General features: G+C 52.6%; 8 protein-coding genes across 8 annotated transcripts; 3 read left to right on the top strand and 5 right to left on the bottom strand.

The window, feature by feature from the left end:
- Window positions 1-2351: 2351 nt before the first annotated feature.
- On the top strand, window positions 2352-12764 carry CCDC97 (coiled-coil domain containing 97). Its single transcript, XM_052655884.1, has 5 exons — window positions 2352-2482; window positions 5700-6155; window positions 7942-8220; window positions 8654-8783; window positions 10569-12764. Exons 1-5 carry the CDS (start codon window positions 2443-2445, stop codon window positions 10687-10689), a joined length of 1026 nt encoding a protein of 341 aa, XP_052511844.1. The 5' UTR covers window positions 2352-2442; the 3' UTR covers window positions 10690-12764.
- A 3984-nt stretch (window positions 12765-16748) lies between these two features.
- TGFB1 (transforming growth factor beta 1) lies at window positions 16749-32399 on the bottom strand. The gene is made up of 7 exons (XM_052656026.1): window positions 31410-32399; window positions 28012-28172; window positions 26694-26811; window positions 24548-24625; window positions 24249-24396; window positions 18416-18569; window positions 16749-17705 (listed from the first exon to the last, which is right to left on the bottom strand). The coding sequence occupies exons 1-7, from the start codon at window positions 31762-31764 to the stop codon at window positions 17547-17549; spliced, it is 1173 nt and encodes a 390-aa protein (XP_052511986.1). The 5' UTR covers window positions 31765-32399; the 3' UTR covers window positions 16749-17546.
- Window positions 32400-33280: 881 nt separating this feature from the next.
- B9D2 (B9 domain containing 2) lies at window positions 33281-42153 on the bottom strand. The gene is made up of 4 exons (XM_052656424.1): window positions 41947-42153; window positions 41432-41523; window positions 37587-37712; window positions 33281-33863 (listed from the first exon to the last, which is right to left on the bottom strand). Exons 2-4 carry the CDS (start codon window positions 41517-41519, stop codon window positions 33550-33552), a joined length of 528 nt encoding a protein of 175 aa, XP_052512384.1. The 5' UTR covers window positions 41520-41523; window positions 41947-42153; the 3' UTR covers window positions 33281-33549.
- Window positions 42154-50762: 8609 nt separating this feature from the next.
- On the top strand, window positions 50763-55077 carry TMEM91 (transmembrane protein 91). Its single transcript, XM_052656592.1, has 4 exons — window positions 50763-50775; window positions 51977-52200; window positions 54236-54385; window positions 54919-55077. The coding sequence occupies exons 1-4, from the start codon at window positions 50763-50765 to the stop codon at window positions 55075-55077; spliced, it is 546 nt and encodes a 181-aa protein (XP_052512552.1).
- Window positions 55078-57484: 2407 nt separating this feature from the next.
- Window positions 57485-66524, bottom strand: EXOSC5 (exosome component 5). Its single transcript, XM_052656292.1, has 6 exons — window positions 66313-66524; window positions 61791-61904; window positions 61178-61299; window positions 59728-59868; window positions 58617-58706; window positions 57485-57913 (listed from the first exon to the last, which is right to left on the bottom strand). Exons 1-6 carry the CDS (start codon window positions 66458-66460, stop codon window positions 57821-57823), a joined length of 708 nt encoding a protein of 235 aa, XP_052512252.1. The 5' UTR covers window positions 66461-66524; the 3' UTR covers window positions 57485-57820.
- Window positions 66525-66911: 387 nt separating this feature from the next.
- Window positions 66912-85611, top strand: BCKDHA (branched chain keto acid dehydrogenase E1 subunit alpha). Its single transcript, XM_052655900.1, has 9 exons — window positions 66912-67066; window positions 75944-76129; window positions 76235-76321; window positions 79742-79850; window positions 81784-81945; window positions 83339-83545; window positions 83646-83787; window positions 84000-84171; window positions 85078-85611. The coding sequence occupies exons 1-9, from the start codon at window positions 66959-66961 to the stop codon at window positions 85246-85248; spliced, it is 1344 nt and encodes a 447-aa protein (XP_052511860.1). The 5' UTR covers window positions 66912-66958; the 3' UTR covers window positions 85249-85611.
- A 497-nt stretch (window positions 85612-86108) lies between these two features.
- B3GNT8 (UDP-GlcNAc:betaGal beta-1,3-N-acetylglucosaminyltransferase 8) lies at window positions 86109-87539 on the bottom strand. The gene has a single exon (XM_052656565.1). It carries the CDS (start codon window positions 87537-87539, stop codon window positions 86109-86111), a length of 1431 nt encoding a protein of 476 aa, XP_052512525.1.
- Window positions 87540-91918: 4379 nt separating this feature from the next.
- On the bottom strand, window positions 91919-97678 carry DMAC2 (distal membrane arm assembly component 2). Its single transcript, XM_052655659.1, has 6 exons — window positions 97649-97678; window positions 95896-96092; window positions 94627-94707; window positions 93719-93855; window positions 93452-93614; window positions 91919-93084 (listed from the first exon to the last, which is right to left on the bottom strand). The coding sequence occupies exons 1-6, from the start codon at window positions 97664-97666 to the stop codon at window positions 92904-92906; spliced, it is 777 nt and encodes a 258-aa protein (XP_052511619.1). The 5' UTR covers window positions 97667-97678; the 3' UTR covers window positions 91919-92903.
- Between the last annotated feature and the right edge of the window lie 19990 nt (window positions 97679-117668).

A 117668-nucleotide genomic window follows, 5' to 3' on the forward strand; every position in this document is an offset into this window, starting at 1 on the left:
TGTGCCCCCTTAAACCTGGGGCCCTCAGTTTAAAATCCACTAGTTCACTTTTAACGTGGTTCTCTGGTTTCTGCCCTTTTCAGTCCACCCAAGCCCCTCCCAGAATTTGCGAATGGGAAGGATGTAACAGGTCCCTCAGCAGAGAGCAAGGTAGGGCCAGTGTTTGGAAACTAGGGCTGGACTGTTGGGGTCACCCCTGGGTGTGACTGCCCATCTACATTAGGTCTGGCCTGGGTGCTAGACTTAAGATGGTTCCTGACTGCTCCTGGATCCAGGCTAGTGGGGTTCCAGGAACTAATGTATCCAGCTAGTAAGTGTCAGTTTTTGCTCTGTTCTTATCCACCCACTCTGGACAGTGTTAAGACCACAGCATGAGCAAAGGTGGTCTTGGACCCTGCTCTCAAGGGGCTCCCAGTCCACAAGTGTCACAGACCTCTCATGGAATGGTGACAGCGTCAAGATGAGCTGTGAGTGCGTGGGTTGGGTGCGGGGTGTGGTGAGGGCTTCCTGAAGAAGGGGAAAATTTTTTTCAAGTGGGAATGATCTGGGGTAAAGGATTGCATCCCCACAGCCTGTCCTCCTTCCCTGGCAACTTTAGTCATTTCTTTTGGGCATGCTGTGCTCCTGGCGCCTTGTGAGGGACAGGGCTGGAACGCAGGAGGAGCCAGTTCAGCCCTACCTCTTCCCTCACAGAACTATCTCAGAGCCTTCTGAAGGGGACATGGGCTACAAAAAAAGGGAGGAGGAAGGCTGACTACCTTTGAGGTCAAATGTGAGGTATCTGACATGAGACGGAGCCAAGGTTGATGCCTAACAGCTACAAGTGATCCTAGAGCGGCCTCCCTGCTGAGGGCCTCAGGGCCTCAGGCCCTCTAGCCTGGGAAGTCCCCCTGCTGCAGGTCCATGTGTTGGGCAAGAGTGCCCTCTGCTGGCCTCTCGGCAACATCTAAGTGTGATCAGTCCCCACCTATTCCAAGCAGCAACTGAGCCTCTTTGCTCCAGATCCCTTATCATGGGAGGGCAAATAGGAAGTTACGCCTCTGCTTTCAGCCATAATATCAGGGTTACTGCATCAGCCTCCTCACAGATCTCGCTGTCCTCCAGTCCACTACCCTGATGCCCTCACCCTCTTCTAGCTCTCCGCAGGATCAAGGAGCTCAAGCTACTTAATTCGGCTTATGTGGCCCACATACTTGGGCCTGGTGACCTCACTGGCTTTATCTTTTGCCACTCTTTCAAACTTAAGATCACTAAGCTGTTCAGGGAGAGCCACAGATCCCTTTTAGGCTCTAAATGCCATGAACTTCTGCCTTGGAAACACATGTGTATTTGGAACTTTGCATAGATCCATGAGAGTCTCCGATCCTTGCAGTCTGGTCAGGGCCAACTTTGAACTTTCCTACTCCTGGTGGCTCAGATGGAAGCGTCTGCCTGCAATGAGGGAGACCCAGGTTCAGTCTCTGGGCTGGGAAGATCCCCTGGAGAAGGAAATAGCAACTCACTCCAGCACTCTTGCCTACCAGGCTCCTCAGTCCATGGGGTCGCAAAAAGTCAGACGTGACTGAGCGACTTTACTTTTCACTTCACTCCTTGACCATACTGAAGTCCTTGCAGCAAACAGAACTATGTTCTGTCCGCCTTCCCTTCTAGGGCTTTGCCTTGCCCACTTCCTACATGAGACCCTTCTCTACCTCCCTCTTACCCTAATTCCTGCTCATCTTTCAGGTCTCAGGGTATCCTTTACTCCCAGAAAGAAACCTTCCTTGGGCCCTCCAGGCTGGGACGGACAGCTCCCTTAGCTGAACCTGTGGGTCCATCAGCCCTGCCCATTTGGTCAGTGGTTTGAATGCCAGTCCTTACCTACCACCTAGGGCAAATCAAGACCAAGGTCTTCTTTCCACACCTGCAGATTCTTCAGGTCCTGGAAACAAAGTGGGACGTTCAGTCTCTGATCTCACCACAATCGTGCTAACCAGGGATTGGGTGTGATGACAGGCATGCTACAAGACTTAGCAAATATTCTTTGAGGTGGTGAAGATAGACAGGTCTAAACCAGAGCCCAAGCACTCAGAGGTCATGAAGGGTGGTGATTCATCCATTCCCAAACGAAGCATGCTGGGCTCTGGGGTCAGTAGTGCACGGGTTGAACACTGCTTCCCTCCTGAAACCCCACAATTTCGTAGCGGTTCAGGTTGGCGGGGGTGTCCCGGAACAGCCTATCTGGCCCTGGCGCCCTTTTCCTGCCCGGCTGGAGTGGGCGGGGTCGGGCAGCAGCACGCGTGCGCAGAGGAAGGGCCGCCTTCGTCCCGGAACCTTGGTTCTTGATGCCGTGGAGCACCCGGTCCCAGGAATGTACTCAGCCGGAAGTGGCCTCTAAGGACCTGCGTCAGGAATTGGTGTTAGGAGCTCGCCACGGCGGGTAACAAGTCGTAGACAATCGGGATGGAGGCCGTAGTGACCGCGGCGAGGGAACCTGGTGAAGGTGAGGTCCTGGCCGCGCGGAGGCGGCAGGAGGGTGGGGCTGCAGTGTCACTGTGAAATGTTTCCCCTTGAAGGTGAAGGAGGACTGTATAAAAGAGGGCACCTGTCCTCGGCCTTACCTGTCCGCTTCACCGCTTTGTCCAGATTAACCCGTCTTGGCAGGCTGACCTCTTTTATCCCATCGCCTCCCCCGAAATTAACCTCTTCCAGTTCTTTCGGTGTCCCGGGCTAACCCGTTTCCTTACGAGGCTAACTCAGGCTAGCAAACCTGTCGCTGTCCTGGGCTAACTCTCGCATTATCTCAGCCAACCTTGCTTTCTCATGTTACCTCCTTCCCTTGACTCCTCCCCTCCCACGCAAACTCTTCTTTGCTAACGCCTCCCCACATTTCACTCTAATTTCCTTTCTCCGAAAGTCCACAGTCCCATCTGCTTACTCAGGGTCGTTAATCCATTTCTGTGCTCTCTTTTGCGTTTTCAATCTCTTTATTTCTCCTGATGCCTCTCCCATCAGTACCTAAAATGCTTTTGTTTTGCAAGTTTTAACCTAAAAAGCTATCCCTTGATTCCATGCCGCCTTCCAGATACCATTTAATCTTCTCCAAAGAGTCATTTACACTTGCCTCCTCTTCCCACCCACTGCTGTCTGGGTTTTACCTTCAGAAACTGCACTGATTAGGATCCCCAGTGACCTCCCTGTGTAGTTTTGTTTTTTTGGGTTTTTTTTGTCTTAAGAAAGATTTATGTATTTATTTATTTATTTATGGCTGGGGTGGCTCTTTGTTGCTGCATGCAGGCTTTCTCTAGTTGTGGAGAGCCAGGGGCTACTCTTTGTTGCGATGCACAGGCTTCTCACTATGGTGGCTTCTCTTGTTGCAGAGCACAGGCTCAGTAGTCGTGACCTACGGGTTTATTTGCTCCAAGGCATGTGGGATCTTCCCGGACCAGGGATCGAACCGGTGTCCCTTGCATTGCGAGGTGGATTCTTAACCATTGTACCACCAAGGAAGCCCCACTCTGTAGTTAAACCACATGGCCCGGTTCAGGTTTTTTTTTGTTATTAAACTACTTGCAGAATTTGATGCCATTGACCCCTCTGTCTTTACTGAATGTTTTTCTTTGGTTTCTGTGACACCATTCTTTCTGATTTCCTTCCTATCTCTCAGGCTCCTCCTGCTCAGCCAGCATTAGTTTCCCATGGCTGCTGTAGCAAATGACCACAAATTGAGTGGCTTAAAACAACAGAAATTTCTTCTCTCACAGTTCTGGAGGCCAGGAGTCTGAAATCAGTATCACTGAGTTGACATCAAGGTGTCAGCAGGGCTGAGGAGGCCCTAAGGAGAACCCATTCCTCAGCTCTCCTAGATTCTGGTGGCTCCTGGCATTCCGTGGTTTGATCCCACATCACTCCAATCTCTGCTCTGTCTTCACCTTGCCTTCTCCTCTGGGTGCATCAGATCTCGCTTTGACAGGACACTTGTAATGGCATTTAGGGCCCACCAGGATAATCCAAAAGAACCCCCCTATTTCAAGGTCCATACCTTAATCACATCTGCAAAGACCTTCTGAGTTTTGTGGGGGGGGTTTTGGCCGTGTAAGGTTAACATTCACCGGGTCCAGGAATTAAGATGTGGCTATACTGGGGGGCCATTTTTAGCCTCTCACAGCCTCCTTCCCATCCAGTCATGGCTCTTTCTTAGTCCCTCCTCTCCTTTCATCCCTCACACACTCTCCTGTACCCTCCCTGTGATTTCCTTCAGCTCCACCGCTTTCCTTGTCTCTGATGACTTCTGTAACTGTCCCCAGAGCAGCACTTCTCTCCTGAGAAGTCTCCAGCCCCAGTTACCAGCAGTCTCATAAATGCCTTCCCTTGGGTGTCTCCTGGGCCTGTCATACCATCCATGTCCCAAATTGGTCTCAACATCTTCCCCCAAATGTGCTCCTCATCCATGCCTGTGTGTCAGGGACAGTTTGACCAGTTTACTGGCCAGAGGCCTGGACCCTAACTGAATGCCTTCCTCACCTTCCAGCCCTTCAATCCCATGACTTGCCCTAGTCAGCCTCTCAAGTGTCTTTTTAATCTATCCTCTCTTCCACAGCCCCTTACATGGTCCAGCCCAGTCTTCTCTTGCCTCAGTGATTAAAACGCTCCCTGAAGCCCATTGCACCATAATCACCACCCTCTTTCTCTTCCCCATCCCAGTCAAGCTACCTAAAGGAGTTGTCTATACTTCCCCTCTTCACTTATTTCCTGCTTGCAGTAGCCTTGCTCCAGTTCCCGCCACTTTTGAGAAAACAGCTCTCACCAAGGCTTGCCCAGCCCTCAGCTTTTCTGTTTCCAGTGCCTGTACTGGCTTTGACCTTGTCTGTCTTCTCCCATCAGACCAGGTGCTCCCTGGGAGCTGATTTGGATCCCTCAGTGGGTCTTCAGCGTTGCCCAGCTCAGGGCCCAGCACAGATTTAGAGTTGCTGAAGAGTGGTTAGATGGATGTGTGTGAGTAGGAGAGAAGGATGGATGAATGAGTGGAGTTAGTGAACGTATGGAAGATTTCATGAACAAGGGAAAAGGCAAAATAGAGTGAATCAGTGACTGAAGTGGTCAAGGACTAAGGAAACACACCAAGCACACTTCTCTCTCGGGGCCTTTGCACTGGCTCTTTCCTCTGCCACTTCCCACAGAAATCTCATGGCTCAGTCCCTGACGGCCTCAGGTCTCTAACTGAAATGTCACTTTTTTGGCAAGACCTTCACTGACTGTCCACTTAAAACTGCAGCCTGACCCCCATACCCTCCTCCTTCTCTCTTTTTTAATTTTACTTTACAATACTGTATTGGTTTTGCCATACATCAACATGAATCTGCCACGGGTGTACACGTGTTCCCAATCCTGAACCCCCCTCCCGCCTCCCTCCCGATACCATCTCTCTGGGTCATCCCAGTGCACCAGGGCCTCCTCCTTCCCTCTTAATTTTCCTGCACGGCTCTTGGAACCACCTAACACACTATTGTTTCCACTAATCATGTTTCTATTTGCCTGCCTTCCCCACTGAACTGTCAATCTCTTGCTTAGGTTGGCCTCTCTAGGGCCTAGAACAGTGCCCAGAATATAGCAGGTGCTCACTAAATGTGAAACGAGTGAGTGAGCCCTCAGTCCCTGGCGCCCACTCCCCTTCTCCCCTCTCCCATCCCTGGAGTGACTGATCTCCCCCCTCCCCACAGGCCACACAGAGCCCAGTCCTGGGCACTGGGGGGAGCTGAGCTGGACGCCGGTCCTGCCCAGACCCCAGGACAAGGCGGAAGCAGCAGAGGGAACGCCAAGGGCCCTAGATGCCGACCCCCCCGAAGTGGAGGATGCGGCGGTGAGTGCCATGCTGCGCGCTGTGGCTGCCAGCCGCCTGCCCGTGTGCAGCCAGCAGCAGGGCGAGCCCGACCTGACGGAGCGGGAGAAGGTGGCCATCCTGGGCCAGCTGTACCACGAGAAGCCGCTAGTGTTCCTGGAGCGCTTCCGCACAGGCCTCCGGGAGGAGCACCTGGCCTGCTTTGGACACTTGCGCGGTGACCACCGCGCAGACTTCTACTGCGCGGAGGTGGCCCGGCAAGGCACCACCCGCCCCCGCACGCTGCGCACCCGCCTGCGTAACCGCCGCTACGCTGCCCTGCGTGAGCTCATCCAAGGTGTGGGGGCACACGGGCTGAGCGGGAGGGGAGGCTGCGGCAGAGGAGGTAGAAACAAGGGTGCGAGAGCAGAAGCAGACGGAGATCCCGGAAAGACGGAGACAGAAATGTGGGCTGACAGGGCGCGATAGGGAGAGACAAGCAGGGACTCACGGGTAGAGAAGGGCACAGGCAGTGAGAAGGGCTGGAATTTTGCAGATGACAGAAGTGCCATTTCAGGCCAGCGGGTCAAGGACACAGTGCCCAGCACGGTGATAACTGGTCATCCCTCAGGAAAACTAGGTCCCTACCTCATACTGTACAAAGAGGCATTGCCAGAAACCCAGGGGAGTATGTTCAGGAAAGGCCTCTTGAAACACACACACGTGTGAAATGCAGGGAGAAAAACATCAGTGGGACTTCCCTGGTGTTCAGTGGCTCAGACTCCGCCTTCCAGTCCAGGGGTCCAGGTTCATCCCCAGTCAGGCAGCTAAGATCCCTCCGACCGATAACCCAAAATACAAAACAGAAGCGGTGTTGTAACAAGATTCAGTTAAGACTTTAAAAATGGTCCACCTCAAAAAATCTTGGAAAAAAACAAAACAGGAAAGAAAATATCAGTACCTTTTTCTCTTTTCTTTAATTTTTAAATTTTTTGAAATTTTTGTGTAACGTTGTTACCCTTTTGCCCATGATGTAATTACAAGCAGCTTTGTGACCGAAGACACCAGAACTAAAAGATGCTAAAAGATGAGAGCAAATGAAGGAGAGGGTGAGTTAAGCTTCTAGTCAGAGAGAAGGCACAGGCTATAGAGAAGGGGGACTGGAGAGGGACACAGTGACAGATGAGGAGCAGGGGTGAAGAGCTGAGGGAGGGTGAGTGAGTGAAGGGGCTGGGGTGAGACAGTAGAAACTGAGGATAAGGAGAGAGAGAGACTGACTGGTGGGGAACACCAGAAACAGCTATGGAGGCAAGAGGGGGGACAAGACGGAGCCCAGCATAGGGCTCTCGAGGGCGGGGCTGGGCAGGCTGAACTGTTATCTAAGGGACAGAGCTGCCTCTGCAGGGGCAGACAGCTAGGGGAGGTGGGAAGGCCCTGAGACTGAGGGGCAGGGAAGCCCGGCCCACCTGAGGGGTGAGGTGTGGGGTTTGGAAGACCAACAGGGACGCCCACACCTGGCCAGGCGCCCTGCGAGGCCTGATCTGGTGCACACGCACACCTGCTCCATGCAGATGTATTCTTACGTGCCCAGCAGTGCAGGCGTGTCCAGGCAACAACCAGAAGGAGGCTCAGCAGACAGGCATGCACGGTCTACACACCAGCTCCCCTCTGCAGTGTACTTGCCCACAGTGCCCTGCTCACCAGCTCCGAGACACGGGCCCAAGCAGTGTGCTGATGTGTGCACGCATACATGCACGCATGTGCACGCACACATAGGGTGCAAATCCTTGCCAGCACAGCTGCACATGGGCCCTAGGCCACCAGGGCCTCAGGGGCCAGAATGTCCAACAACATGACTGGACCCGACAAACTTGGGACACGTGAGTCCACATGTAGATACAGGCCTGGTCATGTTCACGTGCTCACGCATGTTCGTGAGTCCTCGTGGTCATGACCTCAGACATCTGTGCATGTTTCACTGCATTCCTGAATTTGGACAGTCACACACTTGTGTGTCTACAGCTTCCAGTCAGCATGGTTCCACGGCTGGGTGGACACAGGTCTGCCCAGATGCTCACCCCCACCCAGCCCCTCGCCTCACCCGCCGACCCAGACCCTGCGCCCACCCTCTCTCCTCCATGCAGGGGGCGAGTACTTCAGCGACGAGCAGATGCGCTTCCGGGCCCCACTGCTGTACGAGCAGTACATTGGGCAGTACCTGACCCAGGAGGAGCTCAGCGCCCGCACCCCAGCTCACCGGCCGCCCAAGCCCGGCCCCCCCGGCACGCCCACCTGCCCACTCTCCGACCTGCTGCTCCAGTCCTACCAGGAGCGGGAGCTGCAGCAGCGGCTGCTCCAGCAGCAGGAGGAGGAGGAGGCCTGCCTAGAGGAGGAGGACGATGAGGAGGACGAAGATGAGGAAGGTGAGGGCCGGTGGCCAGGGGGCCCCAGCATCGGCACACCCAGCCCCAGCCTGTGTGCCTTAGCTCCTTGGCGGCACCACCTGCAGGAACAGATGGCACATCCTCCCCTGCCTGCCCTGAGCACCCCGGCCCTTCCATCCTCTCCAACATCCCTGTCTCCCTCCTCGAAGGACATCCCTCACCTCCAGGCCTTCGCTCATGCTGTTCCCTCCGCCTGGAGGGCCCTTCCTTGACCGCCCTCCTTCAGGTGTCAGGTCTCCACCCTGTTCTGTGGCCTCTAAAACACTGCGTTGTCACGGGTTTGATGTATGCCCTGGGAAGGTAGGGACAGGGCCATCGCGGTCACTGTCCTGTTCCCAGGGCCGCCCAGCATGAGGGATGCAGCTCTCTATGCACCTCTCACACCCCCCCACCCTGGGCATCTCCCCTACAGACCATAGACCTGGCAACGACTCGGAGGCCTGGGTCCCCGACTCGGAGGAGCGGCTGATCCTGCGGGAGGAGTTCACCAGCCGCATGCACCAGCGCTTCCTGGATGGCAAGGATGGGGACTTTGACTACAGGTGCTCCCCTGCCCTCGCCCCTGGTCCCCCAGCCCGGCACCCCACAGGGCAGGGGCTCTGGGTTCACCCAGCTTAGGGGTGATCAGAGGTCAGTGGGTGACCCTGGAGCAGCTTTGTCCATTTCTGAGCCTCTGTCCCCTCCCCCGAAAGAGGGATTTGAGCGGGGCTGACGTTCAGCTCCACGTTGATAGACCACCAAAACATTCCTGTCCAGGTAGATGATATGGCAGCCTGATAGGACGTGTCCCCAGGACCGCAGACCTCCTCTTGCTGCAGTAATCACTGGCAGGGTGACGCCTGGTGTGGAGGGGCCTGTGCCGGGCGCCCTTGCTGTGCTCGTTGTTCATTTCTCCAGTACAACCCTAGGGAAAAGATTCCCAGGCCACCTGGGAGAAAAGAGATTTTGCATCAAGGAAAAGGACACAGGCGAGTGAAGTATCAGAGTGAAAAGATAGATGCTTTTTGTTAACTGTGGCAGCCTCGCCTTGTGGTCTGAAACATCAGGTGTGGCAGCAGAGGCCCCACCCCCCACAACACGTGAACAAGCAGCCCCTCGGGTCTCATCAGTAGAATGGGGGTCCTCATTGCCTCGGCCACACCAGCCCCTGGTACCAGAGCATCTCTGGTCCAGTCTGGGATCCCCAGCTCTAGAGGCAATTCTGGCTGATCCACTTCGACATTTATCACTCTCAGGGCTCCACACAAAGCAGTGAGTAGAGTGCGTGGGCCCTGGGCACTCAGTAAGGACACCACTGCCACCATAAAGCCAGGTGCCCATGAGAAAGTCAGACCCAGCATGGGGTGTGGTGTGGGCCAAAGCCTGTGCCATCTGTGGGGGTCAGGGGGGAGCTGCTGGCCTGCATTCACCACTAGGTTCTCAGCGCTGCCGTGTCCAGACTCTGGGGATCAAGCAGGGAACAAAACCAGTGGAAGGATTCTCTGTCCAAGGGCGTCCCACTCCAGTGAGGAAGGCAAAAAAGGATCTAGTGAGGGAGCCAGAAAGAAAAAGCAGGGGGGTGGGTGATGAGGTAGCCAGGAGAGGCTCTCTGAGCAGGTGACATTGGAGCAGAGACCTGCAGCAGGGGAAGGGTAGGCGAGGGAAGAGCATTCCCTGCAGGAACAGGAGTCTTGGGGGCACAGAGAGCCGCAGGGCGGGTGAGGAGGGAGCCAGGTGGTCTCATCAGAGGCGAGGGGGTTGAACTGGACAAGGCTTCGTGCACCGGAGAGTGTGAGCAGGCCTGGGAGGGTCCTCACAACAGGACCCCTGGCTGCCTGAGGACAAGGTTTCTCCCTGTTGGCACTGTGGACCTTTTGGTCCAGATAATCCTTTGTGCGGACTGTCCTGCGTGCGGCGGGCGTTGACCAGCCTGCCTGGCCTGTACCTCCTGAACACCAGCAGGAGCCCCCGCCTCCAAGTGGTAACAACCAAAATGTCCCCAGTTACCACGAATGTTCCCTGGGGTGGGGGTGGGGGTGGGGGGGCAGGATCTTCCTGGTTGGGAAGAACTGCCTCTGGGGAATGTGGGCCCAGGTGTCACCGCATCTTCCAGCTTTTTAAGAGAAACCAGAAGTTGTCTTATAAGATCTTTCTTTGGCAAGTGTTACTTTTTGTGTGAAGCCCTCAGAGACCCAGCCTAACCCAACTGTAAGTTAGCTCCGACTTATAGCTGCCAGCAAACGGCCTTTGATTTCGGGGGCACCCCGGGCCCCAGCTCTTCCACCGGGTGAGAAGTGGGGAGGCCGGTGGCAGGCAGAGCCCATCCCTGACAGCCCCTCCCCCTGCAGCACCGTGGATGACAACCCCGACTTCGACAACCTGGACATCGTGGCCCGGGACGAGGAGGAGAGGTACTTCGACGAGGAGGAGCCCGAGGACGCGCCCAGCCCGGAGCTGGACGGGGACTGATGGCTGTGGCCGCCCACCGCCTCCCGCCCACACGAGGCCAGCTCAGGGACTTTCTCTAAGCAGAAGCAGGCGGTTGCCCGGTACCACCAAGCCTGGTGGTGGTCTCCACACCCTCTCCCCAGCTGTGCCTGGGCATCCCCCTACCCCTCATCACCCACCTCAACCTCTTTCTCTCTGCCTTTCTAGCTCCTGCTATCTCTGTCTCTCTCTCCCTACCTCCCTGTTTCTCCTTTCTGCCTTTCTCTTTCTTCCCCTCCCTCTGTGCCTTGGCCCCTGTCCCCACCACAGGGCCCGGGATGAACATCCTCCCCTGGACCTAGGCCAGGGGCCCTCTGGCTGGAGCTGGCCAGGCTGACCTCAGAGCAGCGCTTCCCACTCTGCCCCGCCGCCAGCCCTGCCCTGACTCTCCTGCACTCTGCACTGGCGTCTCAGGCTCGCAGGTGCACCTCCGTGCCTGGTACCTTGTTTCCTGTGGATTCAGCTCTCGGGACCCATGGCCACACATTCCCATCTCTCTCAGCCTCTGTGCTGGTTCTGTCCCTCTCACACATTCCCATCTCTCTAAGCCTCTGCTGGTTCTGTCCCTCTCTGCCTTTATCTCTGGGTTTCAGGATCCCCGCCTCCTCCCCAGGCTGTGAGCATCCCCCATCCTGGCTGCTGTGGGCAACAGAGCCTGGCTGCTGAGTAACCCAGCCTCGCTGTGGACAGCGGGGAGACCCTGGAAGTGGCCACCTGCTCTCACCTCTCCCTCAGGGCTTAGGTTTGGGAAAGGTGGGCAGGAGCAACGTGGGACCACGGGCCTGCTAGGTTGGGTAGGGGGGACTGTCCCCTCCCAGCATCCCTCTCCCAGCCACAATTTTCCCTCCCTTCCTCCCTTCACTTCCTCCACCTCCCTCTCCCTCTCCTGTTTACACTCCCCGAATACGCACAGGCTGTTATCATGGGTCCTGAGTCATCCCACATATACACACAGTCGGCCCCAGCCTCCCTGCCCCCAGGCAGCCACAGAGCCGGCCCTGCGGAGCCCCCTGCCGCCCTGGGCTAATGGGAGCCAGATGGCCGCCTGGTGACTCAGCAGCCGGCCTGTGGGAACCCAGGCGTCCCGCCTTCCCATGGCCCCGCACTCAGCTCATGCTCCCCCAGCAGACATACACAGAAGGGGCTGGCTGCTAGCAGGGGGAGGACACAGGCCATACGCTGGAGAAGAGGGGTGTGGGGACCCCTCACTCCCATGAGCCAGGCCATGGCCTGGCCTGAAAGCCCTCTCCAAACTGCCTCCAGCATGCAGCCCAGGGTGAAGGGAGACTCCAAGGACTCCTGGGGCTACAGCACTTGACCCCCAGGGCTCGGCTCTGCCCTCTGGGTCAACTGGGATTAGAGCCAGACACAGAAAGTGAAAGCTGGATGGAGGCTGGAGTTGGAGGGGTGGTCAGTATAGTTCAGATTATTGAATAAGGAAGCTTCCAGTTCCTGAGCAGTTCGGTCCTGTGCCAGGCCCTGGCCAGGTGCCTGATGCTGGACTGAACCTCCAGACAGCCCCAGGAAGCAGGGGCTCCGTCCCATTCCACGTGTGGGCCATGGGCAGCCCAGAAAGGAGATGTCACATGCTCAAGGCCAAGTCTTCGAGACCACCTCCTGGCCTGCCTGTCCACTCTCAGGGCCACGCAGCGTGGACGGGCACACCCATTTCTCGGGGGTACCGACTGAAGGAGGGTCAGCTGCTGAGGCCGCCAACAGTGGATAACGCCTTTGGGGCCCTCCTGGTATGCTAGGCACTGCCGTTCCTCTCCACAGACGCATGGAATCTTCTAGTGTTTAGTCAGTACCTGGGTCACTGGGCCATCACAGATATCCCGTGCAGTGCATGCTCTCAGCACCGACGGTGCATCTCAGAGGAGGCGCAAGGCTATCCCGTCAGCCAGACCCCCAGCTTGGAAAGATGAAGAGGGTGGGATGTTTGTCTCAGGTGCTCGTGTTCATGCCCTCAAGTTGTGAGGGGTCTTTCATACCACAAGTATCAGCCCCGGATGACCTGTACATTTTCCTTTTGATCATTAAATTTGTGATATACTGTGCCATACATAAATTTGTTACATAATTTTTTAAGTGACGAGAGACAGCATTTTGAGTCAGAATTAGGGTTAGTCAGATGGTGGAGCAGGAGCGTCTGTGCCTGAGAGACAGAGGTGGAGCCCGGAGACACACCCCCGTCAGAGCCGGTGAGACACCGAGGTGCCCAGAGAGGCGCCTGCCCCTCCGCTCCCGCTCCTTGGGGTTGGGGTGGGCGGAGAGGCTGAGTCAGGGAGGGGAGAGCCCCTCTGGGGGCATCCGGCCCCCACCCCCGTGTCTCCGGTCTGTCCTCCTGGTCAGGCTCTGCTGGCAGCGGGCTCCCCTCACACACACACACACACACACATCTGACACCTCTGTGCCTCCCGCCAGGGCTAAGCCTGTCCCAGCCCCTCTCCTCACTGTCCCCTCCTTCCTCTGCTCCTCCCCTTGCTCCGTCTTCTCTCTGGGGGAGCTGTCTCTGCAGCTCTGTCAGTATCTCCCCTCTCAACCCCTTCTCTTCCCACTGCTTTGCCCCCTACCTTTCTCTCTCCTTGTCTTTCCCTCCCTCTCAGTCTCTGCTTCCCCATACCTTTCTGTCGCAGCTCCCCGCCCCAGCTGTTCCTCTTGGCTTCACCCTCATTTTTTCCTACCCCTCTCTCTGCTGTCTCCTGGCCCACCCTCCTCGTCCCCACTCTGTTGGTCTCTCTCCCAGATCCTGGGAAGCCCAACGGGAATGTGCGGGTCAGGGCTTCACTGATGGCCCCTGGGAGCCCAGGATGAGGGGTCACCACCTCGCCCCCACCCAGAAAGGGGGTGGGAAGGGGCAGCGAGGCTGTGGCCTGTCTGGCCAGAAGGAAGTGACTCTGCTGTGGCCTGGTCACCCCCGCCCCCAAGGACCTGCCGGGCTGCTACCACCCCCGGACTGGGGCCGAGTAAACACAGCCGCCAGCAGCTCAAGATATTTATACCGAGGTCCGGGCGTGGGTCCAGTGCCCACCACAGCCCCTGCCCTGCCCTGCCTGCCACAGCCAGCCCCAAGCCAACGTGGCACCAGCCAGCAAGGGGACGCGGCCGCAGACACAGCCAGCCTCCAGTCGGCACGGAGGCCGCCAGGCATGTTGCTTGGGACGCCAGCGGCTTCACTGGGGACACAGGATGCCCCCCTGCCCTGGAGACACCAGAGCACAAATGCAGCCCTGCACATGCAGCTGCCCATGAACGTGAACACACACTCCACCGAAAACTCCAAAGCGACAGTGCAAAATAGAGACCCATGCAGCTGCTCACACACTGAAGTCATCAGCCCACATGTGGGGACAGAATGCAGACCCACCTGCTCACAGACCCCACAGAGGCTGAGAACACCAGTCCCGGAGATGGACATGCACACACACCGCGAGGACAGCAAGCATGTGGCAGACACACCCCACAGATACAAACATGCTCAGAATACCAGCCACACACACTGATCACGAAACAATGTAACCCAGAGGCCACTTGCCCACAGACACACTGGGAACTGTTACACACACATACTGAAAACAGCCTGAGCAGGAAACACAACACACACACACTGTACCTCCTGGAAACACACTTCTCACAGACCCATAAACACACTTCTACTCAAACTTAAGCTAAGAATATACAAATTTACCCCCCGAGAAGAGCACAGAATTGAGGAAAAAATCCAGAGAAATAACACACCCTAGGGACACAACAAACTTACACACACAGGCTAACCGAGTCACATGGTGTCAGGACACAGAAACCAGAGTGCACACCAGCTTGTACAGCAGAAACACAAAGCAGGTGCAAGCGCCACGAATGCAGCACAGTCACACACACACACATTCACAGTAGAAACGAAAGACACCGCACACTGATGTCCAGAGATCGAGGCAGAAGGGGATTTTCTGTCCTCCCTCTCACCGCGCCCCTCCCTTTCTCCCTCTCTCGCTGACCCCGTCCCAGGTCCCAGGCACGTCTGGGGGAGGGGGCAGGAAGGCCTGGGCTGGCCTCCCTCGGCCCTGCTTCCTGCCCCGTGGGGGCTGGACGGGAAGCTGGGGCTCCAGCCGGAACCCAGGCTCCCCCCACGACTTCCCTCCCCGCCCGGGCTGCCCGCGGAGGCGGGGGAGGGGAGCGGGGGGGCCCCCCCGAACCCCCGGGTTCGCCCCTGCGGCTGGCTGGGGGCCGGTCCTGCGAGGTCCGGCCTTCCCGCGGGGGCCCGGTGCGGGAGCGGCCCGGAAGGTGCTGAGCCCGCGGCTTTCCCTGCCCCCGGCGCCCGGGCAGGTGGGCGGGGTGTGGCCCGAGGGCGGGGCCGGGGCTCGGCGGCCGCGGGAGCGCGCGGCCCGGTGCGCGGCCGGGACTTGTCCCGGGCCCGGGCGCGAGCTGGGCGTGTGAGGGCCGCGGCCCCGGGGGTGTGCCCGGGTGTGGGGGACTCTCCGTCTGGGCCCCGGGGTGTGACAGTGCGTCTGGGTATGACGGGGCGGCCGCCGTCCGGAGGGCCGCGGGGGGACTCCCCGGGCTGAGCGTGTGGAGCGGCAGCTGTCAGGCCGAGTGGGCACGACCGCGCGGCCCTGACGTGTCAGGCCTCCGTGTGTGGGACGCGCCTGGGTGGGGCCGTGACGTGTCAGGCCGTGTGCCTGCACACTGTGCCTGTGGGTGACGGTGACCCCTTGGAGGATGTTTGTGTAACTGCTGGTGGGTCGCAACCGGAGTCTCTGCTTCATTTCCTGAGCGGCTCGGATGCTGCGAGGAGTGTGTGCGTGACACTGCTCTTCCTCTGTCTGCTGTGCGCTGGTTGTGACCAGGACCCCACAGGAAAGACTTGTGTCGCTGCGTCTTGCTGTGTCCCCGTTGCAGTCTCTGCTTATGGTGTGTCCCAGCGGAACTCCAAGGCTGGGCTGTGTGCATGGAATGGGGCAGTGTGTCACACTGGCACCAGGTCTCCCAGCCAGTGACTCGGGTCCCGCAGGTGTCTGTGTGTCCACTGTGGCACTCAGGCGATGCTGTGGGACCTTTACCCATATCTGAACCTCTGTGTGAATGTGTGCATACGTATGCCACATCCTCGTGGGGCTGCAGTGACTACTATTCATATCCTCGTGTCCTTGCCGGCATCTTCACACCAGAGGCTGCTAACAATGGCGACACTTCCTTGAATAGAGACCTCCTCTGGTCCCCCATCTCATGCCTGGCCCTTTACGGCTCCCAGACCTGGGGCAGCAGGAGTGACCACACGTCTACCGCTGGTCTGGGCTGGAAGGGGGCAGATGCTGGGACTCATACATCCAGACCTAGAGCTGCTGTCCCCCTGCCCCCAACAAAGGAAGCTCAGCACTCACACCATCCTCCCCCACGGGGGTCACTGGGCAAAACAGGTTAAGGAGAGGGCCAGGGAGAGATAGGAACTGAAACCAGGGAGGAAGAGGGGAAACTGAGAGGCCAGAGAAAGAGGAAGCAGGAGAGTTCACCAGCAAGACCCCAGCAGATGGGAACAAACAGAGCTCAGAGAACAGGTTCTCACAGGTTCCTTGATGGGGCTCTGGAAGGTGGGATCAGTGCAGAAGTCGTGTGCATAAACCCTCAACTCCAGCTGCCTGGATTCAAATCCCAGCTTTGCCATTTGCTAGCTGTGTGACCTTAACAAGTCACTTAACCTCTCTGTGCCTCAGTATTCCCATCTGTGGAGTGGGGAGCAAATGGTCCCTGTAGCAGGAATTGTCAGGCTTTTCCTATCAAGGGTCAGATAATAAAGGTTTTTGACTTTGCACACTTTCTACTCAACTCTGCCCTTGCAGCACTAAAACAGCCAGACAGTACAGTAGGGAACGACCGTGGCTTTGGTCCAGTAAAACTTTATTTACAGAAACAGGCAGCCCGTCAGAATTTGCCTCGGGAGATAGTTTGCCAACCCCTGCTTTCTTGAGCTGTGGGGAGAATGCCGTGAGCTAGAAGCTCCATACCTGGCGTGGAGAATTGTTGTTATTACTCTCTGGCCTGTGAGTGTTACTTTCTGACTCAGATCTTAACACCCTTCCCTATGCCCCTCCCTTCTAACCGCACTGGCCTCTTTCCTGTGTAGCTTACCCCAAGTTCATCTTCACTTCCAGGCCTTTGCTTTTGTTCTCCTACCAAGAACACCCTCCCCCATCCTCCTCCAAGCTGCCACTTTGGCTTCCTTCAAGTCCCAAATGCCACCTCCTCCAAGAAGCCTTCCCTCCTCCCCAAAGCCATCTCTAGCCCATCCTGCTTTCCTATTTTTGCACAATGCTACTATGTCTGTCTCCTCCCCAGAAAGTAGGTTCTTAGTGGGCAGGAACAATTCCTTAACCTCTCTCGGCTTCGGTTTTCTTAAAGTGGGTATTATCAATCTCTTTATCTCAGAGCTTTGTTATGGTGGTTTCAAAAGTTAATTAATGTAAAACACTTAAAATAGGGTCCAAGGTGCTCAGTCAAGAAACCTAACAATAAATAAATCTAAATGTTCAGTAGTAGTGAGGAACATAACAAGCGCAAAGGAAGTTTTTGTGTGAAGAGGGGCAAATGAATGGTGGACGAAGACAGGAGGAGGCAGATGGAGGTGGGGGGGTGAGAGAACGTCGGAAGGGAGAACGCCGTCTGGCGCCCAACGACACAGAGACCCAATCCTCTCGCCACCTTTAATGGACCCCAGGTGGGCTTGATGGGGGGGGCCGGGGTGCTGTGTCCTTAAATACAGTCCTGGTGAGGCGGGCGGGGGCGGGGCCGGGCCTGCCGGGTGGGCGGGGCCTATGGGGCGGGGGCTGTTGGGGTGGGGCGGGGCCTCAGCTGCACTTGCAGGAGCGCACGATCATGTTGGACAACTGCTCCACCTTGGGCTTGCGGCCCACGTAGTACACGATGGGCAGGGGCTCCAGCGCCTGAGGCACGCAGCACGGCGCCGCCGACGCGCCCGGGTTGTGCTGGTTGTACAGGGCCAGGACCTGCGGGGCGGGTGCGCGGGGTCAGGGTCGGGGGTCGTGGGGAGGATGCCGCCACCCTGCCAGCCTCTCCCCATCTCCCCCTGTCTTATCTCATTCCGTGTCTTTCTGATTCTCTGCCTCTCCCCATGTTCCACTCTTGGCTTGTATCTCACTATCTTTCTCCTTCCACTTTCCGAATTCTCTACCCTCCTGCCTTTTGCTCTCTCATCTGTCTCCTTTTCTTTCTCCTTCCATCTCCCCACCTCCTCCCTTGCCCAAGTTACCGGTCTCCACGGGCTAAGTCACATTAGTCATGTACGACTCTGTGACCCCATGGACTGTAGCCTGCCAGGCTCCTCTGTCCATGGGGTTTCCCAGGCAAGAATACTGGGATGGGCCGCCATTTCCTTCTCCAGGGGATCTTCCTGACCCAGGGATTGAACCCACGTCTGTCTCGTGTCTCCTGCACTGGCAGGTGGGTTCTTTACCACTAGGTCTCCCCGTATCTCTGTCTCCCACTGCCTTGAGTCTCTAACTTTGCAGACCCTGCCTCGAGCTTTTCTCCCATCCCATTATCACCTCCCCTCCAACCCTCCCCTCGCCTGTATTTCTGACTACCATCTCGCCAATTCATCTGATTTGACCTCTCTTTCTCCCTCTCCTCCCTGGGTTTCTGCTACCCCCATCCCACCCCCAGCTGGGGTGCAGGGGGTGTCAGGCTCCGGACACACCTTGCTGTACTGCGTGTCCAGGCTCCAGATGTAAGGGCAGGGCCCCAGGCAGAAATTGGCATGGTACCCCTTGGGTTCGTGAATCCACTTCCAGCCGAGGTCCTTCCGGAAGTCAATGTAGAGCTGACGAACACAGCAGTTCTTTTCTGTGGAGCTGCAGGCGAGAGGGAAAAACACCGTCAGGAGAGCAGAAGGCTGCCCCTCCTCCCCTGCAGTGTGTGTGTTTCACCCGGGTTGCCCTCCAGCACGGTATCCAACTTGGTCTCCCTTGCACTCTCTGTGGTAATAACAGCAATAACTGTAATAGTAGTGATCATCGCTAACACTGATAAAGCACTTCCTCTAGTCCAGCACTGCACTAAGGGCATCCTCATAAGCATTATCTCAGGCAGCGCTCAAAACACACCTGTAGGGCGCCGAATGAGGAGTTCCCAGGGAGACATCCAGTAGTTAAGACTCCAAGCTTCAATACAACCAAAAAAAGAAACAAAAAACAAACAAGCAAAGACTCCAAGCTTCCACTGTAGGGCACATGGATTCGATCCCTGGTCAAGGAAGTTCCACGTTGCATGCTGCACAGTGCAGCCAAAAAAAAAAAACCAAGCCAAATGACTGTCCACAGGGGACAGCTAGACAGATCACACTGCATCTACATGCTACAACATAAACAACACAGTGCAGGTCCATGTGTACTGACATCTAAGTGTGCAACGAATGTTTACTGAACTACTGCGTGTTGGGCTGGGGTCTACTGCGGACTCAGTACAAACGAGACAGACAAAGCCCTGCCTGCTGGGGCCACATACTAGAGACTACCATGTTGCCCCTCTGCTCTGAACAAGCACAATGCCCAAGTCCTCGCCGCAGGCTCGAGGAGCTACCAGATCTAGCTGATCTCCACCCCTCCCCACTCCCCCTCTCACTGTCCTCCGGCCCCTTTAGCATCCCTGCTGTTCCTGAGTCCCAGTCCAGGGCCTTTGCACGTGCTGTTCCTTCTGCCTGGCTTGCTCTTCCCACAGATACCCTCTCTGGCTCTGTTTCTTCACTCCATTTATACATGTGCTCAAACATACTCCACATGTCTTCCCTCCTACAACACTGCGCGGCATGCAGTAGGTGCTCAATAAGTATCAGTTAAACAAATGATGTCATTGCCTCAGAGACCTTCCTGGATGATCCTTCCCCAAATACCAATCTAAATAATTGTTAATTGCTAGGGACTTTCTGGGCAGTCCATTGGTAAAGACCCTGTGCTTCCAATGTAGGGGGCATGGGTTCGGTCCCTAGTCAGGAAAGATCTCACATGCCATGAGGCACAGCCAAAAAAAAAAAAAAAAAAGATAATTCCATTTAGCGTAATAACGACATTTCAGTTCGGCAAGGAAATATACCAATGTCTGCAACTGAAAGGGGGCAAATCTTAACGCCTGTTGATCTAGATGAGAGTGTATGGGGGTTCATTTTACCATCCTGGTTGCTTATACATTTAAATCTTTCCATAATAAAAAGTTTAAATCAGAATAGGAAAAACAAATCACCACAATGATTTCTTTCTTTCCTCTTCCTTGGATTTATATTCCTTCTTAGAACTTACTGCCACCTGCTCTTTTATTAGAGATTGATCTCTTCCTTTCCTGTCTTCCTCTGAGGACAGGACTTTTTGTCTATTTTGTCCCTAAAGGTGTCCCCACTGCCTACAATAGTCACCAGCACACGGCAGGTGCTTAGCAAGTGTTGGCTGTATAAATTAATTGATCAATATGTTAGACTTTTCAGAAGCACATCAGAGAATGGTGGTGGGTAAGACGACTGCCATGTACTCATGATCTCTGTCCCGGGCTCAGATGCAAAAGTCAGTCCTCGGGCTTCCCTGGTGGCTCAGTGGTGAAGAATCTGCCTTGCAATGAAGGAGACAGGGGTTTCATCCTTGTCTGGGAAGACCCCATATGCTGTGGTGTGACGAAACCCTTGTTGCACAGCTATTCCTACTGAGCCCATGTGTGCAACTGCCGGAGTCCGTGCACTCGAGAGCCCGTGCTCTGCAACAAGAGAAGCCACTGCAGTGAGAAACCCACACACTGCAACCAGAGAAAAGCCCACACGAATATAATAAAAGTCTGTTTGGAGGGGGACTGAGGGGTCAGAACTGGAGAGTCTTTGAATATCCTTTCTAGGTTTGGTCCATGTGCATGTATTTTCCTATTTAAAAATCGATACAGAATTTCCTACAAGGCAAGTCTTCTTCTTTTTTTTTTAATATGTATTTGGCAGGTCTTCCCAGCAACAGGTGAATTCTTTGGTTGCTATATGAGGATCTTAGTTCCCTGACCAGAGATCAAACCCTGGCCCCCTGCATTGGGTGTGTGGAGTCTTAGCCATTGGACCACCAGGGAAGTTCCAAGGCAGGTCTTATATTATTATTCCCATTTGAAGGAGGAATAAACTGAGCCTTAGAGAAAGGGGGATGTTGTCTGTTCAAATGTAGGCTGTAGGTGGTAGAGCTCAGGGCCAGAGGTCTCTGACTTCATTTGCCCAGCACAACCAAGTCAGCTCAAGCAGAGCAGGAGAAGGCGATGCCACAGGCTCTCCCAGGGCAAGACAGGGCCTTTTCAAGAGCCACAGGACCTCTAGAAGGAAGTCAGGAAACTAAGATTCCTGTGAGCTCAGCCTGGTCCCTCCTCAGTCTGGTTAGGCCTCAGTTCCTTCATCTATACAAAGATGCAGAGGACGTTAGATCAAATAAGATATTGTTAAGGGCCGAGGAGACATCAGGAAGTCCATGGATAGGCTCAGGGAGGGGTCTGAGCTCTCTAAACCATGCACACAGATGTGTGTTGTTGTTGTTTAGTTGCTAAGTCATGTCTGACTCTTCTGTGACCCCCTGGACTGTAGTCTGCCAGGCTCCTCTGTCTATGGGATTCTCCAGGGAAGAATACTGGAATGGGTTGCCATTTCCCCCTCTGAAGGATCTTCCCGACTCAAAGATCAAACCTTCGTTTCCTGTAGCTCCTGCATTGCAGGCGGATTCTTTATTGATGAGCTACCAGGGAAGCCCACATTGTGTATGTATAGGCATATTCTTGGGGGAAAGGTTCCTGGCTTTCAGCTTCTCAAAAAGGTCTTAGATTCACAGAAGGGGAAGAACCACTGTCCAGAAAAATCTATCATTTCTGGTCCAGCTCTGCTGGGGTGCTGAGATCCTCTGATTTGAAGTGTGCGATTCCAATACCCAACTCAACTGCTCTCCATGTGGGGTTCCTGGGGCAGCAGCAGCAGCATCGCCTGGGAACTTGTGGGAGATGCAAGTTCTCAGGCCCCACCCCAGATGCACTGAATCAGAAACTGGGGGGTGGGGATGGCTGGGAGACAGCAGGCCACATTTAACAAGCCCTCCAGGTGACCCTGAGCTACTCTCTAACCCTGGATGTTGGGGAAAGGGTCACGGAGGCTTCCCAGTGGAGATAGTGGTTAAGCTAAGAATAACTTTTTATTGTGGAAAGTCTCGGACATACACCAACCCACTCCAGTAGTCTTGCCTGGAAAATTCCATGGACAGAAGAGTCTGGCGGGCTATAGTCCATGGGGTCGCAAAGAGTCAGACATGACTGAGCACAGCACAGACATGGGACATACACAAAAGCAGAGAATCTTATATTTAACTGCTGTGTCTCTACCATCCAGCTCCAGCAAACATGAAGTCATGGTCAGTTTCACTGTATTTCTCCCCGCATCCCCTTTCTCTCCTTTGACGAATGATTTTGAAACTCACGTCATCCACCGTATTATTTCATCCATAAATATTTCTATCTCCAGGGAAATCTAAACTACTTTACAGCATCACACAAAAAAATTAATGGTAATTCCTTGATATCATCAAATATCTAGTCAGAGTCCATACTTTCCAAACTATCTCATAACTATCTTTTAAATTATTTATCTGTTTTTTAGCCAGGCCATGTAGCATGTGGGATCTTAGTTCCCTGACAAAGGATCAAACCCACATCCCCTGCAATGGAAGCACAGAGTCTTAAACACTGGACTACCAGAGAAGTCCCAATATCTTTAACAAAAAAAAAAAAAAGAAGTTTGAGGCATTCCCTGGTGGCCCAGTGGTTAGGACTATGCTTCCAAGACAGGAGACATGGGTTTGATCCCTGGTCAGGTTAAGATCCTGGAAACCGTGAAGCGAGGCCAAAAAGCAAATAAATAAATAAAAATATAAAAACAGTCTGCATACATAAAGACTCAAGTCTATACATGGCTATTGGTTGACACATCTTTTAAGATTCTTTTAAAAATCTAATAAACTCATCTCTCTATTTCATCCCTTTGTATCGTATTTGTTGAAGAAACTGGGTCAGGTTTCCCGAAATCTAGATGTTGCAGGCTGCATGCCCATGGTGGCTGTTTAACCTGTTTCTCTGTCCTTATATTTCTGGAAAATTGGGAGTCGGACCTACCATTATTGATGGGCTTCAGGTTTGATTTTTTTGGCAAGATTTCCTAAGTGACACCGTGTCACTCACGTGGCTGGCTGCCTCTCTCTTAATGTTACAGCGGGCTGGCACTCAAGACTTCAGTCCATCCATTCATTCATAAGGTTGCTGGGCAGAGGGTAGGATCTAGTGATGAAGGGCCTTGGAAACAGAGCTGACCTTCCAACAGGAGACGTGCATGCAACAAAGGCCAAAGGCACCATCAAAGTACTTAGCAGAGGCGGGCCAAGGTCAGATTATCATTCTAAATTTGCCATATTCTAACTCTGAATTTCAAAATTGCAAGACTACAACTTCACAGTTTTTTTAGACTGCAATACACTGGCATCTCAAGATTCTAACACAGCAACAGCTTTCCAACTTTCTAGAATTCCCACATCCCCACTCTCGAGGATCTTGGCATTCTGGTTTTGTTTTTTTTTTTTCTTGATCTTGGTATTCTTGAATTCCAATATTTCAAAACTGCATTCCAGCATTCCACAGTTCTGAGCCCATCTCCCCAGAGGTTCAAGCTGTCACTTTCTAAGATCACAGGCTTCCAAGATTCTAACAAGACTCTAGCACTGGGACTTCCCTGGTGGTCCAGTGGTTAAGAATCCACCTGCCAATGCAGGGGACATGGGTTTGATCCCAGGTCAGGGAAGATCCCATGTGTGCAAGCCGCAACTACTGGAGACAGAGCACCTAGAGCCCGTGCTCCTCAGCAAGAGACACCTCCTCAACTAAAGAAAGCCCGAGCAGCAGTGAAGATTCAGTGCAATCAAGAATAAATAAGTAAGACTGAGTCCCAGCGTTCCAAGGTGCCAGTATTCTGGCTTTCACCAACTCCAACATTTATGGATGCTAAAAGTTCAACACAGGATTCCACCATTCTGGACCTAATATTCAAGGACTCCAACCTGCCAAAATGGGAGATTCCAGTCGGTCAATGGTACCCACCACAGGCAATCTTTCAGTTCTGAATTCCCAGCTTCTAAGAACCCAACAGTTCTTGAATCCAACATTCTCAGATTTCAATAATTAATACCGAATTCTAACATCCTAGAATCCCAACGTTTTCAAACCCCAACCTACCCACAGCACAGAAATCTAACACGGCGACTTTCCAATACTGAAGTCCCACATGTTCGGCGTTCCACATTCTAATAAATCTCCGATACATCCGAGGACTCCCAGTTCGTACACACTCCAGCATCCGAGGCTCGGACCTCATGCCCTGAGCCCTCCAGGCTGAAGGAGACGCTAGCCCAAGCAGAGCACCAGCCAGGTGCCCAACCTGCGGTGGCCGCTGAGAGGATGGTGAGGACGCCCCCAGCCCAGGAGCCTGCAAGGTTCACCTGAAGCAGTAGTTGGTGTCCAGGGCTCGGCGGTGGCGGGAGCTGTGCAGGTGCTGGGCCCTCTCCAGAGGGGTGGCCATGAGGAGCAGGAAGGGCCGGTTCATGCCGTGAATGGTGGCGAGGTCACCCCGGCGGCCGGAACTGAACCCTGCTTTGGTTTTGGGAGTCAGGGGGGTGGGGAGGATTGGGGACGCACACACACTCAGATGGATGGATGACAGGGATAGGCAGGGGAGGACACACACAGACAGACACACATCACTGCTGGGCGTCGGTGGGGGGCAGGGAGGGGGCCTCACCGTTAATGTCCACTTGAAGCGTGTTATCCTTACTGTCACAGGAACAGTGGGCACTGAGGCGAAAGCCCTCTATTTCCTCTGTGGGAGTGGGGAGAGGGAAGCCAGCATGAGGGGGGCAGCTCACCCATCCCTGCGGGTGGGCAGGAGAGGAAGGAAGTCGCAAACCCCTGGGGTGTGAGGGGAATCTCTTTCCTGCCCCTTCCCCTGCCTGCCCCCTCACTGCACCCTCTTGCTCCAGTTCTTGGCCTTGCAGCCTCCTTCTCCTCCTCCAGGTCTCAGCTCTGAGGTCACCTCCTCCAGGAAGCCCTCCTGGACACAGCCCCTCCCCACACTGTGACAGCACGTTTTTTTTTTTCTCCAAAGCACTGACCTCTGTAGCTCTGACATTTGTCTTTGGCTATTTATTCCCCTCATTGTTTTCAGTGGAGAGCAGGATACAACGGGGGCAGGGAACCTTGTTTTCTTGTTCCCTGCTGGGCCTGGCCCTCCGTCTTAAAAACAAACATCTCCTGAGTGCGCTGGGCGCCAGACCCTGTTCTAAACACTCTTTGTGCGTTATTTCCTTTAATCCTCACCAAAGTTCCCCATTTTACAGATGAGGAAGCCAAGGCCCACAGGCAGGACTGGGATGGGATGCAAGGACCTAGGCTCCTGTCCCAAGGCAAGTGCAGAAGAAAGGTTTTCCTTCCTTTTTTTTAACATACAAAACAAAAAGTAACGGGTTTTATTAACATTTTTTGAAAGAACAGTGTGTTAGCCACTCAGTTGTGTCCAACTCTGCGACCCTATGGACTGTAGCCCACCAGGCTGCTCTGTCCATGGGATTCTCCAGGCAAGAATACTGGAGTAGGTAGCCATTCTCTTTTCCAGGGCATCTTCCCAACCCAGGGATTGAACCTAGTCTCCTGCATTGCAGGCGTATTCTTTACCATCTGAGTCACCAGGGAAGCCCTTTTGAAAGAATATGTCTATCTAATAATCATAGCAGTATTTATCAGTTCTTATTTTTTAGATTAACCTTTATTGGAGTGTAGTTGCTGTACAATGCTGTTTAGTTTCTACTGTACAGCAAAGTGAATTAGCTGAATGTATACATACATCCCAGAAGAAAGGTTTCTTGAATGAATGGCTGAATGAACGCTTTCCTAAGCACCCACTATTGTGTGGGACCCTGTATCGGGTGCTCTGGACTCAACAGTCAACTCAGGACGCTCATCCCAGTATGCACCTGCTCCCTAACCCCCATCCTTTCCTCTGGCCAAACCATCACCTCTTCCATGAGTCTCAACACAATCATTCTCACCCAGAAAGCTCTCTTGAACCCCCTCAGAGGAGTAAGGGTGCCCACTCTGGGCTCCTATAGCACTTATGGCCTCCCCTGGCCATCATGGCCTGCTAGGGCTTTGGGCAAGATTTCCTGGGTATCTGGAAGTGAGTGTGGGTCCCATCAGGGCAGGCCTAGAGGTTGTCATGGTTACCTCTGATTCCCCCACCCCACCAGCATAGGGCCAGCCAGAGAGCAGGAACCTACTAGCATTTACCCCAGTGAAGGAATGAATGAGAGGGAGACTAGGACGGGAGATGTGAGCACTGGGGCCTTCAACATGACAGGACAGATAGTCCTCTTCCAGACAGAACAGGTGTGTCAGGCTTTCCCTGGACTCGAGGCCTCTGCACAGCCTATCCCCCTGCCTTGAACACTTTTGCCCCTCCCTCCTATCCCAGGCTGGCCCCAGGCATCCCTTCGATACCTGCTCCAATATCCCCTCCTCCAGGAAGCCCTCCCTGACCTCCCAGGCTGCATCAGGCACTTCCTCTGGGCTCCCCATCCCAACCCTGCCCACGCTGGGACATTACTACCTGGTTTTCAGGTCTTTTCCCCAAGTCCCCCAACCCAAGCAATGAAGCACAAGCTTCCTGAAGGTCAGGATAAAGCTGTTTCCGTCACTTCTGTGTCTCCAGCATCACCCAGCACAATGCAGGTGCTCAAGAAATAGATTAACCATTAATCACTCAGGTGTGAGTGTCTGGGAGGAGGGCCAGGTCTGGGCTCTTCAGCACCAACACAAGGCAGGGGGTGCTAGGCAGGGTGGTCCCAGGACAAATGGGTTACAAAACAGAGGTGGGGCAGACAAGTGGTCCTCACCTCTGTGGGTCAGCCACTGCCGCACAACTCCAGTGACGTCAAAGGACAGCCACTCCGGTGAGTCGCTGGGGGCGAGCAGCCGGTTGCTGAGGTAGCGCCAGGAATTGTTGCTATATTTCTGAGGGATGAAGAATTGGGTGAGATAGTGGGTAGAGGCTGCCACACACACCCATGTATCCTGCACCCCTCACTCCATCTGCTCCCCAAAACGGGTCTCCACACAGTCCATCAGACAGTCCACCTCCCAGACATCCACACTGAGGGACTTCGTAGAAACCACCCAACCCCACGACAGGGGACCAAGAACTCCAGGCTGGGGCTCAAGGCACCTAGGCATTTCAGCCTCCACCCTTGATCCCGGGATGGCTGTGGAAAATTCCTTTCTCTTTTTTGGCCTCAGTTTCCTCACTGATGAAATGCCCAGTTCCTTTCAGCTTGGACAGCTCATGAGGCTAAAATTCCCCTACTGACATCATAGAGGTCATTGATGATACAGCTCTGAATTCTGAGAGTCTATCGCTTTCTAGAAGTTATGTTCGAAGTCATTCCATAACTCCAGCACTTGGTGGCACCCCAAGAATTACACATTCTATGAACCCGAGAAGTTTTATGAGAGTCAAGTTCAACAAACCCAGGAGTCCGATGAGCCAGAAACCTAGACGTTGCAAACGCCTGACATCCACGAGGAATGATGACGCCCTGGGAACTGGCAGCATAAAGCCGAGTTCTCTAGATTCCGAGCAGTTGATATCAAAGCTTCCTCATCGTAAGAATCTAACATTGACCACTGAATCTAACATTCCATCTGACAGGGCGTCTAGGTCACATAACCTTCAAGAACATCCAGATTTTCTGGACTCTTCCTGGAGACCCTTCTAGAACAGAGCTATCCAAGAGAACTTTCTGTGACGATGCAAATGGGCTTTATCGGTGGTGTCCAAAATAGCAGCCACTCACCCCATGTGACTACGTGCCACTTGAACTATGGCCAGTGAGACTGAGAAACTGAATTCTTTCTTCTATTTAATTTTAATCCACTTAAATGGCCATATGTGGCTAGTGGCTACTGGGTGGGCACAGGGCGTTTTGAAAGTCTCCAACTTTTCAAAGATTCCAACTTTCCTTGTCCTGAGTTTTCAGAGTCCAGCTCCGAAAATTCCAGCTGCTAAGCATTTAACATTCTAAAGCTCTAGGAGACTCCACACTCTGTGCTCCCTCATCCTTCAGGGTTGGTCCGCGAGGACCCTGCAGCCACCAGCCTTGCAGCCGTCCTGGGACCCCCCCAGCCCAGGCCACCTTCCAGGACCCTTGCCCCCACCTGGTACAGCTCCACGTGCTGCTCCACTTTTAACTTGAGCCTCAGCAGGCGCAGCTCTGCCCGAGAGAGCAACACAGGTTCAGGCACCGCTTCCCGGAGCTCAGACGTGTTGAAGAACATATATATGCTGTGCGAGCTAGACTTCATTTTGTCATAGATTTCTAGGCAGAAAGAGTCGGGGTGGGGGGCTGTCAGTGTTTGGCAAGGGGCAGGGGAGCTAGTGTACCCCAAATCAAAGAGCTCTGAGTTGGACTCCGACCCTGACACTTTTTAGCTGTGTGACCTTAGGTGACTAGCTTCTCCTCTCTGAGTTTGTTTCCACCTCTTTATTATTATTATTTTAAATATTTATTTATTTGCCTGTGCAGGGTCTTAGTTGTGGTGTGGGATCTTCGGGCTTCGTGCAATGTGAGGTCTTTAGTTGCAGCATGCAAACACTTTGTTGCAGCATGTGAGATCTAGTTCCCTGACCAGGGATCGAACCTGGGTCCCCTGCATTGGGAACTTGGAGTCTTAGCCACTGGACCACCAGGGAAATTCCTCTAGCTCTTTAAACAGGGTCCTATCCATTCTTCCCTCTCATCAGGTAGGAAGTGGCCCCTCAGTACAAAGCCGGCTTGAGGGTGGGGCTGCTCTGCTTGCTCAGGCCTCCCCAGCTCCTGGAGCCTCAAATGCAAGTTATGTTGAAGCAGAGAAATAAAGGGCGCTTGGATGAGACTATGGCTTTGCTGCCTTCTGTGACCCTGGGCAAGTCACATTCCCTCTTGGAGTTGTTAAATCTACTTGACATCAAGCTCTCTGCCTCCCAACCCAGGCTCTCCTAACTGAAGCACAGTGGAACTTTGGGCAAATGAATTCCTCTCTCTGTGCCGGATTCTCACCTATAAGCCAAGGACTGATGTCAGGATGCCAGTGTGAAATAGATGAGATGATGCAGATAAAGTATGTGGCACAGAGTCTGCATACAGTAGTTACTCTAATGTGTATTCAACAACCCCATGAGAACGATTCTATTAGTATACCCATTTTATAGATGGGCAAACTGAGGCAAAGAGATGAAACAATTTGTCCCTAAGCCACACAGCCAGGAAACTACAGTGTGGGGTGGGGATTCAAACTCGGCCAGTCTGATCAGAGGCTATGCTCTTAATCCCTAGGCTATGCTCCCTCCCTGCTAATGTGACATTATTTTTGTTATTATTAGTAGTATTTCCTCCCTTAACTGGTTATAGAAAGCCAAGTTCATTCTAGATAAGGATGGCTTCAGGGGTGGGGGAAGGGAAACAAAATTAAGAAGACTCCCAGTTCAGGAAAAATTGGGGACTGGGACTGAAGGGGGCAGGCCATGATCAACTGGAGCAGTTTCTTTAGGCCTCTGCCATGGGGGCATGGAAATGGTGGAGACATGTTGAGAAAAGACAGAGGAAGACCCTCTTGAGCGCCTCCTTCCCCCTGCTCCTCCCTCTCTTGGGGGCTGGCCCCTCTCCCTCACAAATAAGCCCTATCTTGGCCCAAGAGTTACTCAGCCGACCCAAACGGAAGGGTAGAGCCCAGGCCCAGGAGACAGATAGGGAGGAAGAGCGATACAGGGAGCAGGAAGGGTCAGAGGGAGAGATGGAGAGTAGGATATGGAGGAGAAAAAGAGAGAAAAAGGGAAGAGATGGAGAGAGAAACTAGGAGACCCAGAGAGGGACAGAGTAACACGGATGAGGGAGAGACGGAAAGGCAGAAGACAAATGCGAAAACAGACGGAGGGTTTGGGAGCGAGATGGAGGCAGAAGAGGGCTGAAGAACAACTGAAGGTGTCAGCGTTGGAAAAACCTCTCCAACGAAGGTGAAGCGTCGACGGAAAAGGTGAGACGGAGATGTGGGTGGGTAGGCTGTAGGGATGTCATTTGACTGAAGCCGCAACTGGGCGCCCAAATGGGTCTGAGACCCACACGTCTACTGCCCACGAGGGAAACTAACAGCGGGGGGCGGGGTTCGCCCCCGAGCCTCGGGGCCCAGCGGGACGCCTGGGTACCCGCGCGGGCGCCGACAGGGCGGGCCCAGGGTAGCCCCGCCCTGAGCTGGGGGTGAAGAGGGCGGGAGTCGCCGCCGTCGCGAGGGCGGGGACCGGACCTGCCTCGTCTCGCCCCAGGCTCCGCGCGCGATCCCCGCCCCGTTACCCCCCACCCCCAACCCCGAGGCACAAGAAGGAAAGGGAAGGGAGGGCTAGGCAGCCGGACGCTGGGGTTTCCCCAGCCTCGCAGAGAGGAACTAGGAGCTTGGGGTCTAGGCTCTCCGCAGAGCTCTGCGGGGTCCTCCTGCTCCTTCCGGAAGCGCAGGCTCCTCCCCCACGCCCGCGCGTGGCACCCACGTGGGGCTTCTCCAACCCCTACGAGCTCGGTCCTTTCCCCGGGTCTCGCAGAGTCGCATCCACCCACCTATCTCTCCCTACTAAGACTCCTCACTCAGCCCTCTCCCTTCCAGCCAGCGGCGGGAGGGTGGCGGGCCCTGCTGCTCCCAGCATGACACCATCCGTCGCTCCTCTACCCCATTCCAGGTCTACCTTTCCCACGCTTATCCTCCCGTTCTGTAAACCCCTTCCCACGACCCAGTACTGTAGGTTTCCTGGGGGCGCGCGCTTCCTCTCTGGGTTTCCTCCTCTTACAGTCCGTCTGGGAAATATTCAGAGCACCTCCTGGCACATCCTGGGCAACCCCCGCCCCCACCTCCTGGGCACATCCTAGGGTCTCCGCTTCTCTCCCGCTAGTTTCCCGCACCCTACAACCTCGCGTCCCCTTCCGACTTCACATTTATCACCCCCTCCCCGCCTCTCTTTCTAAGCCCTCCCCCAATCTCGCGTGTTCTTCGCGTCCTGTGCATGCGGGTCCACTCTCTCTACTTTCCTGGCACCCCTCTGGGGTTCGCTTCTGTTTTTCTGTCCTTGAATCTTCCTGCCTCACGGCCCCTGAACTCTGAGTCAGCTTTCCCCACTACCTCTCCTTTTCCAAATGCCGGGGTGCTAGTTTCTCCCAAAGCGAGCTCCCTCTCTGCAGCCCCGCTCCCACGACCCCTGCATTCTCGAGCACCCTGCAAGGGGAAGTCTTTTTCGAATGGCTTCGCTTCTCTCACTCTAAGGGACTCCCCGCACGATCTCGCATGATCCCGTCGCCCTTTAAAAGCGGTCCACTTCACTCACTATCTCTTATTCAAGACCAGATAGATACCTTGGGGGGTTAGGGAGCTCAGCTCTATCCTCTTTGGGACTCCTCCCCCCACACACGTTCCCGGCGCCCCCGGGGGTTCTCTTCCTCCAGCCAGTTTCCTCTACCAGCAGTTTCCTCCCCGTGACCCCTGCACTCCGGCGCCCCCTGGGGGCTCCCCTCCAGGGTCCCCTGCCCCTGCGAGCTCACTGTTGCCGTATTCCACCATTAGCACGCGGGTGACCTCCTTGGCGTAGTAGTCCGCCTCTGGCTCAGGCTCCGTTTCGGCACTTTCCCCGGCCACCCGGTCGCGGGTACTGTTGTAAAGGGCCAGTATGGCCTCGGGCAGCGGGCCGGGTGGCACGTCCCCCTGGCTCGGGGGACTGGCGAGCCGAAGCTTGGACAGAATCTGGCCGCGGATGGCCTCGATGCGCTTCCGCTTCACCAGCTCCATGTCGATGGTCTTGCAGGTGGACAGTCCGGCGACCGGCCGGCCAGGCGTCAGCATTAGTAGCCACAGGAGCGGCAGCAGCAGCGGCAGCAGCCGCAGCCCCGAGGGCGGCATGGGGGAGGCGGCGCCCCCCGGCACAGCCGAGAGCGCGAGCTGGACTGGGGTGGGAAGAGGGAGGCCCCGCCCCTACAGGGGCTGGGGTGGGCGGGGGTCTCCCGAGGAAAAGGTAGGAGGGTCTGTTTGCGGGGAGAGTTGAGGCCTTCAGGGAGAACGGAGCAGAGCTGGAGGGGAGGCTCTGATGGGTGGGTTCTCGGTATCCCACGGAAAAAAACCGAGATGGGTGAGCTCTGGTACTAGAGATGGGTGATCTTGAAGAGGAAAGCTGAGGCAAGTCTGAGAGAGATCCCGGATACCGGAGAAGGGTCCTCGGATGCGCGGGGGCTCAGGAGAGAGGCTGGGGAGTTGGGGGGCCGTGCAGGGGGTGCGCCCGAAGTCTGGGGTCAAGTCTTCGCGGGAATCGGGTTTGCGGTTCCTGATGGCTGGTCCGGAATGGGGGCGCCTGGGGAATGCCGTGTAGGCGGCAGGGAGGGAGCAAGCGTCCGAGGTGGTGGCGGGGGCTGCTGCTGTCTGGGGTCCTCAAGTCCTGCCTCGCGGAGCAGCGCTGCGCGTTGCGGTCCCCGCGCCTTCGGCTCCCAGAGGCAGCGGAAAAGTCTCAAAACTTTTTTTCCTCTTCTCCCAACCAGCTCGTCCCTCCTCCCGCTCCTCCTCCCCCTCCTCCCCGCAGTGGCGGCGGCGGCGGCGGCGGCGGGGGCGGCGGCGGCGGCGGCTCGTCTGACTCTGGGGCCTCGGGCTGCTCCTCGGCCCCGCGGGCGGCTCCGAGCCCGGGGGGTGCCCCGGAGGGGGCGTCCCCCCTGCCCCCGGCCGGGGGCCTCGCTGTCTGGCGGATCCGCGGCGGGAGGAGGGAGGTGGGACGGCCTGGGGCGCGAAGGGCGGCGGCAGCTGGGACCGGCAGGGGCGGCGGGGGTTTTTGAAGCCGCCCCGGCCCCACCCAGGAAGCGCGCGGGGCGGGGGCGGCCCTCAGGGGGAGGGCACGGGGGGGCCGGGCCACGGTCCGCATCTTGCGTGGGCGGGCTCCAAGGGGGGTCCCTTAAGCCCGGGGAGAGGGGGCGGACACCCGGCTCCGCCCCACCAACAGGGTGCTGCCTCCTGGCGGTCGAGCGCCACCGAAGCGGGCGGCAGTGATGCGTGTGGGTTTGAGGACTGGGCCGGGGGTCAGCGAGAGCATAAAGACCTACGTAGTGCGGAAGGCTCAGAGAATGGGGACGCAGGATACAGGGACTCCGAGGTGGACTGCCCCGAGTGGAGAGTGGGGAACCGGGGCAGAGGGGAAGCGGGTCAGCCAGAAACTAAGGAGCCACTGGGGAAAGGGGCACGGGATGGGGGGAACCTCCAAGGAGTGGGGGCCCTTAAGAGCATCACCCAGAGTGGAGAAGGGGGTCAGACGCTGAGGCAGAGGGCAAGGGAAGGGGGCTTGAGGAGGAGGGTAACAGTAGGAGGAATCCCCCCACCCCCGGCCCACGTCTGACAGATGAAGGTCAAAAAAGCACCCACACTTGAAAAGCACCACATCTTTATTGAGCCCTTCCACGTGCCAGCAGCTTCTCTGCACCCAACCCCTGTGAGCCCACACACCTACTGGCCCATTTTACAGATGGGAAAACTGGACCTGGGAGGGGTAGCCACTGGGCTTGAGGTGCTAGTCAGGTTAGAAGCTGCACCAGCCTTGGCTGGGTCAGGCCTCACAGTCTCCAAAGCCCATGCTTCTGACCACTGCACCATCCTGCCCCTTATGGGGTGTCCCAAGACATGGCTGGGGGCCAGCCATTCTTATAGGCTCCTTTAGCATTCAACCCCATACCGATCAAAGTGGCGCAGCAGCAGGCTCAGCTCAAGGTGCACGGTGCCCCCGGAGGTGGTGTGCAGGCGATAGCGGTCAGCCCCACTGTAGATGGCATCTCCATGCAGCAGCTGAGGCCCGCCGCCCACGAAGGCCCTCGCCAGCTGCTCTCGCCAGCTGCCCAGGGGCCGCCACGTGGGGCAGTCCAGCTGGTGGGTGCCTGGACTGCTGGGCACATGGCAAAAGCCATAGCCTGCAAGCTGGCAGCGGCCGAAGCTGTCCTGGGACCACACCTGGAGATGGAGCCGGGGCCAGCCTGCAGGATAGGAGGGAGGGTGGAAAGGTGAAGGGGTACAGTCCAGCCTCTTACTCCTGAAGACCCCCTGCCAGGTTTCTGCCCCACCCTCCTCCTCTGGACCACCACAGAGCAGCCAAAGGGATCTTTCTGAATCCAGGTTCTTCCTCGGCTCAAAACCCTTCCATGATTCCCTAATGCTCTCAGTATAAAGTCCAACCTCAACATTCTAGACCCTTGAGGTCTGGCCTCTGTTGAATTCTCTGTTGGCCTTCTCCTCTGTGTCCGCATATCTGGGGAGCCCAGTCCCCAGGTGAGGGTGGTGGGCCTTGTCCTGGATGCCTCCTTCCTTCCCTCCCCATGGCCACACCCTGTCCTCTTTCCTGGCCTCGGGGCCTTCTTTCTTGCCTTCATCATCTTTCACCTGGCAGCTGGAAGCATCTTTCTCCCCTTTCCATAGATTTCTCAGTTCCTCACTCAAGATACAGTTCAGCTCCTCACCCGATAAGCAAAGTGCTTGGGAGATCCAGCCCCATTTCACCCTCCTTTCTGAGTCTCTCTGAGCTTGGCCCTGTTCTAGAAGCTGGGGATACAGCAGTGAACAGGGCAGACAAAAATTTTTGCCCTTGTGCAGCTGACATCTTAGACAACCAACACAGTAAATACGCAAATTATAGGGTATGTCAGATGGTGATAACTGCTCTGGAGAAAAATAAGCTGGGTAGGGTGGGAGTAGGTAGGCATGCAGTTTTAGAAGGCGGTGATCAAGAAAAAATTTACTGAGGTGACATCAGAGGCAGTGCTTAAAGGAGGGAAGAGACTGGGGGCTATATGGCTATCTAGGAAAGAATGCTCCCAGCAGAGGGGACAGCTAGTGCAAAGGCCCTGAGGTGGGAGCTGCCTGGTGGGACTGATGTGGCTGGAGCAGATGGGGAAGGGGAGACAGAACCAGATCAAGCAGGGCCCTGTCCTTCCATGGTAAGGCTTTGCCTTTTACCTTGAGTGATGTGGGGACCACAGAGGGTCCTAAGCAGAGGAGGAATGTGGCCTGACTTAGGTGTTCACAGGAGGGACACCTCAGTAAAGACTCTATGGTATGGAGAAGGAAATGGCAACCCACTCCAGTCTTCTTGCCTGGAGAATCCCAGGGATGGGGGAGCCTGATGGGCTGACGTCTATGGGGTCACACAAAGTCAGACACGACTTAGCAGCAGTGAAGTGACTTAGCAGCAGCAGCAGCAACCTGTAAGAAGCCTCAAGAAGTCAGCCTACACAGCTGCCTGTGCTCAGCTATCACTTCTAGCTGACAGACATATGATGCTGGGGTGGAGCCCCAGTAGCATATTTTAAATTAAACCTCCTGAATAATGGAGATATGTGGAGATATAGACAGAAATAGCTGCCACAACACAGACTGTCTACACTGCCCCACTTGAGGCAACTACTATTTTGCTTCTTTGATGCTTTTTAAGTCTTGCATAGTATCCTGGAGTTTTCCCAACCAGGTTACTTCCAAGGAAACATAACCAGTCTGCAAAAAAAAAAATCTTTCTTTCACATCTTTCCATCTCCTCACCCTTCTGCTCTCTCAGCTCAGCCTGAACAGTTTATTTATTTTTTATCATTCATGTAAAATCTCAATCAAATTATGAAGCATGTGAATCAGGAAAACAGACTTATCACCAAATCTCAGGTTATTACAAACTAGACATCAGGGTTTATCAGGGAAGCGAGGAGGTCCTTCTGGCTTGAGCCTCACGTTCATGAAGAAACTCGAAAACAGACTTCTGAGGTCATCTCTAAATGAAGTTAAATCTGAAGTCACAGTGGTACAGGAGAGAAAGATGGTATCACCCCACTTTAACTCATGCCCTATTGCATTTGTAATAAATCTTTTGAAAATTGCTGAGTCAGATCATACTATTGGATCTATTTTGGCTTAAATATATTTTGTATACATTTTGGCTTAGTTTGATGTAAATATTTAAATGTATCACTATATTTTGTAAACCAGTTTTGGCGTTTCTTCATATTTTAAGGGAATCTCCATCTTTGAAATTGTTTGACTTAACTGTTTGACTAAGGTAGTAGGAAATAAAACGTCACTCTAAAAAAAAAAAAAAAAAAAAAAAAAAAAAAAAAAAGACTCTATGGTAACAGCCTAGTGAGAGGTGATGGGGGTCGGGGGAGTGATGACATTCAGGATGCATTCCAAAGGTGGAGCTAATGGGATTTCCTAATAGAATGAGAAAAGAAACAGCAAGGATATTTGGGATCCTTAAGAGCTGAAAGGACTGTGGCCTGCCTCACCTTCCAATCTGTCACCTGTGGGGCAGCCAGAGGGATCTTTTTTTTAACTGCAATCTTTTTTTTTTTCAAGTTTATTTGTTTGGCTGAGTCAGGTCTCAGTTGTGGCACATGGGATTTCTGTTGCGGCACTAGGGCTCCAGAGCCCACAGGCTCAGTAGTCACGTGGACCCAGCTGCCCCACAGCATGTGAGATCTTAGTTCCCTGACCAGGGATTGAACCTATCTCCCCTGCATTGGAAGATGGATCCTCAACCCCTGGACCACCAGGGAAGTCCCCAGAGAGATCTTTTAAAAGCAAAATCTGACTTGTCAATCACCTGCTCTGGCTCCCCAGATATGGCCTCCACTCTGCGGCCTGGCATTGAAGATCCTGCAGGGCCTGTTCCCTGTCCCCTGCCACATCACCCCTTGTAGTACCCCTGCTCACCCTCCATCCTCCAAATACCCCTGACTCACCTCTCCCCTTGAGCCTTCCACACATGGCTTTCTGCCTAGAACCCTCTTCCATCTTTCCATTTTAATAGCTCCTACTGACTCTTCCCAGCAAAACCAAACATTCCCCCTCCTCCAGGAACCCCTCCCTGAACTCCCCAGCAGAGTAAGGCACCTCCTCTGGGCTCCCAGAGTCCTTCAGGATCCCTCACCCAGGCCTGCCCACTCTGGGCTGCCACTCAGGGTAGCTCTTTCTCTCCCCAGAGATGATCTGTGTGGGAACAGAGCTGGGCTAGCAGGGGCTGTCTCATCACTGACATCTCCTTGGCAACCCCTGACACAGGGTAGGCACTCAGTAACTATTATTTATATGATAGAAATATATGGCATATTTATCTAGACTATTTCCTGGAATCTACTCCTTTCTAATGACACAAATATTCCTCCAGAAAAGGTTTTCTGATACCCCTCCTCTCTCACATATTCATTTACCCTCCGAGCAGCAGAAAAGCCCTGCTTGCAGAACAGCCACTAGCCTTCACCTCTCTCTCTCTTAACCCTCTCCCAGCTTCCTCCTTTTTTTTTTTTTTTTTGACTGAGCCAAGTATTGTGTGGGATCTTAGTTCCCCTACCAGGGATCAAACCCAGGCCCCCTGCATTGGAAGCGCAGCATCTTAACCCCTGGACCTCCAGGAAGTGCCTCCCAGCATCCTTCTGATTGAAGACTCTCTTGCTTTGTCTCTGTGAAAGCCATGTCCCTCTCCCCCGGCCCGCCCCTTGACCTTGCCCCCTTCACCTTGGCCTCTGCCCTGGTTCTAATGAACTCTAGAGCTGGCCTGGGGAGGTTTCAGCTCAGCCTCTCCAGGGCCAAGTCTGGTCAGGAAAGGGACCCAAAGGCACAGGAAGCAGGGCCAGCACTTGGTGGTTCCGGTTCTGGTAGCATGTGGGTGCCACTAACTCACCTCTTGTTAGTCTAGCCTGAGGTCCAGGCTGGGAACCCACCTTGAAGGCCTTTGGTGGCGAAGTGCAGGTCGATGGGGTGGGACCAGTAGGCCATGTCCCCTATCTGGGGAGTGTCCACCTGTGTTTGGCCCTCCCGCACGCCTGACAGGAGCTTCCATGCTGCCCCTGCAAGTGAGAGCCAGGACATGGATGAGGTCAGGAGGAGGGGCAGGGGACAGTCCTCAGGAAGGGGATCCCACTGTGGTTGCAGGACCCCCTTTCTCCCTGGAACCGGGGGTGGGTGGTGGTCAAGGATTGCAAAGTGTAGATTCTGGAGCCAAATGTCTAGATTTAAATCCTGGCACTATTTCCTCCTGCCTATGCAACTGCAGATGGTGACTGCAGCCATGAAATTAAAAGACGCTTACTCCTTGGAAGGAAAGTTATGACCAACCTAGATAGTATATTCAAAAGCAGAGACATTACTTTGCCAACTAAGATCCGTCTAGTCAAGGCTATGGTTTTTCCAGTAGTCATGTATGGATGTGAGAGTTGGACTGTGAAGAAGGCTGAGCGCCGAAGAATTGATGCGTTTGAACTGTGGTGTTGGAGAAGACTCTTGAGAGTCCCTTGGACTGCAAGGAGATCCAACCAGTCCATTCTGAAGGAGATCAGCCCTGGGATTTCTTTGGAAGGAATGATGCTAAAGCTGAAGCTCCAGTACTTTGGCCACCTCACGTGAAGAGTTGACTCATTGGAAAAGACTCTGATGCTGGGAGGGATTGGGGGCAGGAGGAGAAGGGGACAACCCAGGATAAGATGGCTGGATGGCATCACGGACTCGATGGAGTTAGTGATGGACAGGGAGGCCTGGTGTGCTGCGATTCATGGGGTCGCAGAGTCGGACACAACTGAGTGACTGAACTGAACTGAACTGATGCAACCTTGGGCTTGTTACCTTTCTCTGCCTCAGTCTTCCCATCTGTAAGGTGGGTATAATAATAATGCATCCCTCACAGGTTTGTGAGATGATTAAATGAATTAATATACACGAAGCACTAAGAATATTGTCCATGGCTTAGTGCCTGCTGAAAAAGTGTTGGGTATCACTTTATTATATTACTATTCTCATTCCACATTTAGAGGCCCTAGTCTGAGGATTAAGATGGGGCCAAGGGTGTCCTTCATGAACAAAAGCACAGAGCATATCGTGAAAGGTGCATCGTAATAGCAGTCCTACCGAGGGTGACAGTCATAGTGAAAATGCACTGAGTGCTTAGCAAATGCCAGACGCTGTGCTAAGCGCTTTAGTAATGAATTCATTTAATCCGCCTTCTGGGACTCTTAATCCCCACCCCACCCCCTGCTTACAGATTCTCCTCCATAGCCCACAGGCCCTGCAAGGCCTCGCCTGTGCCCACTCCCCGCCCCCACCCACCACCTTCCTGAGCTCATCTTTCATCACTTTCCTCATTCCTCACCACTCTCTGGCCTCACTGGTTCTATTTTTGTTCCACTCTTCAGGGCCTTTGCACTGGCTGTTCCCTTTGCCTAGAAAACCCTGCTCCTGGATGTCCCCAGACTTGTTTTCCCCATACTTCAGGGATCAGCTCAAGCGCTACTTTCACAGAGGTATTCTCCCTCACTCTTCTATCCCCAAACTAACCAGTCCCTCTCACATCATCTCTCAGCTCATCTCTTCCTAGGGCCTAGTACACGATCTGTAATCATTAGACTCATGTCTTTATCTGTTTATTTATTCTCTGTCTCCCCTACTGTGAGCCCCCAGAGAGCAGGGATCTTATAAAGTACTGGATCCCTAGGATCGCAAACTCAGATCTTGGTACACAGAAGGTGCTCGATACGTGTTTGCTGGACAAAGAAATGATCCTAGGAGGTGGGGGCTAATACAATCCTCATCTTACAGGTAAAGAAACAGACTCTGAGAAGGAATGGCACTTGGTCATTCATTCCACAAACCTTTACCGAATACCTTCTCTGTGCCAAGCACTGTTCTCCATGCTGAGGCTACAGCAGGACCGCAGCAGACCAAGTCCCACAGTGGAGCTAATTCAAATGGAGCTCTGGTTTGTTTCTGGTTTGTTTGTTATTTGTTTTTGACCGTGCCTCGAAGCATGCAGGGATCTTAGTTTCTCGGCCAGGGATCGAACCTGCATCCCCTGCAGTGGAAGTGTGGAGTCTTAACCACCAGCGAAGTTCCTCAAAGAGAGTTCTGACTGATAGCAGAGACCAAGCCCCTTATCTGACTGCCTCTCGGCTCCCTCTTGCATAACTAACCTCCTCTCCCTGGCGAAGAGCCCCCTGAAATAATAAAAATCATGTTGGTTACTGCTCCCTTCTGGGCCAAGTGAGGAAAGCAACAGGCCCTGAGTCAGGATTCTCACATACAAGACTTCCTGACACTGCTATGAAGGACAAATAGTCCCATTTTACGGACCAGGAAACTGAGGCAGGGTCACAGAACAGATGAGTGGTAGGGCGCTGGAAACCGAGTTGATTCCAGGCTTGTCTTATTCACTCAACTGCAGGATCCCAGTTTCCCAGGGAATCTCAGCCACTAGTCTATCCACCAGCGAAATCACAGAGGACTCTGGACCTAAAAAGATGATGATGACAATGGGCACACTCATTTCATGGACATGTATCTCTGCTAGACAACATATCCCAGGCTTAGAAACAAGAGCCCATCCAGCTGTTACACAAGCCAGGCAACACTTACGAGGACTTACAAATCCAGGTTCTCTTCTAAGGGCTGTTGATATTCATGTAGTCCTCACAACAACCCCATGAGGTATACAGTGTTATTATTCCCATTGTACTGACAGGGAAATCAAGGCAAAGACAAGTGCCCAAGGTCACATAATTAATAAACAGGAGCTGGTTTTGAATCCAGGTAGTCTCTGCTCTTAACCTCTTAGTACTCTGCTGCCTCTTAGGTGCTATTAGCTTCATTTTCAGACAAGGAAACAGGCTCAAAAAGGTCAAGTCCAAAGGCTCCCAATTAATAGGTAAGGGAGTTTGTATCTGAGCCCAGACTTGGTGACCTGTGGCCGTATCACACTAACCACCAACCCTCTACTGCCTCTGATGGAAAGGCATGAAAACTGGGACCTCCACGGTCCCTCTTGGGCTTATGTGGATGGACTTGGATGACGATCAGAACCAGGTTCCTTTGTTTTCACAGAGAAATATGAATACAGGAGGGTGGTCTCTCCTCTTAGTTGCAAGATGGAAACTTCCATTTCACCTTAAGAGTTCAATAAATGGAGATGGTAAAGCAAAGAATTAAGATGGGGGAGTCACCCAAGGCCAAAGCACCTCTAAGACAGTGAATGGAAGCCAAATAGTGTTGTTGGGGTTTTAAGTGTTTTGAGGATTGGGAGTGTGTGCTGGGGGTAGGCGGGTGTGTCAAGCCTATAGTCCCCTATCCTTGCTGTGTGTGCTGAATCACTTCAGTCATGTCCGACTCTTTGTGACCCTATAGACTGTAGGCTACCAGGCTCCTCTGTCCATGGGATTCTCCAGGCAAGAATACTGGAGTGGGTTGCCATGCCCTCCTTCACGGGATCTTCCAGACCCAGGGATCAAACCCATGTCTCTTATGTCTCTTGCATTGACAGGCAGGTTCTTTACCACTAGCACCACGATAGGAAGCCCTCAGGGAATGTGTATTGAGAGACTAGAACTCAAGAGTTTCCAGAGGTGGGATGGGAAGGGATAAGAAGGGAGCCTGAGACTTGCATGAACAGAATGTGGTCAGGGATAGGAGTCCTGAGAACTGACGGAAGCTAAGGACCAGGGATTGAGCCAAGGGATCAAGGAAAGAAGGTGGAGCAGCTAGACTGAGAGGTTTCGGTGGGGAAATGAACCATGTCGGGGAATACCTGTGTGGACGCCCCACTTGCAGAACAGGCTACTTTCCGAGAAACCGGTGGCCCCCATGATCTGTCCGATCACGTGCACCTCAGCCATTGCCCTGAAAGGGGAAAATATAATCACAGCCTTATGAGAAAAGTGTACAATTATCTCCACCTAATAGAAGGGAAGACTGAGGCCCACCAAGTAAGGAGCAATACGTGGGATTCCAAGCTAGTTTCGTCAAACCACTGAGGTTGCGGTTTCAACCATGATACTAACTGCCTCTCCAGGAGAGTCTCAGAAAAATGAGGGGCGAGAAATGGACGCTCCAAGGAGCTGGCGCGTAACTCTGCCTGCGTCTAAAATAACTTCCTAGGCTCAACGCCGCGGAAAGTCCCGCCCCAGAGGCCCAAATGACTCCGCCCACAACACAAAAGCTCCGCCTCCCACGTCAGATTTCCGCCCCCCCCAAGTCCATGAGGCGCATGCGTCGCTGGGCGCCTTAGCTCCGCCTGTGAGTTCGCGCATGCCTTATTCCTACCTCAGAGTCCCTAACGGTTAGGAGAGGCGAGAGCGCTGGCGGAGATTGGAGTTCATGGGCCTGACCTGTCCCTCTCTCCGCAGGCGCTGACTTCCCAGGTCTGGCTCACGCCTTTCCTAGGACATTCCTGGCAGCGAGAGAGCTGAGGCGCAGATCTCTCCGAGACCGCGCCCGCCTCCTGCCTCCCAGGTTGTTGCTGGGGCAACGGCAGCCTCCTCCCCTGGCCTTGCACCCGCCCTGCGGGTTGCTAATTGGCCCTAGCGGCACTTGGTGGGGCGGGACTATGCTGTGATTGACATTGTTTCTTCCCCACCCGTTTCCATTTTTGGGTAAGAAGTCTCTCCAGCCACGACCCAAGGTTCAGCCATTTGCGGCGTGGCCCGGTTGTGGCCATGTTGAGCGCGGCGAAGAAGTTTGAACACTGTCTGTCTCAGATATTCTTATAACAGAATAAGCAAATCCATCCATGCCCCATTACCCCTCAAACTGTCTCTCAACAGGGACCGCAAGATAGACTTGAGCCAGAGCTACGGGGGAATCTCACAAGTTTGGATGCATCCCTTTGCCTCCTAACTGGAAATAAACTTCATCTGGTTGGCGGGGTTCCTTTTTAGAGTTCCCCCAAGCTCCTCAAAGACTGATAAATCCAACTTCCTTCTCAGAAATACCGCCCATTTCTTCATTGTTAGTGCTGATTCTGAGCAATGAGTGGGTGGGGTGGGGGAAGGGGTAAGAGAAATGAGGAACTGAGGCCACTTTATCTGCAGAAAATCCTGTTTTTGAAGGCTGGACTCTCAGTAACAGGACCCTGCACAGCTCTAAGTCTCAGTTATCTCATCCATGTCATGACCCCAAGGGGAGTGACTGAGTCAGGCACTCACACGTTCTGATTTCCTGAGCAGTACCTTCTCCACCCTCCAAGGTCAGTTGAACCTTAGTTCCTGCCTTATTCCTCCAGCCCAGACCAGGAGTCCAAAGGGAACTTATTCCCCTACTTATTGTAAAACGGGGACAGCAAAAGTTAAGAGTCACCAGCTCAAAGTGATAGGGAGGGGGGCAACATTTCAATAGGATAGTGTCGTGGATTGTGTGCAGGTTAGAAAGGAATTTCCAGACATGAGGCAGAATGAGAGGAGAATAGAGTTTATTTGGGAGGGAGATGCCCTTAGAACGGCAGGCCTACCTCCTGACAGAGCAGGGAGAGCTGACTGTTAGAACAGCAGGCTGGCTCAAGAGAGAGCCAACGCCTTTCATCGGCTAGTAGCCAATTTTTATAGCCTCAAGACAAAACTCCTGCTGGAAGGGTGGCATTCGGTGATTAGTTAGGATGCTATAGGGTGAATAATGGAGTGGGTGTTTTTACCTAATATGGGATCAAGGAATTGAGTGGTTTAGATCTGGAGGACGCTTATGGCAATGGTTGATATGGGGGCTCTGGTCAGTTCCTGAGATGACCTTAGTATGGGCCTTCACATTTGTGAACTTGGTACAAGGCTGTACACCTGTGACCTTGGTGTAGGGCTCCACAGATAGTATTTATATAGAAAAAAAAAATAGGTATATAATTCGATAATATTCCACTAATAGATATATTTGAAAGCTACCATTTATCAAGTGATTTCTCTGTGCCAGCCACTGTAAACTGATTGTTTTGCAAGCATGATCTCCTTTAATCCTTAGATATCCCACATGTGTGCTCAGTCGTGTCTGACTCTTTGCAACCCTTTGGACTGTAGCCCGCCAGGCTCCTCTGTCCATAGGGATTTTTCAGGCAAGAACACTGGAGTGGGTTGCCATTTCCTTCTCCAGGGGATCTTCCTGACCCAGGGATCAAATCCATATCTCTTACATTGGCAAGTGGATTCTTTACCACTGCACCATCAGGGAAGCCCATAGATATCCCACAGGGTGGGTAATTATCAGATTTATTTAAGATGAAGAAATTAGGGCAAAATGATTTATCCTTAAACCAAACAGACTATAGTTCTGTCTTGTGCTACGTGCTCAGTTGCGTCCGACTCTTTTGTGACTGCATGGACTGTAGGCTGCCAGGCTCCTCTGTCCATGGAATTTTCCAGGCAAGAATACTGGAGTGGGTTGCCAGTTCCTACTCCAGGGGATCTTCTCAACCCAGGGATGGAACCCACGTCTCCTGCATTGGTAGGTAGATTCTTTACCACTGTGCCACCTGGGAAGCCCATAGTTCTCTCTCACTCTGTCCCAAAACTTTATGTTCTTCACCTCCTGCTGTCTCACTTCTCTTGGATACACATCTCATCTCCCAGTATCAAAGGAATATGGAGGTCATGGGTGTCATCCTCAACTCCATCACGTCCCATGTCCAGCCAGTCATCAAAGTCCTATACATGGGACTCACCTGGTGGTCCAGTGGTTAAGACTCTCTGATTCCACTTCACTGGGCACAGGGTTCGTTCTCTGGTCTCAGAACTAAGATCCCACATACCACACAGCATGGCCCAAAAACAAACAAACAAAAGTCTCATAAAAAGCTCCTTCTTAAATATTTTTTCTTCAGTTGGTTTCTTTCCCACTGATAATATTAGTGATTAAGAAAATGCTTCCCAGTTCACCTACCTGGATTTAAGTCTTAGTTCTGGCCCTTCCATTTGACCTTTAGCCTCTCAGTTCCCTCGTCTGTAACAGGAGCATGAGTAATGGTACCCACCCTGTTAGATTATGAATTTAATGAACATATGAAGCTGGACATTTAAAACATGTCCACAGATTCCTGACACTCCTTTCACTAGGTGGTGGAGCCTGCCGCTCTTGAGTATAGGCTGCACTTTGTCACTTGCTCCAGTAGCTCCTGGTACAGTTGTTACTGTGTGACTTCTGAGACTAAGCCGTCAAAGGCATGGGGATTCCACCTCCATTTCTCTCTTGCATGGCTCACCTGAGAGAGCCCAGCCACCATGATGCGACAGCAGAGAGACCCAAATGAGGAAGAACCAAAGCTAAACAAACCAGCGCCATGTGAGAGACCCATCTTGGAAGGAGATGGTTCAGCTGCAGCAAACCTTCAGTGACTATTGCAGCTGGCCACCATGCCAGCTGTAACTTCATGACACCCTGACCCAGAGTCAGCCAACAAAGCATGACCAACAGAAACTGTGTCTGATGGTAGTATTTATTGTTTTAAGCCACTAAAGTTTTGGAGGATTTTGTTATGCAGCAATAATAAAAATGTCAATGCCTAATAATAATAATACAAATGCCTAATGAATTTAGGGTAGTGCCTGACACATAAGAAGCACTGTAAATGTTTGTTATTATTGATGGTTTTTATTGTTCATGTTGTTGTTACTGAGATGGCACATTTTACATACTTTTTACAAGAAGCACACTGAATATCTCTTTATGTAGTTTTTATTCTTAAAGTCTTTTAAATTGTGAGAACATACTCATAAAATTTACCATTTTAACCATCTTTACGTGAACAGTTCAGTGGCCTTAAGTACATTCACATAATTCTGCAATGTCTCTAGAACTCTTTTCATTTTACAAAACTGAAACTGTACCAATAAAACAAAAACTCCCATCCCTGCCTCCCTTCCTCTAGCCCCTGGAAACCCCCTATTTACTTTCTACTTCTGTGAATTTGACTACTGTAGGTACCCCATATGAGTGGAATCAATATTTGTCCTTTTATGACTGGGTTTTTTCATTTAGCATAATTTAGCATAATGTCCTCAAGGATCAGCCATGCTGTAGTGCATGTCAGAATTTCCTTGTGTTTCAAAATTATATGGCAATTATTTATTTATTTTGAAGCATAGTTGACCTCCAACACCATGTTAGTTCCAGGTACACAACATAATGGTTTAGTATTTCTATACGTTACAAAGTGGACATCACAGAATTTCCTTCCTTTCTGAAGTTGAATAATATTCCATTTTAGATATACATTCTGTTTTCTTTATCCATTCATCTAGTTGGGTTGCTTCCACCTTTGGGCTATTGTGAATACAGCTACTATGAACATGGGTGTATACACACATCTCTTTAATACCTTGCTTTCAGTTCTTTTGGGTATACACCCAAAGAAGTGGAATTGCTGGGTCATATGGTAATTCTATTTTTAATTTTTGGAGGAAATGCTGTACTCATTATTAGAGTGACTGTTCATCCTCTTTTATATCTTGGCTTTCTTTTTTTTTTTTTTTGGCCAAGCAGAGTGGCTTATGGGATCTTAGTTCCCTGACCAGGGATTGAACCCAAGTCCTTGGCAGTGAAAGAGCCTAGTCCTAACCACTGAACCACAGGAAATTCCCACATCTTGCATTTTTCACTCAGTGATACATCTTGGAAGGTTATCCATAACTTTAGATCAAACTCACATTTTCAAAAATAAATGTTTGGCAGTATATGTACAGAAAAGTGCACAAATCATAAGTGAACAGCTGAATTAAATTTCATTAACTGAACACACTTGGTAACCAGAAATCAACTCATGAAAAGAACATGACTAACCTCCAAGGATGCCCTTCATGCCTCATCCAGGATGCCCCCAAGGGAAACCACTAACTGGACTCCTAACAATATGCACTAATTTTGCCTGGTTTTGTACTTTATATAAATGAAATCTCACAGTATGTCTTACTTTGTGTCTGCTGTCTCTTGCTCAGTGCTTTGTGAAATTTATCGCATGCCATTGCACGTGGCTGTAGTTCTTTCATTCTCATTGCTATATAGTTTCCTCTGTGTGAAGATGCTGTACTTTATCCATCTGTTGATGGGAACCTGTTTTCCGGTGGACATATGTTCATATCTTATTGGACTGGAATTGCTGGGTCATTAGTAAAGAATCCACCTGCCAGTTCAGGAGACCCAAGAGACATGAGTTTGATCCCTGGGTTGGGAAGATCCCCTGGAGAAGGAAATGGCAATCCACTCCAGTATTCCTGTCTGGAAAATACCATGGACAGGGGAGCTCGGCAGGCTACAGTCCATGGGGTCACAAAGAGTCAGACATGACTAAGTATGCACACGCACACACCAGATATGTTCAGCTATAGTAGAAACTGCCCAGGAGTTTTCCTAGTGGTTGAACCAATTTGGATGCTCATTCAACCTAGTGGTTGAACCAATTTTAGATGTATGAGAGTTCCCCTGCTCCACATCCTTACCAGTACTTCCTGGTGGCTTCTTCTATCATTTAGCCATTCTGCTGGGGGTGTATTAGTATCACACTGTGATTTTAATTTGCATTTGCCTGATGATTAGTTGGGTAATTTTTTAAATGTTCATTGCTACCTTGGATTTCCTCTTTTTGTGAAGTTTTGTTCAATTTTTTCACTTGATTTTCTTTTCATATATATATGTATGTATATACACACATATATACACATATGCGTACTACATATATTCATAATATTATGTTAACAGTAAAATTCTCCAAGAATTAGAGGATTCTCCTATATAACCATAATACCAGTTTAACATTTCCCCAAGTATCAATTTAATATTGACAGAAAACTATCATCTAATTCATAGTTTATATTCAAATTTCTCCCATTGTCCCAATAAAACACCTTGTCACCATCTGCTCTCCATCTGGGATCACACTTTGTGTTTATTTGTCATGTTTCTTTAAGTAAGTAAGTATTAGTTGCTCAGTCGTGTCCGACTCTGCAACCCCATGGACTGCAGCCCACCAGGCTCCTCTGTCATGAGATTTTCCAGGCAAGGATACTGGCATAGGTTGCCATTTCCTTCTCCAGGGGATCTTCCCAACCCAGGGATCGAACCCAGGCCTCCTACATTGCAGGCAGATTCATGTTTCTTTGCATGCAGGCTAAGTCGCTTCAGTCATGTCCACCTCTTCGCAACCCCATGGACTGTAGCCCATCAGGCTCCTGTCTATGGAATTTTCCAGGCAAGAATACCAGAGTGGGTTGCCATGCCTTCCTCCAAGGGACGTTCCCGACTCAGGGATTGAACCCGAGCCTCTTATGTCTCCTGCATTGGTAAGTGGGCTCTTTACCACTAGTGCCACCTAGGGAGCCCGTCATGTTTCTTTGGTCACATTTAACCTAGAACAGGCTGCCAACTTTTAGATTTTTATGTTTTTGTTTTCATGACACTGACATTTAAAAAATATATATTTAATTTGGCTGCATTAGGTCTTAGTTGTGGCACGCAGGCTCTCTAGTTGTGGCACATGGGCTCCAGAGCGTGCAGGCTTCATAGTTGCAACTCACGAACTTAGTTATCCCTTGGCATCATCCCCTGCATTGCAAGGTGGATTCTTAACCACTGGACCACCAAGGAAGTCCCAATACTGACATTTTTGAAGAGTTCAGATCAGCCACTTTATAAAGTGTCCCTCGATTTGGCTCTGTCCCATATGTTCTCGTGATTAGATTCAGATGATGCATTTTTGGCAGAAGCATCATAGAAATGATGTCATGTCCTTCCTTTTCAAGTGCACATCAGTAGGCACACGATGTTGATCTGTTCCGTACTGGTGATGTTCACTTCCACCACCTGATTTAAGTGGTGTCTGCTGACTTGTCCATTAATACTGTTTTTTCCCCTTTGTAATAAGTTATCTGTGGGGGGATCCTTTGAGACTAAATACATGTCCTGTTCCTCATCAAACTTTCACTCAGTGGCTTAGGCTTCTGTTCATAATCCTGGCTGGGATTTCATGTTCAGTATTTCTGGACCACCACAAAGCCCAAGAACCCTGGAATGGGCAGGGAAACTGTACAAGGCTGATGGTGGCCAGAGAATGTAGTGAAGTTAATAAATCTCTAGGGTGCGGGACTTTCCTGGTGGTCCAGTGGTCAGGACTTTGCACTTCCACTGCAAGGGGTGCAGATTCCATCCATGGAATAAAATCCTGCATGCAGAGTGACCAAAAAAAAAAAATCTCTAGGGTGGCCTAGGGGGTCAGGAGGCCCTATGTTGCTCAGGGATTCAGTAAAAATCAGTAAATTCAGCCTCAGTAAAATGTACTGATTCAGCCTCAGTAAAAAAGGGAAGCTGGTAACAATTCATGTGCCCATGCCACAAATAGGTATTGAAGGCCTGCTTTGCACCCAGGCACTGTTCTAGGCCCCGAGGCACAGCAGTGAACAAAAGAGAGCAAATCCCAGCTCAGCTGCAGCTGGCATTGAAGTGGGGGAATTCAAACTACAAACAGCCAAAGTATGTAGTATGTTTCACAGTGATAAGAGCAAGGTTAAGGAGATAATAAAGAGTAACAGGTTATCTCTCCTGATAGAACAGTTCTGCTCCCTCTCCTCCTCTATCCTCCCGCGGGTCTCCCCGCCTGTTGTCAGCCAGAATATCTGGCTGAGCCAAGTGCACTTCCAGACACCATCTGCTCTCCCTGGGAGTGGGGCCCGTGCCAACTCCAGCGTCTGGACTCTTGGCACAGAGCCCCAGAGCCCTGGAGCGAGAGAACTCTGGCCGGCCCCACATCAGGAAGGGAATCCTCCAGTTTGGCTGTCTGGGACTGGTGAGACGGAAGGCTTCCGAGAGACAGGGAAGCCAGTGCAAGCTGGTGGCCTCCTTAAAGGAGGTCGAGGCCTGTAGGGCGAGAAGAGTCCCTTCATCAGACTGAAGATGATGGCTATATTAATAAATAATTCTATTCCTAAGCACTATTAAACACGTTCAGAGTGCCTAGTTTGGGGCAAATGCTGGACGTGTGTTAATTTCACCTAATCTAAGTGCTTTATATATGCGATCACAATCCAAGAGACAGGGAGTACTTACCCTATTTTACAAATGGAGAAACTGCAGTTCAAAAAGGTGATGCTATTATCCAGAGGTCACATAGTGAGTGCTTTGAAGAGCCTGGAAAGGAACTCAGGTCTGCGTGGGTCCAAAAGGTAACTCATAATTACCACCTACCACCTGATAACCAGCACACCATCCCTGGCCCACTCCCACCGCCGGCCCTCTCCCTGGAAGCCCCCACCTCGTCTTCTGCCTCTGTTTTCATCCCTCTACGTGGGCCAGCAAGAAATACAGCCTTGGGTTAGAATCTGCCTGTGGGTCCTGGTACTAGTTGTTTACCTCGGATCAGTGAACTCACGCACATCCCTCAGCCTCAGTTGCTTGATGTGCAGAATAGGGAGAGAGATCGAGAGGAATCCGTGAGATGATGAACGCAGGGCATCTAACGCAGGGGCAGCGCGTGGGTCACTGCACTCACTGACCCTGCCGCGCGCTCTTAGGCAAGCTCTATCTCTCGGCGCCTGTTTCCTCCTGGGCACGACAGGACCACCAGTGATAGTGCTTCTCAGGTCGTTCTCAGGAATAAACGTGTCCGTGTATATACATAACGTGTGTATGTAAAGCACTAAGAACCGTGCCCACAGTTAGCTGGGGTTGCTGCTTTGACTGTTGGGCAGCGGGGAGGGCGGTGGGCTGGAGGCGGGGCCAAGCCGGGAAGGCCCTGGAGAATCGGGGTGCTCCCTCCTCCGCCCTGCAGCTTTAGGGTCTGGGTTCACGGAGTCAGGGCCCGCTGTTCTCAGAGACTCCCGCCCGCTCCTCCATACCGGGGGTGGTAGGGGTCCGCGCCCGGCGCTGACGTCGGCCTTCAAGGCCCCATCCCCGGGCCTCCGCGGAGGGCGGAGCCCGGGCGCCGTCGCTCCGCCCCCATCCCCGCCCCCGCGCGCTGCGGGCCCGGGGCGCTGAGAGGGGTACTGGGCTGAGCGCGGAAACCCCGAGCCCGCAGGCAGGCCTGGACCCCGGGGAGGGCGGGGCTCACTGAGTGCCCCTACCCTGGGCGGCAGGGTCGGGTCGGGTGTCTGTGCAGGGAACTCAGGAGGTCCTGGCCTATGGCTGTGGGCGGTGAGTGAGGGGCGCAGCTGCGGGCCGGGGGCACCGCTTTTACCCCAGGTCTTGGGTTTAGGGACAGGGAGGCAAAACCTTGGCGAGGAAATCGGCTCAAGCCAGGTTTGGACTGAGGGTGGGAGACTTGGGGACCCCCCCTCTCCCCCCGGGCGATCGTGAGGGCCAGAAGAATATTCTCTATGGTTGAGTGGAGTGTGTGGTGGGTTGGTGGTGTTCTGGGGAGGGGTGCAGCGGTGGATTCTTGTCAAACAGGAGGTGTCTGGGGAGCAGGTGGGTGTGGGTCATGAATGTGGGTGGAGTAAGAGGTGTGTGTGGACCCTGGTGTTTGGGGCAGGTGTGCAGGGGAAGTGATGGAAACGGGAGTGTGTTCCACCTGCATGTGTGGGAAGCCTGTGCATACACGTACATCTGGGGAAATTCTGATGTTGAGGGGATTAGGATGAATGTACAAGGAGTTATTTGGGGTGAGTGTGTAAGAAGGTTGCAGGCCTCAGAGGGGTGTTTCCTGGGAGCTCATGTTGTTTGGGGCAAACTGTCCCTTGGGACATGAGTGTGCGCAGGTGGGGGTTGGGCTTGCCTGGTTGGGCATGTGTGGCAGGGGACTTGGGTATTGAGTATGCAGGCTTGGGGGGCTCAGGGGGTGTGTGGACTAAGCATCACTGGGGATGGCTGTGAGCGAGAGGGATGGGAGTGTGAACTCAGGATGGGTGTGTAGTTCATGGGCCAAGTAAGTGTGTAAAGCATGGTTTGGAATAACTGTGGAACAGGTATGTGGTTTTGCCCTGAGGAGAGAGAAGCCTAGAACTGAATGTCCAGATTCCTGAGGTCCCCCCCCCCCCCCCACACACAACTTGGACCATCCTCTTTAACTCTTTTTTAAATTATTTATTTATTTGACCATGCTGGGTCTTAGTTGCAGCACGTGAGATCTTCAGTCTTCACTGAGGCATGTGGGATCTAGTTCCCTGATCAGGGACTGAACCTGGGCCCCCTACATTGGGAGTGCAGAGTCTTAGCCACTGGACCCCCCAGGGAAGTCCCTTTTAACTCTTTAGACCTCAGTTTTGCTATCTCTAAATGGGTCTTAGGATGGTTCAGCTACCTAGTCTCTGCCTGGAGTCTCTCCAAAGCCAGGAGTCAGGGGAGAGATGAAGATGAGACTATTAACAGCTTATCTTGTTCTTTCCCCTTCCCCTAGGAAGGACCCTCTCCCCAGCCATGGACAGCCCCAGTCTTCGAGAACTCCAACAGCCCCTGCTGGTGGGTGGTGAGCTTCCCATCCAGAAGTCCGATGAGCCTGAGCTGGGGCCTCCCTTTCGAGAGACAGCCTTTGCGGAGTCGCTGAAGGGTTGGCAGTTCCTGCCACCATCTCTTCCTTCTGTGAGTGCAGGACTAGGGGAGCCAGGGACCCCCGACTTTGAGGTAGGAGCAGCAGCACTAAGGAAGGCTCCCTAGTGGGAACTGGGGGAGGGGACTGGAGGGAAACCCAGCTGTGGGCAACATCCAGCAGGCTGGCAGGTGGAGTGCCCATCTTTGGCCTGGAGTCTCACTTCCCAACTGCATGCATGTTCCTGGGTTTCCAGTTGTGGTTTTTCCTGTTCTTCCTCTCCCCCGGTTTCTTTACCTTTTTCTCTCCAGATTCGTCTCTCATCTTTGTTTCTTTTGACTCTTTCTTCCCAATCATTTCTAACCCCCTTGTTTTCTCTCTGTCCATCTCTCTAAAGCTGGTGCGTCTCTGCACCTCTTTCTTTTTTCCTCTCCCCCTCCCTAGTTAATGTCATTTTTTAATCATTTCTTATTCTGTGTCCATATTCTCAAGCTTGTCTTTTATTTGCAAAGCATGGTTTTCCTGTTGCTACTGCTGTTTAGGAAATCACCCAGAACTTGGTAGCTTAAAACAACAATCACTATCATGGCTCATGGTTTCCATGGGTTGGGAATTTGGGAAGGACTTGGGTGATTCTGCCTCAGGGTCTTTCATGAGGACAAGGCCAGCCAGTAGCTAGAACTGGAACAGTCAGAGCCTGAAGCAGCAGGGGGGTCTGGTTGGGTATCTCTCTCTTAATGTGGTCTCAGGGCTTCCGCAGGAGTCACCCCATGTGGGCTGGTTTGGGCTCATAGCACGTAAGCTTCAGGGCAGCACTCTGAATGTGCCTCCAGCCCTCTGGCAGGAGTGTTTCAACAAAGCTGAACCTGCCTCACCTTTTCTGACTTAGGCTTGTGAGTCGTGTGGTATTATTTCCACCACATTCTATCAATTACAGATGAATCATAGCCTGCCCAGACTCAAGGAAAGTGGACACAGACCTCACCCCTTGATGGGAAGATTATCAGTCACACTGTAAGAAGAGCCTGTGGGAGGGGAGAGGTGGTTATGGCCATTTTTAGAAACAGTCTGCCACACCGTGGCAGTAAGCTTCACTTGGACATGGTTATGTGTCTGATAATTCCAGTATTTGAAGACTTTCAGGGCCTTATTATTTTGCTAGTTCTCCTCCATGGTTCCTGTGTACCTGGTTATCTTTGATGGCTTGTTGGTTATTGTATTTGAAAAATGGTTTTGAGGGTTAGAATGAAAGTACCTTGTCCAAAAAGGATTTGGTCTGCTTCTGTCAACTGCCTAGGGGCACTGCCATTCGGAGATCATTTTTAATCTAGTTCAGGGTCTGAATGAAAGATTAATTTTTCTGGGATCAGGAAATGCCTGCTGGGCAGAAGGGACCTTCTCTGTTAAATTAATTTTGATTTTCACTTCAGTTTTGGCCTTACAGTAACTCCTTAAAATCTTGTGAGCTATTTGATGCAAGATTAAATATACATATACATTCCAACTGACTCATTGGGAAAGACCCAGATGCTGGGTAAGATTGAAGGCAGGAGAAGGGGACGACAGAGGATGAGATGGAGGGCATCACTGACTTGACGGACATGAGTTTGAGCAAGCTCAAGGAGTTGGTGATGGACAGGGAAGCCTGGCATGCTGCAGTCCATGGGGTCACAAAGAGACAGACACGACTGAGTGACTGAACTGAACTGAACTGATACATATATATGTAAACCTAGAACCTGTGGTTTCAGCAGGCAGGTTTGTCCTAGTAATTCAGGCCACCAGAGCTCTCTCCTCTAATCTCCATCTTTTTTGCAGGTTCTGATCCCCATTGGTTTGTGTGTCTACTTCAGGGGTTTATAACTCAGGGCTTATGAGCAGCTGTAATACCCACCCATGGCTGCACCTGTGAACTTCTTGAAATTGAACTCAAAGCTTTTGAGCGTGGGTGAGGTTTTTCTCAGGAGGCAGGGTCCAAAGCTTCCCCTCGGAGGCATCCAGGATATAGTGGGGTCAAGAGTCTATCTCTGGGAACATTTTTCTCTTGGTATCTTTGGGGGCATGGGGAGCAGAACAGTGGAGCAAGGATGGGGGATGGAGATGCCCACTCAGGCTGTCTCCTGCCCACAGGATGTCTCATCCAGTGAGAGTGACTCGGACTGGGGTGGGGGCGGCCCCCTCTCCCCGCTGCTGCCCCACGACCACCTCGGCTTGGCTGTCTTTTCTATGCTGTGCTGTTTCTGGCCCTTGGGCATCGCCGCCTTCTGCCTGGCCCAGAAGGTCAGTCTCTGGGTGGGGTTGAGAGGGGGCTGAATATAAAAGAGAAAATGGCATTTGAAAGAAAACAAATAAGAGGAGCCCTGCTTAGGTAGGTTGGGGTAGGGGGTGGGAAGTGATGAAGAGGATTCGCAGAAATATTCAGGAGTGAAATGAGGCATGTTTGTCACAGAGGGGAGTGCAGTGAGCTCCACTCCTAGGCCTGCCCCTCCTCCCCCCACCCCCTAAGGTGGTGGTCAAGCCACTTAAATTCCCTGTGCCCCATTTTCCTTATCTCTAAAATAGAGATGACTAATTCTTACCTCAGGGTCATTGTGAGGCTCAATGAGTTAGAACTGCGGCATATAGTAATATATGTCTATTTTTATTAGTCACCCAGTAAACCCAGTGCCCAGCTGTGCCTGACCCACGGTAGCTGCTCACTGTTTTTGGAACATATGAATACAAGGGTGTGGGGGGAGGGGGAGGGGTCGGGCTGCGGGAAGCAGGGTGGGATGAGGGGACGCCTGAGTCACCGCTGCCCAACGCCTCTACAGACCAACAAGGCTTGGGCCCAGGGGGACGTCCAGGGGGCAGGGGCCGCCTCCCGCCGAGCCTTCCTGCTGGGGGTCCTGGCCGTCGGGCTGGGCGTGTGCACGTACGCGGCCGCCGTGGTGACCCTGGCCGCCTACCTCGCCTCCCGGGACCCGCCCTAGCTGCCCCTGCGGCCCCCGCTGTGAACCCAGATGCCGGCCGCCCAGCGCGTCTGCGGTCGGAGTGGAGAGTCCCCGGCGGACGGGGCGGCAGCGGCAGCATCCAGAAACGGGAGTGGGCTGGGCCGCCCCCTCCCTCCCCGCCTTCCTGGAGGCCGCAGAGAGCGATTAAACACCAGACACTCTTGCCGCCAAACCTGTGTCTGTCTGAGTGTGTGGGCAGGTGGACAGGCGGGGCCAGAGTGACAGGCTGTCCCCCGGGGTGTTCCTGGACACCTCAAAGCCAGAGAAGGGAGAATCCATGGAGGCTCGGAGGGCTCCCAGATGGCAGAACATTCTCTCCATCTCTCCATGGGTAGTCGGCAGGGAATTAGGGAAAGCGAGGTTCCTGGTCCTTCCTCCTCTGAGTTCACCGTGTAACCCCGTGGTCTGAGCCTCACTTTTCCTCATCTGCAAAATGGAGCTGATTTCCCCCACAGCTGGAGCAGTTGTAGAGACCAAATGAATGATACGGTCTACACAGCAGTCTCCTCCTGAGTTCCTTTAACAGCAGTGGCAGAAACCCAACTCTTTTACACAAAAAAGGCGGGGGGGGGGGGGACTGAGAGAACTGGATTCAGGGTGTCAGGTGAAATGGTCTGGTCTCCCCATCTCTTGGCTTCCACTGTGCAGGCGCCCCCTCCTGGGGGAGGAAAGTGGAAGCCGGCAGCTCTGGTGCCACCAAGGTCTTCTTTGCCAGGCACCCTCTCACTGGCCCACCTGGGGTCCAAGGCAGCTGCATCCCACAGCCTGAGACTGGGACAGCTGGAGCCTCAAAGCATCAAAGTGCTAGCAGGCAAAATAGCCCTGTGCCTAATGTGCTTGTCAGATACATGAATTGGGGCTGAGGGACTTCCCTGGTGGTCCAGTGGTTAAGACTCCACACGTCCAATGCACGGGACGACGGTGCCATTCCTGGTCAGGGAACTAAGATCCCATATGCCATGGCCAACCCCCACCTCCGGTTGGATATAATCAAGTAATGAAGTGAGAGCTGTTTAGTTTTCTTCACTCCACTTAATACCATTTTGAGGCTTCTCAGGTGGCGCTCAGAGAAGGCAATGGCATCCCACTCCAGTACTCTTGCCTGGAAACTCCCATAGACCGAGGAGCCTGGTAGGCTGCAGTCCACGGGGTCGCTAAGAGTCGGACTCGACTGAGCAACTTCACTTCCACTTTTCACTTTCATGCATTGGAAAAGGAAATGGCAACCCACTCGTGTTCTTGCCCGGAGAATCCCAGGGACTGCGGAGCCCAATGGGCTGCCGTCTGTGGGGTCAGAGTCGGATACAACTGAAACGACTTAGCAGCAGCAGGTGGCGCTAGTGGTAAAGAACTTGCCTGCCAATGTAGGGGATGGAAAAGATGTGGGTTTGATCCCTGCGTCAGGAAGATGCCCTGGAGGAGGGCATGGCAACCCACTCCAGTATTCTTGCTTGGAGAACCCCATGGACAGAGGAGCCTGGTGGGCTACAGTCCACAGTTGTGGAGTGGCACACTACTGAAGTGACTTGGCGTGCACAGGTGCACTGCCATTTAATCCTGCCAGAAGCAAACATTATTCGCTGTCTATACTCTCCTGACTGTTTTCACAGAGTGTAATTTCAAGCTATTTATGCATTTCCTTGGTTACTGGGGATGAAAATGACACCTGCCCAAAGGGCCAATTTTGTGAGTCAGTGCACCCATGTGAAGCTGCAGCAAAGGACCCCCTTCCCCAACATGTCATTTTTACCATAACCCCCCAAATGTCAGTGGCAGACAGGATCTGGCAGGCATGTGGCCCACCTGTGGGAATCAGTCAAATCAGAACTGAAAATATACCTCTTTCCAGAAGCCCCTTATGGGGTGCTACTACCCAACTGAGAACCAACAGGCCTCAGCCACTTCCATTCACTGTCAGGGACCTGAGGTCCACAGTGTGCTGACGCTCTTGGGGTCTGAATAGTGGGGGCTCTGGGTCTGGACTCTGAGGAGGGACCCGTATCCCACCACTAACTAGCTAGTGACCTCTGCCAGTTAACTGGCTCTTAAGTTTGTTTCCTTACCTTAAAATAAGGACCATAATAGCCCCACCTCAGGGGGTTGCTGGATAAAGGCAGTGCTCAGAGGCAGATTGCCCTCCAAGGCACACGAACCCTGTTGTCTCCCTGACCATTTCCTCCCTCCTGCCCTCCCTTCCTCTGCTCCAGCCATACCAGCCATCTTGCTGGTCTTTGAACCTCTGCCTATCTCTGCCAAGGGGTCCTCCCCGCCACGTGTCCATGAGTCCCTAAGCTCATCCCTGGCCTCCTCCTGGACTTCCCTCGGATGCCCCCTCTCCACGAAGGTGTCCCCTTCCCCCACCATTAACTCACCTAAACCCTTTTTAAAAATTTTTTATTTTTTAAATACCATCCACCATCCAACACACACTACTGTTATTTGTCTATCACCTCACCGTTCCTCAAACCTGGGCCTCATTCACTGCTGAGGCCTTAGCACCCAGCAGGGCTTGCACACTCTAACTGCAGTCTTGGCTTCGTGGGGCTGTCAGAATGAGTAGCTTCATTCAGTGAATACACTACTCTACCAGTGCCTTCCTGGAGTGGGGTGGGGTCTCCCATGCCCAGGGGTCCGGCTATAGCCACTCTTTTCTCAGCAGGGCCGGCCTGCTGGCTTCTTTGACGCTGGAGGTGGCGGGAGGGGCGGCCTGCCCTGGCTTGCCTCAGCTCTTGGAGTAACGCCTCTGCAGCGATTCCCGGTAGAAGCGGAAGACGTGTGTGGAGGCAGTCTGGGCTGCAGCCAGGCACTGCTGGAGCTGGGACGGGAGCGGGGGGGGGGGGGGGGTTGGTCAGTGCCGGGGCCCCCACCTGACTCCCAGAGCCCCCCAAACCTAACACCTCCCCTTTCACCAGGAGCCCCTCTCCCCAGGGGAGGGTGGTGGTGAGGGGGTTACTCCACGTGCATTCCCATCTTCCCCACTTCATGGCCTCGTTAGAGAAGGCTTCAGGGCTGATTAAACAGCTCCAGGCCCTCAGACCAACAGTGTCAGGCATCCTGCTCTCGGAAGCATTCCCAGGTTCCAGAGACTGGAATTTTAGACCCAGAGGCCCTGTGACTCCAAATACTCTTAAAAGGCATGGAACTCAAGACCCCGAATCTTTACTGCCGCGTATACGTTTTCACAGGAGGGCCAGGTGGTAAATGTTCTTGGTGACCATTTGGCCCAACAGGTGCCAAACTCTGTTCAGACACCCCGAACTCCAGGGTGCACAGCTCTGAGCTGGAAGCTGGGAGGCCTTCAAGTGCCCCGTGTCCTGATTTCCACCTGAGCCCCTCTTCTCATCAACTGGGCTTCCCTTTAAAATCCCACGAAGGATTCTATGGCCACAAAGTTTAAAACCTATTTGCAGAAGGGGTGCAAGGAAGGGGTTCCCCTTAAGCCTCTTAGAATAGTGACCGGACCTCGTGTCAGGGGGGCGCAAAGGGCCTGGTGTTCACCCCCAATTATGCAGTGATACCTCGGCGTCAGAGTAGAGCCCCTTGGTGGTGGACATCAGCAGCTTCCGTTCCACGCTGTCAAGGGCAAAAGTCAGGACTGCCCGGGCCTCCTAGGAACAAGAGGTACAAGGTGGAAGACCTGGGACCCTCCCTTCAGATACAATCTCAGCTGGCTCCAAAGCGGGTGTGTGTGTGTGCAGGTTGGGGGGAGGGTTGCCTTTCCTGCAGCCAGGCCCTCACGTACCAAGTGTATTTTTTGAGGGGAGTCTACACATCACCCCCTCCCTGCAGAATCGCTCCTCACATGATCCCACCACGTGGCTCCGACAGGGGCTTCCAAAGCACAGTATTCCACACCAGAGGGGCAGCCACGGTGATGGTCATCCCTCAGTGCCTCCCAGCAGTGCTCTGCTCTCTGGGGCTGGAAGCCAGCAAGCTCTATTTCCCAGGTTCCCCTGCCAGTTTGGTTCTAGTGGGAATCTGGTGGGAGATGAGAGGAAGCAGAAAGCAGCATCTGGGTCCTCACAGGAGTTTGGGGCGTATCACCCACCACAGTTGTCATGGAGATGGGGTGGCTGCGGACCTCAGCAGCCAGGCCAGAGCCAGACTGTCTCTGTTTTCATCTAGATCTGACTGCGCCCATGTCCCCAACAGTGCCCGGTAGGAGCTGGCCTCAGGCTTCTCGTCTTGGGGGGGGTCCTCCCTTCTTCCCTTTTGCTTCTTCAGCTCTTTCAACACGGCTGTTGTGACCAGTTCCCTGCATTCAATTCCACTCCCCTCCCCCCACATCTGAAGCTCCCAAGGGGTTTCTTTCCGCTTTCCTGACTGGAAGTGACTGTCACAGTCCTGAGCAGATAACTGGGAATAACTGGAGCCCCAGCACATTGTGAACTTGAGCCACTGAAGAAGAAACTCTAAGATTTGTTTTTGTTTTTGAACCTCTTAAAATCAACTCCCTTGTCGCTTCAGCAGGTTAGAGCTGGGTTTCTAACAATTGCCCAGAGGAACAGAGCAGAGCTTGCCGGCTGAGCAAGTGAGGTGGTACCAGCCAACTGTTTTGGAGAAGCGAGGCCCAGAGGAGAGGGAGGGTGCCTGACCAGGGCCTTTCACCACCCCGCCCTTCACACTTACCTTTTCCTGTTTAGCAGTAGGGTCTAGCATGAGGGTCCCATCAGAGTCCAGAGCACAAGTGACCCCACAGAAGAGGGCCCGCATGGGCACACCAGCGTCCACCAGGGCCATGCAGGCGGCATTCAGGCAACAGGCCAGGAGCTGAGTGCCACAGGCCGTGGTTAAGTTTCTTTTTTCATCCTTTTTTTTTCTTTGACCACACTATGTGGCTTGTGGCATCTTAGTTCCCCCACCAGCAACTGAACCCAGGCCCTCAGCAGTTACAGCGCAGAGTCCCAACCACTGGATTGCCAGGGAATTCCCATGTTAAGAGTTTCTACCGAAGGTTGGTCAGCAGAACACATCCATGCCTCTGGTTCACCAGCCAGTGCCTGTGAACACTAGACAGCTAACTGATCACAGAAAGGCAGAGTAATCCTGGGATCTAGTATCCTTGGGTTCCAAACGTGAACTGCCACCCCTAGGCTGTGTGACCTTGAACTAGCTACTTACTCTCTCTCAGCCTCAGTCAGGGATCACAGTGATACTCGGCAGGTATGCACCTTCAGGGAAACAAAGGCCAGAAGCCTTTCAAGATAAAACAAGGAGGCAGTGGCAGAGCCAGGCCTGGGGCTGGGGAATCGAGCAAGCAGTGCTACCGGGTGGCAGGCTGGCAGGATGACGGAGGGAGGAGTCAGTGTCCTCAGGGAGTCCGCAGTCCAGGGGAGAGGTGCGGCCCTGGCCCTGTGCAGGGTGAGCACAGGCCTGAGTCAGCCAGCCAGCCCCAGCTCAGTTTCCTCTCCTCCCCAGGGCCCAGCTTTACAGTCAGCCAGCCCCACCTCTGCCACTGACCCACCGTTATCTCCCATCTGTGAAGTGGGTTCACAGTGCACCTCTTCCCCCATCTGTGAAGTATCTGCCCAGTGCAGGGCCACACCCACCCACAAAGCTGTCTAGAAATGCCCATTTCTGGGCCTCTGCCTCTCACACCCAAACCACGGCCACATTCCAAGGCTGAGCTGCCGAACCAAAGGCTCTGCCTGCTCAGGGCTCCTGCTCTGTTGAGCCTCAAATCCAAGCTCAGGGTCAGAAATGAGGTCAACGGCACAGGCTCTGGAGTCAGATGGGCCTGTGTGTGAATTCAGCCTCTGCTGCCTTCCAGCTGTGTGACCTTGGGTAAGCGACCTCTCCTCTCGTGGCCTTGGTTTCCTCACCTGAAACATGAGAACAGGACCCAGCTGCTAGGGGCCTTGAGCTCTAGAGCCACATGGCTTGGGCTCATGTCCTGGCACTGCCAGTTACTAGAAGTGTGAGTTGTCCACACTGTATAAATTGCCTGACACACAGTAAACACTCAAGCCGTGTTTGCTGTTCCTACAAGTTGACATCTGTCAAGCAGACTAGGAGAGGGTGTGTACATGGCCGTCGGCAATCAGTGAGATTCTGGAGGACTTCCTGGAGGAAAGGATACAGAGCCAGCATCGCTGACGACCTGCAGCACCACAGTTATGGAGGTGCGGGGGTGCAGCGCTCCCAGTACCACCGCTTCACATGTGTTTCTGATCAGCCGCTCCCGGCTCTTCTCCGCTACGCCTGCGGAAATCAGGGGTGGGGTTGGGCTGTCAGGCTCTTCCTGTCCAGCTGGCTCACCTGTCTCCATGTGCCCCACCCAAGCCTCCAGAAAAAAGGGACGACAGAGGAGTCCCAGTGGGAGGGAGGCAGGGCCTGACTGCCACCCACTTGATGCCCGCCACCTCCAGCACCCACCAAGGGAGCCTCCGGGGGAGGAGAACCTCAGAGCTCTCCCAAGTCCAGTGCTGCTGTCCATTCCCATCGCAGTGCACCCAGCCCTGGGGAGTGAGGGGGGCAGAGAGTAAAAGCGTGGAAAAACAGATTAATGGAAAGGAGGAGAGATGGAGCCAGGAAAGAAGGAGGGAGCGGGGAGAGAAGATGGAGAGAGACAGGGAGAAAAGTGATAGACGTACAGGCAGAGAGCTGGAGAAAAAAAAACAGTTGAGGGGAGCTGAGAGGAGTGGAGACCAGAAAGGGCAGTGACGGGGACACCGGGCGAGAGGACCAGTTACCAGGCAGTCCAGTTTTCGGCCTCAGGATCACTTCCAGCGTGGCCTTGTTGAAGATCTCTTTGCTGATCTTCACCTCGGCTGGCCCGTACACGCCGGCCAGGACGGAGGTATCCCCTGGGGAGAAAGCATGGGCGAGCTCACCCGCATCTTCCCTGCCTCTGGGGTCTGACACGAGGAACTTAACATTGTGGGCCCTGAGCTGGGTGGCCAGGGGTCCCCACGTCACCCTCACTCTGGCCCACCCCTTGTTGGCAGCGATTCCTTAAGCATTTGCTTCATGTCTCTGCTTCTACTTCCTCATCTATAAAATGAGGATAACTACAGTACGTCCCTGGGACTTCCCTGGTGGTCCACTGGCTAAGACTGAGCTCCCAGTGCAGAGGGCCTGGGTTCAACCCCTGGTCAGGGAACTAGATCCCACAAGCTATAGCTAAGAGTTTGCATGCTGGGACTAAGACCCAGTGCAGCAAAAAAAAAAAAAAAAGCAAACACCTATAGGACATCCTTCACAGCTATGAGGATTAAATTAGATAAAAAGAGAAACACTTAGGATGCTGCCTGCTAAGTTGCTGAGTGCCCAAAGGACTTTAGCTACTATTACTAACTTTAACAGGAAGTTCTTCCTGAGTGCTAACCTTCCTCCTTCTTACTGCTGCTGGTCCCAACCTCTCCTTCCAAAGATCCCCCGAGGCCGAGTTCTCTTCCCTCTGGCTCACGTCCCCAAACTCTGTAGCAGTCAGGACACCTGAGAAATGGATGAATATCTAGGGCTGGGTCCTGACACCTGCTTATTTTCTCCTGGCTCTGTAATCTCAGCTGATTTTGCTTACTTCTCTGGGCCTCAGTTTTCCCATTAGCAAAATGGGTAGACTGGACTACAAGAGCAGTTTCCAAACATTCCTGATCCTAACTCCCTGTAAGAAATACATTTTAGACTCAAATACACTTCAGGACCCAAAACTCACACAAATCTGTGTGGATATAAATGGAACGAACGCCTCCCAAAACAGCTCTTTACTGTTACTGCTTTGACGTACTCGGAGATTTTCTACTATATTTCAGTTACAAAGAACCACTAAAGGGGACTTGCCTGGTGGTCCAGTGGTTAAGAATCCACCTTCCAATGCAGGGGATGCTGGTTCGATCCCTGATCAGGGAACTAAGATCGCACATGCCGTGGAGGAACTAAGCCCATGCACCACAGCTAACACATGACCTGACCAAAGAACAGAAATAAGATGGAAACAAAAACAAAAACCCACTAGTGAACACAGTGGTTCTCAACCCCGTATGCACACTGGGCTCACTGCAGAACTTTGAAAGATCTAGATGCCCAGGCCCCTTCCCTAGAGAGCCTTAATCCCATTCCTGGGGGCTGAGGCTCAGGCACTGGGAGTCTCAGAGCTCCAACAGGCCATTCTAACGTGCAGCTGGGCCTGCAACCTGCAGTGGGAAGACATGGAGCTCCAGCACGTTTTCAAAACACAGGCCTGCAACCAGAATCGCTACAGCAGATCATTTAATAATACAGAGGGCTGGCATCCCTGGGTTGGGAAGATCCTCTGGAGGAGGAAGTGGCAACCTGTTCTAGTATTCTTGCTGGGATAATCCTATGGGCAGAGAAGCCTGGCTGACACGACTGAGCAACTAATCAATAAGGACAGAGGGCTGGCCTTAGTTGGCATAGGTGGGTTCTGGGGCTTGGTATTTTTAACCTCACTGGAGAGTCTAGTGAGGGTTTGCAGAGGACCCTGCTCCAGGGTCCTGGGCTTTGGGGTTTTAGAACATACAAGGGGCTCAGTATTTCTTTCTTTTTTAGAACACACAAGGGGCTCAGTACTTCTTAAATTCTAAGAACCTCCAGGCACCTGCACTGAGCAAGAGAGCTAAGCCTGGAGAGATCCCTGGCAGAGGCTTTTTTGTTCTGGGGCTGGCGAGGAAGAGCTGCTATACAACTGAGGGACTCTCTTGGTTCCAGGAGAATGGACCCTGGAGGAGGAAATTGTCCAAGCAGAAATAGATCCACACTGGGGTCTTCCTGTTACTCCAAAGGCACTGTCTGTGCTTCACCTGGGCACAAGAGTGCCTCTCTTCTCATCTTCCTGAGGCCATGGCTCTAGCAATTCCCTCCCCTCTGGACCCCACATCCATCTAACTCCTGGCCCATCTATCTTAGCCATTTACAGCAAAGTTCCCGAAGAGCTGTCTCCGCTCACTGACTCTCTTCCTCGACTCCACCCCTCCACCGGAACAGCTTTTTCTTTTTTACATTTTACTTATTATTTTTGGCTGTGCATTGGGTCTTCGTTGCGATATGTAGGTTTCTTATTGTACTGGCTTCTCTTGTTGTGGAGCACAGGCTCTAGGGTGTGTGGGCTCAAGTAGCTGTGATGCAAGGCATGTGGAAGCTTGCTGGACCAGGGATCGAACCCATGTCCCCTGCACTACGAGCTCAGAATCTTAACCAGGCAAGTCCCAGAGTGACTCTTGGCTGCACCACCTACAACAGACAACCAGGTTGTCAACCCACAGGTCTAGTCCATCCTCACGTGATTCAGGCTCCAACAGGCCATTCTAAAATGGCCTGACCAGAACAGTTGGCTGGTCCTTACATTTCAGACACGTTCTCTGGGCTCCAGGTCACTGCCCTCTCTTGGTTTTTCTCCTACCTTACTAGCTGCTCCTTCTCTATGTCTTTTCCTAGCTCCACCCAGGCTAGAAGGCAAAGGGCTAAGTTCTAAGTTCTCTTCTCCATCTATATTGATTTTCTTGTTGATTCCATCCAATCAGTAGCTTGAACTGCCATCTAGAGCCAAAGGACTCCCAAATTCCAGCCCTGTATGTCCGATTGCCGAATCCACACTGCCATGGGAGAGTCTATTAGGCCTTACAAATGTAATGTTCCCAACTGAACTCATTTTCTCCCAGCACAGATGGTCTGGGTAAAAAACTGACTCTGTCATACCCCCAAACCAAACCACCTGCAATTTATCAGTTTACCTTCAGACTCTCACCACCTGTACTGCTTCCACTCTGGTCTGCGCCACCCTCCTCTCCTCCTTTCCCCCGTGCCCTTTGCCATCAACACTGTATCCATAAAGTCTAAAATCTATAAAAAAAAAATATATTCAGAGCATGTCACAGGTCTCCATTCTCAGTCACTAGACTTTATATGAGGGGCAGGTCTCCTTATCTCCACCCCACCTCCTGTCACCGCTGCAGGCACCCCTGTCCCCCTGACTGTTCCTCAAACACACCAGGCAAGTTCTGGCCTCAGAGCCCTGTGGTTCCTAATGCTTCATAAGCTTTCCTCTTGATCTCTTTAGGGTTTGCTCCCCTTGCAAAAAGCCAATTTTAGGGAAAAAAAAACTGCCTTAAAATTTTTTTATTTGGCTGTACTGGGTCTTCACTGCAACATGCAGGATCTTTAGTTGGGGCATGCGAACTCTTAGTTGCACCATGTGGGATCTAGTTCCCTTACCAAGGACTGAACCCAGGCCCTCTGCATTGGGAGCTCAGTCTTAGCCACTGGATCACCAGGAAAGTCCCATCTTTAAGTGTTTACTCAAAAGGTACCATCTCAGTTGATGCCTTTCCTGACCATCCTAATTAAGACTGCAACCCTCTCTGGCACACCCCTAACTACACCCTTACTGTATTTTTCTCCAGTTTTTTACTACGTATTTTACTTATCTTTTGCCTGTCTCTCTGACTAGAATGTAAGAATGTCAAATCCGTTACCGCAGGGATTTTTAAAAAATTTATTTACTTATTCTCAGTGCCCAGAACAATACTAAGCAAAGGTACATGTTCAATGAAAGAATGAATGAAAGCAGGTTTTGTATTTCGGTTTCAGGTAATGCCCTAGAGCAGGGTCTGAAACATTTATGGGGGTGACCCTTAGGCCTATCTCCAGAGGAACATTTCCCTCAGAGGGGTCAGGGAACTGAGTCTAGTTTCAGAGTTGTTTAGCTAGAAAAAGGGGTTATTTCCCTAATAGGTAAGAACTGCTCCAATCTTAGGGATATAACGAGAGTTGTGTATCCCAGTCAAAGGGACATTCACCCAAGAGGTGGGGCTGGGGACATCACCATCCACCTGAGAAGCAACTATTTGGATAAAAGATCTGCCAGCGGACTAGGGAGTACACCGGAAGTGGTGATCTGACAGTCCACTGGGTATTTATGCAAACAAACAGGTTTGCCTCAGCCTGGGATGTATGGACCCAGGGTGCGTGTGTGGGAAACCGGAGAGGAACCTAGTCAAGGGAGACCCCGGGGTAAGAATATTTCCCCTATTCTGGAGTATTCATTCTTTAGAGGCGGTCTGCCCTCTCCCATTCTGCGTACTTTAACAATCTTCTCCTTGCTAGTCTGGAGGGAGAGATATATGTCTACCTGCGTATGCAGTAGTGTCCACCCCGGCAAGAACTGCACCAGTTCAGGAGAGATTTTTACCAGCTAGCGCGATACATTGTAACCGCCCCCCGCCCCACCAAATAATACAACCTAGTAGTTCCTACCTTGCAGGAAAGAGGCAGAGCCATCAGGCCGGGACAACAAGTTCTGTTCGCAGGCAAAGTGCCGGAGGCTACAGCCGGGGCCCCTAGCGCCGGGCTCTATCCCAGAATCAGCCCGAATCTTCGATCCTGTCTGCATTGCCCCCTCCATAGCCCCGGAGCCCACGTGCAGCCGGGTCTTGTTGCTTCCGCCCAGAAGCGAGCGCTTGCGTACGAGGTGCGTACGCAGTACGCACGCGCCAACCCGGGGGCACCAGGAGTGGCGCCCGCACGTGGCTCGGCGTTTACTAACAATCTGGACCCTCCCACTCCCGCCAGGAAAGTCCAGGAAAGCCATTGGACAGAAGAGAAGAGTGGGCGGGCCTTGGCATGAGCTCGTCCTACCCGAGGCCCCCGGCCCTGAAACCCTGAGGCTCTGGACGGGTTGTCCTCTTCTTTGCCGGTTACAGGAATAACTAACGTGAGGCGGTCAGAGTAATTTTGGGAAGTTAGGTGGCTTTATGCACCTACATGTGTGTCCCAGAGGCTGCAGAACTAGTAGCGCATGGTTTCTTGGCAGGGTGCTGCTGGCATTTGAGTCAGGATTATGAAGGGGCAGCCCCGGTCTCGCCGAGGAGAGGGGCGGATCTCCGAGGGATGGTCAGCCAAGATGGCGGCGGCGGCTGCGGCGGCGAGGGTTTGGAGACCAAGTCGAGGCTTGGGACGGGCGGGCCTCCCGCTCCTGCGGCTGCTTGGGGCTCGTGGGCTGGCTAGATCTGTGAGTACCTGGGGCACCTGAGAGTTTTCTCGAAAGAGGTATAGGAATGTTTATGCAGTCTTCAGAGTGAGGGGGTTCCCTTAGGTCCCTGTAGGAAGTGAAGGAAAGGCTGTGAGAGAAAGGACGAGGGCTGGGAGAACCACTTGGACAGGACATGCAAGGGAATAACTTCCACTTCCTTAGGAGAAGAAAAGCCAGGAAGCTCCTTTGTGACCCTAAGGGAGGGAGAAAACTTGGAGAGAGCGAGGTAGTTACTTAATTGCCGCCCATCCCCAGGGGAGGCCGCTTGGAGAATACGGGAGAAGGGTGTGACCTCTCCCCTCAGGAGCTGGAGAAAATTGTGTTTGTAAGGGAAAGACTTTCTTCTCAATACAGTCTACTTTCAAGGAGGAGGAGAGAGACATCAGTTGCCCTTTCAGCAACTTTTATGGTGCCCCGTGTTTCTTTGCTCCAATTCTGATTTTTAAATAAACTGCGTTAAAAAAAAAAATCTTTCTGGGACTTCCCTGGTGGTCCAGTGACTGAGACTCCGCGCTTCCAATGCAGGGGGCCTGGGTTTCATCCCTGATCAGGGAACTAGGTCCCACGTGCCGGCAGTTAAAGAGTTCGTATGCCGCAGCTAAAAATCCTGCATGCCATAACTAAGACCCAGTGCAGCCAAATAAATAAAGATAAAATACTTATAAAAAGTCGTGGATCCTGTGTCTCTGGCATAGAACGGTAGCCAGGACCTTGTTGGTTTTGGTCACTCTAAGGAGGAGGTGATCAGTGAATATTTGTTGAACTAATGAGGAGAGAGGTTCTGGCAGAGCGCTTAGTCCATATTTCTTAGAAACAGTGGAGAAATGCCTTGTTTCTTGTCAAAAGGAGCAGACTCCCTTTAGATTGATGCTGCTAATGGCATGCTCGCACAGCAGAAATGTAGATGGGAACCACTATTTAGAGGGACAGAGGCAGGGGACTTGAGAAAAGCTGTGAACTGAGATTTTGCATATAACAGAGTAGTGGTTAAGAAGATTGGCTCATGCTAAGTCATGTGAGGCCGTGTTCTGTAATCTGCCTTTTTCTAGCTCTGTAGCTTTGGGCAAGGGACTGCTCTTCTCTGGACCTGATTTTCCTCTCTGTAAAATGCTAACGATGGTCACCTCATAGAGTTGTGAAAATTAAATATGTAAAGTGCTAAGAACTGACTCTGGCATATGATGAGGGCAATTGGAGTGTTAGCCACTGTTGAAAGTGAGGTTGGAGGGATGGGACAAAAACTCACCTCCGAGATGGGGGGAGAAGAAGGGAGGTGACCTGGGAAAGGCCTGGATTGGTGAAGGCCTTGGTGGGAATTCTGTCCAGACCTTGTGGGGTTGGGTCTGACCATCTGATCCCAAACCATTAGGAAAGGAAAATGGAATTTGGGACGAAGCTCTTGCTAGAGGGAGAAATGGGAGGAGGATGGGCTGTGAATAATGTGTGGGAAGACCTAAGAAGGGAGTCACTTGAAGCAGGTAATTTCAAAAAGGTTACTGGAGCAAGAGGGAGGTGGGAGAGTCCTTGCCTTTGGGCTGGTCTCTGGGGGTTTGGTTTTGATTTGAGCAGTCAGATCCTCCACAGCTCCATCCCTAGGGCCCATTGGTTGAGCCTGTGGAGTGAGGGTGAGCTTGACTGAGTGGGAGAAGGGAAAGCGTCATTCACGGCTGATTAAATCTGCTTCCTTTCTGGCTCCGACTCCTTGCTACTCTTCCCTCCTGACTTCCCCCTTTTTTTTTTTTTTTTTTTTTTTGAGTGAGATCTGTTGGTGGGGAGGGAAGCAGGGGGCAATGGTCTTTCATTATTTATTTGGCTGTACTGGGTCTTCCTAGTGTCACGAGGGAGCTAGTTCCCTGACTAGGGATCAAACCTGGGCCCCCTGCATTGGGAACGTGAAGTCTTAGCCACTGGACTACCAGGGAATTCTTTGTGTATTTTTAGAGTCCCTGTTTCGTCTTCTCCGCTTTTAATTATCTCACTTGTTTTTAAGTGTAAAAAAAAAAAAACAAACCTTTTTTTTTGGAGGGAAGAGAAAAGAGTAGTAGCATTTACTCAAAGATCTGGGACCTGGTGTGTCCAGTAGCAGCTTCCCTCGTGACTCAGATGGTAAAGAACCCTCCTGCCAATGCCGGAGACACAGGTTCGATCCCTGGTTCAGGCAGATCCCCTGGAGAAGGGAATGGCAGCCCACTCCAGTATTCTTGTCTGGAGAATCCCATGGACAGAGGAGGCTGGCAGGCTGACTTTTTGTGATGATATCCACGTTGTTCAGTACAGTAGCCACTAACCACCCATGGCTCCTGGGCCCTTCAAATGTGGCTAGTGTGACAGAGCACTTGAAGTTCTCATTTAACTTTAATGACTTTAAATACCTCGAAGAGGTTGGTGGCTGCCATATTGGATGATGCAGTTTTAGGCAGTCAGGGTGGAGTCAGGAGATAGTATCTTGGAGGCAGGTTGGGAGGTTGTGCTTGTAGTGGACTGATTGGGTTGTTGGGGCAGGCTGTGTTGGGAGGAAGGCTTCTCATCCCCCACCTGCGGCTCCTGCTTGCCTCTCCTTTCACTGCCCTTTACTCAGGCTGTGCCCTGTTGCCCTGGAGGCATTTGGCTGGTTCTACCCTCAGTCCTGTTTCTAGCAGACGTTTTGTTGTTCAGGGAGAAGAGGAGGAGGGAACTTGATTGTCCCGGAGTCCTGAGTTGTTTCCTCAGCCACCACCCCAAGAAGCAAGTGTGATCTCAATCAAGTCATCTCACTTCTCTGAGCTTTAGCAGGTGGGGTGACTGGAGTGCCTCCTGCCCAGTTGGGAGTCAGGGAGCACCTCAAAGCTGGGTCTGTGTGAATTATCAGTAATAGTATTTCTCGGACCCTGCTGTTCAGGCATGTGTCTGGGGGCTCTAGAACTCCAGGGCTCTGGGCGGCATCTCCATGTGGTTGGTGCCCAGAGTGTATTGCAGCGTGAAACAGTAGTTCGTCGTCTCCCTCTTGGCGGTGTCTTAATGAAGCGCTTTCTCATTGACAGGGCCAACTCACACCATTGTTATATTTAACACTGCAAGGTACGGTACTGGTAGTTTTCTTCTGTTACAGGGGAGGAAACTGAGGCTCAGAGAGGTGAGGTCTGAACTTGGAGCTCTGGACTCCAGAACTGCCCGGAGGAGCAGGGGCAGGACTTCGGTTCAGGTCTTACCGCATCCTGCTTAGTCCAGACTGGGTGTGCATCATCAGCCTCTGCCTGGGGCTGGTGGCAAGGTGGGGTGCCCTCCCCTCCCTGTACTTCAGCCCCACTGGCATTTTCCCTTCCCTTAGGTGAGTTCCCACTGCCTTGGTAGGGATATGGTCTTTCCATTGTGGGCAGACAGGTCATTTCTTCAGAGAAGATTTCCCACCCCGACCACCAGTCTCAATCTGTAGAACAGGGACAGTAGCAGTGCCTCCCTCAGAGAGAGAGGTGAGGGTTAAAGGAAACGGTTCTTAGGAAGCGCTTATGACACATACCTAGGGCTTTCCTGGTGGCTCAGCGGAAAAGAATCCTCCTGCCGAGCAGGAGACTTGGGTTCAGTCCTTGGTTGGAGAAGATCCCCTGGAGAAGAAAATGGCAATATTCTTGCCTGGAAAATCCTATGGACAGAGGAGCCTGGTGGGCTACCATCCATGGGGCCGCAAAGAGTCAAACCCGACTTAGCAACTAAACCACTACCGCCGCCCACACCATGCGCTCCATGAAGACTCAAGAAATGGGAGCTGCTGTTTTTCTCCAGGGACAGTGACACTGGTGTGGTTCTGACTGATGCAAAGCAAGGATGCTTTACACCTTCAGTGCCTTGGGGAGCTTAGTGCTCCTAAACCTTCTGGGTCCTTGAGGCCAGAAAAAGCCTGACCTGTCTCCACCCTTCCCTGGCCTCCCCAGCCAGGCCCCCACCCCGCTCTGGCCCCAGGAAAGGGAGGCCACTAATGAGGGCACTGACATTCCTCAGCTGGAAGTAGAGCCAGGGTTTAGCTCTCTTTGAGGGCAGTGTGCCTCAGATCCCAGAGAGTGCTGGCTGAGGTGACCTTAGCCATCAGAGGACCTCTTTCAGAGGACCCGGTTCCCTGGCCCCATCCACAGAGCCGTCCCAGGCTGGACCCCACCATCCTCTCCAGCTTCCCTGTAGTGGTCAGGCTGCCTGGCTTCATGTGCTGACATCACCGCTCCCGATCTCCTTGGATCGCAGACAAGTTGCCTAACCCCTCTGAGCCACGGGGCCACCTCTCTTACGGCGGTGTGGTCATGGTGCCCTCCTCGGGTTCATCACACAGCAAGGGCCTGGTGTGGCCCGGACGCACGTCCGTAACTGCTGTCATTAACGTGCTGCAGCCAGATGGTCTCCACGGTGCCAGGGTCTCTCCTCTGGCCTCAGCCTTTGTCCTTCCGGAGAACTGACATGTTCCCCCATCCCAGTTTTTGGCCTGGCTCACCTCTGCTCGTCCTGCAGGCCTCAGCTTCCCTCTTCCTTTTCCCCGAGGCTTTTCCTCTTACAAGTGATACAGATAGCAAAATGCTTCCTTCTCCATGTATAGCAGGTGCTTTTTACCCTCCCACCACCAACTGGTATAGAAATTCTTCTTGGGTTCAGGGAGGCAGTCTCCTGCCCAATGTGACGTGACTGGAGAGCCAGGATTCAAGCACAGGCCGCTCAGCCCTCTAGCCCTCACCCTAACTGATCAAACCCTTCACAATCCTGCCTCCTCTGAGATCGCTCCTCCTGATAGTAACTCCTGTGTTCAGTGTCCATCATCCATCTCTCCCCATCGTCTCCAGCCCTCAGTTCAGGGCCTGACTTAGAGCAAATATTCACTGACGCCTTGTTTGACCGCAATAGCCATCAGGCGCTCTTGTTAGCTACCCATATTTGTCCAGCATTGGTTATATGCCAGGCATGAGGTCCTTAATCTGCATACCAGCCTCCTTTACACATAAGGAAACGGAGGGACTTGTAGTTCCACATCCCGGAAGCAGTGGTGGACTCGCAGTCCTTGTCCTTAACTACGGTGCTATGGCATCCACAAGTACTGCCCATCAGTACTTGTGGGGCAGACCTGGCCTTCCAGAGCATGTCTTGGTCCTGTGCTGGGAGAGGGCATGGCTTCAAGGCTTTGTGTAAATCGTGCAGTTTCTGCAGGATTCCACCAGGACAACCCACCTGCACCAAAAAGAAGGGAAAATGGGTGGAGAGGCATATATCCTCTGCATGTGATTCACCGCCGCACCCCCCCCCCGCCCCGCCCCCACCCCTTGATGGAGCCGTTCCTGAGGGCCAGCACTGTGTGGAGCCCTCTGAAAGCTCGTGGAATCAGCACAGTACCCTTGGCGTGGGTACCACCTTCATCTCTACAGGCCCCGGATGCGGGGGCACCGCCAAGGCCTGGCTCCAGGAACAGCGCCCTGCTGGTAGCCCTCCAGCCTCTGGAGGCAGATAGCCGTGCCCTGACCCTGGGGTTTGCTCTGAGCCCTGTGACTCTGTCCTCCTGGGCCCTGCTGGCCCCTGGCCTCCTGTCCCAGAGCCCCTCCCCAGATGGAGTCTCCACTGCATCTCAGTCTCGAGTGTCCACTGGGGCCTGGTCTGGAGTTACCATCTGGTCTGAAACACAGGCAGTCCTTCTCCCTCACTCCCGTTTTCCCCATCTTTCCAAGGTGCCAGTCAATTTTTCTCATTTCTCTTCCTAGCTTTTGGTTTTTTCCCCCCTTCTACCAGTTTTTGAGCATATAATAGTTTCCACACCTGTGCTGAACCCTCTGCATACCTTATCTGAGGTACTACTGGTAACCCTGCACAGCCTTTTCGCAGATGAAGAAATTCAGACACCGTGTTTTGCAGAGGGCTGTGCAGTGAGCTAAGAAATTGGAACCCAGGTTGGTCTGACTCCAAGCCAGTGAATATTCATGCACTGGGTCAGTAATTCCCTGTTGAAGTGTGTGCCCTGTAAACCCACGTGCACATGCTCCCTGCTTCCGGAGCTCATGGTGTGTGGGGGAGACGATACCACCAGGTGGTTGTGTGAGCACCCTGAAAGCAGGGGGGTGGTCTGCAAGAGCTGAGCAGCTGCCCTGCCATCGGAGCATAATTTGCTTTATTTCTTCACCACCACAAATGCAGAGAAAAGCACACTCGTTCACATTCCCCCACTGGCCTCTTTGCCTCAGTTAAAGGAGGGAGGGTGGGGAACTCATTTGCGCACCCTTCTGTGAGACCCAGCTCAGGACGAGCCCAGGTGGTATGCTTCAGTTCCTCTGGGAGGTGAAGCCACGGTTAGCCAGCTGAGAGAGGACCCTGGGGACCTGTGGGAAGTGGGGAACCTGGGCTTGGGGGTCTGGCTGTCAGCCCTGCCCAAGTTTGAAGCCCAGTCTCGACTTATCTGTCTGGTTTAGCTCTGGGGCCTGGTGCAGGAATTGATACGGCCACCCTAAGCCTCGGCTTCCTCGTCTTAAGGACGAGAGTAAGTGCTCCCTGCCTCCCGGACGTGCTCTGAGCAGTGAGGGCTGTGTCTCGGGACGTCAGCCTGGCACCCTGCTTGGGCTTAATAAAGGGGCTCTGTTGTGACACTGAGGTGGTTCAAGGCTAACTGGAGAGCTGAGAAATGGGATCAGTTCTCCTGGTGCGCATGTGGCCTTCTCCTGGGCTTTCCCAGGCCGCCTCTGAGCCGGGGGCTGCAGTGTTTCCCACAGGACTCCTCCCGCGTTCCACAGATACATGCCACTCCTCACGTTCTGCCTTCTGCCTATTCTGCCATGCATGCGTGCTAAGTCACTTCAGTCATGTCCGACTCTTTGGGACCCCATGGACTATGTAACCAGCTAGGCTGCTCTGTCCATGGGATTCTCCAGGCAAGAGTCAGTTCGGTTGCTCAGTCGTGTTCGACTCTTTGCGACCCCATGGACTGCAGCATACCAGGCCTCCCTGTCCATCGCCAGTTCCTGGAGCTTGCTCAAACTCATGTTCATTGAATCAGTGACGCCATCCAACTATATTATCCTCTGTCGTCCTCTTCTGCCTTCAGTCTTTGCCAACATCAGGGTCACATCAGGTGGTCAAAGTATTGGAGCTTCAGCTTCAATATCAGTCCCTTCAATGAATATTCAGGACTGATTTCCTTTAGGATGGACTGGTTGGATCTCCTTGGAGTCCAAGGGACTCAAGAATCTTCTCCAACACCATGGTTCAGAAGCATCAGTTCTTCAGTGCTCAGCATTCTTCACAGTCAAACTCACATCCATACATGACTACTGGAAAAACCATAGCTTTGACTAGACAGACCTTTGCTGGCAAAGTAATGTCTCTGCTTTTTAATATGCTGTCCAGCTTGGTGATAGTTTTTCTTCCAAGGAGCAAGCGTCTTTTAATTTCATGGCTGCAGTCACCATCTGCAGTGATTTTGGAGCCCAAGAAAATGAAGTCTCTAACTGTTTCTGTTGTTTCCCCATTTATTTGCCATGAAGTGGTGGGACCGGATGCCATGATCTTCGTTGTTTGAATGTTGAGTTTTAAGCCAGATTTTTCAGTCTCCTCTTTAATCAAGAGGCTGCTCAGTTTCACTTTGCTTTCTGCTGTAAAGGTGGTGTCATCTGCATATCTGAGGCAGAATACAGGCAAGGATACTGGAGTGGATTGCCATGCCATTCTCCAGGGGATCTTCCCAACCCAGGGATCGAACCCACGTCTCTTACATCTCCCATATCGTCAGGCGGGTTCTTTATCACTAGAGCCACCTGGGAAGCCCACGTGTTCTGTTACCCCGGCCTCGAATGCTCCTTCCCTGACTCCTAGATATCCTTCAGGTCCCGGCTCTCACGTCACTTCCTCAGGGGAACTGTCCCCCCTTTCCACTCTGCTGTCACCCCACAGCTTCTCCTGGAAGAACACACATCCCCCTTGGCCCCCCAGTGTTACTTGTTGGGGATCTGTCTTCCCTGCTGCACGGCAGGGGCAGGTGTCTTGCCTCTCTTAGGTCCCCACAGACCAGCACAGGCTGTGGAACGAAGCAGGTGCTCAAATATTTGTTGAATGAGTCAGTCTAGGCTCCTGGAGGGGGTTAGGACTGGAGAGGGCAGCGAAGCATGTGGAGCTCTTTGCCAGGAGATGGGGGAGGAGGCCTTCTAGTGTAGATGAGAGCAGAGATGTAGAAACGAGGATCAGCATTACTTTGCACCTTCATGATAGGTATAAATATTCTGCTCACCGTTTTATACGTGTGCTTTTGTCTAAGCCTCCCTGTGTTTCCATGAGGTGTTCCCCATATTACAGGTGAGAAAGGGGAGACTTGAGGAGGGAGATGCTCATTCCCATGGTCACAGCAAGGGATTTGAGCCTAGGCAGGCTGACTTTTAAGGGCTCCCAGATGTAAACTCTAAGCTGAGAGACTGGCTTAGAGTGGTCTCCTTGTGGGTAGAGGGGTCGGTGAAGAGCACATCTGGGTGTGTGTGTGGGGGGGTCACCATGGGAGATGAGAGGAGGGGCTAGCTGCGGTCAGCCTTGAGAGTCCTTGAATGCCGGGAGAGGAATTTGGGCCTCTTATAGCTACCAGTTCCTGAGCCACCTGCCCCTTTATTAGATCATTTAAGCTTTACAACAACGTTGTGTGATAGATGCTATGATTTTCACCCCAGTTTTACAGCTGAGGAGCCAAGACTCAGGGTGGTTATAGGAACCTGCCTGAGGTCACACACTGGGAAGGTGATGGAGCGGGAAGTGAGACCTTGTGTGTCGGGCCCGAGAGTCCACTGCGGCCTGGCGGCTGCATCACCAGCAACACTGCCTGTCAGCACAGGGAACCTCTCTGCTGCTCCTGACCTGGGTGTTCTGCTCCACACTCTTCCCCAGCACCCCCACAGGTGGCAGCAACAGCGGCACTTCTCGTCCCTGGATGACAAGCCGCAGTTCCCAGGGGCCTCAGCGGAGTTCATAGACAAGCTCGAGTTCATCCAGCCCAATGTCATCTCTGGGATCCCCATCTACCGGGTCATGGACCGGCAGGGCCAGATCATCAACCCCAGCGAGGATCCCCATGTAAGAGGCCACCTCCCTCGACTTCGTGCCTCCCATGCCCAAGCCCCTTGCCCATCTCCTCTCTGGCCCCAGATGGCCCATGTCTGTCTGTGCCTCTGTCTGCAGCTGCCCCAGGAGAAGGTGCTCAAATTCTACAAGAGCATGACCTTGCTCAATACCATGGACCGCATCCTCTATGAGTCCCAGAGGCAGGTGCGTGGGGATGGGCTGGGGAGGGGGCCTGGGATTACCTGAGGTCCTGCCCACCCTACCTGTGTCTAGGCCAAAAGACAGCACCCAGAGAAGGGGGAGTGGAATGGAGATCCCTGAATTGTGGTCCTTAGACCTCCTGGGGTTCTCCTGGGGCTCTGGAGGAAGAAGATGAGGGGTGGTCCTGCCCCAGGGCAGAAGGTTGAACCGGATCACAGGAAGCCTGTTGTCTGCTGGGCTGGGGCTTAGCTGTGCTGGGGGCGGCAAGACAGAAGACTGGATGGCCCTTCGTCTCAGACACTCACAGTCCTGAGAACAGGGCGGCCCTCGGCGCTTCCTGGAGTGTCTGTGTCCAGTGTGCTGTGGAGGGACACCCAGCAGTGTTAGCTTCAGCAGACAGACCGAGGCTCAGCAGTGTCAGCAGAGAGGAAGCTTGCTGACTCGAATAGCTGCAAGTCTACAAGGCCCTATTTCAGGCACGGCTGTACCCTGGGGCTCAAAAAATGTTATCAAACCTGTTTCTCTCACCGAGTGTCTTTTCCACGCTGCTTTGCCTCGGCTTCCCTCATGCTCAAGCCGCAGTGGTCTCTGGAAGCTCCAGACTCACAGAAGGGGCAGTGAGAGGGTTCGGGGTGCAGGCTCTGGAGCAGGACTGCAGTCGGAGTCCATTCTGTCACCCTCCAGCTTTGTGGTCGTGAGAAAGTTGCTCAGCCTCCCAGTGCTTCAGCTTGCTGGTCTCTAGCTACTTTATGGGGTTGCTGCGAGGGTTGATGGCGGTGCACATAATAGCCTGAGAAACAGTGAAACGCATTGGTCATGGATACCAGCCTCGCAGTTACTATCTCCTCTGCTTAGCAGTGGAAAGAGAGTGTCCCTAACATTCCAGCAGAAAGCCCAGGGCTGATGCTGATTGGCCAGGCTTTGGTCACAGACAGATTCCTCTCTGAACCAACCTATGAGATTGACAGGCCAGGCCAGGGCCGTGTGCCCATGCTTGGGAACCATGGGCACAGAGGCCTGGCGTCTGTCCTTCCTGGGCTGCAGAGACTTAAGAGCAGGGGCACGGGGTTCCTGTTAGAAAAGTGGGAGAATGCCGGCTGTCCCTCAGCTTCCACCACCACTGCTGGGTCAGAAGTGGGGATGGGCTTGGGAATCTGCACTTGCATCAAGCCCCCAGGTGACCCCACTGTGGACTGAAGCCTGAGGCCCACCGAGGACAGTTCCAAGCAGATCATGCGGGCAGCCAGCTCACAGCAGCGCTGTGTGTGGGTTCGCCACCCTGCCCAGAAACTTCCCTTGGCTCCTGTCATCCACAAGATCAAGACCGGCCCTTCCTGTCTGCCCTATCTCCTGTTGTGGCGCTCAGCCATCTGCTCCCCTCTGCACAGCCTCAGGGCCAGGCCCCGCCTCCCATCCGCTCATGTTCATGGGCTCTTCCTGCCCCTGGATTGACTGTGCACACGGGACCTTTGGAACCTGAGGACATGGACCCAAGTCACGACTGGGACTTTAGGCAGATGGTTTTTCTTGTCTTTGCCTCGGTTTCTTTAGTGTATTAAAGAAAAAAAGTAGAAATAACAAGAGAACACATCCCAGAAGGTGGGAGTGGGAGTTCCGTGAGACCCACACATCAGGTCACTTGTCCATTGGCCAACACTGGGGACCCTCAGTAAGATCAGCTTGGCCATCAGGTTCCAGCCTTTATTAGCTTGGATGGCACTCAGCTATAAGTAGCAGTCAGCCCTCCCTCAACACCCCCCAAATCTGACAAAAATAAAAGCAATAGTTTAAACAGATTAGTAGTTTCCTTCTCTTGCATAAAAGAAATGTGGAAACAGGTGGTCAGGACTGATGCACCACAATGTCACTGGACAGCCAGCGCTGGCTTCTAGCCTCTAGGGCCCCTCAGGAACCCAGTGACTGCTGGAGCCCTCCATCACGTCTCACCCCAGGCAGGAAGTGGAAGGTGGAAGGTCAAACACGGCACTGCCCAGCTATCTCCCCACGCCCACATTTATAGAACTAGGTAGTCCCACCAAATAACACCACAGGTGTCACTGGTCACTCCCAGCTGCCAGGGACACTGAGAAAGTAGTCTGTTAGTCTGGGCAGTGGCTGCTGGTGGTACAGTGAGACCTGTTAGTAAAGAGAAGAGGGATTGGACGCTGCATAGGCAGCCAGTGGCCTCTGCCACTAGCCCAGGTCCCGTTTCCTCGGGATTCCCCCCTTTCAGGCCTCTCCCCACGCCAACCTAGACAGCCCAGCCAAGCGCTCAGCATCCACCCACTCACTTGGCACCGCGCGGTCAATTAACTTTTAATTGGCTCTCCACTTGGAAGCAAGTATTATTCATCGGTTCCCGGATTGTGACGGGAGGCTAGGCCTGGGCACGGGGCGTCCTGCAGAGCCTGGCCTGAGTGTGTTACCTCTCATGCAGTCCTGCTTACCGCCCATCTCTGTGCCAGGCTCCCGGGTCTCCAGCCAGACTTCACCTCTCAGCCCCAGATCTACTTGGCTCCTCACCCTGGGTGTCCCTCACCAGTTTCAGCCTGTCCAGACTTGACCTCAGCACCTTCCTCCCAGACTTGCTCCTCTTTCTCCCTTAGGCCGTTGGTCAGTGATGGGTGCCACCATCCACCCATTTACCCAAACGAGACCCACAGTGTTCTCCTTGCTATCACTTCCCCTCTCATTCTCTCTGTCCTTAGGTCTTTAGAAATCCATTCTGCTCAGTACCACAGTCAGGAACCCAGACTTCTTACCTTTCTGCTTCATCATCTTGGGCAGCTTGACTTTCCTGTAATTGTTGCCTCACGTTCACAAGATGGCTGCCACAGGTCCAGGCTTCACGGCTCTGCAAAGTGGGGGAAATGGATGGCAGCACTGCAGTGATCTTTTTTATCAAGAAAGCGAAAGCAGACTTCCACTTGTCTGGCTGGAACTGTGTCCGGTGGCCACTTCTGACTATAAGGGAGGCTGGGGACCTGCGTTTCCAGGCCCTGAGATTGAGGGATTCAGGAAGGGGGGCTCCCCTTGGGCACTGGTGTATCCAGCTAGCAGGTGCCTCTCTCTCCAACCTTGCCGCCCCCTGCCACACTTTACATCCCAGCCCTTCTGGCCTCCTGGCCTTTGTTGTGGGCTCTCTGGAAACCGCCACCATCCCCACATTTGCTCACCTTAGGCCTTGCTCCATGATGCCTCTCCATGGTGGAGTGGGTACACCTTCAGCTTCCATCACCCTGGCTCTGACCAACCTGGCACTTCTTCCATGGAGGCAGGCATGCCAGCGTGACCTGGCCCAGAGCCGGCCTTCAGGAAGCATCTGCAGAATCACAGAGTCAGCAGATAGTCAGCATTTGGATACTTGTCTGTCGTTGCCCAGCCTCACTGAACCCGGGCCCCCGGGCCCCCCTCTACCCCCAGGGCCGCATATCCTTCTACATGACCAACTATGGCGAAGAGGGGACGCACGTGGGCAGCGCGGCAGCCCTGGACGACACAGACCTAGTGTTTGGCCAGTACCGGGAGGCAGGTATGTCTGACCTTAGCTGGGCCATATGAAGTGGGGCTCTGGATCTGTGGTCTCCGTGGAGACAGGTCAGGCTCAGTCCTGCCTGCTCAGAAGGTGAGGCCTACGTAGTTACCAGTGTGCCCTTCTGTGAGCGGCATGATGCCAGGGAAGCCTCAGGGTGCTTCACCTCCGAGAGGCCTGGCGATATTGTAGTTAAGCGCCTGTGCCCCTAACCTTTCCATGCCCTGCTGGTGGTTAGATTTGGGGCAAGTCACTTCGATTCTCTGAGCCTCATTTTTCTCATCTAGAAATAGAGATTACGATGGGGTGGTGACTCCTGCGTGGTGGGGCTGCCGGGAGCCTACAGTGAGGGCAGGCTGGGCTGGGGGAGCCCTGTCTACATGTGCAGGGCTCTGCCAGCCTCTTTCCAGGTGCCAGGTAACTCACCCAGCAGAAGTAGATGGACGATGTGTTCTAACCATTTCTAAGTGAACAGGGGAGAGGATGGAAGGGTCACAGACTAGGAATGAAGAAGACGGATGAGCGTTTAGGAGAGACGGGGGGGAGAGTGGAGCTGAAGTTGGGGCTTCCAGAGCAGTTGTTGGCGTGAGGACCCAGCAGGGAGCCCCATCTGCCCCTTCCTCTTAGGTACTGCATGATCCTGGGCAGGTTGCTTAACTGCACCTTGCCTCAGCCTCCTCATCTCATGTCCTCACCATGCGGGATGGGGACCCCTCCCAAGACAGTTTCACCGGGCAGATGACATGAAGCCCTCAGCACAGGGCATACGGTGCACAATAAGCCCTCAAAGTTGGAGGCGATGCTGTGGCCAGGGCCTCGCACCCTGAACAGCTCTTCAGAGAGGTGTGGCCTGGCCAGGGTGTCTGTCCAGAGCCTGGACCAGCTGGCATGGCCATCTCATCTCAGACTGTCTCCTCTCTCAGCTGCACCAGACCCCCCACCCCCACACACTCCGGGAGGACAGACGCCCCATGATAATGACTCCGGTTCAGCATCATTAGATTTCCCCGGGCACTGGGCCACAAGCCAGGCCCTGCCAGGTTTGCCGAGTGCTTCCCGCTGTTTTTGCCGAGGGGTTCTCTCTGGGGAGGGCTCCAGGCAGGGCCTGGCATTGCGGGCGCCAGCTGGGCTCTGCACACGGGGGCTGTTAGGGCCCTGGCCACCTCTGCAGGAGTGAGCCATCCTGCCCGGGTCCTGGAACGCCCTGTGTCCTGGCAGCTGCAGGGGCACCTGTGCAGGGCAGGAGGAAAGGCCGACCCTGCTTGCCCATCCTGGCTGGGCAGCTGCTCGCCTGGCTGACTCGGTGTCTCCCGTCTCGAGTGGGGAGAACAAGGGCACTGAGGATGGTGGCACTCCCGGAGCCTGTCTCCATTGCCCTGCCGGCCTCGCGCTGGAGGGGCTGCATGGGGCCCCCGCCAGCCCTGCCATCCGGGTGGTGTGAAGCCCAGGTCAGAGAGGTGTGTGCTTGTGGCTTTTGATGATGAGGTGGGTGTCCACCAGGGGTTTTACTGCTGAGAACAGGTTTGAATATTTCCTCCCTTAGTCCAGGAGTCATGAACATGGCCCATACATTTATTTGGTTCGTATGATTTTTTTTTTTAAGTAAATGAATTAGAGGAACACTTAAAAATCAGGTAGCTTCTCAAAAGAAAAAAACAGGCAAGCTGAATTTCTCCTTCTTTGAAAACTGAAACCATGTGGCCTTCCTGAGCAGAGGCCAGTTGGTCTGAACAGCAGCCTCCCTCCTGAGCCAGGCCTCTCTGCTCTGCGCACCGTCCCTGTGAGCATCCGAACGTGCCTTCCCTGCTCTGCTCCGGCTCCCTGGCTGTACTGGCACAGGGGCGGGGCCTGGCGGCAGGCCAGGGGATAGCCTTCAGGGGTTGGCCTGCCCCCATACCACTCACCAGAGTAACCCTGCCTCCTCCTGCTGCAGGTGTGCTCATGTACCGGGACTACCCCCTGGAGCTGTTCATGGCCCAGTGCTACGGCAACGTGAGCGACCTGGGCAAGGGGCGCCAGATGCCCGTCCACTACGGCTGCAGGGAGCGCCACTTCGTCACCATCTCCTCTCCACTGGCCACGCAGATCCCCCAGGGTGAGAATGCGCGCCCAGGCCCGGCACACGCAGACTGACGACGTTCCCTCCTCGGGCCCTCACCTCTCCACCGGGGCCTCCTGGTGGGCGCAAGGACCCAGCGCTGGTCTGGGCTCTAGACTTAGAAGATCTCTCTTTCTGGGACCCTCGTGGGAGGGCTCTGGTGGCGCTCAGCAGGCACAGTCGCTCTCTGTTTCCCGTGCTTGTGCTCACCTCGTGTCTGCTCAGCAGCACAGCCAGCCATGTGGAACTGAGTGTGTGCCAGGTTCCTCGCTAAAGGTCACTGGCAGGTCGCAAGAAGAGTTGGCTCTCATGTTGTGGACCAGGTGGCTCCAGAGCCCAGGTTCTCTACCCCAACCCTGGTCTTCCTCTGTCTTCGGAGTCTGACTCTCCCGAAGCAGACTCTAGAAGCGCACGATGCTTAGCGCAGCCGGTGTGACTTCTATTAAAGATAACCGCTTGTGAAGCAGACCCGCTTGGGGCCAGGCCTGCGGCCACAGAGTGCAAAGACAAAGTCAGGCTGCTCCAGGGCAGACACTTGAGCTGATATGTGCAGGGTTTAGCAGAGTCCCAGGCACGTTCGCCCCTAGTGAGTTTTAGATAAGAACAGTTTATGTCTGAGGTGGGAGGTGGACAGGGCAGCCTTCTGCGTGGAGGTAGCATTTTCATTGATCTCCATCCCGTAGAATTTCCATAAGGTGGGATTGGGCCCTCACCTTCCATTTGGGTGAGCAGTTTAGTCAGTCAGTTGGATATGTCCGGAGTCCATGCGCTGTGCTGGGCACCGTTCTAGGTGCAGTGAACAGAGGCAGTAAAACCCTGAGGCCTCTGGGTGCTGACCCTGGTGGGGGAGATGGCCAGCATCTGGTGCAGATAACATGTGGAGTATGTCAGGCGTCATAAGGCCTACAGGGAAAACGGCCCGGGTGTGATACGGGCTCTTGATTTTTGAGCACACTTGGACCCACAGAGGACCCCCACTGGGGGAGGAAGAGGAGCGAGTCCCCTGTCGGCCTGGCTCAGGGTTTAACCAGAGGGTAACAGCGTGGGTGGGAGGAGCAGGAGTCGGGGAGGCTGCTCAGGCACGCAGGGAAGAGGCAGGGCTGGGACCACCAGGGTGAGCTGAAGAAGAGGTCAAATGTTAACTCCCATTTTGGAGGTGGAGCGGGTACAGGAATGACTGGACTCAAAGATGCTGAAGGTTTTGGCCTGAGTGGTTGCAAGGATGGAGCTGCAGTCAGCTGAGGGGAGAAGACCAGGTGGGGAGCTTCTTGGGGGCTCAGGTGTTTTCTTCCCCTCAGTGCCTGGCGACTGCCAGCCTGAGCCCCAGAGGCCCGGGTCGGGGAACACGGGTGTGAGCGCAGGTGAGACGCGCATGTCTCTACTCCTGCAGCGGTCGGGGCAGCCTATGCAGCCAAGCGGGCCAACGCCAACAGGGTGGTCATCTGTTACTTCGGAGAGGGGGCAGCCAGTGAGGGGGACGCCCACGCCGGCTTCAACTTCGCCGCCACCCTCGAGTGCCCCATCATCTTCTTCTGTCGGAACAACGGCTACGCCATCTCCACGCCCACCTCAGAGCAATACCGCGGGGACGGCATCGGTGAGGGCCCTGCTGGGCGCCCCTCCGCTCCCCTCGCCTCCCTTCCCGGCTCAGGTCTCGACTGAGCCCTGGGGCCTGGCTGGCCTCTCTGTCCCCACAGCGGCTCGAGGCCCCGGGTACGGCATCCTGTCCATCCGCGTGGATGGCAATGATGTGTTTGCTGTGTACAACGCCACCAAGGAGGCCCGGCGGCGGGCCGTGGCGGAGAACCAGCCCTTCCTCATTGAGGCCATGACCTACAGGTACCTGCTGGCTGCCCCCATCATCCCCCAAGCGTGACAGCCTGTCCCCGGCTTCTCCCCCACGTTGGCCACTGTCCCCACAGCACGACCCTGCTGCCTCGCACCCTCTGGCCTCCATTCCATTCCCACTCCTCTGTTCCTAGTCTAGCCTTGCCCTCCTGACCCTTGCCTGCGGGGCCACAGCCTGACCCAGGCCTCCCCTCCCCCTGTAGGATCGGGCACCACAGCACCAGTGATGACAGCTCGGCATACCGCTCAGTGGACGAGGTCAACTACTGGGACAAGCAGGACCACCCCATCTCCCGGCTGCGGCATCACCTGCAGAGCCGCGGCTGGTGGGATGATGAGCAGGAGAAGGCCTGGAGGAAGCAGTCCCGCAAGAAGGTGAGGCAGGGCTTCCCCGCCCCGGCTGGAACCCACCCCAGGGGCCATGATGCTTCATAAGGAGCGCTGCAAGAATGGAGAGGCTGGGGGGTGTTCGTTGTTGTTTAGTCACTCAGTTGCAACCGACTTTTTTGTGACCCCATGGACTGTAGCCCACCAGGCTCCTCTGTCCATGGGATTTCCCTCTAAGGAATACTGGCGTATTCCTTCTCCAGGGGATCTTCCCAATCCAGGGATCGAACCCACATCTCCTGTACTGGCAGGAGGATTCTTTTCCATTGAGCCACCAGGGAAGCCCAGCTGTGGGGCGTGGGGGGGAGTGCCATTGAACGGAGCCTTGGGGATAGCCCTGATGTTACGATGCCCAGACACGTGCATCTTGGCCGTGTCCCAGCAGATGTCTGGCCCTAGCTCTTTCCTCTCTGAAGAGTGATACGGGGTACCTGCCTCAGAAGCTTGTCTGAGGCCTTGCACTTACTCCAAATGCAGTGTGAGTGCCCACCAGAGTCTGTGCACTGCCCCCCTCAGCCCTGGTCATCAGATGCCAGGGACATTGCAGCCCAGTGGGCAGGTTGGACCCTGGTGTTGGGCAGCATGCACTTCCTGACTCTGACATCATGGACACGTCCTTCTCTCTGCCTCACTTTCCTCTCCTGAGTTGCCTGCTTCTTAAGGGTGCTGAGAGGCCAAAATGATTCTGTGTTCTTAGTACAGTGCCTGGTTCCACTAAGGATGGAGAAGCTGGGGTTGGTGGTGTTAACTGTCACCACTGTTAGGGTGATTATTTCCATCGTCTGCATGGGAACTTGAGGCTCAGGGGGCTTAACCCCTCACCGAGGTCCCACAGGAGGAGGTAGGTTCCTGGGTGAGGGATGGGCTGCCTGCCCACCACCCCTTGTCTCCCAGGTAATGGAGGCCTTTGAGCAGGCTGAGCGGAAGCTGAAGCCCAACCCCAACTTGATCTTCTCGGACGTGTATCAGGAGATGCCTGCCCAGCTCCGCAAGCAGCAGGAGTCTCTGGCACGTCACCTCCAGACCTACGGCGAACACTACCCACTGGACCACTTCGAGAAGTGAGGCCCCACAGCCCCTGGGGTCGTGCCTCAACTACCCCAAGAGGCAGCCCCAGTTTGAGGGGCAGACGGGATTGGCAGGGTGCCAGCTTCCTCAGACAGCTGCCTCCAACACACTCAGGAGCCAGGCAGTACTTGAGGCGGCTCCTGTTCCGCTAGGCTGTTACACTGGGCGGGGTCCTTGGTCAGCCCCTTCTCCACCCTGAGTTACACGGTCTTCTCCCAGGGGCTGGGCGAGGGCACCTCTGGGACTGGACACCCCTGAGGGCTGGGGCTAGGTGTGGCAGGTCAGTCTGTGGAACCTGACTCAGAATGAGAGGCCAGCACGCAGTGAATAAACTGTGTCTCTGTGTTTGGCTCCCTGCCACATCTGGTTTCTGTTTCCTGAAGTGGGGACATGGGAGGCGAGGCCAGCATGGCTGGCTTGGGACTCCCCTAGCTCCTCCATTGGAGATGAGTAAAGCCAAGGCTGTTGAGCTGTCATCTTCTTCTCACAAGCTGGAGGGTCAGCTTCAGCGAATAGCATGGGGCTGGGGTCCTCCAGAGATGACCTCTAGTCTCCTGAAGAACGGGTCAGAGCTGGTGTCCAGCATGACAGCTAGGCCATTAGAGCAGACCTCGCCCAGGGTGGGGGCAGCATCTGGTGTGAAGGTCAGGGGGCAGCAGAGCCTTGCTCTGTACACTACCCCAGGTTCCGGTAGACAAGAGAGACAACTCAGGGTCTCAGAATGCGGAGTGTGCATATTTTGTTTCAAAAACGAAAAGACAGGCCCAGCAGGGGCTCAAGTAGCCTCCATTCCAGGACCTCCTTCCTCACCCCTCAGGGGCTGCCCTGACCGCCCCTCCCCGCCCCCGCCTCCGGGCTCAGCACTGGAGCCCAGGGTCCTGCAGCTGTTTCCAGAGCCGGATGCTGTCCTGAGGGCTGAGGGGTCGCACAAGCAGCAGGTCTCTGAAGGCACAGGGGTCAGCAGTGCGGTCTGCCGGCCAGGCCGTGAGGAAGCCTTTGTGGGTCCTGGGCGCCAGGCCCAAGGCCTGGAAGCACAGGCCAGTGTAGACGTCGCCAAAGGGGAAGGGGGCCACGCGGGCCGCTGCCTGCAGCAGCCAGGGTGCCAAGCGCCCCGCGATGACGTAGCCGCCCCCGCTGGCGTAGGCCGGGTAGCTGCCCTCGAAGAAGGACCCAGGCACGTAGAAGGGTCCTCCTGGCTTCCGGAGAGGCTTGGCCTGGGTGAAGACCTCACCCAGGTAGAGGCCCCGGGCCTTGGCGGGCGGCAGGCCCTGCAGGTGGCCCAGCAGAGCAGGGGTGCGAACAAAGGCGTCGTCCTGGGCCTGCAGGACAAAGCTGACGCCGGGGCAGTGGCGGCCAAGCCAGGCCAGCAACATCAAGTCCTTGAGCGTCTGGTTGAAGGGGACGTCGAGGAAGTCCCAGAGCAGCAGGTCACCGTAGCGCCGGCTCTCCCAGGACACCAGGGTGCCGAGGTCCGGCCCTGCCTGGCCCACCGGGGACCCCAGGAGGAAGAGCAGCCGGACCCCGGGGGCCGGCCTGCCCCACGTCTCCCTCACGGCCTGTCGTTCTGCAAAGTGCCCTGGTTCTGACTTGACAGCCAACAGCAAGAAGGGGACATCACCGGGATCTTTGCAGCCGGTCACCTGGCCTCCGCCGCCTGCAGGCAGCCAGCGTGGGAAGCTCCGGCAGGCGGCCCACAGCAGAAAGCGGCGGAGGTCCTCGGGGTAGGAACCAAAGTCTGGGATCTCAGCCGCGGCAGCGGCCCCCCAGGCACCACAGTCCTCCGCCTCTGTGCTGTTCACTCCGGGCAGGGTCCCCAGCCGCCACTGCTGCTGGTTCCAGTAAGCCAAGGGCAGGGGGCCAGTCTGGCCCAGACGGGCTGAGAGGTTGGCCGGCAGGGTGGGCTCGGCGCTGGCTGGCGTGGGGCCTGGCAGGGTGCTGCGGGGTCCTGGGTAGGCCTTGCCCAGCCGGGGCTCGGACGTCCACTCGATGTAGACTTTGAGGCCCAGGAGTGTGAGCAGCGCTGACAGGCAGAGAAGGCACTTGGGGCAGCGCATGACCCGGCCCAGGGAAGGGGCGGCTGTGGGAGCTGCTGAAGAGACACAAGGCCTTTGGGGCGGGGGCCGGGCCAGGCCCTGGCAACTCCTGTGAGGCTTCTGTGGTCCGGACCCTAACCCAGCCCTCCACCGACCACCCGACGCCCGGTCTTCCTGGACCGGCGAATCCCTGCTCCACTGCCATTCCGGCACCTGGCTCTTTCCATCCAGCCCAGAGCCTTCTAGCTTCCCCATTCGCCATCCCCACCCTAGAGACCAGGGACTCCGGCATTCCTGCCCCCCCCACCCCGCCCCACCAGGAGTCAGGATCACAGGGGTTATGTCCTCGCCTGACAGGCCCAACTCCAGGCACTGCTCCCTCCTTTTTACCTCTGGGGCCAGCTCCGGCCAACTCCAGCGCTCCGGGCCTCGGTCTGGCTCTCTCCGCGGTCCGGAGGTGCGGGTGTTGTTCTCCAGCCCAGCCCAGCCGGTCCACAGGCGGGGAGGGGAGCTGCTGCGGGCTGGGAGGGCCCCAGGGGCCGGGAGGGGCTGGGGCGGGGCTGAGGGAGAAGGGGAGCGGGGGAGGGCAAGAGGCAGGCCTGAGGGATGGGGCTGGGGCGTGTCAGGGCTGGTTTTCTGGTGAGACCGGGAACCGGCAGACCCAGGAGGGGAGAACCGGGGGCCTAGGAGAGAGTCCCAGGGAGGGTGAGGCTAAGGGCCGCCGAGCCGGGGCTGGGAAGTGTCAGACTGACCCAGGGAGAGGCAGAGCCCTAGAGTGGCCAACCCTGAGGCCAGGGGTTGGGCCCGGCCAGGGGAGGAGGTGGGCAGTGAATGTGCTGAGAGGGCAGGGGGCCTTGCCAGAGGTGGGGGTGTTGCCAGGAGTCAGGGTTGGGGGCGGGGATGGGGACTAGTGAGGAGGAGAAGACACTGGCCGAGGAAGCAGAGAGCCGGGGAGACCACAGGGGCAGGGCGGGTGGAGAGAGAGGCTCAGGGAGGCCCAGAGGAGAGGCTAGAGGTGGAGCCACAGGAGATAAGGGGACCCCGGGGGGAAGGGGTGGGGAGAGAATGTGGAGGGGCAGGTGGAGGGACTCGGGGTGGAAGCAGAGAGCCGGGAGTGGGCGAACAGCCAGCGCCAGGGAGAGGCCGAGAGCTGGGGAGGAGCTGGGGAGCGAGTGGGTGGAGGGGGAGCCAAGCCAGGGGCATTGAAGGGTGGCCGGTGGGGGCACCGGGAGCCCTGGAGCTGGGCTGACCTCCGCACCCCCACCCCATTCCCTTGGGTGCCTGGCAGGGCCGCAGTCCGTCCCTGCTGGTCCCTCTCTCCAGCCCTGGGCCGGCCCCGCCTACAGCTGCACGGTGACTCCGGGAACACTCACATCCGGCCCCCTCGGGACCAGAGGGTGTCTGCCTGTGTTTACGGCCCTGCCCTACAGGGGCCTCTGCTGTTGGGGCTGCTACAGCTGTCTGGGGAGGCAGGCCAGTGGGGCCGGCTCATCCTAGACCTCCTGGAGCCTGGGGTGAGAGTGAGGGAACCCCCCTCCCCCGCCCGCAGGTGAGCTTGGCCTGACCCCCCAGTTGGGTTGGGAACTGTTCAAATCACTGCAGGAACCCTGTCTGTCAGCAACAGCAGTTTGAGTAATGGAGCCCATGGGACCAGATGGAGGAAGAGCGTGTGGAGAAGGTGGGGACTATTGATGGAGTAAAAGCCAGAGTGGGCTGGGGCAGGGTTCTGAGAGCCCCTGGAAGGGGTCTGCAAGCCTTTTTACCCCCAGGCTGGGCTGGGGTGGTGTCTCGCCCCCTGACTCTCGGGTCATCTAGCTACTCCCGGAGCACAGAGCAGGGGCAGACAGTTTCGGTTGCTGTGTGCCTTAGTTGGCAGACGTGCCAGTGAGGAGAGAAACCATCCAGCGACTGGAGCAGGTGAGGTCGCATGTCGAGTGACTAAAAGAGGTAGGTGCCTTCTGGTGGAATGTGGACCCCAGCCTGCATTTTTGCCTCCCCGGGTCTTTGGATCTCCCTCTCCAGTTTATGCCTGGGCAGTTCGGGTTTCTCACCTTAGTAACCATAGGTCACTGTTGAGTCCCAAGTTCCAGTCAGCCAACCAAGAAAACTGTCAGGACAACAGCAGCTGCACTCGCTAACTCATTATATCCAGAGTCTCCAGTGAGCGCCCTTGTATCAGTGAGCTTCGCTCCGTGAAGTATGAGGTCCGCTCTCACTGGCCTAACACCCTGAGAAGCCACTCCCGTGCGGCTTCTTGGGTGTTGACTGTACATCTGTCTGCAGGTCTTGCGCTTCTGTGTAAGAGCTGAGCTGTTCCCTTCTGGGTCGCCGTGAGCACCCGCTCCCTGGATCGTGCTGAGGCTTGACCTGTGGTCTAGTGACAGCAGGGGGCGCTCGTGGTAAGTCTCAAGAAAAGCAGATCTCCCTTTCAAGGCATTTGCCCCAGGGGAGGTCATGGCCGGGTTTTCAAGTGCAGGATCACAGGTGGTCTCCCCACATTGTTAGGGAAGGCTTCCAGGAACTCGGGGGTTCGAGGTCGTCTGTTTCCTCTGGATCCAACCAGATGATCTGACTCCAGGTTTCTGGATCCCACTGTATACCAGTCAGCACCCTCAATACCACCAGAGAAGAAACTTGTCCAGACTGGGGAATTCAAGTGTCATAACTCAGCAACCCACAAACCTAAACACTGGGTTGTATTTTCAGCAGTATCTATGAGCAGTAACCTTGGCGGGGGGAAATGCTGTCATGGGAGCTTGCCAATTCCAAGGAGGGTGACTGAGCTGGGCGCTTGAGGGAGTCTGCCCAACCCTATCTTTAGAGCTGTCATTACTGCCAGCGTCATGCCCAGCAGCCACAGGGCCCCCTAGGGCACGTGGCACCTCATTGGCATCTCATCACAGCCCCAGGCGATAACATTTCTGTGATCCTGCAGCATGCCTTGGGTTGTTACTTTTTTAATTTTTATTTTATACTGGAGTATTCCCAGGTAGTTCAGTGGTTTAAAAAAACCCAAAAAAACCTGCCTGCCGATGCAGGAGACGTACCTTTGATCCCTGGGTTGGGAAGATTCCCTGGAGGAGGAAATGGCAACCCACCCCAGTCTCCTTGCTTGGAGAATCCCATGGACAGAGGAGCCTGGTGAGCTACAGTCCTTGGGTTCACAAAGAGTTGGACACGACTGAGAGTCTAAACGACAATAGTTGATTAACAGTGTGTTAGTTTCAGGGGTACAGTAGAGTGAGCCATGTACATGTTAGCTATTTTTCGAATTCGTTTCCCATTTAGATAATTACAGAACATGAAGCAGAGTTTGCTGTGTTATACATAAGGTCTTTGTTGGTTATTTAGCCTATTTTTTATTTGGCCTCTCTTAGTTCCCCAGCCAGGGACTGAACGTGTACCTGAGAGGGTAACAGGCAGGAAGGCCAGAGGTTCCCAAGCAGCAGGAGGAAATAAATGGCAAGTGGCAGACGTCCTGCCTGGAGCTAACCAATGTTTTTCTTGTGGAAATGTTTTTTAAACTATGTATTTGCTTTAGAATTTGCCTTTCTTCAAAATGGTTCCACCCAAGACTAACTTTTTCTCTTTTCCCAAACCTTGGGCTGATAATGGCTCAACAAACCAGTATTCCTATCAATTGTTTTATGGCTGGGGGAGAGGTCTGGTGAAACTCCCTCAGCCTTGAGGTGTCTCTCTTATCTGATTAATAGCTTTCTAACAGACATAAAAACTTGCTTGCTAAAAACTAGCAAGGGGGCACTCTTTCTGTTCCCGTCTGATGTCGGCGTCAGAAGCTTTCCCTATCTCTATATTTTAATGAGACTTGGTTATACAAAAAGTTCCCTAAGTAGTCAAGCCTCATCTCTGACCCCAGATTGAAATCCTCTCCTCCAGAGGTCACAAATCCTGGTGAAACACACAGCTCACAGCAGCAACCTTTCATGCCATCAGTAGTGGAAGCACAGTCCTAACCACTGGACCACCAAGGAACTCCGTCTATTTTAAATATAGCAGCATGTGCATGTCAATCCCAAACTCCCAGGCTATCTCCTCTCCTTCCCCCAGTAGCCATAGGTTTTTCTCTAAGTCTATGAGTTTTTGAAGTTCATTCGTATCATTTAAAAAAAATTCTACGTATAAGTGATATCATATTTTTCTCTGTCAGTCTTACTTCACTTAATATGATAATCTCCCGGTCAATCCATGCTGTTGCAAATGGCATTACTTCGTTCTTGTTCATGGCTGAGTAGTATTCCACTATGTATCACATATACCCCCTACATCTTTGTTATCCATTCATCTTGTTGATGGCATTTAGGCCATGGATTTCTAATGTTTCATTTCCTACTGCCAAGGAGCTCAGCCGTGGACTCAAGCCAAAGGCATCATTATCCATTCATCCTGTTGATGACATTTAGGCCATGGGTTTCTAATGTCTCATTTCCCACTGCCACAGAGCTCAGTAGTGCAGCTGAGCCAAAGGCAGGAACGAACCAACCCCCAAATCCTGTCTTTGTGAATTTATCTCTGGGAACACTTTGTGAGTTTATCTCTGGGAACACTCCAGATGCCAAGGCTCCTATCAGTCTGGATCCAGTCTAGAGAGAAAAGCCACACAGTAATTTGAACAGGGAAAGTTTAATATAGAGAATCAATGACTATAACAGCAAAGTGAAGTAAGGAGGGGATTCATTGGTAAGGGGCCCTGGGAGTTACTGGAAATCCACCTTCAGGGGTATGGTGGAGGGGCATTCACCGAGAGACACCTCAGTGGAGGCTGTCTTCTGCGGGGGGGTGGGGGCGGGTGGAGGGCGCCAGGGGAAGCTGCTGACCACCTGATTCACCTCAGCAGATACGGGGAGCCCTGCACCACCATGCGCTGCACGGCAGCTGAGCAAGCACCTTTGAGCTGAGCCAGAAAGCAAAAGCCTTTCCTCCCTTGAGGAACATCTCTCGGCTGCCCTCTACTGGCAACCCTTATCAGGCCAGTTAGCAAAGAATACTTCAAAGGCCCAGATCAATTTTCAGAGCAAACAACGTTGAATTTGGAGCTGAGCGTCAGTAACTCAATAAGGGGAACGCTGTGGGACTCCCCGCGGGTAGTGGGTATGGACCAGGGATATTGCAGCCTGCAGTGAGCCGAGTCGTCCCACACAGGGAAGAACTAGCCCTGTAGAATGCCAGTAGTGCTCCCTGGCAGGAAACAGGAGCACATGCAAGTGGGATAATCCGACTTCTAACAAGTCAAGAGAAGTCTCTTGCCAGAGAAGTGGGCTCGGTGCGGGGCAATCACAAGGGAGAGTGCAGCTCCCCGGGGCTACTTGCAGCCAGGGCCCTTACCTCCCCCAGGCTGGAGAAGGGGGCTCCCGAAACTGGGAAGGAGAGAAGCATGTGAAGAGGGCTACCTGACAAGCTGAGGAGCTGGGAGCTTCAGGCTGGGTACAGCCAGCGAGTACCCCGGCAGCGGAGAACAAATGTCCCAAGCTCAGGCTCTCCTTCCCTCAGCCCAGCCCGACCCCCCAAGAGTTGAGTGAGCCCAGCGGGGCCAGAAGGATGAGCTGTTGGGCGCTCAGCACAGCCTGGCCGAGACCCTGCTTGATGGGGAGGGGCCGAAGGCTAGGCGGGGATGGGGCTGCCGGCTGCATCCGGGGACTGCTCCTCTGGCCCCACCTTGGGGCCCTGGGCCCAGTCAGCCCCCAGAACCTCACAGTGGGGCAGCATCTCCTCCACCAAGATCTGAGTGAGGCCCGGGTTGGACACGGCAGGAAGGTCGGAGATATCCAGCCTGCGGAGGTTCCTGAGAGGAGGCAAGATGGGGGGGTCACATGTAAGGATGGCGTCTCTTGTGCGTTAGTGTGGGGGGGTGTACCTGCCCCCACGCTGACCTCCAGCTTTCGAATAAAATCTTTGCTCAAGTACATGAGACCCACTGTGTTCATTACAAACTGCACACCTCTGGCTCCTGCTGTCCCACAACAGTGTAAATATCTTGTAATTTCATTAATACAAAAAGGCAGGAAGACTAAGACTCTTCCCACCCTCCCAGAGGTTCACTGCGCAGCTCATCTATGCTGACCCACCACCAGCTCTAGGTCTGTCCAGGAGGCAGGGATGGGGGCACTGCCCTCCCCTGGTCTGGGGCCCAGCCTGAGTTGAGGTCTCACTGGAGGTGGTGGAGGCAGGCGAGGCCCCGTTCAGAGATGCGGGGGCAGCCGGCCAGCGAGAGCTCCTGCAGCGAGTCAGCTAGGTGGTAGAGACGGCCAAGACACCAGTCATCCATGTGGGGACAGCACCGCAGCGATAGGGACTGGAGCTCCTTCAGGGCCACTGCAGGGGGCAGAGGGCGGATGGCACTGACGGCCCTTCTGGAGCCCACCACGAAAGGGCAGAGCCTGGCCCATCTCCACCTCATCCCACCCCACCCCACTCACAGAGGTTGTCCAGGCCTTGGTAGTTGATGGCACAACCACTGGCATCCACAGCCTCCACGGGCACCTCCTGGAGCTTCCGGAACTCAAGAGAGGAAAGGCCCTGCTCATTTGCCCGCATCCACTCCCTGTCCCGAAACCTGGGAGAGAGGGAGTGTCAGCAGGGTCCCGCAACCTTCCAACCTCTTAATAACACTCCTAGCACCGTATCAGAGAACCTGCTGCACTCACTAAACACCAGGCCCTGCGCTACGGGCTTTACATGGCTGGTCTCATTGGGTCCCCTGACAACCCCATCAAAGATGGAGTGCTTGGCCATTGTACATACCTGGAAGTTGAGGGTTGAAGAGATTATGGATATTAACATGAGAAAAAAGAGCTATGAGACAAGAATCCTTGGAGATGGGTGAATGTTCAGATATTTACAGACAGGTACACCATTTCTAAGGAAGGTGCTGGAGGAAGTGCTCAAAACAAGTGAAAATCTCAATCAGAACCAAGAGGAAGGCTAGATGAAGCCTATGTGAATTGTGTTTTCAAAAAAGGAAAATAAAGGGGGAAAAACAAGGCGGTGGAGGGGGAAGGAAGAAAGAAAAGACACACCAGCGCTGACCTAGCACACATGCTATGTTGGCCTGTGACCCATGACAAGTGTCCAGACTGCAAACTGTCTCTGAATCTTTCAGCACACCTTGTAGGTTACCACATGACCACCATCCCATTTTACAGATGACAACACTGAAGCTCAGGAACAAGGCCCCAGCCACATGGCCAGGAGGGGGCAGAGACCAGGGTGTGCACGGAAGCCAGTCGGACTGACATGAGCCCATCCGACGGATGAGCCCCAGGCTTAGAAAGTGGCTCTCCCGCCTCTCCCCCCTCCCCCCATTCTGACACCTTTGCCCTCATACTTGACTGCGCCTCCTTGCTTCAAGACGAAATAGGCCCCTGCGACGTAGGGGCCGTATCGCTCCTCGATGTAGGTGAAGGACCTGCCGGGAGAAGAGTAGCCGAGTGTGAGCCTTGAAGCACCACACCCCTTGCCAGGCCCGGGTGCTGCTGAGAGGGTCACAGTCCACAGCACGGGACTGAGATACGCAGGCACTCTGAGTCAGATGGCTAATATTTACCGAGGGCCTCTGAAGTGCTGGGCACTGGGGGACAGTTGTGACCAAGGCGGATCACTGTCCCTGCCCCCTGCAGAGTTATTTCACAGGGGAAACAGACAACCGCCAAGTTAAGAACAAATCGCGGAGTAGCAATTCTGTGATGAAGTTAATACGGAGGGAGCAGACTAAGGGTGGCTCGGGTCGGGATGGCGGATGGAGGTAGTGATTTGGTTTGCGTGTTGGAGGAGGCGAAACTGGAGAGATTTGAATGAGAGAGGGATTGCAGAGGTCAGGGTCAGAGCTTGCCAGGCCAAGGGAAAAGCCAGTTGCAAAGGCTCAGAGGCTCGAACTAAGATGAACAAATGGCAATAAGGATGCCAGGCTGGCAGAGTTGAGTGAGCGTCCCTGGTAGAGGTCTCAAAGCTCAGTAAGGGGCCAGATTTTCAGCCTTGGAGTTTGGCTTTTATTCTAGTTGCAGTCGGAAACCATAAGAGAATTTTAAGCAAAATGGTAATGTTATTCATCTTCCTTTCTTACGAGTCCTCTGGCTGCTGTGTAGACTGTAACAGGGGCCAAAAGGTGACCAGATAGGAGACAACTGCAGTCATCCAACCATAAAATAAAAGGGCTCCAACCAGGCTACGGACAGTTAGAAGGTGACCATTGGTCAAATTTAGGATATTCTGGTGTTTTATTGATGGACTGGATGTGGAGGAAAGGGAAGCAAAGACAGGAATCAGGGATAACTCCTTAGAATGTGGTCTGAACAACGGATGGGCCACTGACTGAGATGAGGAAGGCTTAGGGGTGAGAAGGCTGTTTTAGGGGGAAACCAAGGTTTGCTGTTAGCCATGTGAGGTTTGAAGCGCCAGCTAGACCTCCAAGAGGAGACAGTGGGCAATGGATTGCCTCTATGAGCTGGAGGGTTTGGGAAGCATGTGGGCTGGAGATGAAGAGGCACGTGGGCAAGGCTTGCACTGGAAGCCCTAGGGCTTCCTGGAGTGGCAAGGGCAGGGCAGGCAGACCGGGGAGGCCTGGACAGCAGGGCTGGGCAGGTCAGTGGGTTCTCACCGATTTTTCTTTTGCACCCTCAACACCTGCTTCCGGAGAAGGTACTCCCTCACAGCCTCCACGTCATAGAAGCGGTCAGTCAGGAACCGGAGTAGCGTCCTCCCCTTCCTCTGACTGCCCTCCGGGTCCACTGCCTGGCTCAGGCCACGGATGCCGCTGGTACCCCTGTTCCATACCGGGGCCACTAGCCGCAGGGACTGGGGAGGAAAGGGGAGGAGGAGCTGAGCCCAGAGCCTCCTGAGAGACACACAGGCAGATTCCCCCGTTTTTCCTCCCAAATCTTCCCTCCTCAATGCTTCCCTGCTCATTTCTCTTCTAGAACCTTCCAGTTCTTTGGAATCTGCAAAATTTCCCCAGGCTTTCCCCAATCAATCTTCAGTTCTCTTTGGGACTTCCCTGGTGGTCCAGTGATTAAGAATCTGCCTGCCATCGCAGGGGACATGGGTTCGATCCCTGGTTTGGGAAGCTCCCACATGCTGGGGAGCAACTAAGCCCATGTGCCTCAACTACTGAGCCCACTTGACCTAGAACCTGTGCTCGGCAACAAGAGAAGCCACTGCAATGAGAAACCAGTGCGCCACAGCTAAAGTAGCCCCTTCCTGTCACAACTGGAAGAAGCTTGCGCGCAGCAACCAAGACCTAGCGCTGTCAAAAAAGTTTATCTTCGATTTGGCCCAAGGGTCTTCTGGTTTTCCTAAAGTCTCCCCCTGACTTCCCCCAAGCCCTTAGCCTCTCACCAAACCTCTATTATTTGAACTCTTAATGTACTACAAATTCTCCCCTTAATTTTATCCACTTCCCACCAGAGTTTTCTTAAATAAGGCATTCCTTTCCCAAAAATATAACAATTAAAAAACATTTTTTTTTATTTTTGGCTATGCTGAGTCTTTGTTGCTGTGCAGGCTTTCTCTAGTTGATGTGATGGGGGGCTACTCTTCCATTTCAGTGTGCAGGCTTCTGATGCTGTGACTTCTGTTGCTGAGAAATGGGGTCTAGGGTGCTTTACCACTGAGCCACCAAGGGAGCTCCCAAATATAATCTTAATTTCTCGCCAAACCATCCTTAATTTACCTCTTGAAGCTCCCAAACTCTCTTCAAGTTCCCCTCCAAAGTTTTCTCTTAACCTGCTTCAGTTTCTTTTTGCTTTAACCAAATTCTCCCAATAGTTTTGCCCACATACTTATTTTCCTTAAACTTCCTTTTAAGCTCCCAGCCTTAATTTTCCTAGGTCCATTCCTTGATTTTGCCGAATTCCTCCTAAATTCTTTCCACAATATCGCAAATTCTCCCCTTAATTTCCCCTAGATCGTTTCCCTTGGAATTCCCAAATTCACCTCTTGGCTTTTCCATCAAAATTCCTAACTATTCCATGAGTTTCCCTCACCTACTCTTGGACCTCAAACCTCAGTTTTTCTGCCAATTTCTTCCAAACCCTCATCCTTTGCAGGCCCCACTGTCGTCCGTTCCCAGACTCCCAGCGCCCGTCGGATCCCTCCCTCTGATTGGTCTGGCGCACTTTCTCAGTCGGCACGCCCTGCTTCCCCATTGGTTTCTCTCCTTCGCTGCCTGTGACCCGCACCGATCCTTCCCGGCTCCCGACGACCACACGTCTCCGCGCCCAGAGCGAGGCTTAGCGGGAGAGACCCCCTGCTCCTTCTCGCTCCTTGTCCGCTGGGCGCCGAGAGAGGTCCTGAAGGCAGAGACAGCGGAGCGGACACTAATTTAGGGGACTCGAAAAGCTTCGGTCACCTACCGCCCTGGGCGCCGCCATCTTGCTAGGATTGTGTAACCGGAAGGGGCTCATCTTACCCAACCCGCCGGGTCTCTTATGACCACGCCCCCTCCGTCTTCCCGCCCTCCTCTTAAAGGGCTTCCGTGCTGGCTCAGCTGATGAAGAATCTGCCTGCAATACGGCAAACTCGGGGCGAGCCCTGGGTCGGCGTGATCCCCTAGAGAAGGGAATGACAACCCACTCTAGTATGCTTGCCTGGAGAATTCCATAACAGAGAAGCCTGGAGGGCTGTTGTCTTTACCGTCCATGGAGGCCCTAAGACTTGGACATGACTGAGCAAATAACATTTTTTAAAAATTTTTATTGAAGGATAATTGCTTTACAAAATTTTGTTGTTTTCTGTCAAACTTCAACATGAATCAACCATAGGTATAAATGTATCCCCTCCCTTTTGAACCTCCCTCAAATCTCCCTCCCCATCCCACCCCTCTAAGTTGATACAGAGCCCCTGTTTGAGTTTCCTGAGCCATACTGCAAATTGCCCATTGGCTGTTTATTTTACATATGGTAATATAAATTTACACGTTACTCTTTCCATACATCTCACCCTCTCCTCCCCTCTCCCCATGTCCATAAGTCTATTTTCTATGTCTGTTTCTCCATTGCTGCCCTGTAAATAAATTCTTCAGAACCATTTCTCCATATGTGCCCTGGAATAAGATATTTATCTTTCTCTTTCTGACTCACTTCACTCTGTATAATAGGTTCTAGGTTCATCCACCTCATTAGAACTGACTTAAATTTGTTCCTTTCTATGGCTGAGTAACATTCCATTGTGTATATGTACCATAACTTCTTTATCCATTCATCCGTTGATGGGCATCTAGGTTGCTTCCATGTTCTAGCTATTGCAAATATTACTGCAATGAACAATGGAATACATGTGTCTTTTTCAACCCTGGTTTCCTCAGGGTATATGCCTAGGAGTGGGACTGTTGGGTCATATGGTGGTTTTATTCCTAGTTTTTAAAGGAATCACCATACTGTCTTCAGTGGCTGTATCAATTCACATGCCCACCAACAGTGCAAGAGGGTTCCCTTTCCTCCACACCCTCTCCAGCACTTATTGTTCATAGACTTTTTGATGACGGCCGTTCTGGCCAGTGTGAGGTGATGTCTCATTGTGGTTTTGATTGCATTTCTCTAATGATGAGCGATCTTGAGCATCTTTTCATGTGTTTGTTAGCCATCTGCATGTCTTCTTCGGAGACCTTAGGTCTTTTTCCCACTTTTTCAAATACCACTACTTAAAGGAGCACACACTTATTACTCTTCTTGGGTTTAGCAGTCTGTTGGACCTCCCTTTCCAATGGGCATTAAAATGGGACCCAGCAGTCTTTCCCTTAGAAGAAGGCTGTTGGAGTACCTTCCTTCCCTCTGACTGTGCTCACAGTCCCTGTGAGCTTTCCTGTTCCTCTAGGTCTACCTAGCTGTTAATGCTTCCTTAGAACAGAAAAAGATGCGCTGAGAAACTCCACATATTTATTTTTTAATTATTATTTTTAAAAATATTTATTTATTTTTGGCTGTACTGGGTCTTCGTTGCTGAGGGTGGGCTTTCTCTAGTTGTGGAGAGCGTGGGCTGCTCTAGTTTCCATACTCGGGCTTCTCATTTCTCATTTCGGGTCCCATTTTGGATTCTCTTGTGGTCATGGGCTCTAGGGCAAGCTGCTGCTGCTGCTAAGTCACTTCAGTTGTGTCTGACTCTGTGCGACCCCATAGACGGTAGCCCACTAGGCTCCCCCGTCCCTGGGATTCTCCAGGCAAGAACACTGGATGGGATTGCCATTTCCTTCTCCAATGCATGAAAGTGAAAGCGAAGTCGCTCAGTCGTGTCCAACTCCCGGCAACCCCATGGACTGCAGCCTACCAGGCTCCTCCGTCCATGGGATTTGCCAGGCAAGAGTACTGGAGTGGGTCTTAAAATGCTAAAGGTCTCTAATTTAAGAACTCCAGCTCCATGTGTCAGTGTGATAACAGCAGGGAAGAGCACGGACTTAAACTTCAGCTAGACCTGTCTTTATGGGGCTTCCCTGGTAGCTCAGCTGGTAAAGAATCTGCCTGCAATGTAGGAGACCCTGGTTCGATTCTTGGGTCGGGAAGATTCCCCTGGAGAAGGGATAGACTACCAACTCCAGTATTCTTGGGCTACCCTGGTAGCTTGTAAGAATCTGCCGGCAATGCAGGAGACCTGGGTTCAATCCCTGGGTTGGAAAGATTTCCTAGAGGAGGAAACGGCAACCCACTCCAGTATGCTTTCCTGGAGAATCCCCATGGACAGAGGAGCCTGGAGGGCTAGAGTCCATGGGGTTGCAAAGAGTCACAAGACTGAATGACTAAGCATAACAGAGACCTGTCTTTAATTCTGCCCCTGCCAGTTCCTACATATCTTGGAGCCCCTGTTTTGCCATGTGTAAAATGAGACAATGCCTGAAAGATATGAGCCCAGGATTAGCCCAGGTAAATATCACTTCTTGGAGATTGTTCCTGGGTGTAGGGTAAACCTTGACGGATGTTTTGTTTTGTTTGCTTTTTTCTTTTTTGTAATGCAATTGCTTGACTTAAGCTTTGATTGTCAGAGGCATCCACTTCAGAGGTATCTGCTTCCAAGGTGCCTTTCTCAAATAAACACATTACTAGCCACAGGACTGGGTGAAGAGCCAGCCCACCTTCTCCCACTGAGGCCCTTTGTTTTAGAGCTCCTGCTAAGTAGCTTCAGTCGTGTCCGACTCTGTGCAACCCCAGGGATGGCAGCCCACCAGGTTCCCCCGTCCCTAGGATCCTCCAGGCAAGAACATTGGAGTGGGTTACCATTTCCTTCTCCAATGTTTAGAGCTCTTGGTTGACATGGATAACTTTAGATCATTTGGGTTGCTTGCTTTTTTCTCTTCTTACACTTCATTTATTTTTCCACACTTTATTTTCATTTGATTTTTAAATTAATTAATTTGGCAGTACCAGATCTTAGTTGCGGCACTTGAGATCTTTAGTTATGGCCTGTAGGATCTAGTTCCCTGACCAGAGATCGAACCCAGGCTCCCTGCATTGGGAGCGCAGAGTCTTAGCCATTGGACCACCTGGGAAGTCCCCTGTCTTCCCACACTTTAAATTCATGCTCTTCTGTTTTGAATTCACCAGTGAGGAGTAGGCCAGTGAAATGCTAGGTGCCCATTCTTGACACCAATAAAAGCAGAACCCCAGGTTTGCCCCCCACCCCTCTGCACTCCCCCCCACCCCCCATCTATACCAGAGACCTCACTGAGTGGCTCCAGCTGTGCTATGTAATTTCTAGGTCTCGTAAATAATAAATCTCTATGTTTTTTCCCTCAAAGTTTCCTGATGGTTATTGCTGAAGGGCATCTTGCATTCATAATAAAAACTCCAAGGGCCAGTCCAACCACAGACACTGCTTATTGATAGCCTGAGGCCAGCAAAAACACTGGGAATTTAGAAAAGACAGAGGAACCAGAGATCAAATACCAACATCCACTGGATCACAGAAAAAGCAAGAGAATTCCAAACAAACATCTACTTCTGTTTCATTGACTATGCTAAAGCCTTTGACTGCAGAGATCACAACAAACTATGGGAAATTCTTAAAGAGATGGGAATACCAGACCACCTTACCTGCCTCCTGAGAAAGCTGTAGGTGGGTTAGAAGCAAGTTATAACCAGACATGCAACAATGGACTGGTTCACAATTGGGAAAGGAATGCATCAGGGCTGTATATGGTCACCCTGCTTATTTAACTTCTATGCAGAGTACATCATGTGAAATGCCAGGCTGAATGAACCTCAAGCTGGAGTCAAGATTGCTGGGAGAAATATCAACCACCTCAGAAATGCAGATGATATAACCCTCATGGCAGAAAGCGAAGAATTAGAGCCTCTTGATGAGGGTGAAAGAGGAGAGTGAAAAACGTGGCTTAAAACTCAACATTCCAAAAATGAAGATCATGGCGTCCAGTCTCATCACTTCATGGCAAATAGATAGGGAAAAAATGGAAACAGTGGCAGATTTTATTTTCTTGGGCTCCAAAGTCACTGCAGATGGTGACTGCAGCCATGAAATTACAAGATGCTTACTCCTTGGAAGAAAAGCCGCGACAAACCTGACAGAGTATTAAAAATCAGACACATCGCTTTGCCGACAAAGGTCTGTTTAGTCAAAGCTATGGTTTTTCCAGTGGTCATGTATGGTTGTGGGAGCCGGACCATAAGGAAGGCTGAGTACTGAAGAAACGATACTTATGAATTATGGTGCTAGAGAAGACTCTTGAGAGTCCCTTGGACAGCAAGGAGATCAAACCAGTCAATCCTAAAGGAAATCAACCCTGAATGTTCGTTGGAAGGACTGATGCTGAAGCTGAAGCTCCAATACTTTGGCCACCGGATGTGAAGAGCTGACTCATTGGAAAAGACCCCGACGTTGGGAAAGTCTGAGGGCAGCAGGAGAAGGGGGCAACAGAGGATGAGATGGTTGGATAGCATCACCGACTCAATGGACTCTGGAAGATAGTGCAGGACAGGGAGGCCTGGTGTGCTGCAGTCCACGGGATTGCAAAGAGTCAGACACGATTTAACAACTGAATAGCAGCAACACATCTGTGAGGCAAAACAATGCCACGGTTAAGAGCCCAAGCTCCGAAGTCAAGCAGATCCTGCTTAAGTGGCAGGCCAGCCACCTACTAGCTGTGACCTTGAGAAAGGCCTTTTGCCACTTTGCAAAGTCTCACTTCCCTCAGCTCCCTCTCTCTCTCTTCCTCAGTTCAGTTCAGTAGCTCAGTTGTGTCCGACTCTTTGTGACCCCATGAAACGCAGCACGCCAGGCCTCCCTGTCCATCACCAACTCCTGCAGTTTACCCAAACCCATGTCCATCGAGTCAATGATGCCATCCAGCCATCTCATCCTCTGTCGCCCCCTTTTCCTCCTGCCCTCAATCTTTCCCAGCATCAGGGTCTTTTCAAATGAGTCAGCTCTTTGCATCAGGTGGCCAAAGTATTGGAGTTTCAGCTTCAACATCAGTCCTTCCAATGAACACTCAGGACTGATTTCCCTTAGGATGGACTGGTTGGATCTCCTTACAGTCCAAGAGACTCTCAAGAGTCTTCTCCAACACCACAGTTCAAAAGCACCAATTCTTCAGTGCTCAGCTTTCTTTATAGTCCAACTCTCACATCCATACATGACTACTGGAAAAACCATAGCCTTGACTAGATGGACCTATGTTTGCAAAGTAATCTCTCTGCTTTTTAATATACTGTCTAGGTTGGTCATAACTTTCCTTCCAAGGAGTAAGCATCTTTTAATTTCATGGCTGCAATCACCATCTGCAGTGATTTGGGGGCTCAGAAAAATAAAGTCAGCCACTGTTTCCACTGTTTCCCCATCTATTTGCCATGAAGTGATGGGACCAGATGCCATGATCTTTGTTTTCTGAATGTTGAGCTTTAAGCCAACTTTTTCACTCTCTACTTTCACTTTCATCAAGAGGCTCTTTAGTTCTTCTTCACTTTCTGCCAAAAGGGTGGTGTCATCTGCATATCTGAGGTTATTGATATTTCACTTTGCTCCAAACTCACTGGCTCCCTCTCTGTTTCTGAACACAGTGGGCCCATCAACCTCAGGGCCTTTGCACTAGCTGGTTCTTCTGGGAATGCTCTCCCCCAGTATATCCAGATGGCTCCCACTCTCATCCCATCTAGGTCTTTGCTCAAAGACTCTCCTTCTCAGGGCAGCCTCTCCTCACTTATTTAAAACTACCACCCCCTCTGCCTAGCATTTCCTTTGTCCTCTCTCTGCTCTATTTTTGACTACAGCACTCATCACCACCTGATACACCATATAGTTTTCATTTGTATTTTTACATTTTAAGTATAGTTGATCTGCAGTATCATATTAGTTTCTACTGTACGGCAACGGGATTCAGTTATTTATATATATATATATATATATATATATATATATGTATACGTATAAATACCTGGCTTCCCAGGTGGCCCAAATGGTAGAGAATCCACCTACAATGCAGAAGATCTGGGTTATCCCTGAGTCAAGAAGATCCCCTGGAGAAGGAAATGGAAACCCATTCCAGCATTCTGGCCTGGAGAATTCCATGGCCAGAGGAGTCTGGAGCACTACAGTCCACGGGATTGCAAAGACTGTGAGTGACTAACCAGCTGGCACTAGTGGTAAAGAACCCACATGCCAATGAAGGAGACATAAGAGACACAGTTTTGACCTCTGGGTGGGGAACTTCCCCTGGAGGAGGGTATGGCGACCCAGTCCAGTATTCTGCCTGGAGGATCCCATGGACGGAGGAGTCTTGTGGGCTTCAGTCCAAAGGGTTGCAAAGAGTCAGACACGACTGAAGCAACTTAGCATGCACACACACACGTATATATTTTTTCATATTCTTTCCCATTATGGTTTATCACAGAATATTGAATATAGTTTCTTGTGCTATACAGTAGGATCTTGTTTATTTTATATATGGTAGTTTGATATGGCATATCTTTTGATTTTTACTTAGTATTTGTTTCCAAACATACAGGAATGTAGATGCTTTGAGGGCAGTGTAAACTCTTTGTCAGTTTTATCCACAGCTACTGTGTTAGGTGTATAATTTGTTAAGTAAATGAGTAAATGAATAAATAAAACTGACACAGAGGAATAACTGGACAAACAAAATATGGTATATCCATACAGCGAATGTTGTTCAGCCTTATAAAGGAAGGAAATTATACTCATACTGTACCATAGAGGAACCTTGAGGACATTATGGTAAGTGAAGTAAAAGGTGAAAGTGAAAGTCACTCAGCTGTGTCCGACTCTCTGCGACCCCATGGACTACACAGTTCATGGAATTCTTCAGGCCAGAATAGCAGAGTGGGTTGCCATGCCCTCGTCCAGGGGATCCTCCCAACCCAGGGATCGAATCCCAGGCCTCCCACATCGCAGGCAGATTCTTTTCCAGCTGGGCCACCAGGGAGGCCCTAAGTGAGGTAAGCCAGTCACAAGAGGACAAATGCTGCGTGGTTCCTCATACATCAGGCACCCCGAGCAGCCAGATTCATGGCGACAGGAAGTGGAGAGGCGGTTGCCAGGGCCTGGGGGGAATGGAGGATGGGGAGTTGTTTTTTAACGGATACAGTTTTGCAAGATGATCAACACCTTTGCAGATGCAGGTGGTGACGGGTGCACCAACATGAATGTACTTAAAGCCACTGAACTGCACTCTTAAAAACGGTTAATTTTATGTTACACCACTTCCAAGTGGTAAATTTTATGGTATGCATATTTTACCGCAATTAAAAATAAATGAATCAATAATTTGAAAAAAATCTGATAGGGGGCTCATGATATCTACTTCACAGGCTTGTTGTAAAGCTTCAGTAAGACGGTCCCTGTGAGCAGCAGATAAATACAGGTTGTGGTTCTCATGGCTGGAGAATTCTAAACTGTAGTGGCTCTGTGATGAGAGAAACAGCATAGCACGGGGATGTGGGTCTTGGCAAGTCCTGGCTTTCCCACCTACCAGCTGGCGACCACTGGGGCTCAGTTTCCTCTACTGTAACATGGAGATAACAGTGCCTACACTTGAGGTCATGGGAGGATGGAATGACTTAATAACTGTAAAATGTTTACAACATTGTCTGGCACAGAGGGAGTGGTTAACAAAGGCCAGCTATTCTGGTTGTTTGAAGAGCTCATGATTCCAACATTTATTTATGATAAATATGATAAAAATAAATATTATTTCTTTGTTTCTAAAGCCCCTAAATTCACCCTCCACCCCCAGATAACTGGGCTGTAAAATCGTTTAAACTAGACCTTATAATTTATTGCTACACCCAAATTGCTTTGAGAGTGCAAGAGGCGCTATTAGTAACTGAGCCAGGGACTTCCCTGGTGGTCCAGTTGTTGGGACTCCAGGCTCCCAGTGCAGGGGGCACGGGTTCCATCCCTGGTCGGGGAACCGAGATCCCACATGCCACGGCCAAAAAAGTGAATGAATTAATTCAAAGAATAATTAAGCCAGGACAAGAGGCAGTTAACCGGACTATCCCCAGGCCATCCCGGGCAAGAGTCATCCTTGTATAACTCATCCCTCCACAGAAGGCAGCAGAGAGCAAGTCTCTTGGCTGATGTTAACAAACAGGGCTCACTGGTTCACCCACCCGGCAAGGTTTCTTTGCATCATCAGTTTACTCAAGGACTGAGAGTTAAGCCAAAGACAGGTGGAAACACGTGAGCCCTCTCCCCGGTACAGGCTGTGGCTCAGAGGCAAGAACACGGGTGGGAACCCAGCCCTGGGGCCCAGCCCCTGCTGGGTCTGGGTGTTGGCTGGGAGTTGGAGAAAAGGATTACCAGGGCCCTGGCTCTGTCTGCACGTGCCTCAGAGGAGATGGCACTCTGAGGACATACAGGCGTGCAGCGAGTGGGATTCTTTAAAAATATGTCAGACCATGTTCCCACCTCTGCTCAAAAACCTTCCACGGGTTCCATCTCTTTCAAGAAAAAAGCCAAAGTCCTCTGCCATCAATCCTATCACCTCTCCATAACTGGCAAGCTCACTCATCCTGTCAGCCACACTGGCCACCTGGTTGCTTCTCTGAACTCCAGGCACATTCCTGCCCCAGGGCCTTTGCACTGGCTCTTCCCAGGGCCTGAAACTCTTCATTGGGATTTCTGCATCAGCGCTTTCTCATTTCCTTCAAATTTCTCTTCCAAAGTCCCCTTCTTAGCAGGGTCTTCCAAATCACCGAGTTGAAAACCACAGATGGCCCCATCCACTACTCCTGCCCCTCTTATTTATTCTCCCACAGCTTTTTACATCACCTTCAAACATTCCATGTTGCTGTCGTTCAGTCACTAAGTCATGGCCGACCCTTTGTGACTGCATGGACTGCAGCACACCAGGGTTCTCTGTCTTCCAGTGTCTCCTGGAGTTTGCTCAAATTCATGTCCATCGACTCAGTGATGCTATCTAACCATCTCATCCTCTGTCATCCCCTTCTTTTGCCTTCAATCTTTTCCAGAATCAGGGTCTTTTCTAATGAGTCAGATCTTCGCATCAGGTGGTCAAAGTATTGGAGCTTCAGCTTCAGCATCAGTCCTTCCAATGAATATTCAGGGTTGATTGCCTTTAGGATTGACTGGTTTGATCTCCTTGCAGTCCAAGGGACTCTCAAGGGTCTTCTCTAGCACCACAATTCGAAAGCATCCCATACCATTTAGTTATTTCTTGTCTCTTAATTATTATCTATCCCCTCTCCCTCCCTCAACACACTTAAATGTCAACTCCGCAAATGTAAGTACTTTTCCTGTTTGTTCGCTGTGGTATTCTCAGCACCTAGCACAGAGCCTAGAATGTAGTAGATGTTCGATAAGTAATTTGTTGAATGGTCTGTGAGGCAGGCATTTTTATTACCCCACTTCACAGGTGAGGAAACGCTTTACAGGTGAGGAAATGCGAAGAAACGCTGGACTGGAAAGAACACAAGTTGGAATTAAGATTGCCGGGAGAAATATCAATAACCTCAGATATGCAGATGACACCACCCTTATGGCAGAAAGTGAAGAGGAGCTAAAAAGCCTCTTGATGAAAGTGAAAGCGGAGAGTGAAAAAGTTGGCTTAAAGCTCAACATTCAGAAAACGAAGATCATGGCATCCGGTCCCATCACTTCATGGGAAATAGATGGGGAAACAGTGGAAACAGTGTCAGAATTTATTTCTTTGGGATCCAAAATCACCGCAGATGGTGACTGCAGTCATGAAATTAAAAGACGCTTACTCCTTGGAAGAAAAGTTATGACCAACCTAGATAGCATATTCAAAGGCAGGGACATTACTTTGCCGATTAAGGTCCGTCTAGTCAAGGCTATGGTTTTTCCTGTGGTCATGTATGGATGTGAGAGTTAGACTGTGAAGAAGGCTGAGCGCCGAAGAATTGATGCTTTTGAACTGTGGTGTTGGAGAAGACTCTTGAGAGTCCCTTGGACTGCAAGGAGATCCAACCAGTCCATTCTGAAGGAGATCAGCCCTGGGATTTCTTTGGAGGGAATGATGCTAAAGCTAAAACTCCAGTTCTTTGGCCACCTCATGCGAAGAGTTGACTCATTGGAAAAGACTCTGATGCTGGGAGGGATTGGGGGCAGTAGGAGAAAGGGACAACCGAGGATGAGATGGCTGGATGGCATCATGGATTCAATGGATGTGAGTCTGAGTGAACTCCGGGAGATGGTGATGAACAGGGAGGCCTGGCGTGCTGCGATTCATGGGGTCGCAAAGAGTCAGACACTACTGAGCGACTGAACTGAACTGAACTGAACTGTACAAAACTGATCATTTAAAAAGCATTTTGTATTTTGAATTAAATGCGCTGTTTATTTTACCTGGAAGTTGGAGGATTATGTTTAGTTAGTTTTTGCTTTTTTTTTTTTAATCATTATTTAGCAAATGGGGAAAAAAAACAACAAAAAAACCTTTCGAGTGTTTTCCATAGGCTTGGCACAATCTATAGTTCCTGAATGAGAACTGACCTCAGGATTAACTGTGGCTAGGGTATGTCTGTGCTTTCCACCTACCCTTCTTGCCTGAGCCTGGTCTCCAGCATGTGTTTTCCAAACCAATGAGAAATGGAGTACTTTCTTGCCAAACTGGCAAATAAGGATGTCACAGTGATCAGCGATTCCAGCCCTCCATGTGAACTTCTGAGCCCTGAGGAGACCCAGGAAGGAGAACAATACCAGTGATCCCACAGCCATTAGGCTGCAGCCACTCCCTATGGTGACCTCTGAGAAACTCAGGATGTGAATAAACACAAGATACTGGCTCCCGATAGGGGAGATGCATATGAAAGGAATTTTTTCAGTAAGCCCAGACTCTTGCATTTTCCCATACATCAGTTCAGTTCAGTTCAGTCGCTCAGTCGTGTCTGACTCTTTGCGACCCCATGAATCGCAGCACGCCAGGCCTCCCTGTCCATCACAATCTCCCGGAGTTCACTCAGACTCCCGTCCATCGAGTCTGTGATGCCATCCAGCCATCTCATCCTCGGTCGTCCCCTTCTCCTCCTGCCCTCAATCCCATACATAGAAAAGCACTAAATTCCTTAACTTCAGATATCTGGTTTCCTTTAATTAACAATAATCTCTTACTGTTCAGGCTACCTTCCCTTTGTTGTAAAACTTCTATATCATCCGGCTCTTCCCCTCACTTCCTAGGAGCAATTCTCTGGGTTACTTGAGATGCTGTCTGTCGGGCTTAAGTACTAAAAACTTCTGCCAAATAAAACATAACTCTCAACTTTTAGCTTGTGTCTATACAACTTTTTAGGTTGTGTCACAACTTTTAGGTTGTGCTTAAATTGACACCAGCAATCACAAAATCATTGGCTAGTGTTAAAGAGGGAGGTGCAGAGAGAGAAGGGATTCTCCCTGGAGTCACACAGCAGGCCCTGGCCTGGACAAAGTCATTGACACTGACCTGCAGAGAAGGGCAGAAAGGCGGGGCTCTTCCGAAAAGCTCTGTTGGCATCCAGAAACCTCTTGGGCTGGAAGGAGGAGGGATCCTGGAACTGGTCAGGATTGTGGAGAATGGAGTGGAGCAATGGGAACACCGTGGTGCCCTGTGAAGGGAGTCTGTCCAGATGTTCATGGCTGCCATACCCAGGAAAGCAACCAGAGGTGGGGCTTCTCACACGTTGACCCCAAACCCCTGGTCTACTCAGCCCTGGGGAACAGCAGGGTGGGGAGACTGCAGACTTTGGGGTCTGTGGAGCCCAAAACCAAGGTCACAGGTGCAAGGCCTTGGACCAAGACCATAGATGTAGAGTCCTGCCCCAAGCTCATCAGAGATGATGAACCCCATTGTAATGGTTGCCAAAAGCCCTCCTGATCCTTACCAGCCAGCTTCCTGACTCCATATTAGGTAAAGTGCCCACCCCTGTTCTCATCCTATAGGGCCCTAACCAATCACCTAATGCCACCCTCCCAGCAGGAGTTTTCTTTATCTTGAGGCTATAAAAACTGGCTAATAGCCCATGAAAGGCATCGACTCTTCCCTTGAGCTGACCCAGTGTTCTAAGAGTTGGCTCTCCCTGTCTGTCAGAAGAATGGTCTGCTCTGCTTGCAGTGTTTGCATTATCTCTGTTCTTTGTCCTTAATAAACTCACTCCTTTCTGAAATGCTCCATGTCTGGACAGTCTTTTCCAACCTGCCATCAGATTGCTATAACAAAGTCAGCAGACCTGGGCTCAAATCCTAGCTCTGTCACTTCCCAGCTGGAAGACCCAGCAAGCGACTTCTCCTGAACTTGAGTATCTCCATCTGCAAAATGGGCATAAGAATAGCACCTGTTCACAAGAGTCCATAAAATAGTGAGAAATCAGTTGGCACATGCCAAACCTTCAGTAAATGTCAGGTAGGTAAAATAGGGGAAAGGAGTCCAAAATGGTGGTGGCTACAAGACAAGGAAGGGAAAAGCCCGGGAAAATGAAACAAAAGAAGGTCCGAGGATCGAGTGAGGACCTCAGGTAAAACAAACAACACTCCTGGCTGGCCCAATTTACACAGCACAGGCCCGGGGAGAGATAAACATATAAATAGAAGAGCCAAAGCTAGATCGCGAGCCCTCTCTCTCTCTCCCCCTCCCCCCTCCCCCTCTCCCTCTCTCCGCCCCCTCCTGCCCCCCCCCACCCCGCCTGCCCTCACGCCTGGAAGATGGGTTTTCCTGTTATCTTCTAAATAAAATAGAGCTGTAACACTGAGCTGTAACACTGATTTGTCTAAGAGCTATAACATGGTCCATTTGAGACCTGAGAACTATAACACGGTCTATCCAAGACCTGAGAGCTGTGACGTGCCGAGGGGCTTTAATGTCCGTCACTCCAAATCTTTGTTGTGACGAGACCAAGAATCGAGGAACATACGCTCGCGTGACATCTATGGTGCCGTGACTTGGATATAACCTGGCTGAAACAATCTCTGCGTGGAAGAGGCCAAGCACAGCCAGAACCCAACTCAGTGAAGCTCCCTCGGTAGACGCAGAACGCGAAGAAAATCCAGCGCAGGGGAAGGCCCATCGTGCTGGAAACCGGACAGCGGAAAGCCCACGCGGCCCAGTCTCAGATCCCAGAAGACCTCCAGTTAAGGTAGGAGGTCCTCGCTCCTCTGGCTGGAGGGACATGCCTAACGAAATCTTAATTCCTTTACAATCTCTCGTTTCTTGTTTCCTCCAACCTCCCACGAACAGGCGGGGGGCAGGGGGCACAATTGAGGGGCTCTGGAGAGGCTACTCCTCAGCAAGTCCCAAAGGCACTATCTGCTGAGCCCCAGTAGCTGTTATACAAGCCGGTGGGGGTTCTTCTGTCCTTTCTCTTCTCTGTGCCAAGGATCAGACCAAAGAAACGGTGAGCACCGTTTTTAGCTAATAGAGATTTAGATATTTATATATTTAGCAAGTTTCCCGGCGGGCTATGAAGGGGATTCCTTGGCATATTTTCCCACTGCTTTTTCCTCCGGTCCTTCAGCTCTCTCCGGGGACTCAAGCCCGGCCAAAACTAATAAAGTTCAGGCTCTGAGGTCGCATTACAAAAATTCATTGAGAGTCAAAGTGATAGATAAGAGGTAGACGTGTTAAGATTCACAGAAAAGCCTTGCACTCTACAGGGTACTGGTCATTGAATGCGGCCTGGCTAGGTTTTGTAAGAGGGGTTAATTCATATGCTAATGAGTGGGAGGATCATCCCAGCCATTGGGGAACCACCCATTCCTCCATCTGTTTCACAGTGCTTTGGAGCTCTCCTGCCACCTCTGGGTGTGTCTGTTGGTTTATAGATTGGAGATTAAGTTTTACTTGAATTTGACTTGTCATCTTAGACCCAATTGATTTTAATTGGTTTACATTATACCCTTGTGCTATGTCATTCTTTCAGAGGTTGTGCTCTGCCCTCTTCCCTCCTGTTTCATGCTCTTTTCCTGAGCCCCATCCAGACCCACAAGGTTGCCTCTACAATCTTCTGGAAAGACAACCAGAAAATAGCTGGCCTTGGGAGAGAAATACACTATAATATCCAAACCCCTAATTCTACCCCCCACTGGTCACGCTGGAGACCTTGGGGGTGCCCAAACTGCAGTCCGGGGGTCCCAGGAGGTCATCACGCCTTGACCTGCCTAGGGATCTGGTCCTCAAAAGGTTGTCACGCCTCAACCTGCTCGGGGATCCGCCAGTCCTAGGGGTCCCAGGAGGTCGTCACGCCTCGACTTGCGCAGGGACCCAATTCTCGGGAGGCCGTCACACCTTGGCCTGCCTGGGGATTCGATCTCTAGGAGGCTGTCACACCTCAGCCTGCCTGGGGATCTGCACCCTGACCCGGGGACACCTGGCTCTCAGGTTGCAACAGTTCTGGGTAGGATAAGCTTCAGAAAGACTCACCCCCTAAGGAAGTCCACCCATGGAAACAGAAAAAAGCTTATTGCTTGTGGGACTGTGCCCAGTCTCAGCAATAACTCAGGAGCCCAATGAGAACCCCACTGCCTTTCTGGAAAGGCTAAAAGAGGCCCTCCAAAAGTTTACCAATCTGGACTTAGACTCTTATGAGGGACAGGTGATTTTAAAGGACAAATTCCTGTCCCAATGTGCATCAGATATCAGAATTAAGTTACAACAGCTACAACAGCAGGACCCCGCTGCCTCTTTAGATGAGATGGTCCAGACAGCCACCAATACCTTTTATAACAAAAAACAGGAAAAGGAGGCCAAGGCCCAAGAGAAGGAGAGAAAAAAAGAGAGAAGGCATGCCAAGATGCTGGCCGCCCTCCAGAAAAGCCCTATGGCAAACCCTGAGTCCTTGAAGGACAAGGCACGAGACAAATGCCTGATCTGCAGACAGGCGGGTCATTGGGCCAAAGAGTGGCCAAACCGTGACAAGTCTCCTAAAACGGCTGCCACAAATGCCATCAACTGGGACATTGGGCAGCACTCTGCCCTCGGGACCCAAGAGCCTCAAGGTCAAGCGCCAAGCCTACCCTCACGATGGTTCAAGAGGACTGAAGCGGCCCGCTCCAGCCAGCCCGCCTGTCACAGATAACCATTACGGGGCTGGAGCCAAGGGTGCAACTGGATGTGGCAAGTAGGTCCGAAAATTTCTTGGTTGACACAGGGGATACCTACTCTGTCTTGATCTCCTACTCCGGACCCTTCTCCTTCCAAACCTGTACCATTTTAGGTGCTACAGGAAAAGCAACTACTAAAAGATTCACCCGAGCACTTCTTTGTTGCTGGGATGAACAAATATTTTCCCACCAGTTTCTGGTGGTCCCTAAGTGCTCTACTCCCTTATTGGAAAGAGATATACTCACTAAACTGGGAAACACCCTGGTGATGAAAAGTTTTTCAGCCCCTAGAGCCCTGCAGCTCCTGGTTACTACTGAAGAATCCATTACACCTTCAATAGAGAAGGACCAAAAACTATGGGAAGACAAAATTAACCCCCAGGTGTGGGACCAGGGGATTCCTGGACGAGCCCACCAAGCTGAACCAGTCATCATTGTCCTCCGAGATCCCACTTGGTTTCCTAACCGGAAACAATACCCTCTCAAAAGAGAGGCTCGAGAGTGACTACAGCCTTTAATAAGTAAATTCCTTGCTTGTGGGCTATTGGTCCCCACCAGTTTGCCATGTAACACCCCAATCCTCTTAGTAAAGAAAAAAGACAGAACTTGGCGAATGGTTCAAGATCTCTGGATCATAAATGAAGCTGTAGTCCCCCTCCATCCCATGGTACCCAATCCCTATGTAATCTTGGGAGAAATCCCACCCAGTGCCAAGTGGTTTACAGTCTTGGATCTCAAAGATGCATTGTTTTGCATACCACTGGCTAAAGAATCCCAATATCTTTTTGCCTTTGAGTGGGAGGCCCCAAGAGAAAAACACCAACAGATGACTTGGACAGTATTACCTCAGGGGTTCAGAGATAGCCCCCACCTGTTTGGACAGGCCCTTAGCCGGGATCTCCTAGATCTGGACCTGGGACCTAATGGGAAAATATTACAATACGTAGATGACCTACTAATCTGCTCTCCAGATGAGAAAAGTGCCCAACAACATGCAATTCAGGTTCTAAACTTCTTGGCAGAAAAAAGATATAAAGTCTCCCGTGCTAAGGCACAGATGGTCGAGACAAAGGTCACTTACCTGGGAGTTCAGATTACACACGGGTCCAGGAGGGTGTCCTCTGATCGGGTACAAGGAATCCTCCAGTTGCCCTCCCCCACAACTCGAAAACAATTGGGAGCTTTCCTGGGACTAACTGGATATTGTAGAATCTGGATACCCAACTATGGTCTAATTGCCCAGCCCTTATATGAAAGCTTAAAGGGACGAGATGATTCAATCCCACTGATATGGGGAACTCCTCAAAAGAAGGCAGAGGAGCCCCAGCCTGTAGCTTACTTATCCAAAAAGCTCAATCCAACTACCCGAGGCAGGCCCCTCTGCCTTCGAAATCTTGCAGCTATTGCAATCATGATAGAAGACGATTTAAAACTCTCCTTTGGAGGTAAACTAACCAAGTAAAACAACTCCTAAATGGGAGAGGCCATTTATGGATGTCTGATCAAAAAATCCTCAGATATCAAGTAATGCTGATGGAAAATCCAGGCCTCACTATATCCCCTTGTGAGGTTCTTAACCCAGCCACCCTCCTGCCTACCCCCAAGGGCTCTCTCCCCTTTCACTCTTGTCTAGAAACCTTGGACCACTGGACAAAACCCCGAGAAGGACTGTCAGAAGATCCTCTGACCAACCCTGAGGAAATCTGGTACACTGATGGAAGCAGCTTTGTCTTGGATGGAAAAAGAAGAGCCGGGTATGCAGTAGTCTCCAATTTTGAGACCATAGAGGCTAAGCCTCTGCCACCAGTACTTCAGCCCAGTTGGCTGAACTCATAGCCCTGATTTGAGCTTTAGAGCTGGGAAAAGGAAAAAAAAAAAAAAAAGCCATTTACACTGATTCCAAGTATGCCTTTCTGGTGCTACAGGCACATGCGGCTATTTGGAAATAAAGGGGCCACTTGACCACCCGAGGTCCCCAATCAAATATGGTGATCAAATTCTTCGACTCTTGGAGGCAGTCCATCTGCCCAGTGAGGTTTCAGTCTCCCACTGTAAAGGACACCGAAAGGGAACACAGAAGTGGCAAGAGGGAACCAAGCAGCTGATCAGGCAGCTAGGAGAGCCGCGTTACAGAACCATGACCTCATAGGGGCTGCCACCTTAGTTCCACAGACTCATTTGCCAGAAACTCCTTCATATACTGAAGGTGAGAGTCTTAAAGCTACGAGTGAGGGCTTTCAACAAGATCATATGGGGTGGTTCCAAAAGGAAGGACTCCTTTTTCTGCCTGAGAACCTCCAATGGAAATTGGTTAACTCCTTACATGCCACTACTCATTTAGGAGAAAAGGCCCTCCAAAGATTACTAGAAAGGTCCTTCAGAGGAACAGGCTTCCAAACAACTATAAGACAGGTGGTGTCCTCTTGTCCCACTTGCCGATGAAACAACCCCCAAGGAGCTCGAAGACCCCAGCTGGCCCAGCCCATCCAACGACGTGGGGCCTACCCAGGGGAGGACTGGCAGAAGGACTTCACCCAGATGCCAGTTTCTCAAGGGTATAAATACCTATTAGTCATGATAGATACATTCACAGGATGGACTGAAGGCTTTCCCACCCAGACTGAGAAGGCTGAGGAGGTGGTAAAAAAATGCTCCATGAAATCATTCCAAGATTTGGTCTGCCCAGGTCATTACAAAGTGACAATGGGACATCATTTTCTTCTAAGGTCACCCAAGGGGTCTCTAAAGCATTGGGCATTACTTATTATCTCCATTGTGCCTGGAGGCCTCAATCTTCAGGAAAAGTAAAAAGAGCCAATCAATTCTTAAAATCAGAGATAAAAAAGATAACCCAGGAAATCTCCCTGGAACGGATGGAGGCTTTACTGATAGTTCTCCTCCGCACCCGCATTGCCCCTAAGGAACAGCTTGGTCTCAGTCCTTATGAGATGCTATATGGGAGACCTTTCGTTTATGTCAATGACCTCTTCCTAGATCCAGAGGTTCAGACCCTCCAGTCTTATACCATGGCCATTGGGCAATTCCAACAGGATATACGCTTGTGGGGTATGCACCAGGACCCAAAAGATTCTAAGGAGTCACCACTATATGCTCCAGGGACTCAAGTCCTAATTAAAGTCTGGAAAGATGGGTCCCCCAAAGCTCAACTCCAGCCCACATGGAAGGGCCCTACCCTGTAATACTTTCTACCCCCGCAGCAGTCAAGGTGCCAGGACACGACTCCTGGACTCACTATTCACAAGTCAAGCTGTGGAAAAAAACAGAAGAGGACACTCAATACACCTGTGAGCCCCTGGGAGATCTCAGATACCTATTCAGAACTACCAATGAGTGCCATTCTAATGAACACACCCAAAATCTAGTTTCTGGGGATAAGATTTCTCAGGACAGCTCTAAAGAGCCAACACAGCTTGACAAAGATTATACTCCAAAACAGACAGGAGATAGATCTTCTGATCCCTGAACAAGGAGGGACTTGAGACATCCTGGCGATGTGAATTTGAAATTGGCTAATGCCCCTACTAGTCCTTGTTATGCTATATTGATGACGCTTATGATTGTTCCATGTACTGTCAATTGTCTAACCTGTTTTGTCTCTTCCCAGGTCAACAAGCTACAACATGCAGTGCCAGTTCAACAAAGATGTAAAACTACAGCCGACCACGGAAAATATCCCTCACCCTTAGATGGACACTGCTATAAGGACTCTGAGGCTTGAGACTAGCAAGAGGGGGAGGCCCAATACCCCTCGCCGCCCCAGTTCAGCAGGAAGTAGCCAGAAAGACCTCGACGCCCCTAATCCCAAAGAATTGGGCCTCCCATCTCTTGAGGGGGAATGTCAGGTAGGTAAAATAGGGAAAAGGAGTCCAAAATGGCAGTGGCTACAAGACAAGGAAGGGAAAAGCCCGCGAAAATGAAACAAAAGAAGGTCTGGGGACCAGAGTGAGGACCTCAGGTAAGACAAACAACACTCCTGGCTGGCCCAATTTACATAGGACAGACCCAGGGAGAGATAAACAGATAAATAGAAGACCAAAGCTGGCACTCTGTCTGTCTGTCTGTCTGTCTCTCTCCCTCCCTCCCCCCGCCCGTGCCCTCAGGCCTCGAAGATGGATTTTCCTGCTATCTTCTAAATAAAATAGAGCTGTAACACTGATTTGTCTAAGAGCCATAACACGGTCCATTCGAGACCTGAGAGCTATAACACGGTCTATCCAAGACCTGAGAGCTGTGACACGCCGAGGGGCTTTAATGTCCGTCACTCCAAATCTTTGTTGTGAAGAGACAAAAAATCGAGGAACATACACTCGCGTGACAATAAGTGACTATTATTACTCAGGGCTATCACATGGAGCAGGCTATCCTGGTAGCTCAGTGGAAAAGAATCTGCCTGCCAAAGCAGGAGACATGGGTTTGATTCCTGGGTGGGGAAGATCTCCTGGGGAAGGAAATGGCAACTCACTCCTGCACCTGTATTCTTGTCTGGGAAATCCCACAAACAGAGGAGCCTGATGGGCCACAGTCAATGGGGTTGCAAAAGAGACAGATGCAACTTAGCAGCAACTAAACAACAACAATCACATGGGCTGTCACCGCAGCAGGACTGAAATCCCAGAAGGGCCCTTTTTGTTCCCACCATGCAATCCACAGGTCACTTGCTCAGAGAAGATTTTTTTTTAATTATCACAAAGATGCACTATAAAAGCTGGTGGCTCCTCTGGTGTTACTTACATGGCTTCTGACCACAAAAACAAATTTCAGCCCTTGGTGAGAACACTTGCCTGTTTCAGATCATGTTTAGCTGTTCTGATGGCTTTTGAGCAATGTCATAGATTTATT

The sequence above is a fragment of the Budorcas taxicolor genome, chromosome 18 (assembly GCF_023091745.1).
Source record: "Budorcas taxicolor isolate Tak-1 chromosome 18, Takin1.1, whole genome shotgun sequence".
Classification (NCBI taxonomy): domain Eukaryota; kingdom Metazoa; phylum Chordata; class Mammalia; order Artiodactyla; family Bovidae; genus Budorcas; species Budorcas taxicolor.

What these genes read in the sequence shown, in the direction of transcription:
- CCDC97 (XM_052655884.1), top strand. Translation starts at nt 2,443, where the DNA reads ATGGAGGCCGTAGTGACCGCGGCGAGGGAACCTGGTGAAG. An exon ending in GGCGAGGGAACCTGGTGAAG is followed by an intron (nt 2,483 to 5,699) that starts GTGAGGTCCTGG and finishes CCCTCCCCACAG; the next exon opens with GCCACACAGAGCCCAGTCCT. An exon ending in GATGGGGACTTTGACTACAG is followed by an intron (nt 8,784 to 10,568) that starts GTGCTCCCCTGC and finishes CTCCCCCTGCAG; the next exon opens with CACCGTGGATGACAACCCCG.
- B9D2 (XM_052656424.1), bottom strand. Translation starts at nt 41,519, where the DNA reads ATGGCTGAGGTGCACGTGATCGGACAGATCATGGGGGCCACCGGTTTC. An exon ending in CAAGTGGGGCGTCCACACAG is followed by an intron (nt 37,713 to 41,431) that starts GTATTCCCCGAC and finishes TCTCACTTGCAG; the next exon opens with GGGCAGCATGGAAGCTCCTG. An exon ending in CGCCACCAAAGGCCTTCAAG is followed by an intron (nt 33,864 to 37,586) that starts GTGGGTTCCCAG and finishes CCTATCCTGCAG; the next exon opens with GCTGGCCCCGGCTCCATCTC.
- DMAC2 (XM_052655659.1), bottom strand. An exon ending in AGGGTGCAAAAGAAAAATCG is followed by an intron (nt 94,708 to 95,895) that starts GTGAGAACCCAC and finishes TTCTCCCGGCAG; the next exon opens with GTCCTTCACCTACATCGAGG. An exon ending in CCAAGGCCTGGACAACCTCT is followed by an intron (nt 93,615 to 93,718) that starts GTGAGTGGGGTG and finishes TGCCCCCTGCAG; the next exon opens with TGGCCCTGAAGGAGCTCCAG.
- TGFB1 (XM_052656026.1), bottom strand. Translation starts at nt 31,764, where the DNA reads ATGCCGCCCTCGGGGCTGCGGCTGCTGCCGCTGCTGCTGCCGCTCCTG. An exon ending in AGCACGTGGAGCTGTACCAG is followed by an intron (nt 26,812 to 28,011) that starts GTGGGGGCAAGG and finishes TTCATCCCTCAG; the next exon opens with AAATATAGCAACAATTCCTG. An exon ending in GACACCAACTACTGCTTCAG is followed by an intron (nt 18,570 to 24,248) that starts GTGAACCTTGCA and finishes TCTCGCCTGCAG; the next exon opens with CTCCACAGAAAAGAACTGCT.
- TMEM91 (XM_052656592.1), top strand. An exon ending in CAGGGACCCCCGACTTTGAG is followed by an intron (nt 52,201 to 54,235) that starts GTAGGAGCAGCA and finishes TCCTGCCCACAG; the next exon opens with GATGTCTCATCCAGTGAGAG. An exon ending in CCTTCTGCCTGGCCCAGAAG is followed by an intron (nt 54,386 to 54,918) that starts GTCAGTCTCTGG and finishes ACGCCTCTACAG; the next exon opens with ACCAACAAGGCTTGGGCCCA.
- B3GNT8 (XM_052656565.1), bottom strand. Translation starts at nt 87,539, where the DNA reads ATGGGGAAGCTAGAAGGCTCTGGGCTGGATGGAAAGAGCCAGGTGCCG.
- BCKDHA (XM_052655900.1), top strand. Translation starts at nt 66,959, where the DNA reads ATGGCGGCGGCGGCTGCGGCGGCGAGGGTTTGGAGACCAAGTCGAGGC. An exon ending in ATACCGCGGGGACGGCATCG is followed by an intron (nt 83,546 to 83,645) that starts GTGAGGGCCCTG and finishes CTGTCCCCACAG; the next exon opens with CGGCTCGAGGCCCCGGGTAC. An exon ending in GGAAGCAGTCCCGCAAGAAG is followed by an intron (nt 84,172 to 85,077) that starts GTGAGGCAGGGC and finishes CTTGTCTCCCAG; the next exon opens with GTAATGGAGGCCTTTGAGCA.
- EXOSC5 (XM_052656292.1), bottom strand. Translation starts at nt 66,460, where the DNA reads ATGGAGGGGGCAATGCAGACAGGATCGAAGATTCGGGCTGATTCTGGG. An exon ending in TCGTCAGCGATGCTGGCTCT is followed by an intron (nt 59,869 to 61,177) that starts GTATCCTTTCCT and finishes TGTGGCACTCAG; the next exon opens with CTCCTGGCCTGTTGCCTGAA. An exon ending in CTACTGCTAAACAGGAAAAG is followed by an intron (nt 58,707 to 59,727) that starts GTAAGTGTGAAG and finishes TCTTGTTCCTAG; the next exon opens with GAGGCCCGGGCAGTCCTGAC.